The sequence below is a fragment of the Microcaecilia unicolor genome, chromosome 5 (assembly GCF_901765095.1).
Source record: "Microcaecilia unicolor chromosome 5, aMicUni1.1, whole genome shotgun sequence".
Taxonomy (NCBI): domain Eukaryota; kingdom Metazoa; phylum Chordata; class Amphibia; order Gymnophiona; family Siphonopidae; genus Microcaecilia; species Microcaecilia unicolor.
Genome location: NC_044035.1, coordinates 105,567,839 through 105,707,238, shown reverse-complemented (window position 1 = coordinate 105,707,238; position 139,400 = coordinate 105,567,839). Strand labels below are relative to the sequence as shown.

At 43.4% G+C, this 139,400-nt stretch overlaps 1 protein-coding gene across 1 annotated transcript; it reads left to right on the top strand.

The window, feature by feature from the left end:
- The first annotated feature begins 18,657 nt into the window (after positions 1-18,657).
- LOC115471271 (putative hexokinase HKDC1) lies at positions 18,658-129,594 on the top strand. Its single transcript, XM_030204973.1, has 20 exons — positions 18,658-18,802; positions 30,226-30,388; positions 40,919-41,067; positions 42,810-42,929; positions 43,632-43,727; positions 49,205-49,304; positions 52,628-52,811; positions 56,110-56,265; positions 58,302-58,535; positions 59,940-60,244; positions 62,938-63,086; positions 66,308-66,427; positions 76,615-76,710; positions 79,726-79,825; positions 83,016-83,199; positions 90,844-90,999; positions 102,356-102,589; positions 106,929-107,074; positions 110,533-110,667; positions 129,383-129,594. Exons 1-20 carry the CDS (start codon positions 18,740-18,742, stop codon positions 129,592-129,594), a joined length of 3,102 nt encoding a protein of 1,033 aa, XP_030060833.1. The 5' UTR covers positions 18,658-18,739.
- Positions 129,595-139,400: the final 9,806 nt, after the last annotated feature.

The following is a 139,400-nucleotide window of genomic DNA, read 5'->3' as shown; positions in this document are numbered from 1 at the left end:
GAGAGATTTGCATATAATGGAGGCAGTGCATGCAAATTTTATCTTGTGCATATTCATTGTGGATACCTTGAAAACCAGACTGCTTGGTGTGTTCTGAAGATTGGGTTGAGAATGTCTGATGGGATAATTATGATGTACGGAAATATTTCCTCCTATTTGTTCTAAAAGTATTTCCATGAACTTTCTTGAGTGTCCCCTAGTCTGTAGTTTTTGAAAAAGTAAAAAATTGATTCGCTTCTACTCATTTGCCACCCCAAATATTTCTGTCTAGAGAGGCCACTGTTACCCAACTTTACTTCGTCAGGAGGAGTGTCTTGGCTCATATAGGGAAGAAGACTTTTGGTCTCAGTATGCAATAAATAGATGGAGCAGATTGCAAGAGTTAATAGAAAAGTTGTAGATGGTAAGATAAATTTCATATCTCTAATGAACCTCTATTAACTCTGTAATCTAAATTGCCGCTGGTCTTCAATCATCTGACACTTTGACTGCCATTAATCTGCCATTTAGTTCAAGGTTAACACTGAATTAATACTGCAAAACCTTTCCAGCAGTACCCTAGGAACCTTTCAGATTGATTCTGGGGTTTTTTTGTTTGTTTGTTTGTTTATTTAATTGGCATTGAACAGTTTAAAATTAAAAGAGCGCATTATCTTGTTATTTTCTTATGTATACATGCACAAAACTGTACTTTTGACCATGAATGTTTGATATATTGTATTCTGAAGAACAGACGTTAAATACTTTATGATTTGTGAATATTCTGTTTGAGTAAAAAAATTTTCCTAGTCAGGTACCATACAGTTCCAGCTATTACAGTTGCAGAGCGATGGGGATGATGATAAAACTGTGACTAAGCAATAGGCAAGCACGAATGGGCAGACTGGGTGGACCAATGGGTTTTTGTGACACTTTGAGGGGCATAATCGAACAGGGTGCCCAAGTTTTCCTGGGGCTGTCCTCGCAGGACGGCTCTGTGAAGGGGCGGGGAAACCCATATTATCGAAACAAGATGGGCGTCCATCTTTCGTTTCGATAATACGGTCGGGGACGCCCAAATCTCAACATTTAGGTTGACCTTAGAGATGGTCGTCCCTGGTTTTCGACGATAATGGAAACCGAGGACGTCCATCTCAGAAACAAGCAAATCCAAGCCCTTTGGTCGTGGGAGGAGCCAGCATTCGTAGTGCACTGGTCCTCCTCACATGCCAGGACACCAACCGGGCACCCTAGGGGGCACTGCGGTGGACTTTACAAATTGTTCCCAGGTGCATAGCTCCCTTACCTTGCGTGTTGAGCCCCCCAAACCCCCCAAAAAACACACTCCCCACAACTGTACACCACTACCATAGCCCTAAGGGGTGAAGGGGGGGGGGGGGTAGAGTGGGTTTTGAAAGGCTCACATTTACCACCACAAGTGTAACAGGTGGGGGGGGGGGGGGGGGGTGGTAGGCCTGGGTCCGCCTGCCTGAAGTGCACTGCACCCACTAAAACTGCTCCAGGGACCTGCATACTGCTGTCATGGAGCTGGGTATGACATTTGAGGCTGGCATAGAGGTTGGAAAAAAATGGGTGGGAGGGGTTTGGTGACCACTGGGGGAGTAAGGGGAGGTCATCCCCGATTCCCTCCGGTGGTCATCTGGTCAGTTCGGGCCCCTTTTTGAGGCTTGGTCACAAGAAAAAATGGACCAAGTAAAGTCGCCCAAATACTCGTCAGGGACGCCCTTCTTTTTTCCATTATCGGCCGAGGACGCCCATCTCTTAAGCACACCCCAGTTCTGCCTTCGCTACGCTGCCGACACACCCCCATGAACTTTGGTTGTCCCCGCGACGGAAAGCAGTTGAGGGCACCCAAAATCGGCTTTCGATTATGCCGATTTGGGCGACCCTGAGAGAAGGACGCCCATCTCCCGATTTGTGTCGTAAGGTGGGCGCTCTTCTCTTTCGAAAATAAGCCTGTTTGTGTTTCCCTGTTTTTATAGTGGAGGCCAAGCTGAGGGAAAGAGGTGTTTGTGTTTGACTCAGCTCAGTTGGTGCTGACTTGCAGGAGTGATATGGCTGGCTTGAGGAGGGGATCATGCAGGTGTTAAGAGGGGGAGGGGGAGACTGTTGGGGACCCACGTTCTAGCAACAAGTGAAGCAATTATGCAATAATGGCCTGATTTAGTAAGCTTAAGAATATAAGTGTTGCTATACTGGGACAGACCAAAGGTCCATCAAGCCCAGCATCCTGTTTCCAACAGTGGCCAGTCCAGGTTACAAGCTTCTCCCCCCCCCCCCCCCCCCCCCCAACATAGAATGATGAAGCAACCTTTATAAATGAGGCCCTAAAGGACCTGTCATAGACCCAATTTTGGGAGGGAGAATATGTCTCCTCCCCCCCCCCCCATCACACTTTAAATTTGACAGCGATAATAGAGAAGCTGAGTGCTCTATGCTGCTGATTCCCCTAGATCCAAAGAAAAAGTGTCAAGGCCTGTATTAGGGGCACTTTTACTAAGCTGCGGTAGAAAGTGGCATTAGTGTGCCCTTACGTGGGTCTTTCCTTGTGCTAAATGGCTGATTTTCTATTTTTTATATTTAAATAGTCATTGTTATAAATGTGTGAGCTCTTACCACTACCCATTTTTTAGGTGGTAAGGGATAACGTGGTAATCCTGCACCAACCAGTTAGTGTGTGGTAATGTAGCTGCGCTAACTGGTTAGTGCGGGAATGCCCACTCTCTACACCCCCTCCAAAAAAATAAAAATATTTTTAGTGAGCAGTTAGTGCGCACTGATTGGCAGTTACCACAGGATGCCTGAATGTCCCACAGGATGCCATTTAAGCTATGTTAGGTGTGTGTTAACGCGGCTTAGTAAATGGGCCCCTTCTTTGTAACAGAAAAACATTTCAATGTACTTTCCGTGTGCCAAAGCCACTTGCCCTCTGCCCTCATGTCTTACTGTGCACCTATAATGAGTGGAGTTGAACGGGTAGATGTGAAGCGTCTGTTCACGCTTTCCAAAAATATTAGGACTAGGGGGCATGCGATGAAGCTACAATGTAGTAAATTTAAAACGGAGAAAATGTTTCTTCACTCAATGTGTAATTAAACTCTGGAATTCGTTGCCAGAGAATGTGGTAAAGGCGGTTAGCTTAGCGGAGTTTAAAAAAGGTTTGGACGGCTTCCTAAAGGAAAAGTCCATAGACCGTTATAAAATGCACTTGGGGAAAATCCACTATTTCTGGGATAAGCAGTGTAAAATGTTTTGTACAATTTGGGGATCTTACCGGGTATTTGTGACCTGGATTGGCCACTGTTGGAAACAGGATGCTGGGCTCAATGGACCTTTGGTCTTTCCCAGTATGGCAATACTTAATGTACTTATGTTGAAATCCTTAATACATAGGCAGTTGTATCACATTCCAGTCTGCCCTCTGATCATAAATGTTTATCACCTTACTTCAGAAAGGTGATCTTTGATTACGGACTTTGCTCTCACAATAAAATTGCATGAGATGTGTTATAGGTGCAAATTTTAGAGATGTACTATAATTTTATGGCCTGGAGGTTGAGTGACCATAACTTGTTTTTAAGGAGGCTTGCTTTTTTTTTTTTTTTTTAACTGAATGTAAATGATGCAACAGTTTTGTAGATGAGTGGCTGGATTTTCCATATGGGTCCTCTGTTCAGAAGGTCTTCAAAGCCTAGGTGTCGCATCATCTTTAGTTAGCAGGGTGGGGAGACCAGCAAAGAGTTACCAGCCACAAGCAGAAACTGGATGAATTGATAAACACCAGTAGATTTGATATAAATAATAAAACTATATGCTTTAATAATTTCCAAAACAAATTAAAACCCAACATGACCCTATCTCAGCTAACGCTTGCATCAGTGTTAAATGCAGTATGACATATCTATTTTTAAAAAATCCTTATATGAAGATTTATTTGTCCAAGTAAAATATATTTTTTAAACAATTTCAAGACTCGTACCTTTTTTAATTGATGTAAACAGGATTAGTCTTCCAACATAAAGAATAACATACTTCTAGACATTACTTATTGCTTCAATTTCCTTCTCCTTTGCAGGTGCAGGACTATATTTATGCTAAGGTATATGTACCAGGCTCCAAAATGGTGGAATCAACTTCCACCTTTTATATACTGTGAATCTAGCTATGGAAGATTTCTAAATTACTAAAAACCTGGCTGTTTCCCCTAGTTTTAAAATTTTTTTGTAAGCTTTATGTAAATTCCAGGGTTTGTTCTCCCTTATTCTTTTGATAGCCACACTGAACTATATTATGGTATGGTGGCCTATAACAATGTTCAGTAGGGGAACTACCGCTCAAAAAATCCAAAATATCAAACAAGAAAAGAGCAGGTTTGTATGAGTGGGAACCCTGTTCAAAAACAGTGATAAGGAAGAGTGGAAAGGACCTTAGATAAGTGACATACAGCAATGATGCTGGACAAATTGTGCTCTACATGAGCGTCACTACAAATCAATCACTGGTCACTTTCTCACCATCCTCCTGTGTGCTCGAATTTTGTAACAAACAAATCAAATGTTAAATATTAAATATCAAAAACTACATTGCCCATAATGTTAAACATAATTTAGCTGCAAAGCGGTCGCCATCGGGCTTCCCTGCCCAACGGACCCGTTTCACCACCACAGGGCTTCTTCAGGGGCAAACGGGGGGACCCTCAGCATGACCGTACTTTGTCAACTGGACAATCTTGCAGACGACCATCCAAAACACTGACTTTGTGTGAGGAGGCAAAAAGTAGCCTATAAACCTATAAGCCATAATTGTAATTATAAATTCCTCTTCAACCCAATAATTTACTAAAAACATTTTTTTGGGGGGAAAAATATTCTTTCACTTTTCTGCCAATGAAGCAGCCTTTTCAAAAATGAAAATAGCTTATATAAATCCTCGGCATTATTATTGACAGCAACCTAACGCTAAAGAACCAAGTCACCGCCATTACAAAGGAAATGTTCCACACAATGTGGAAACTCAAACGGGTAAAACAATTCTTCCTGAGGGAAACTTTTCGCAACATGATTCAAACAATGGTATTAACACATGTCGATTACTGCAATGGAGTATATGCGAGTTGCAGGGAACAAATCCTAAGGAAACTACAGACTGCTCAGAATACAGCAGCCAGGCTTATCTATGGAAAATCTAAATTTGAAAGCGGAAAACCCCTCTGGGAAAAACTATACTGGCTACCAATCAATGTATTGCTTTCAAGATTTGTACCTTTGTTCACAGAATAATACATGGTCTAGCCCCAAACTATATGTCTGAACTAATCGACTTACCAATTAGAAACAATTGAATCAGCCAGAACGTACTTAACTCTTCACTTCCCTAGTTGTAAAAGCCTGAAGTATAAATCAATATATGTGTTGTTTTTCTTACATATGCACACAGCTCTGGAATTCTCAACCAAAACGCCTGAAATCTACGAATAATCATCTAGAATTCTGAAAAAAAACCTAAAAACTCACCTGTTCAAGAAGGCATACCCCCACAGTATCTGACATAAACACCAAATAATTAAATATGGCATTTTAATCAGGAAACAGTTTTCAACCCTGACGCATGATCACGCCCTAACATTTTGTCTGAATCACCCCAACCTATTTACTGATACTTCTTTACTGTACTTGTCACTGTAATAGTACCCCTATACTGTATTTGTTCACACTGGAGTCTATAACTACCTCTCCCGAACTATGTAAGCCACTTTGAGCCTACTAATAAGTGGGAAAAGGTGGGATACAAATGTAACAAATAAATATAAGCACTCTGAATGCAACAGTCAAAAAACATTCACTCAATAAGCCTCTCACTGGTCTCCACACAGGTGTGTGCAAGAGGGTTGCCTGCCTCTTTATTTTATTTTTCTTGTTGTTGTTAATCTTTGTGCTGCAACAAGAAGGAACCACAGCCAGCAAAGAATCCGATTTATCTCAAAATTCAGAAGCTACTGAAATTATTCACTGCTGCAATAAATGTCATGAATTACCAATGGGAAAGATTCTAATCTGCTACAAAGAGGAACTACTACATTAGTATGTCTGTAGTTAATATTAGTATGGTTTTGATATACTGTCTTTAGAAGAATCACTACAGTGGTTTGCAGTACGCATCAAACTATGCCGAAGGGAGGGCCTGGGAAGAGAAAAGTGTTAAGGGGGAGCCCTATTATTACTCTTGAGGACTGAATTTTTACACAGCACCTTTAGTAAGCTGGTGAACTGGTTAATACAGGATGTGATGGAGACAATTTGTATTGGACAAATGTTTACAGAACATATGGTAGTTATAAGCTGTTTGACATAATAGAGTTGTTACCTTGTGTTCATTGCATCCCTAAGCCAGGATAGCTATGAAGTGGGATGATATGTCATGTTACTTATACACTTTCACTAAGCACCCACTTCTTCTCACTGTTGGGAAGGAGGATTCTGAACTTTTAATGGGAATTTCATTTGACTTAGATTGGCAAGAAGGGCCTGTTCTATCCATGGGCAAAGGCTAGAGAGACCAAGAAACCCACTAGACACATAGGTAGTAAATCCTGTTATCTCACCCTGCAGTTGCAGTCTGTGGCAGACTTCCAGTGGTAGAAACCGATTCCTCCTCTTAGACTCGAGCTGACGCCGCAGCGAGTCTCTCAGTCCAGGAATAAAGTCCGAGATCTGTATTCTGGACACAGATTACACAGTCATAAGTAAGGCCATAAACTGTAGCTGAGCGAACCTTGTGGATTTGTTACAAGGTATGCAATTCACTGGTGTTTAGGACCATCAGTCTCTGGCTATTCTCGAACCTTCTATCCACCTGCAAGTCTTCCGGTCATCTCCTTCTTCCTTCTCCTCTTCAGTCCAACTTTTGGTATCCAGGGGTCAGATGATACCTGTGGACCAATCACAGATGGTGTAATCATGTCCAGCTAGCTTCATGGTCAAGAAGCGAGCCTTTGTTCTAGTATCGACGACAAGCAAACCTCCCTGTCTGCTCACATACTCCTGGAGCCATGTGTGTCACTCCTCCAATCTTCCCAGGAAATAGCAGCCGGTTTGCAACACAGAATATGTCCTTGGATGAAGTCATCTTGCTATGCTCAGCAGTAATGTTCCTTTGACAAAGCTGGTTACTAATGCATACATACCACAAGCTGTAATCCATATTGTTATTAATAATGGCTGTATAGGCCAAGACCAGGAAAAGTGAGATCTCAGGTAAATATTCCTACAATGTACCAACGTACTGCAAATTGAAGCACTAGCAATTGTTGAGAATACACTAAGAGACCGCATGGCTTTGCTACCATCGCCGTTACCAAGCATTACTTCGCCTTCCAAGGTAAATTTTTCCAACAAATCACCATGGGCACATCAATAGCTCCAGATATTGCTAACCTCTGTGTTACCCATTTTGAAGAGACCTTTCCGTGAAATTAGATTCTATAAGTGTTACATCTATTGTTTTCTTATTATGGAAGGACAGTGTAGAGCACCTTGAAGCATTTTGCATATGGTTAAACACCTGTGAGAGGAATCTACACTTTAAAATTTAGTATAATATCGATTCTTATCTTGTTTCTAGACATTCTCATCAAAAGGCAAGATACTTTTCATGACCACTATCTATATAAAGCCTACAGATATGAATACCTACCTTTGTTATCACAGTTTTCACCAAAAAGCCACTCAAATGGAATTTACCTTCACAGTTTTTACAGTTGAGGAGACTTTGTACAGACATCACTGAATTTAAGACACAGACTGTGCGAATGAGAAGACCTTTTAAGAACGGATCCACCTGTCCGGTAACATGAAAAGGACTATTCACTCTTGTGGTTTATGCACTGAGCAACCATTGGTAAGTTCCCCTAATATATATATATAGTGATCTTGAGCCTCTATTTTTGTATGAAATCATAATTTTTTTATTAGCCACATTTTTATAACACCAGCATTCACTTTAACGGATGACCGTCACAGTGCACTTTTTTTGTATCCAATTTGTTTCAGTGCACACTGTTCAAATATCAGTATATGTGTTTTAGTGTTGCCATTTCCAATTATTATTTATTCAGCTTTATGTTTGTTTCTGGTTTATAATGTTTCTGTGCTGATTATCTGAGATAACAACTATTGTTATTATTCATAAGAATCACTCATATCCTCAGTTTGCTTTTAAGGTATGATGCCATCAAGCAACACGACCAGCTTCTGAAACAAAATTGTAGTCATTTATTGGAGATGAAATGTAAAATGTAGCTCTTTTAAGATGCCTTGACCTTTGGTACTATGCAGGTGAAATATGGTTCCTGATAAGTGTAATTACCAACCAGCTAGTACACAGGTCAGCAGATTTATTTGACGTCTGTTCATTGAGATGAAAGATATGAAAGTAATTAAAGTTAAGTTTCTACTGAAATGCAGGTAGATGTAATTTCTTATTTGCTAACAGCCCACCCTGTTTCTTTGGATGTTTATTCAAGGCTATTTCCTATTGTCCTAGATTCTTGGTTGAGTTAATTTTTGGAAAGAATAAAAGGTGTAGTTGCTGAAGAAGTGTTGTTAAAGGAAAAAGATCAATGTAAATAATTTAAAAAAAGTTTTTTTTTGTTTTTATAGAAGATTTGCAGGCAGGTTCATTTGTCATTAACTGGGGCTGAGTCCCCCATGCCTGGGCGTATGGAGAACATGAGCTGAGCACAAAGCTAGAAGGATCCTTCCCTGGGACTCAGAAGCAGAAAGACAGGGCTAGATTTACTAAAGTGGGCACTGATGTTCATTAATGCATATTGTTTACTACAGTCCCACTTCATGCAATGGAGCAGGGCCACTGAGAGACTGGGCTGGGCCTGGGACAAGGCCGCCCCGGGCCCCCGGCCCCACTGCCACCCCCAGGTTGTCGCCGCCCCCCCCCCCCCCCCCCCCCCCCGAGGGGGGCCCGGCGCCACAGTCCCATTCGCCTCCGCCACCGGGCCGGGCCTCTTCCACCCGAACCCCCACCAGCAGAAGTGCTGTCTTCTGGCTCCGGCGTGTGCGGCCCACACAGATGCATTCTTCTCAGCTGATCTTCGCTGTACTCTGCAGGGCTTCTGTGCATCTGATGTCCTGCACATGGGACTGTGGCGCCGGGCCCACCTTGGAGGCCTGGGCCCCGGGAATTTTGTCCCCCCTGCCCCCCCCTCTCGGCGGCCCTGCAATGGAGTGACTCCTGCACTCTGAAACACACTCCTAGAAAGGCTTTATCTAGATTATCACTACTTCAGGAAGCAGGTGAAAGCCTGGCTCTTCTCTCAAGCCTTTAATGGAAGATATTTTAATGTGTACTGTGCTGACATTGGAAGTAGCATGTTATTTTATAGTGTGTATGTTGTTTGAAATGTTTTCAGCTTTAATCATGTATTTACAGGTTATTTCTGTACACTGCTTTGGGTGTGTTTCTTTAGAAAGACAGTAAATAAATTATAAACAATCAATCAAGTAGTCAATAAAATAACATAGCACAGGAAATGGACTGATGCAGCCTGGAAGGCTATAAGACATAACACTGTTATTATGGACTTTCATTTGATGGCAAGTGGGAGCAGTATGATAAGGCTACCAGCTTGCGTTCTGAGATTGTATGATTATTGGGATAGGTGGTGACATGCTTTCATACTACAGGCATAATAAGAAGTAAGCTGCCATCCTGTTGGCTCAAGTTGAACTAAAAGGGACCATGTCACTGGGCTGTGACATCAAAGAAATGTGTTACTAGGCTCTAACATTGAAGAAGCATGATACAACTATTGCTTTGTGTGTGACGTGAAACTGGGGCAAATGACGTCATGGGCACAGGATGGAATTTTCCAGGCCAGAAACAGCCATCATTCTGTAAATTGATATCCCTGCCTTAAATGATATTAAATAACAATGTGGCAGACAGTGGCATAGCCAGACTTAACATTTTGGGTGGGCCCAGAGCTAATATGGGTGGGCACTGTGTATATAGGTATGAGTAGTGTTTCTTGCTACAAAATAATGCATTAGAATGCACTTGATGAGGGATTTCTGAGTAGTATGCCCAGCATCAACATATGGAAAAACCAATATTTTAAAATATAGTTTACACTATCCCACATCTTAAACTTGACCAGGCGTAAGTCTACTATAATGGCAAACATCTCAACACACATGACAGGATCCTACAGTATAATTTCAGAAATGATATCCTTCAAACTTTGCTTCCATACCCCTCCATCCAACCCTGTAGCCCGGCATCAGCCCTTCCCTTTCCCATCATCCATCCCACTTCAGGCACAGGCAGCTCCTTGTGACTCTGGGCAAGTCACTTAACCCTCCATTGCCCCATGTAAGCCACATTGAGCCTGCCATGAGTGGGAAAGTGCGGGGTACAAATGTAATAAATAAATAAATAAAATAGCTATGCATGAGCTCTACCCTAACCCCCACCCCTCCCCATAGTCTGGCTTCTCCTCCCCCCCCCCCCCCCCCCCCCCCCCCCGCTACCCTGAAGCACACCAGCAGTACATATAAAACCTTTTTTTTTAATGTCCTGGGCACATATTACTAACAATAGTTCCGCAAGTTTATTTTTCAATTCTATCAGTACTCTGGGATTAATACTACAGCAGTGGTTTAAAAGTAGCCAATGATAAGAAAGGACTCTCCTTTAAGGTCTTATATTATTGGAAGAGATCTGGAGTGTTAAGGTTTCTAATTACTTGCAGGGCCGCCACAAGACGAAGGCGGAACACAGGGAGGGAAGACCCGAAGGGATGAATTCTGCTGCTGCTGCACTTTCACACGGAGGTGAGGCGCTGTGATTTGAATGCAGGGGGCCCGGCCTGGTGGCGGATGGTCGTCAGAGCTGAGAGCAGCGCCGGGCCCCCCTTGGAGTCCCAGGCCTGGGGAATTTTGTCCCGCCTGCCCCCCCCCTCTCGGTGGCCCTGATTACTTGCATAGTTGTCTCAGTAACAGCTATTTATAGATTTGTTAATGGTGCAACTTCACAGCTATTGCCACCTAGCAAACATTTTTTGTGTGTAGTAGTGACTGTATGTTTGCTGCCTTCTTACATTTTATATTTCTTGTTAGATTTATTTACCACGTAATTCTATGAGGCACCAATTGCACGTGTAAGTTATAGACTACAAGCATTGACATGCTAGACCCCTGATGGCGAACCTATGACACGCATGTCAGTACTGACACGCGTATCCATTTTCGATGACACGCGGCCACATGTGGCCGCATACAGAGAAGCAGCGGCGTTCCTTGCTGACACCCGGGCGGATTGCCGATGCGCCCCCCCCCCCAAGGTGCAGCGCAACCTCCCCCCCCCCCCCCCGGTGCATGTTTACCCGTGTGCGCTCCTATTGGCTCCCTCCGAGTCCTCCGCTCGTTCCCTCCCTGCTGCTCCCTCTGCCCCGGCTCCTGCACGGCCGTTTGACCTCACTTCCGGCCGGCGGAGCAGAAAGCAGCGGAATGCCATGGGGGACGCATCTCTGAGGGCCCTGTGATCGCCATTACCAGCAACCACAAAACCACAGCAACCATCATCCAATCTACTGTTCTGGGGTGTCATGGATTTCTAATTGACCATCATTACTGAGATAGGTGAGGGGGAGGCTGGGAGAGGCGAGGGCATGTGCTATGGGTGCCGTTTCCCGCCATTAGAAATAGCGGCAGCCATCTTAATTTACATAAGGTGGGCAGTTAGGCTAGTTAACCCCTAATTGCCTGCAGGGCTAACAGGCTATCTATAATTCTATCTTCTGTCACTGCCCCCCTGATGGAGAACCCAAAAAATAAAAAACCAAGGTTAAGTAAAGGAAGTGGTAGTAGCAGTAGCCGACCCTTTCAAGAGACATGGACTGAGATGTATGGCATTATAGAAAAAAATGGCAGATCATTTTGCGTTCTATGTACTGAAATGGTAGTAAGCAGAACGTGGAATATAAATAGACATTTTGAAACTAATCATTCCCAGCTCTTGAAAAAAAGTGAGGATGAAAGGAAGGAATACATTTCCAGGCAGTTACACTTTTATAAGAGCCAATCTAATTCCATCCTTACATTTGTAAAAGGTTCTACAAATTTAACATCTGCAAGTTTGAGCATTGCTCACTCCATAGCTCAGAATGGAAAAGCTCTCAGTGAGGGAGGATTTATTAAAGAAACTCTCCTAAGATGTGCACCAGTTCTATTTCACGATATGCAGAATAAAGATGCAATTATTAAGAGAATATCTCAGTTACCAGGAAATTTGGAGTGCCTGGATCCGATTACCAGACACTTTTAGCACCCTGAAAAATATAGCAATGGCTTTACTCACAGTTTTTCCCTCTACGTACTTTTGTGAAACCTTATTCTCAGCGTTAAATAATATCAAAACCAACAAAAGAAACAGATTGAAAGATGAAGTTAGTAGCGCTTGCTTGGGCTTGAAGTGTACAAAATACCAACCTTCAATTGAAGATTTAGCCAATGAAATTCAGGAACAAAAAAGTCACTAATAGGCAGATTAGTTAAAGAATTCCCCCTCCCCCTCACTTATCTTAGTTCATGGCACCCCACACAAGTTAAATAATATCAAGACCAACAAAAGAAACCGACTGACAGATGAACAAAGAAGTCACTAAGCAGGTACGTTAAATAATTAGGTTTTGGTTTATTAAATACAGTTATATATTACAATTATACATTTTTGTTATTTAAACTATAAATATCGCGAAATTATGTTTTTTTTTCTCGAAGTGACACACCACCCGAGTTATGCTCGGTTTTTTGGCAAATTTTGACACACCAAGCTCAAAAGGTTGCCCATCACTGTGCTAGACTGTTACAGGTTTCAGCAGGCATAAGTCTGGCACTTAAAGTTAGGTAGGGGAATTGGCACTATGAGCGATTCTATGAAGGTCACATACCCTTTGTAGAATTGTGTTTAGTGTCAGTTTTTATCTGGTGCCCAATTTTGAGCAGCATTTGTAGAATTCCTTCCAATTTGCTTAGCACATAACTGCAAGAGCGATGGGGCTTGGACAGGGCATGGGCAGGTTCCACATTTACACGTAACTTACAACAGTCTGTAAGTTACTTTAGCAGGTAACTTACAGACTATTGTAAGTTACCTGCTAAAGTGTGCATTTATACCCGCTATCACGTGTCATAAGTGGTCAAACCTTAACGTTGGCGTGAAAATGCTGACGTACACTATTGTTCTAGAACAGAATCTGGGCACTCAGATACCAGTATAGAATTAGCGTTTAGCATGCTACACCTTGGCGCCTAACCTTTGGTGCCCATTAAAGAATTGCCCCGTCTTAGGGGTCCTTTTACCAAACGGCGGTAAAAGGTGACCTGTAGTGGCATTGGCGTGCGGGATTGCCATTTGTCAAAGCCATCTTTTACCACCATGGTTAATTGGTCCTTTTCTTTAAAGGGCCAGTAAATGACCATGAACTAACAAAACATATTGGCACTTGGCCATTTGCTGGGGAAACCCTTACTGCCTCCAGTGGTAACCAGGCAACACTGATTACTGCTAGGTACATCTCCAGCGCTAGAACATTTTTTAAAAATTTCCTAGCTCTGGAAACAGGAACCACAGCCAGGCTCCTGAGCGAGCCCGGCAGTAGGGCCGTTTTCTCACGTGCAAACCCAGCAGTAGCCCTACCGCCAGGTAGCAAAAGGGCCCCTTACTGAAAAAAGTCACCCAAATTTAGTTTCTAAAGATTGTACATTTACTTTGAGTGCTAAGTGATTAAAATTGAGAAATCAGTTCTCAGCAGTGATCAGATGCTCACATTATTAAGCAATGGGGGAATGTATCATTGTATCATTCCTGGATACAAATAATGACGAAAGAATACACATGAATCCTTTCTTTCTTCGAACTTCTCAAGAAAGAAAGGATTCATGTGTATTCTTTCGTCATTATTTGTATCCAGGAATGATTAGTGCAATAGTGTACTTTAAACCAACAAGTGCAGGCAAGCGTATATTCATACATGCCCCTTTCAATTACAGTGGTACAGTGGAGTTTCTGGCTATATTACTGCTCTGTTGGCCCTTCTGCCTTTCCTAGGTTATATATATGAGGAGAAGCCTCCTACTATATTCCCCCACAATCCCATCTCCATAATCCCCCAGATTCTATATAGCGTGCCTAGAGATCTGCGTCAAAATCCAAGCGGATTCTACAACAATGCGCATAACTTTACAAACTTAATAAGCTAATGAGCGCTGATAAAAGCACTTAAGTAATAATGAGCACTTATTGGCAATAATTAGAATTTACGCGCACAACTTGTTAATCGTATTCTGTAACAAAGTGCGCCAATCTTCTAATGCACACAGGCGAAAAGGAGCATCATTATAGATGGGGAAATGGGCATTCTGAAATTTACCAGTGTAGTTATAGAACGTGGTGCAGTGTACGTAACTCTATATGTTGGGATTTACGCCACATTTTCATTGGTATGGATTGGCGTAGTTTTAGGCGATGAGATATCAACTAAGTGTAGTCTATATATGGTACCTGAATCTAGGCACCGTATGTAGAATATGCTTAGTCGGCACTGATTTCTGCACCGACTGATTTAGGCACCATGTATTGAATCTCCCCCAATATGTCTATTAAAAATTCTTTGGTACTCCTTGAGGTTGAGAGAAGAGGCTGATGTTAGAAAACAAAAATAAGGTTATACTGCTCCAAATAGGTTGGAGGATACACCATGGAAACCATAATTTATCTTAATATACACACACTCCACATGACAAATTCATATTATACTTATTTGTTCATTTGTTTTATTTTATGTTTGAAAGACAACCACAAGCAGTAATATAACAGGATGTGGCAGGAGAGAAAGAGAGCAGGCAGTTTTAGTGTCCCCATTGAATTGTAAGACACTGAGGAGTCCTTTTACCAAGCTGCAGTAAGATGTTTCTGATGGGTGCTGAGGCCCCCTTTTACTGCAACAGGTAAAAAGGCTTGTCTTTTTTTTTTTAAGAAATGGTCATATGGATATGCTGCATAAAGACTTGTCTGGATGATTTGAAGACCTCCTTTTGATGGAAATTCCAGGTTGGGTTATCAATCCATTTTTAAGAACTGAGGAAGTTGGAGCAATAACATTGCAATTGAAAGAAGAAACTAATTGAAATTACAAAATGATCTGGAGCTAAAACCAACATTTAAGAACAGTTATCAACAGTTTTGGTTTCAGAAAGAAATTTCAGATCGCTATCCTGCACTATGGACCATAGATTAAAAAACTGCTCATCGCATTTCCAGCATCATACTTGGTAGAACATGGTTTTAATGTGGTGGCTCAACTTCAGGCCAAAGAAAGAAATTGACTCCACATAGTAGAACATGGGGATTTAAGGCTCCCACCCAGTAACTTTAAACCAGACATTGAGAAACTGGTATTGCTTCATCAAACCTATCATCCCATTAAACACACATAAGGAGTGACACGGGCTGCACATACTGCAGCAGGACATGTTTATCCACTCCTACCCTAGCTGAGATAATATTTAACCATCTCTCTCACCTCATGTGCACCTTTCTTTAAATTAGTCATCTTATTTTCTAACTCCTCTTACTCTCTTACCTATCTATATGTTCCATCTTTGCTTATACCCTACGTTATCTATTAAAATGTTCTAATACATGTTGTGTTGACATTGTAAGTAGTATACTATCCAGCTTATAATCGAAAGAGAAAAACGCCTATATTTCGACCCAAATCGGGAGATGGACGTTTTTCTCGCAAAAGCACCCAAATCGGTATAATCGAAAGCCGATTTTGGGCATTTCCAACTGCACTCCGTCGCGGAAACGAATAAAGTTGATGGGGGGGTGTCAGAGGCGTGGAGGCGGGACTGGGGCATGGTTATCAGCCGAGGAGAGATGGGCGTCTTTAGCTGATAATCGAAAAAAAAAAAGGCGTTTTTACCGCGATTTTGGGTCACTTTTTTTGGACCCTTTTTTTTTCACGAACAAGTCCCAAAAAAGTGCCCCAACTGCCCAGATGACCACTGGAGGGAATCAAGGGTGACCTCCCCAGACTCCCCCAGTGGTCACTAACCCCCTCCCACCAAAAAAAATCCACTTTAAAATCTTTTTTTCCAGCCTCTATGCCAGCCTCAAATGACAGCAGAATATGTTCGATCCTGTCACAGCCTTTCCCTGGGTCAGATGTGGCTCTCAGGTGCACTACAGGGTCACATCAGCATTGCATTGTGGTGGGTGTAGGGTATTGGGCTCCGTGATTTCATTAGCTTCTGTTACAGTCTCACGATGTTGGTAGTTGGTAGGCTCTTCTCCCATGGTGCTTTTCCCCCTGCCTACTGGGTCAGAGTGTGCCCTGTTGTGCTTCCGGTAGTCCATGAGGTAAGCCAGTTTTAGTTCCCTTTCCTGTGTTAGCCATGTTAGACAACTTAGTTCTTACCTTGAATGTGGCTGAAAGAGGGCATTGTACAATATTCTGCCAGCTCTGACCTGCTAATCTCACTACCAGGGAGACGCGTTGCCAGTGGTGGGGCACAACCTCTGATCTGCAGTTAACTGTGAGTAAGCGTGCTTATTCCAATAAAGGACGTTTTCGGAGAGATTAGTCTTCAGGTGTAAACTGGTGTGCCAATGATATACAGCAGTAACAAGTCCTAGAGGCCTGCGTGTATGCAGGTCCCTGGAGCACTTTTAGTGGGTACGGCAGTGCACTTCAGCCAGGTGGACCCAGGCCCATCCCCCCCCCCCCACCTGTAACACTTGTGCTGGTAAATGGGAGGCCTCCAAAACCCACTGTACCCACATGTAGGTGCCCCCTTCACCCCTAAGAGCTATGGTAGTGTTGTACATTTGTGGGTAGTGGGTTTTGGGGGAGGGGGGTTGGGAGCTCAGCACCCATGGTAAGCGTGGGAGCGTTGTCTGAAGTCCACCGCACTGACCTCTAGGGTGCCCAGTTGGTGTCCTGGCATATCAGGGGGGTGAGTGTACTACGAATCGTGGCCCCTCCCACGACCAAATGGCTCAGATTAGGACGTTTTTGAGCTGGGCCTTTTTAGTTTCCATTATCGCTAAAAAAAAGAAACGCCCAGCTCAAAAACGTCCATTTTTTCGAAAATACGGTTCGGCCCGCCCCTTCATGGACCCATTCTCGGAGATAAACGCCCATGAAGACAGGCGTTTCCGTTCAATTATGCCCCTCCACGCCATACTTTGTATTGTTATTTGATTTTTTTTTACTGCTGTAATTGTCTATTGCTCATGTTTGATTTATTCTTATTGTACACTCCCTTGAGTGAATTCCTTCAAACACGTGGTAAATAAATCCTAATCATAAATAAATAATAAATAAATTAAACATGTTCAATAGATCAAGTAGGTGCACTATTTTATTAAAATTGTTTTTGAAAAAAATATGAATTGCTTTTGTGTTGTAAATTAAATACAATTTTCAATGCCATCATTAATATTATAATGATGCTATTTATTTATTTAGTTATTTACCGCCTTTTTGAAGGAATTTGCTCAGGGGCCCTTTTACAGAGTGGAAGTAAGCTCAATGTGTGCTTACAACTCGCTTTTTCATGACTACTACCGGCCCAAAGCGGCCACTGGCGGTAGTCCCACCCTGAGCTCACCCCCCCCCCCCCCCCCCAGAAATGGCTTGTGTGACAGTAACCCAGTGGTAATTGGGCATCACTGCACACTGTCCAGTTACTGCCAGGTTAGCTTGGGAGCCCTTATCGCCACCTCAATGGGTAGCGGTAAGGACTTCCCGTCGCATAGCCATGCGGTAAGAGTTCTCTTACCGCATGGCCATGTGTGCCTGAGGGCTTTATACCCGCTGTGGTAAAAATGGCCCCCTCCACCAGCGCAGGGCCCTTTTTCCCGCAGCTTGGCAAAGGGCCCCTCAAGGTGGTGTACAGTAAGAATAAATCAAGCAGTAGACAATTACAACAGTAAAATACTCAAACTGTTATTAATTCAATCATTTTTATCAAACTTTTGAACAATTTGTTTTGGGAAATAGCCTCAATGGGTGAGGGTGGGGGGGGGGGGGGGGTACTGTAATAAATTTATGGAGCCAAGGGAGTGGCGGGCCGGTTTGGGAATCACTGCATTACGATTCAAAAATTAGGTGAGAAACACAGGTTAAGGTTAAAAGCTTGAAACATTAATGCCAAGCCCTTGCACAAAATCTATTGATTCCTCTAAGCTGACATCATTTCTAAGATAGTGTAAGTTAATTTTATGTGGTAAATCGTGCTTTTTTTTTTTTTTTTTCTAATGTGTGTTATACACCAAGTAAAGTTGTGATAAAGGACATTTCCTAGCAACTGCACTGTTAATCTGATAAAAGAAATGCTGGAAATAATTCATTTTTCTCCCTTGGACCTTGGCAGTTGTCCAGGCCTTTACTTCTAGATAATAAAAAAAATATGGGAGAGAGTGAGCAAGCAAGCCTGCTGGTGGTTTAATCATTGAACCAACATAGCACAAGACTGAATGGGGTTAGTCTTCAATCTCTCTTTTCTAAAGAAGACTTGCTTATGGCTATCGAAGGAGCACAGTTATAAACAGAATTCTCCAACTTATCCTGGGAGAGAGAAGCAATGCATTAGGACTGAACACATGTCCTGATAAGTGTATACCATTTTTGTGACTGGGAGAAACTTGCAAGAAAATGTTTGCTGTGCATCTAGTGTCCTTTTGGTTCACAAAACTGAAAGAGGACCAAATCAAGAAGGTAAGATCCATTGTGGTAGTCTGAGGGCACTTTTAGCTGTAGCTTCACAGTATCATAGAAGATGTGAAATTATAATATACAGTAAATACAGTGGTGTAGTGAAGCATATTTAAATTAAAGAAAAAAAGACCACCACCAGCTTGTTTCATAAAATGATTTCCCCACTGGCACAATTACTCAAGTATCGTACCTCTGGGGAAATCATTTAATGGCTTCATTTTTCTTAGCTGCTTATAAATTAGGCCCTAGAATTCTACACTGGTAAACTCATGTATTCAAGGACATTCATCGTCAAAAGTTATCAAACATTTTTCTAATGTCTTTTGAACTGACTTTTTAGTTCTTTGGTTTCTCAGCTTAATGATGGTATAGAGACCCACTTTTACGGCAGACTAATTTACAATGAGGAAGATTAGCTGCCTGAGTAAAATTCATTACTTCTGAGTGTGAAACAGAATGGCATCCCATAATTTACTGCAGTCCCCCAACCACATACACTGGCATGGGGATAGTGCTTCACTGGTTATAACGGCCTTCCAGACAATATATTTAGTGACATGTTGATGGGGTGGGGGGGCTTCTTTCCCCTATGAATATGATCCTTCAAGTTTAAGGCACATAGAAGATAAGGACAAATGGATGACCCAGTCCAAAAACACTATTGATACTTAAGGCAAGTGACTGGTTTATCTGGAAGGATTAAGCCTTTTCACTTCAAGAACATGTACAATATTTGCTTTTCCATAGTATTAAAATGGCATTTTAAGATTTATTTTAAATATTTTGATTTGCTTTTTCTCATTGGTCAGCATAAAAAAACATCCAAGTAATTAGCAATTAAGAAAATTGCTCTACATTAAATGTATTTGTTAGAAAGGAGTAATTTTGTAAAATAAGCACTAAGGGTTCCTTTTAATAAGCTGAAGTAAAAGGGTCCTATGCTAGTGTCAGAGCATGTTTTTGTTGCACGCTGAGGCCCACTTTTACCGCAGTGGATAAAAGGCTGTCTTTTTTTTTCCAAAAAGAAATGGCCATGCAGTAGATGAAGCACTTACCATGTGACCATTTCGGGGGGGAGATTACCACCACCCACTGAGGTGATGATAAGGGCTCCTGTGCTTTACTGCCGAGTAAACACCGGTGCTACAAAAATAGAAAATATTTTTGTAGCGCTGGAAATGGTACATGCTGGGGGTGGCAATGACCACCAGACTCCTATGGTAGCCCAGCAGTAGTTCTGAATTTTATTTATTTAGATTTTGCTCACACCTTTTTCAATAGTAGCTCAATGTGAGTTACATTCAAGTACACTGGATATTTCTCTGTCCCAGGAGGGCTCACAATCTAAGTTTGTATCTGAGGCAATGGAGGGTTAAGTGACTTGGCCAAGATCACAAGGAGCAGCAGCTGAGCCCCCAACCCTTTAGTAAAAGGGCCCCTAAAGTTATCCATAGCCTACAATACCAAAATATTGAAAACACGTAAATAACATATTAGGAATATCACACAGCTTCATGAAAGCTATAAGAAATACTTTAATATTTAAAGATCAGTCAAAGCACAATTTTGCATTAGAATTTGTTGCTGAGTGATGTGGTCAAGACAAAGAGTATACCTGGGTTTACAAAAGATTTGCACAATTTTCTGGTGGATAGATCCATTAGAAAATGTTAATTTGACCTTTGGTTGGCCACCTTTCCCTTCGGATAGTGAGCAACATGATATGGACTTCACCATGTGGATGCACAGGGTATATCTAACTGATCCAGACTGGTCACTCTTGGAGACACAATGCTGGGTTCAGTGGACTGTGGATCTGAATCAACATGGCATTTCTTGTGTGCTTAGGATCTAGGTTTAGTACTGAGAAACAACAGTGACATTTTTAAAGGACCAGTCAACATGTGGATATTGCTACCTGAATAGAGAACTCACAGTTGTTGAAACATGCTTGTCAAAGGAAAGAAACATGACTTTGTATTAGCATTAGAAGATTACAAAATAGATCATGTTCACTGGGGACTATATGACAAATCAAAGGCACATTGACGTAATAAATTGGTACATTTGATTATAAATGAATTGAAGATTTGATTACAGATGGACAGAATTTGATAAAGACAGAAGACATTTAGCATTAATCTCACTCTCATCTATCTCCTGCTTATATAAATAATGTACAAAATATGGGAGTCTAGGAAGATTGGGTAACCTCAAAATGAAAAGAAACCAAAGAGCACATAAAACTCAGCAAAGAGGCAGGTAAACATCACGGGGTCCTTAGTAAAATGGCCTGTGGTAGTGTAGGCGCAGGTTTTGGGTGCGCGCAGATCCATTTTTCAGCTCACCTGTAAAAAATGCCTGTTTAAAATTTTTTGCTGAAAATGGATGCGCGGCAAAGTAAAAATTGGCGTGCGTCCATTTTAGGTCTGAGACCTTACCGCCAGCCGTTGACTTAATGGTAAGGTCTCACGCATTAACCAGGCGATAATGACCTACGTGTGTAGAATGCCGCTTGACACGTGAATCAAAAAATAATTTATTTTTCAGACGCACGTCAAAAATGAAATTACCACAAAGGCCACGCGGTAGCCGGGCGGTAACTCCAAATTGGCACGCATTGGGCGCGCATAGGTGCCTACACAGCTTAGTAAAAGGGTCCCTAAGAAAGGTGCCTTTTAAACTCTGTTTTCTGTAGGTCCATGCAATCTCTTTCTTCTAGTATTAGATGTGGTGTGTTCACTATGTTGTACATTAACATAAAATATCTATAGATTGTACAATATAGATAGACTGTTTCTCATTCACTCATGTCAGTGGTTGCAAGGGCTAGGCATGAGATTGGAAGAAACAGGAGGAAAAATAGTTCATCCTCTTAAGAGATCTATGACCAGCAGCATCACTAGTGGTAAGAATGAAAGCCATAGGTCTTAGAACCCCCGTAGTCTATCAGCCAAAATAAAGAGAGATCTTTAAAGGGAGAGTACAAGCCAGGGGCGTAGCTACGGCAGGGGCGTCCCGCCCACTCGAAAGGAAATAACATCAGAGGAAGGCGGGACGCACGCAGAGAGGGCAGGAAGCGAAGGAAAGACGGAGTCGACGATCCTGGTTGCTTGCTGCTTTTAGGGCCGTCCGTTCGCCGCTGCGACTTGGGGAGTGGAGTGGAAGTGAGCCAGCAGCCTATCTATTCCACTCCCCCGCGCAGCCGTCGCCGTTCAGGCAAGTTAAAGCAGGCAAACCTGTGAGCTGCCTCAAGCTGCATCCACGTTGTCGTTGTTTGAGACAGATGGGAGATGCTGTGAAGGGGGAGAGAGGGGGAGGGAGATGCTGGATAGAATGGGGAAGGGGATGGATAGAAACAGGATGGGCAGGGGAGAGAGGAGAATTGCTGGACAACAGGGATTGCTAGAGGGGACAGGGGAGAGAGGAAATTTGCTGAAGATGGATGGAGGAGAAGGCAAGGGAATGGAGAGTTGCTGGACATGGAGTGGAGGGCAGGGGACGGAGGAGAATTGCTGGGCATGCATGGATGGAGGGGAAAGGGGAGAGAAAATTTGCTGGAGATGGATGGAGGAGAAGGCAGGGGAATGGAGAGTTGCTGGACATGGCGGAGGGCAGGGGAAGGAGGAGAATTGCTGGGCATGGATGGAGGGGAAAGGGGAGAGAGGAAATTTGCTGCAGTTGGATTGAGGAGAAGGCAGGGGAATGGAGAGTTGCTGGACATGGAGCGGAGGGCAGGGGAAGGAGGAGAATTGCTGGGCATGGATGGAGGGGAAAGGGGAGAGAGGAAATTTGCTGGAGTTGGATGGAGGACAATGCAGGGGAATGGAGAGTTGCTGGACATGGCGGAGGGCAGGGGAAGGAGGAGAATTGCTGGGCATGGATGGAGGGGAAAGGGGAGAGAGGAAATTTTCTGCAGTTGGATTGAGGAGAAGGCAGGGGAATGGAGAGTTGCTGGACATGGAGCGGAGGGCAGGGGAAGGAGGAGAATTGCTGGGCATGGATGGAGGGGAAAGGGGGGAGAGAGGAAATTTGCTGGATATGGGTGGGTGGATGGATGGAGGGGAGGGCAGGGGAAAGGAAAGGAGACTTGCTGAACATGGATGGATGAATGGAGGGGGCAGGGGACAGAGGACATTTGCTGGATATGGGTGGATGGAGGAGAGGGCAGGGGAGAATGGAGAGTTGCTGGATGGAGGGAGGGGAGAGAAGTCAGGGAGGAGATGCGCATGGATGGAGGGGAGGGAAGAGAGGAGAAATGCTGGACGTGGATGGAGTGGAGGGCAGGGAAGAGAGGAAAAATGTTGTACAAGGATGGAGGGAAGGAAAGACAAAGGAAGGAGATGCTCATGGATGGAGGGGAGGGAAGACAGGAAGTAGATGCACATGGATGGAGGGGAGTGAGGAGAAATGCTGGATATGGATGGAAGGAAAACTGCTGAGTTGAGGAAGGATAGGGACAGGGCTACAGATGGTAGACAGGACACATAAGGACACAAGAGGATGGTGGACATGGTGAGAGAAAAAATATCAGATGGAAAGAAGACATTGCATGAAACAGAAGACACTGGGACCAAAGCGAATAGATCAGACTACAAAGGTAGAAAAAAGTATTTTATTCAGAATTTATTAATTGGAATATGTCAGCTTTTGGAAATGTACATCTGTGATATATTGCATGTAAGTTTCAAATTTTCTGGTATTGCTGCATGCTGAGTCTGACTTCTTGAGTTAACTTTCCAGTTCAGTATTTTGCCTTCATATTTTTTGATTTCTAGTTCCTTGTGTCATGTCCGTTGTGTCATATGTTGTTCATGTGTGATCAAGGTGCAGTATTCTGATAGCGTGTAGTATTTGCTGCCCTTTTTGTTTTGCTTTTTTTTTTCACGAGGTGGTGTATTGGTGTTTTAGAGCCTAGTGTAATTACAGTTCTGCCTTTTCAAGCATAAGGTTGTAGCTCGTCCTGTCCTTGGAATTAGTGCTGTTATGGTTTAGTAAGGATATGAGTGTGTTTTTGCACAAGTTTGTGCATAGCATTTTGCAGTGGAGCGATTGTGGGATAATGTAATTATATTTAAAAATATCAATTTTTCCATTACGTATGTATGTGGTTATACTGATGCAGGGCAGCTTTTGGGCAGACTACTTAGAAATCCATCATCAAGTGAATTCTAAGGCATTATTTTGTAGGATCCCAAGAGACACTGCTCATACTTATATAGACAGTGCGTGCCCACCCATATTAGCTCTGGGCCCACCCAAAATCTCAGGTCTGGCTACGCCACTGAGCTACGGGTGGGCGTGGGTGGGCCCAGGCCCACCCAATTTCAGTCCAGGCCCGCCCTGCATGCCAGCGCCAGCCCCCATTGCCGGCCACTGCTGCTTTTCCTGTTGAGCAGCAGGGCCGGCGCTACAAAAAAGAAGAAGTGCTAACAGCGCTAAGGACGAGAAATGTTTAAAAAAAAAAAAGCGCGGCACCGGCAGGCACTGTCTCGGCAGCCTTGAGGCATTGGCTGCTGAGGCATTGGCTGCTGGCTCGCAGGCTCCTCCCAGAGCCTGCGAGCCAGCAGCCAATGCCTCAGCAGCCAATGCCTCAAGGCTGCCGAGACAGTGCCTGCCGGTGCCGCGCTTTTTTTTTTTTTTAAACATTTCTCGTCCTTAGCGCCGTTAGCGCTTCTTCTTTTTTGTAGCGCCGGCCCTGCTGCTCAACAGGAAAAGCAGCAGTAGCCGTCAATGGGGGCTGGCGCTGGCATGCAGGGCGGGCCTCGTCGAAGAAAAGAGGGAAAACATGGAAGGATGGGGAGAAAAAGAGGGAAAACAGATGGAAGGATGGGGAGAAAGAGGGAAAACATGGAAGGATGGGGAGAAAAGAGGGAAAACAGATGGAAGGATGGGGAGAAAGAGGGAAAACATGGAAGGATGGGGAGAAAGAGGGAAAACATGGAAGGATGGCAGAGAATGAGGGAAAACATGGAAGGATGGGGAGAAGGAGGGAAAACATGGAAGGATGGGGAGAAAAGAGGGAAAACAGATGGAAGGATGGCAGAGAATGAGGGAAAACATGGCAGGATGGGGAGAAAGAGGGAAAACATGGAAGGATGGCAGAGAATGAGGGAAAACATGGAAGGATGGGGAGAAAAGATAGAAAACAGATGGAAGGATGGGGAGAGAAAGAGGGAAAATGGATGGATGGGGAGAGAGACTCTGGATGGAAGGATGGGGAGAGAAAGGGGAGAGACTGGAAGGATGCAGAGAAAGGTGAGAGACTGGAAGGATGTGGAGAGAGAAGGGACACTGAACAGAAAAGGGTAGAGTGATACAGAGACACTGGTTAGAAAGAGGGAGAGAGACATTAGATGGAAGGATCAGGAGAGAGGATAGATGGATGGAAGGATGGGGAGAGAAAGAGGGAAGACGCTGGATGGAAGGGTAGGGAGAAAGGTGACACTGGACGGAAGGATGCAGAAAGAAAGAGGGGAGACTACTGGAAGGATGGGGAGAGAGAGGGGAGACTGGAAGGATGGGGAGAGAAAGAAGAGAGCTGCTGGATGGAAAAGGAGAGTAGTGAAAGACTGGAGAATAAGAGGAAGGGGCATGGGGAGAACAAGGGTGAGAAAAAGATGAAAAGCCATAAGTAGATGAAGGAAATTAAAGAATGGATAGTAAGAATGAATTAAATCAGGACAGAGAGAGAGAGGCAGAAAAATATTGAAGAAAGCAAAGAAAAAGGAGAGAAAAATGAGAAATGGCCAGGAAACCGTGGCAGAAGAGTTAAGCGAAAACGAAGGAAAGCAGAATCTAGAGACTGGGAGCGACACAATGAGAAAAAGTAAATGGCCATACAAGAAAGGTAAAGAAAATAATTTTATTTTTAATTTAGGATAAAGTAATATGGTACCTGTGTTAATGAAGTTTCAGAGACCAATACTTTCTTCCTTAGGTCAGGCGAGGATACCGTAACAGCATTATACTGACCTGAGGCAGGAGGTTTTGGCCTCTGAAAGCTCATTGAAAAGGGTGTTAGGCTATTAAATAAATTTTCTGAAATCTGATGCACTGAAAAGCAGCACTTTACCCTGTGTGACAAATGCATCTGATTAGCGTGACTAAATTTTGCTGGGGGAGGGGGGTAGAGAGAAAATTTTGTGCCCACCCACTTTGGGTTCAGGCCCATCCAAAATTGGCAGTCTGGCTACGCCACTGGTACAAGCTACAGAGGCAGGTTTCCGTGAAGAATTGAAACAGTGGTTTTTGCTCTGAATTCCACACAAAAGCAAAAGAAGGCAGAAGAAATGAGGTTATAAGGAAAGGAAGCCATCAGGTAAAGCCAACAGAGTACAGTAGTAGGTGCACCTTATTCTTTCCTGAGAAGCATATAGAGCAGGCTTTGGCAGATAGTGAATTGGATGAATCATGTGAGGGATTTCTTAATAAGAGGAGATCAAAAGTTTAGGATATTATGTATATATTCAGTACATTTTAGATTGTAAACTGCCTTGATGGACTTTGTTAGCTTGAATGACAGATGAGCACGTTTTTACAAACAAAACTTTAAAATGCTGAAATGGGATCTTGTAAAAGCTCAGAAGTGTGGAGGCAAACATAGAGGAAAGCTACTGCTTATCCCAGAAAATCCACTATTTCTGGGATAAGCAGTATAAAATGTTTTGTACTTTTTTGGTATCTTGCCAGGTATTTGTGACCTGGATTGGCCACTGTTGGAATCAGGATGCTGGGCTCGATGGACCTTTGGTCTTTCCCAGTATGGCAATACTTATGTACAATTTTTTTCAATAGTGGCACACTGCATCTATTAGAGTTGTTCTATTTTTTTCAGTGAGTACTAAGTGGAGACTTTTTTTGATTAACTTTTCTGGGAATATGTAAGATATGACAAATTCCTAGACCCCTGAGGCAGGCCAGTAGGGCCGAAACACGAGTCATGTCGGGTCTCCTTAATTGTTCTTGAAGTTTATTGAAATAAAGAAAGCTTTTTGGACACCATCTGTGAGAGGTTTCTTTTTTTTATTCCACTACTGTTTTTTTGCCTGGTGCATCCTATCTTTGGAGTTTTTCTTTTGTTTGTGACTGAGTCTTTCGGGATTACCAGGTACATGTGACCTGAATTAACCACTGTTGGAAACAGGATGCTGAGTGTGATGGACCTTTGGCCTGTCCTATTACAGCAATGATTATATACTTATGTCTTTATGCCATGCTTGGTGTGTTGAAGTACGGGTGCCTCCAGTTCTGATGCCTTCAAGCAAGTTTCATAAAATCTTGAGCTTCAAGAAAATTGTAGTGACAAGAAAAACAGTACCTGAGTCTATAAGGTTCCAGGAAATCCTATCAAAAACCTCAAAATAGGAAAGGCATTGTTATGTGAACTGTTATGAGTCCAACTGTTGGATCTAGAGGAGAAATCCAGATAATGGTTCTCCCATTAACTACTGGGGTCCAGAAAAAGCTGCTTTGTTGCACGTTTTGGTGGATAACCTGTTGAACCATCAGTGGGGAGCTAAAGAGCCCAAGAAAAATGTGGCTGTCCTGTCTGCAAGTTTACCTATCTCTACTTTAAAGTCTGTATCACTCATCCAAGAGATCCATGGTGCAAATGAACCTCAAATATTGTGTATAATTCTGATCACCGCATCTCAAAAAAGATATAGTAGAATTAGAAAAGGTATAGAGAAGGGCGACGAAAATGATAAAGGAGATGGGACGACTTCCCTATGAAGAAAGGCTAAAGTGGCTAGGGCTCTTCAGCTTGGAGAAAAGATGGCTGAGGGGAGATATGATAGAGTTCTATAAAATAATGAATGGATTGGAACAGGTAGATGTGAATTGCTTGTTTAATCTTTCCAAAAATACTAGGACTAGGGGGCATGCAATGAAGCTACAAAGAAGTAAATTAAAAATGAATCAGAGAAAATATTTCTTCATCCAAAGTGTAATTAAACTCTAGAATTCATTGCCAGAAAATGTAGTAAAAGCAGTTAGCTTAGCAGGTTTAAAAAAGGTTTGGATAGCTTCCTAAAAGAAAAGTCCATAGACCATCATTAAAATGGGCTTTGGGAATCCACTGCTTATTTCTAGGATAAGCATCATAAAATGTTTTGTACTGTTTTAGGACCTTGCAAGGTATTTGTAACCTAGATTGGCTACCGTTGGAAACAGGATGCTGGGCTTGAGTTAACTTCTATGCAAAACCATTTTTCCATCACATGACCAAAAAATTGTGTGCAGATCTTGCACTAACTATGCACTGCTGTCTACACTAGCTTTTTGCATTGGCTCCCAAGCAGGGAAGTCAGCCACCAGGAGACATGTTATGTTTCATCTCATCTGCTGAAGAGAGTGTAACTAGTGAGACCCATGACAAATCAAAGGATAGTGAGAAATCGGTAGACCTAACGAGAAAGAGTTTACAGGCAGCTATTACTGAGAAATCAACCTCTTATTAAAAGATGCTAGTGATAATGAGGGGCCTTGGAGGAAGACAACAGCCAGCTGGAGAAGTCTTCAGTGCTGACGTTTAGAAGATGTCTGTATGAGATGCTGTGAAAACAAACAGGATGCCTTTACTGCTATCAATTGGCTAAATCAAGTTGTACTCAGAGAGAGATCTGTGCCACAAAATGAAGAAGCAGCAGTCTTTCAAATGCCCCTGTGTTCCAGTGTGATACATATAGATTACTGCAGGGAAATGAGATGATTGGGTATAACAGACAGTAGTACAGAAGTTACAGTACAATGAGGTGTCAAGCCTTATTCAGACATGCCATAGCAAATTTTTCTTCATTCAATGTGTAATTAAACTCTGGAATTCATTGCCAGAGAATGTAGTAAAATCAGTTAGCTTAGCAGGGTTTAAAAAAGGGTTTGAATGGCTTCCTAAAGGAAAAGACCATAGACCATTATTAAAATGGGATTGGGGAAAATTCACTGCTTATTTCTATGATAAGCAGCATAAAATGTATTGTACTTTTTTGGGATCTTGCCAGGTACTTGTGACCTGGATTGGTCACTGTTAGAAACAGGATGCTGGGCTTGATGGACCTTCGGTCTGTCCCAGTATGGCAGTACTTATGTACTTAGGCACTTATGTAAATAGGAATGTGCCAGTTAATATGCACTCACAAGATGGACTCCACAAGTGTGCATATGTTACCCAAAAGCTTCCTGGTGGATTTGAGGTAGAAAAGCTGGATTTCGATCATTATGAATAGCTATTTTTCTTTATGTGACTGTTAAATGGTGACTGCCACCATTACCATTATTTTTCTGTTGTTTCTACATGCTGCATGAGACCTACTGGAGTTCAGGATGAAGCAGGAGTATCCCAAGCCAGAATCACACTCTGTGTGACACATGCCCTAAGCACCCTTACCCTGCCCATTGTGCCATGGTCACCACAAGGGAAACAATGGACAGGGAGTGATTTTTATGTCCCGCTCTTCCTTGTTCCTAGTATGACTGCACTACCTTCACAGCCCTTGGGGCAGTACTGGGATGAAGCCAGTCTACCCAGCCTGTAAAATCATTATTGAATTGATTGTATCCATTATGGTACACTTGTTATTTATGTAACCAATTGTTTATTTACTCTTGATTGGTGCTTGTTAGCCACATTGAGTCTGCAAATAGGTGGGAAAATGTGGGATACAAATGCAACAAATAAATAAATTATGGTGTGTAATTTTCTTTTCTTTTCTTTTTTTTTTTTTTTTACACGTTTTGCTGTGCTATGCTGGGTAGAGGAATGCAGACCCACAGATTTCCTGGATTCAGAGTCCTTATTTGAACTTTGAGCCTAGAGATTAAAGCAGGACTAGCCTGATGCTAGTGACAATGTAACTCATCTTTGGGTGTTACCCCTACAACATTGTTTTCTGGGTTTACAACTCATTAAAGAACTGCATAGCCATATAAGGAATGGACCCTAAAATACCAGCTACACTGGCATCATCTTGGCTATGTTTTGTACTCAGAAATATGGGGAGGTGCATGTTTTAGAATCCCAAGGCAAAAACTGGGTGGATCTTTTGCAGAAAATTAGGATATTATGTTTCACTCTTGCAAACATCATATAGCTAATACACAGCCCTTCATTAAGCTCTGAAGTTATGTGACCAAAGTTTGAAAAAAATAATTTGGCACTCAGTCTTTATAAACTATTTCAGGGTCGGTAAAAAAATCAGTGCTTCATATTGCCATCATATAGGTTGTAGGCTAAGCTATGATTGTATTAAATAATTTGAGCAGGGACTGTCTTTCTTCTATGTTTGTGCAGCGCTGCGTACGCCTTGTAGCGCTATAGAAATGCTAAATAGTAGTAGTAGTACAATTGAAGTACAGAGTAGCTTGATTCAGTGATAGCATGCTGGTAAATCATTAAAACTTGGCAACTTTCATGGCCTTAGGTCGACAGATTTCTCTACCACATGCGTCTCTCCGATGATGTGTTACTGGACATTAAGGCTCGTTTCCAGGCAGAGATGGAGAAGGGCCTGAAAAAGGGCACAAACCCCACAGCTATAGTGAAAATGTTGCCAACACATGTCAGGTCAACCCCTGATGGATCAGGTGAGCAACTCTCTCTCTCTCTCTCTCTCTCTCTCTCTCTCTCTCTCTCTCTTCCACCGAATTCAGGAAAATATACAGAATGTCACTGCAAACATTGTGTTGTTTTTCATATAATGTAAGTGCATGTTGCTTTAATGAAATGTTCCTCATAACCAGGAAATTGGCAGGCATAAATGTCCAGGCAAATTAGGCACGATTTGACACTTTTCCCCTAGTATTTTATACAGACACATAGAGGGGCACTTTCAAAAGGACATCCATATCAGAATTGGGATGTCCTGCTCACAATGTCCAAAAAAATCTGTCCATCTCACAGCCATTTTCAAACGGGATATACATTGTGGTTTCCTGTTCGAAAATATGCACGAACGTCCAAAATAAACAGCCATTTTACAAACTGAAATGTCTAAATTATGAATACAAAAAAAAAAAAAAGACAAGGACGTTTGTCTGGCAGCATTGTTTTTCAAAAATGGCCACACAGACGTCCTTGTAGAGCACAGGGGCAGCTTAGAGAAGAGATGTAGCTTGGTGGGTCGCCAGGTGAGCAGCCACTCCCCCAAACAGACTTCCGACAGCGCTGGCACCTATTTTTCATGTCATCTATCGTGTTTAAAATACCTGCTAGTGCCGTCAGCAGTCCGCTGTCCACTCCCCCCGCACCCTCAACCTGGCTACGCTACTGGCTTAGTGGTCAGTGCAGTGCACTGTAAACCAAGGTATCCAGGTTCATATCTCCCTACAACTCTTATTTTAAATGCTGAGCCCTTCAGTAACAGGGAAATATCTCCTGTACCTGACTGTATAGCACCTCAATAGTGCAGGTGTCATAAATATTTAGGTACAGTAGATATATGTCTGTTTCTAGAGGACTCACAATTTAAAGGTTTTAAAAAAACCCAGCTGAAATGGAAATTGAACCTGAGGGGCCTAATTACCGGTGGCTACTGGCTCTGCTCCAGAATGGGAAGTGATGAGAACTCAAAGGGGCGGAGTCAGCAGCCACAGGTAGAGCAGAGCAACCAATCTCCTTGGGGCAGAGAAATGTTAGAGACCCCGATCGGCACGATCCTCTGGTATACCTTTCAAAGCATACTGCAACCGCATTACTTTTGTTCTGGCACCAGTGGGTTACCATTCGTCCGGATTTCCCCGGACATGTCCTCTTTTTGAGGGCATGTCCGGGGTGTCCGGCGGGTTTTGCCTGCACGCACGTTTGTCCGGATTTCTGGACAAAAGTGCGTGCGGGAGGGCGTGCGTGCGGTTGCGCAATCCAGATTCGGCGCCGTGGGTCTCCCCTCCCCTTCCTTACCATCTTCCCTGGTGGTCTAGTGACGTCTTCGGGGCATCCTCCTTCTCAGTCTCAGCTGGGGATTCAAAATGGCCGCCGAGAGTTGAAGTCTCGCGAGGCCGCTTCAACTCTCGGCGGCCATTTTGAATCCCCAGCCGAGTCCGAGAAGGATGTAGGCAAGGGCAGGCAGCGCTCCGGGCAGGAAAGAGGGGGCTGTTTCCTGCCCCGAATTTGTCACTAGACCACCAGGGAAGGGGAGGATGTGACGGGTGGAGGGGAGTATGTGATGGGAGAGGGGACTATGTGACGGGGAGGGGAAAGGGGGCGTGGTGGGGTGTGGCGGGGGCGTGGCATGTGTCCTCTTTTTCAGAGAACACAAAATGGTAACCCTACCGCACTTCAGTGTAGCAGCAGCAATGGAGGCAGAGCGAACTTGTAGCAAGCAGGAAGGTGCAGGCTGCACAGGAACTGGAAGGTGGCGAGGGACTGGAGAAAGAGGAACCGCCTGAGAGGAGACAGATCGGCAGAGGTTGCACTGCAGGAAGGCGCTGAAGTTGGGAAGGCAAGGACCGATGGAGCAGTGAGAGCGGAACACCCCCCCCCCCCCTTGATCTGCACCCGGGGCAGTCCGCTCCCACCGCCAACCCTCGGTACGCCACTGAACCTGAGTACCCTGCTTTACAGTACATTGCACTGAACACTTGGCTACTCCTCAAACTGTTTTCTGTTTTCTTCTGTATTCTTTTAGGTTTCACTTTCAGGCGAGAGGGAGTAGAATAGCAACTACAGGGGTATTCATGAGGGGTCATGCCTTAATCCCTCCAGTGTTCAGATGGTCAATCAGAACACCTTTTTGTACCCTGGACATGATTGAAACAGGTCTAAATGAAAACATCCTTCTTTTTAGGCTTGGACGTTTCTTCTGGTTTGATTACTGTTGTTAGACGTCCTAATTTTGGGCCCTCCCGAGTCCCGCCTAAAAAACACATCCTTGCTATTTGGACAAACTGCAGTGTAGGATGTCCAAATTCTGCCATTCCAAAATTGTAATTTGGATGTTTTGGGCAGATGGATGAGTTTTGCCCATTTGTGAGACGTCTATGTGCTTTGAAAAAATGCCCCTTAGGCACCTATGTGGGGCATTTTTGATATGATATCTAAGTCCTAATTTAGATGTTTTGCTCAAAATGTCCAAAATTCAAGTGGGGAATATAGCCATTTTTGAAATAGCAAAATGTCTATTTTTTTTTTTTAATTGCTAGTTGCTAGATGTTTTTGAGCTATGCTTGTTTATATTTTTGGTCCATTTTCGAAAAAAAAAAAAAAAGCCCAAGTGAAAAATGCAGGATATCCAATTGACAGCGCTGATTAACTAGTTAAACAATTAAGTTTAAGTTATGCACATTGTTATAGAATACATTTCAATTTCCGCATAGAAATTAAGGCACAAAATATAGAATTTCAGGAACAGGTTATAGAATACTATCAATTATGCATCTGAATGCAGTTACGCACTATTATTTACACCAGCCATTGAGCTAACATAATTCATCATGCCTAAAGTTTGGTGCATAACTGCAAACGTATGCTAGTTTTCTATAAATGGTTCCAGAGGTGATCCGGGAAATTAAAAACTGGTGAGCTTGACGTCGGTGCTGGGCAAAATGGTAAAGACAACAGCAAAATTACAGAGCATATTCAAAAGCATGGACAGAGCCAACATGAATTTAGTGAAGGGAAATCTTGCTTCACCAATCTATTACTTTTCTTTGAAGGGGTGAACAAACATGTGGATAAAGGTGAGACAGGTGATACTATGTATCTGGATCTTCAAAAGGCATTTGACAAAGTACTTCATGAAAAACTCCAGAGGAAATTGGAAAGTCATGGGATAGGAGGTAGTGTTCTACTGTGGATTAAAATTGGGTTAAAAGACAGAGAGTAGGGTTAAAAGGTCAGTATTCTCAATGGAGAAGGGTCGATAGTGGAGTTCCCCGGGGTCTGTGCTGGGACTGCTGCATTTAAACATATTTATAAATGATCTAGAGATGGGAGTAACTATTGAGGTAATTAATTTTGCTGATGACACAAAGTTATTCAAATTTGTTAAATTGCAAGAGGATTGTGAAAAATTACAACAGGACCTTACGAGACTGGGAAACTGGGCAACCAAATGGGAGATGACATTTAATGTGAGCAAGTACAAAGTGATGCATGTGGGAAAAAGGAACCCGAACTATAGCTATGTAATGCAAGGTTCCACATTAGGAGTCACCGACCAGGAAAGGGATCTAGATGTCATCGTTGATGATATGTTGAAACCTTCTGCTCAGTGTGCAGTGGTGGCTAAGAAAACAAATAGAATGTTAAATATTTTTAGGAAAGGAATGGAAAACAAAAATTAGGACATTATAATGCCTTTGTATCGCTGCATGGTGTGACCGTACCTCAAATATTGTGTGCAATTCTGGTCACCGCATCTCAAAAATGGATGGAATGAGTTCCCTATGAGGAAAGGCTAAAGCAGCTAGGGCTCTTCAGCTTGGAGAAAAGATGCCTGAGGGGAGATATGATAGAAGTCTATAAAATAATGAGTAGATTGGAACGGGTAGACGTGAATCGCTTGCTTACTCTTTCCAAAAATACTAGGACTAGGGGGCATGCAATGAAGCTACAAAGTAGTAAATTTAAAACGCATCAGAGAAAATATTTCTTCACTCAACGTGTAATTAAACTTTGGAATTCGTTGCCAGAGAATGTAGTAAAAGTAGTTAGCTTAGCAGGTTTTTAAAAAGGTTTGGCTAGCTTCCTAAAAGGAAAGTCCATGAGCCATTATTGAAATGGACTTGGGGGAAATCCACTGCTTATTTCTAGGATAAGCAGCATAAAATGTATTGTACTGTTTTAGGATCTTGCCAAGTACTAGTAGCCTGGATTAACCTCTGTTGGAAACAGTATGCTGGGCTTCATGGACCTTTGGTCTGTCCCAGTATGGCAATACTTATGTACTTAACAGCAATTACATACACAATACCTGATACAGAATACACGCTTAGGACTAGATTCCGTAAATAGCACCCAAATTTGGGCGCCAAAAACATGTGCGTTGAGTGCTATTCTATAAACAGCACTCTAAGTTGGGCACCGTTTATGGAATAATTTGTAGTACTGGGATCTGTGCCTAAGTTTTGGTGCGAGGATTTACACTAACTGAAACCTGGTGAAATCCTCATGTATAAATTAGGCATAGATCCCCCAAATTCTATAATACCTCACACATCTTTGGTGAACATCCCTGATCCACTCATGCCTCTCCCATGACCATGCCCTCTTTCAATTGCGCACTAAAAGATTTATGTGCGCATCTTTGTAGAATAGCGCTTAGTAAGGTGCACGCGTAAATGCAAGTTGGAACCAATTAACACCAATAAATGTTAGCACCCAATTATTATCCCTAATTGGCTTGTTACTCAATTAAATTGCGTGTGCAAATTGTACTCATGCCCAAATTTGCACACGTAATTTTGAGCACCATATATAGAATTCAGGGGTTTGTGTGCATCATCCTGATGCCTAACTTTTGGTTACCTGTAGAGGATTATCCTCAATTGGGGGAAATTCTAGAATGGGGGCCCTATTTTTAGGTGCCTGCTGAGTGCCTAATTGGACCCTGCTGGGTACACACTTTTCTTTATAGAATACTAGTGTAGCATGTCACACATGTGCCCATAATCTCATTGTGAGCACTTAATCAGCCATAAAGTTGGTGTAAATGCTCACATCTAATTTGCTGAAGCACGTGTGTAAGTTATAGTATTCTTGAATGTACATGTGTAAATGTTAGAGGCTGACTAAAACCAGTGGTTTTGGTTTCAGCCAAAACTGAATCCGTAACTGAAATTTCCCTCAGTTTCAGCTGGAACCAAAGCCGAATTTGAAATCATGACCCTGGCCCCTGCCACCGCCACTACCACAAGTCCGTCCCCCAAGCCAGCCTCTCCCCCGGGCTGCTCACCCTCCCCCCCCCCCCCCCCCCACCTATAAACCCTCCACAGGCCTACCTTCTAAAAGCCCTGGGAATTGATCCTGCTCATGTTGGCTCCAATCCCAAAATGGCGGCCACGATCTCCTGAAGCAGTTTCAAAAGGCTGCCATGGGAAGTCACAGCCACCATTTTGACAATGCAGCCAGCAGATGCAGGAGCAACTTGGAAAGCTCCTGCCCCAAAGAGGCCATTAAACCACCAGTGTTTTTAGAAGGTAGGCCTGGAGAGGGCCTATGTGTGGGGAATGGTGGAAGGCCCAGGGAGGGAGAGGGTTTTCTGTTGGGGATGGATTTGGATAGTGGTGGCAGTGGCAGGAGGCAGAACCATGATTTCAGTTTCTGCTGAAAATGCACAGGTATTTTTAGTCAAAAGCCAAACCCAGATTTCGGGTCAATTTTGGTGCCGAATCTGAAACCAAAACCATAATTCAGTCAACCTCAAGTAAATGTGCACTCTGCCCATGCTCTGCGCAATCTTAGACCACATGTGTTACTTCTTCTAAAGTACACACCAATGCATATAAGTGAGACTTTACAGAATAGTGGTCAGTCAGAATACCATCATTTAAATATATGTGTGCATATATGGAGATAATCTATAAAAGTAGCTGCCTATTTACTGCCTAAATCTAGGCGGATCCCATTCCATAATTTGAGTTCTTCTAGTGAAATACAGAAGATCTTGGTTATTAGGAGTGGAGGAGAATGGGTACTTTTCTATGGGATACTAAACTGTTTTTCACTTGAATATCATTAACTTCAGACTCAGGAGGTATGTCAGTTTGATTGTGCTTTATTGGTGGTTAAACAAGTATTAAGTTTGATCAGTAAGGTGGTTTCATTTGTTATATACCTAGACTAGCCGTTAAGCCCGTTAAAACGGGCGCGTATTGGAATGTTTTTTTTCCCAAGGCCCCCCTCCCGTTGCAGCTGCAAGGCCCCCTGCCATCCTCCTTCCCTGCCAGCTGCAAGGCCCCCTCTGTCCCTCCATCCCAGCTCCAAGGCTCCAGTCCTCCCCCCTTCCCAGCTGCAAGGCCCCCTGCCCGCCCTCCCTCCCAGTTCCAAGGCTCCAGTCCTCCCCCCTTCCCAGCTGCAAGGCCCCCTGCCCGCCCTCCCTCCCAGTTCCAAGGCCCCAGGCCCTCCCCCCCCAGCTCCCAAGGCCCCCTTCCCTCCCTCCCAGTTCCAAGGCCCCCTGCTCTCCCTCACAACTGTAAGGGGCCCCATTCCCTCCCTCCCAGTTCCAAGGCCCTTTGCCCCCCCCCCCGTGCCTTCTTCCCAGCCAGCTGGAAGGCCCCCTTCAGTCCAGCCCTCCCAGCTCCAAGGCCCCCCCTCCTTCTGAGACCTCCCATGTCCCCTCCCCCCCAAGGTAGCCGCTACCGCCCCCCCCCACCCCGGAGTCGCCCCTCCCCCCTTCACTCAGCCCGGGCCCTCTCTTCGTTATTCAACTTACAGCAGCGCCAAAACAGCAGCAAGCTGCAGCTCCCGTTGGCCTTCCTTCACTGCCTGTGCCTCGCCCTCATGTGACGTCACGTCAGCGAGGGCGGGGCACAGGCAGGGAAGGAAGGCCGACGGGAGCTGAAGCTGAGCTGCTTGCTGCTGTTTCGGCGCTGCTGTAAGTTGAATAACGAAGAGAGGGCCCGGGCCGGGTGAAGGGGGGGTGGTGGCGACTCCGGGGGGTGGGGGGGGTGGTAGCGGCTACCTTGGGGGGGGAGCGGTAGCGACGTCAGCGGTTCCCTCCCTCCCCTTCCACGCAGTTTCCCTCTCTGTCCCGCCCCCCTCGCCCCGTCATCACGTCTTGACGCGGGGGCGGGACAGAGAGGGAAGTCTCTACTGCGCATTTGCAAGTGAGTACGGTCACTTGCCTTTTATATGTTTGATATGTTAAAAAAAGATTAAAGAAAATGTGATCTTGCTGGATGTTGTGCTTGTAAAGGCACACAAGCCATTGTCAGCTCTGTACTCTGTACATTAGAGCTGACCAAGATGAGAGCACCATCTACAGTTCAGGGAAGAAAATACAAATTTAACCGATTACCTAGAATACCTGCACTGAAGGATAGTTATAGAAAATCATGCAGAGAACATCTCAATACGTGAAGCAAGTTCGATTAGTTTGACATTTTTGATATTGTATATGAAATTACATTTACTGCAAACTCATAAAAATATTAGCTTTTCATTTTTTACATTTTTTATTTTGTGAACATAAAACTTTCCTGTGCATGTATTTGGTGAACGATTATGTTTAAAGGGGCTGCGCTATCAGTACCTGAGATTTGGGGTGCTGGGATAAGTGACATCCTCTACAAAAAGTTATAGTGGTAGCTTAAACTAAAGGAAAACAATCTGGGTGGAATGTTCAAAGGACTTTATCTGGATAACTGTACGAATAGAGTTATTGAATATCCATTCAGGCCACCTCAGCCCTATCCACATAAAGCTGGAGGGGGTACATGGGTGTAGTGACAATTTATCTGGAGAGCAGTGATATTTGGACCTCTATCCGGATGTTAGGTCAGAAAAAGTGCTGTCCTAACTTTATCCAGATAGATGGGATAACGGTTTGAATATCGCCTGTATCACCCTAATTCTGTATGTGGTGCTCAAAATTGTGCATTCAGTTTAAATCCTTAACAAGCCAATTAGCACTGATAATTGAGCATTAACAATAAATTATTGGTGTTAATTGGCAATTATTGAAATTTATATGTGCCTCTTTATAGTCTCTATTCTGTGAAGATACTCGTGTAAATTTTTCCCTGTGGATCTGAAAAGGGGGTGTGGCCATGGGAGGGGCACAGGCGGGTCAGAGGCATTCCTGGAATTTGCACGCAGTGTTATAGAATAAGACCAATCCACGTCTAATTTAGGCACAAGGATTTACACTAGGTTTCACTGAGTATAAATCTCTGCACCTAAAATTCGGCATGGATTCCGGCGCTGAACACTATTCCATAAAAGGTACACAAGTTGGAGAACCCTTTATAGAATATTTATTTATTAGGATTTATTTACCGCCTTTTTGAAGGAATTCACTCAAGGCGGTGTACAGTAAGAATAGATCAAATGAGCAAGAGGCAATTGCAGTAGTAAAAATATTCAAATAACAATACGTGAAGGGGCATAATCGAACGGAAACGTCTATCTCCATGGGCGTTTATCTCCGAGAACGGGTCCATGAAGGGGCGGACCGAACCTTATTTTCGAAAAACATGGACGTTTATCTTTTTTTGAGCTGGGTGTTTTTGTTTTTCAGCGATAATGGAAACCGAAAGCGCCCAGCTCAAAAACGAATAACTCCAAGACATTTATTTGTGGGAGGGGCCAGGATTCGTAGTGCACTGGTCCCCCTCACATGCCAGGACACCAACCGGGCACCCTAGGGGGCACTTTTACAAAAAAAAAAAAAAAGGTAAAACAGCTCCCAGGTGCATAGCACCCTTCCCTTGGGTGTTGAGCCCCCCAAATCCCCCTCAAAACCCACTGCCCACAAGTCTACACCATTACTATAGCCCTAAGGGGTGAAGGGGGGCACCTACATGTGGGTACAGTGGGTTTGGGGGCGGTTTGGAGGGCTCCCATTTACCAGCACAAGTGTAACAGGTGGGGGGGATGGGCCTGGGTCCACCTGCCTGACGTCCACTGCACCCCCTAATAACTGCTCCAGTGACCTGCATACTGCTGCCAGGGAGGTGGGTATGACATTTGAGGGTGAAAATAAAAAGTTGTGAAATGGCACATTTTGTGGTGGGAGGGGGTTTGTGACCACTGGGGAATCAGGGGAGGTCATCCCCGATTCCCTCCAGTGGTCATCTGGTCATTTAGGGCACTTTTTGGGGCCTTATTCGTGGAAAAACAGGGTCCAGGAAAAGTGCCCTAAATTCTCGCTAAAAATGCATATTTTTTTCCATTATCGGCGAAAGGCGCCCATCTCTGATCGCCCGATAACCACGCCCCAGTTCCGCCTTCACCACACCTTTGAAACGCCCCCATCAACTTTGTCCGCATCCGCGACGGAGTGCAGTTGAAAATGTCCAAATTCGGCTTTCGATTATACCGCTTTATTCGTTTTTGTGAGATAAACGTCTATCTCCCGATTTGGGTCACAATATAGGCGTTTTTCTATTTCGATTATAAGCAGGATAGTATGCTACTTACAACGTCAATACAATATGAAATTGAGCATTTTAAATGATAGTGAAGTGTATAAGCAAAGATAGAACATGTGCTAGCTAAGAGAGTAAGAAGAGTTAGAAAGTAAGTTGACTAATAGCGCTTAGCACTCATTTTTCTGGCATCGATTTTTCGGCGCTGTATGCAGAATCTAGCCCTATCTGCATTGTGATAGCATCAGCTGATTTATCCGGATATTCAGTGCCATTCACAGTCTGGATAGTGGCGCTATCCAGATTATCTTTATCCCATGGTCAGCGATTTAAAAAAAAACACCAAGCACAGTGCTTAAATATTGGCTTTCCTAATTATTAAAACCACAATAACAGTGTAATCTTCTACTGTGGTCTGCCAAATAAAATTGTATAGTATTTAATTTAATTAATTGTTGCATTTGTACCCCACATTTTCCCACCTCTTTGCAGGCTCAATGTGGCATACTTATCTTATCTACATTTTAAATGAAATAAAGATCTTACTAAGTCATATGTACTTGATTTGTTTGGTGGGCCAGCAGAAGCATAATGTCTTGCTTTGCAAATGATCCGGATTTATTTGTGCATTGCCACTCCTGCTCCTAGGAGCTATCGTGCATGTAGATTTGGGAAGAAATTCTCAGGTGTTGCTGCTGCTGCTCAGCTGTAGATCAATACTGTGCTAGATATGAACGTGTAGTTTGCTTCCTTCTTAATTATAAAAGGTCACACAGCTTCATAGCAGTAAAAAAAAAAAAAAGAAAGATTTAGTTAGAATCATAAGCTGGCTATGAAGACTTCAAAAGAAAACAACTACAGACACAGCCAGCTGTTAGCAGGCATTCTGGCTGTTCTCTATCAAAGAGAACAGTAGAAGTTAGGAGACTAGTGACAGGTGGTAGCTGGCTAGGAGTGAGGAACACTGCACAATTAGAAATGTCAGTGAGAAAGATTATAGCAAATAGACCTGTGTGATGACTGAAAAGGGGAAAAAAACTGTCTATATGCATAGTATATATATGGATAAATAAAATGTCTGTATTACAGAAAAGGGAGATTTCCTTGCCCTTGATCTGGGTGGTTCCAAATTCCGAGTCTTAAATGTGAAATTGTCTGAAAATGGGAAGCAGAGTGTGCAGATAGACAGCCAGTTATACCCTACCCCCAAAGATATCACACAAGGCAGTGGGACAAAAGTAAGTACATGTCACTCACTTCTCCCCTTCAGAATTCAATGCACAATATATTTATTCAATGACCTGTTTTTGCTAAAGATATAGCACTTTCTTTTTAGTATAACCATTTGATAACAGATCTTATCTATAACGAATTGTCCTGAATTTCTAACAATGAAAGTCACCTTCGCACCGTTGGGGTCACAACGTGGTCACTATAAAGAAAGACCTTTGTACTTCTGCTATACCCTACAAACTCTTCCAAGCCTCAGTCTACAGCGGAGTAACAAGGTGTCTCCTGTGTGATGTCATTGTTCACTTCAACTAACAATGGTCAACCGAGATCGTTTGCAATAGGGATGTATGCTCATTTGAAAAGAAAATGAAAAATGCAACGAAAAAAAATAATTTTACTTCATTTTGAAATAAAAAAAAGTTGTACACAAAGTATTGATTTTGTTTCAGCTTTTATTTTATTTTTGACATTTGCGAAGGAAGCTATTATTGCGGGCTACCGTTAAGACAGTGGTGGACAACCCTGGTACTCAAGGGCCACAACCCAGTTGGGTTTTCAAGATTTCCACAATGAATATGCATGAGATCTATTTGCAAACAGTGCAAGCAGTACTTGGAAAGCAATCTCATGCATATGGGTTGCGGCCCTCGAGGACTGTGGTTGCCCAGCCCTGCATTAAGACAATACCACTCCCCTGTTCTGCAAGGATTTATTGTGTGCTATTTTAGTACAGGGTTCCATTTTATACAGTAAAATCTTGTGCTAAAGTAGCACAACTTGTGGTAATGGTAGCCCACGTTGATAAATTCCCCCCTTGGTCATTAAAGCCTAGGGGTTAACAGAGGCACTGCATGTTTATTTTTCAGCTCAGACAACTTAGAGCCAAAACAGGGCCAATCCTTTGCAAGCAGCCAATCCCAGTTTGAAAAAATAAAATGAAGGGACCCTTTCACTAAAGTGCACTAAGCAGTTAGTGATTATCACTGTTAGTGCATGAGTGCAATAACCCTGGAGTAATGCACATACTGTGGAATTCCATAAATAGCGCCTAAAGGTAGGCACTAATTCCACACCTACATTTCGGTGCGGAAACATGTTCCGATGGACACAAGGTGCCGAAACGGGGCTGAAATGGCAGATCAGTGCACAAATACATTTACGTGCACAGTTATAGAATAGTGCCTAACAGTTCTGTATTATTGTTTGTTTTTCTTTAGGAGAATTTTATTAATTATTGTTTTTTTTTTATTGTGGATTGTTTTACGTTTAATGACTATGTATGTGAACCTTTAGTTACCCGCTTTGGACAAAGATGGGATATAAATGTAGTAAATAAATAAATAAAATAATGCATCTTACTGCCTATAGGGGTGTGAGCATTTACACTAGCCATTGAGTTAGCATAATTGTATTTATTTATTCAGATTTATTTACCACCTTTTTGAAGGAATTCACTCAAGGCAGTGTACAGTTGCTTGCCTAAAGTTAGGTGCTTAAATGCGGATTTATGCTAGTATTCTATAATAACAATAATGCGTACAATTGCCAATACAGAATATACGCTTAGCGCATTTTTTTTATGGCACCTAATTTCAGGTGTCCTTATAAGAATTACCGCCATTGTGTTGCAAAGCCCCAGTTCAGAGAGGTTTATCTAATTTGCAAGCTCCTTTCACGCTCACAGTCCAACAGCTAATCTGTCATTGGTGGTTAATGCAACATTGTTTTCTCTCTCTCACTTATGCAGTTATTTGAACATGTTGCTGACTGCCTCGTTGATTTCATGGAGACAAAAAAATTAAAACATAAGAAACTACCCCTTGGTGCTGCATTCTCGTTCCCTTGCAAACAGACTAAGTTAGAAGAGGTAAGATAATACCTACGCAGCTAGAGATCCAGCTGCTAGTGGGAGTTGTGTTTTCTTCGGAGGGAAAATGAGAAAGGAAATGGTCATATTTATGGGCAGGCACAGCTTCCATTTAATGTGTTTACTATGGGGTCAATTTTTAAAAGCCTGGTTAGTGTAAATGCTGCCTAATCCTTCTAAAATGACTTTCTAAATTGACCCGAATAGGAAAAGTATTATTTGTATGAGCAGAGTTATCTGTACAGATTTACGGGGGACGTTATCAAAGTGGGCTACCAGTATGATGTGTTATTTTACTGTTAACCCCAACACGAGTTAGTGGTAAAATAACACGTCTTAATGGTAGCCTACATTGATAACTACATCTCTTAGCTGATTTCAGTACCCAGCTAAATTTAGAAAGGCCACTCCGGGAACACCCTAATCTAGTACATTTCTTAACAGGCTTAGGGGGGAAGTTATCAACATATTAATTCAGGTTATTTTACCACAAGTTGGGTTATTTTAGCACAGGGTATCATTGCATAATTGAATAATAAGCACTAACTAGCTCATTATTCAATTAAATTGCACACACAAATTGGCCACCTGCCCAAATTTACACGTGCAATTTTTGGCAACTTTTGTAGAATTAGGGGATAAATGTTTATTTTACCTTTGCATTCCAAACTTCAGATTATGATATTATTATTATTTTTAAAGGGTGTCTTACTATCTTGGACAAAAAGCTTTAAAGCGAAAGGAGTTCAGGGTACAGATGTGGTCCACTCGCTTCAAAATGCCATCAAGAAACACAAGGTACAGTACACATTATAATGAAGCCCTCATGGACTTGCTTCTATAGGAATTAAGTTGTGCAATAGATGCCTTGTGTTCTGATCTCAAATGGATCCCTGGTATACTTTAATCTACTTGCTAACTTTCTGCCTGCTGGTACATTGAAGTTATTTACATTTTGTTTAGATTTTATTGTTAAAGTCCCATCTTTTCCTGATATAAATTAAACTGATGCACATCATTTGCATTCACTGATGTGTCAAAAGTATGCAAAAACTCTGTAGTAACACTAACAGAGTAACATAGTAAATAAAAACCAGATTGGTCCATCTAATCTGCCTGGTTGCATTTCTTCTCTAACGTGGTCTTTTACTAAGCCGCAGTAGAAATCAGCTGGCAGTAACTGCCGACACCCATAGAAATATAATGGGCGTCTTGGCATTTACCGTCAGCTGATTTCTACTGCGAGGTAAAAATGCTATCTGCGTCTTAGTAAAAGGCCCCCCTATGTGCCATGTTTTCCTAAACTTTCAATCCTTTTCCTACTGCAGCTCTCCATATCACTTCTAAGCATGCCCAGAACTCATGAAAGCATTGGCATCCGCCATCAGCTCCATTTCAAGTCTATTCTTCCTTTATGATTCTAAGAATGCCAATGTGAATACCGAATATTTTCCCCTGCAGTATTCCACTTGAGTTTGCTTGTTCAGCAGATATTATAGTATATGAGAAATAATGCAGAGACCTTTAAAGGTGCAAGCTTTTATTTTCCCATGGACATAAACCTGTAATACATCTGACCCCTCCCCGCCCCCGATGTTATAAAGATGCAATTTATTCCTTTCCTCTGCAGATTTTTTTAAACTGTTAATCACTAATGAACCCATTGGCTTGATGGGCTTTTTTTTTTTTCAATATATTCTATCTCATTTATGACAGTAGTAGTTCCCTCTGTCAAAACGCTACCCAAGTTTCATTGAGGCTGATATTCAGACTATGGGAGACAGCCTGGTTAGATCCTGTGGTCGGCAGTGAAGCTGAATATTCAATGCCAGGTCATTTCCAGTGACCGACATTGAATATCTGGTTTATTTTTGACTGGTTTAAACTTAACTGGCCAAGCCAATATTCAGCGCTGGCTGGTTAAGTTTATAGCAGCCAAAGATGGGCCTGGTATTTGAATGGCATGATTTGGCTGCCAAACTTAGCCAGTGATGTGCTGAATATTCATGACTACCAGGCTATAATGCATGATATAGCCGGTTAGCCGCTATCTCCCAGATTCTATATAGTGTGCCTTTCGGCGTGGATTATATAACAATAAGTACATAAGTACATACAGTGGGGGAAATAAGTATTTGATCCCTTGCTGATTTTGTAAGTTTGCCCACTGACAAAGACATGAGCAGCCCATAATTGAAGGGTAGGTTATTGGTAACAGTGAGAGATAGCACATCACAAATTAAATCCGGAAAATCACATTGTGGAAAGTATATGAATTTATTTGCATTCTGCAGAGGGAAATAAGTATTTGATCCCCCACCAACCAGTAAGAGATCTGGCCCCTACAGACCAGGTAGATGCTCCAAATCAACTCGTTACCTGCATGACAGACAGCTGTCGGCAATGGTCACCTGTATGAAAGACACCTGTCCACAGACTCAGTGAATCAGTCAGACTCTAACCTCTACAAAATGGCCAAGAGCAAGGAGCTGTCTAAGGATGTCAGGGACAAGATCATACACCTGCACAAGGCTGGAATGGGCTACAAAACCATCAGTAAGATGCTGGGCGAGAAGGAGACAACTGTTGGTGCCATAGTAAGAAAATGGAAGAAGTACAAAATGACTGTCAATCGACAAAGATCTGGGGCTCCATGCAAAATCTCACCTCGTGGGGTATCCTTGATCATGAGGAAGGTTAGAAATCAGCCTACAACTACAAGGGGGGAACTTGTCAATGATCTCAAGGCAGCTGGGACCACTGTCACCACGAAAACCATTGGTAACACATTACGACATAACGGATTGCAATCCTGCAGTGCCCGCAAGGTCCCCCTGCTCCGGAAGGCACATGTGACGGCCCGTCTGAAGTTTGCCAGTGAACACCTGGATGATGCCGAGAGTGATTGGGAGAAGGTGCTGTGGTCAGATGAGACAAAAATTGAGCTCTTTGGCATGAACTCAACTCGCCGTGTTTGGAGGAAGAGAAATGCTGCCTATGACCCAAAGAACACCGTCCCCACTGTCAAGCATGGAGGTGGAAATGTTATGTTTTGGGGGTGTTTCTCTGCTAAGGGCACAGGACTACTTCACCGCATCAATGGGAGAATGGATGGGGCCATGTACCGTACAATTCTGAGTGACAACCTCCTTCCCTCCGCCAGGGCCTTAAAAATGGGTCGTGGCTGGGTCTTCCAGCACGACAATGACCCAAAACATACAGCCAAGGCAACAAAGGAGTGGCTCAGGAAGAAGCACATTAGGGTCATGGAGTGGCCTAGCCAGTCACCAGACCTTAATCCCATTGAAAACTTATGGAGGGAGCTGAAGCTGCGAGTTGCCAAGCGACAGCCCAGAACTCTTAATGATTTAGAGATGATCTGCAAAGAGGAGTGGACCAAAATTCCTCCTGACATGTGTGCAAACCTCATCATCAACTACAGAAGACGTCTGACCGCTGTGCTTGCCAACAAGGGTTTTGCCACCAAGTATTAGGTCTTGTTTGCCAGAGGGATTAAATACTTATTTCCCTCTGCAGAATGCAAATAAATTCATATACTTTCCACAATGTGATTTTCCGGATTTAATTTGTGATGTGCTATCTCTCACTGTTACCAATAACCTACCCTTCAATTATGGGCTGCTCATGTCTTTGTCAGTGGGCAAACTTACAAAATCAGCAAGGGATCAAATACTTATTTCCCCCACTGTAAGCACCGCCATACTGGGAAAAGACCAAGGGTCCATCAAGCCCAGCATCTTGTCTCCAACAGTGGCCAATCCAGGCTTCAAGAACCCGGCAAAACCCCCCAAAAAAATTTAATTCTTAATAATGTTCAATGGACTTTTCCCTCAGGAATCTGTCTAAACCCCCTTTAAATTCCGTAAGGCTGTCACTACATTTTCTGGCAACGAGTTCCAGAGTCTAACTACACGCTGAGTAAAGAAAAACTTTCTCCTATTTGTTTTAAATCTGCCATATTCTAGCTTCATCTTGTATCCCCTGGTTTTGTTGTTGTTTGAAAGTGTAAACAAACGCTTCACATCTGTCCGCTCTATTCCGCTCATTATCTTGTAGACTTCTATCATATCACCCCTCAGCTGCCTTTTCTCCAAGCTGAAGAGCCCTAACCTTCTCAGCCTTTCCTCATAGGGAAGTCGTTCCATGCCCTTTATCATTTTCGTCACCCTTCTCTGCACCTTCTCTAATTCCTTTATATCTTTTTTGAGGTGCGGCAACCAGAATTGGACACAATATTCTAGGTGCGGTCGCACCATGGAGCGATACAACGGCATTATAACATCCTTGTGTTTGTTTTCCATCCCTTTCCTAATAATATTCAACATTCTGTGTGCTTTCTTAGCCGCCGCAGCACACTGAGCAGAAATTTTTAACTTCTTATCAACGATGACTCCCAGATCCCTTTCTAGGTCTGTAACTCCTAACGCGGAACCTTGCATGACATAACTGTAACTCGGCTTGCTTTTACCCACATTGCACTTGTCAATTTAACAAGTTTAACAAGCCAATGAGCACTGATAACTGCTCTTAACAAGCAATAATGAGCACTAATTGGCACTGATTAGAATTTAGGTGCACAACTCACTAAGCATATTCTGTAATGATGTGCGCCGAACTTCTAATGCGTGCAGGCAAAAAGAGGCATGATTATGGGTGGGGAAATGATCATTTCATGGGCGTTCCAAAATGGGATTTATGCCATGTTTTTGTTGGTTTAAATGGATGCACGTAAATTTAAGCGTTGAAATATCAACTAAGCATATTCTATAATCGGCACCCAAATCTAGGTACCGATTATAGAATATGCTTAGTCTCCTCCTATGCGCTGGCTGTAAATATTCAGCAGGAGCTAGCTGGCTATCCCCCACTGAATATTCATGAGTAGCCAGTTAAGTGCTATTTAACTGGTCAGGAGCCTTTCCTGGCTGGTTAAATAGCGCTGAATATGGGGGGGAGGGGATCATATATTGATAGACAGATATATGAAACATATAGATAGAAACATGACCCCTAGTAGTAATAGCGCAAAACTACTGCTAGGGGTATCATTTTGGAGATGGCTTAGCAGGTCAGGGGCGACTGGGGAATCATTCCTGCCCAACAACCATTGGACCACCAGGTGCAGGGCTGGTAGGCCTTATACATGTTGGACAGCCACTTAAGGGGGGCTTAACTGAGGTGGAGGGATACGCTCAGGGGGAGGTTGATAGGTTGATCGGGGGATATACTCAGGGAGCTTTGTTTGGGGGAATGTGCTTGTAGGGCCTTGATCTGGGGGTGAGCTCAGGGGGGCCTTGATCAGGGTGAGGGGATATGCTGGGGGCAGTTTTGATTGGGGGGATGTGCTCTGGGGGATCTTGATCAGGGGTGGTTTAATTGGATGGGAGGGGGGAATGGCACAGGCCCCTTTATGCTATGGCCTGAAAACATCAGGCTGCAGCTTTAAGGCCTGATGCTCCCACTTTACCATTATTTTACAAAGGCATGCTGAAAAATGGCCTGCGGTAGTGTAGGCATGGGTTTTGGGCGCACGCAGAATCATTTTTCAGCGCGCCTGTAAAAAAGGCCTCTTTTTTTTTACCGAAAATGGATGTGCAGCAAAATCAAAATTGCCATGCGTCAATTTTGGGTCTGAGATCTTACTGCCAGACATAGGCTTTGCAGTAAAGAATTTGGGCGATAATTACCTGCGTGCATCAGATGCCACTTGGCGTGTGTCTGCTACGCGCGCCAAAAAATAAAAAATATTTTTCAGACGCACATACCAGACGCGCACCAAAAATGAAATTACCACAAGAGCCACACGGTAGTCAGGCGGTAACTCCATTTTGGCACGCATTGGGCACGCGTAGATGCCTACGTGGCTTAGTAAAAGGGGCCCTATGGTTTTTATATAATAATGAGCTGCTTTACATTTACATTTTATGCATCTCATTCTTATTTAACCAGCAGTGATCTAAATGTCACGGTGGCAGAGTAAGAGAAGCTACATTAGAGCCCTTTAAATCATGTTGAGGTGCAAATAACCTGACTTAAGGCCCTGTTGCAGCTTAATAACTACATTGGTTAAAGTGTAACTTTTAGTTGGTATATTTTGTTGGTATCCTTGAAGAGAAATTACAGACACATACTGAAAACTAATATGTAACATTTTGCATTCCACAATTATGAATTAATATTGATCCATAAGAATAAATTGCAAAAGAATGTATACATAAGTTTGAGCTCAGCAACTAATGTGTTTGCTCTATTAGGACATTGATGTTGATATCTTAGCGCTGGTGAACGATACAGTGGGAACTATGATGGCATGTGGATATGATGATCAGTACTGTGAAGTTGGTGTCATTATTGGTAATTAAAATAATCATTTACTTTATTTTGCAATAATGCAGTAAAGGTTTTATAAGGTAAAAGAAACTAACGACAATGAACTGAACTCAAAAAATGTTCTGCAAGGTCTTATGTAGTTGAGCATTGTGGAAATTTAACTTTCCTAATGTGTATTGTTAAACTGACCTGTTCCAGCAGGGGGTAATTTTATCACTGTACACAAAGGAGTCCTTTTACCAAGCTGCAGTAAAAGGACCTCTGAAGTGGCGTTGGTGCATGGGTTTGCCGCCCATCGAGGATCATTTATACCACACTGGGTAAAAGGATTTTTTTTAATGGAAATGGTTGTGCAGTAAGTTAAGCACTTGTCAAGTGGCCATTTCGGAGGCAGTAAGGGCTCCCACGCTAACCTGATGGTAACCACACAGCAGTGCCTGATTACTGCCAGATAAGCCCCCGGTCTTCTGTGGGAGCCCGGCGGTAGAGCTAATTTGCCACACACCATTGTCGTGGTAGCCCTACCACGGCTTTGTAAAAGGGCCTGAAAGTTAGCAAATACACTCAGAATTTTCCCTATGTGGACCTTACTAGATTTTCAAAATGTTAAGTACTGTACATGCATACTTCCTTTGTAAAATTGCCCCAGAAAAAACTATGCACTTGCATTTCAACCTGTTTTTTGAGAAGCACATTTTTTCTGGGTTAAATGAAAAAAAGGAGGTATCCTACGTAAAACAGCAGCAAAGCCCAAGAGTATGAATAGACCATGGTCTTCCAACACAGAAGGAAGAAGGCACACGTGGTAAAAAAATAATCATCATTTAATAAAATCAAATGCATATAACAATGTCCATCAAAAAACATAAAATAGTAATAGGGAACAACGATGGTTTTCCAACTGTAGTATGAAGTCCGCCAGAGAGAGATGCAATCATGCGTGTGGACCTGACACGGACCCATGTTTTGGTATGAATGCCTGTTTCAGGAGTCAATGACTCTGATATATACGATATGAGGTGTAAATGTATGCAAAACACCTCTGTGGTAACAGCAGAACAACAACAACAACAAAAAGTAAACCCTTTGCAAAACCAAATGAGGAGAAACAAAATATAAAGGGGAACGACCAAAGAGGTACCAACTGAGGGATATCAAGACTTGATGCAGTCTTGCGTTTTGGCATGTAGTGCTCCTGCCTCAGGAGTCTCAGCTTCAGCTGGACTTGCAAATCCCTTGTACTGTTTAAAGACAGTTATAAACACAACACCATCAAGCAGCCCCCCACTCTGTTCAGCTGTGATGGCAAAATGAAAGCAGCTGCTAACAGTAGTACAGCTGATAAACAACCTGAACAATTTGTTTTGGCAAGAGCAGAAAACACCAAAAAGCAATCACAGTGCTAAATGTGTAGGCATCAATCGCATAGTGTAGCATATTTTTTCTGGGTTATAAAAAAAACACATACACTTCAATTATTTATTTATTTATTTATTGCATTTGTATCCGCATTATCCCACCTTCTAGTAGGTTCAATGTGGCTTACAGGGAATAAAGGGGGCGGTTACAAGTTATTGAGCAGGTTAGCAATTCGATAGATTAGTGCGAGTCTGTGGAGTTGTCTCGCGGAGATTATTATATAGAGCTAGGTTGTGTTCATAGGGGATTCTGTGGTGATTATTTGACTATTGGTAGAAAGTTACAAAAAATGAATTGAATAGGATCACAATATAGTCTAATAGGGTTGAATCGTTGATCTGACAGGGTTCAGTAAAGGTGAGAGGAGGGCACCTAGTACGTAGGGTAGTGCTTAAATTATGTGCTTAAATGGAAACCTCCCAAGCCTCTGCTCACTGCAGATAATAGTAAATGCATACATATTTTGCACATTCTTTGGTAGCAGAGTATTTATTAAGGTGCAGTAAAAGTCAGGGACTTACTGCACCTTAATTTCCCATGGAGGTGACGAACCTGTGATAGCTCAGTACCACCTGTTAGTCACTCCTGTGTTATATGAATAACACAGTTTGCATTAAGCCACAGCTGATGCTCCTGGGTACTTCTTAAAGAGACTAGCACAAATTCAGCAGCTGCCTCCATTCCTCCTCCCCCCACCAATGTTCCCCCTACACATCCGATGTGCCCCCCAATACATGCCCCTCACAGACTGGGAGAAGGACCTTTCTTTTCTCTGAGTAAATTCTATTTACCATCCTCCTCTGTTGTCTATTACTCAACCAGTTTCAAATCTAGTTCATCACCTTTGGTCCTAACTGATATCATTATGTTATGTTTTATCTAATTATCCCCGTCTAATCCTACATAATATTCTTATGCACCTTATTTGAAACAATTCTAAAACTCTTATTCCGTTAATATGATTGCCATGATAGTCTTATGCACCTTATCTGTATCTATATTCTGTAATTCTTATTCCATTAACGTGATAGTTGTTGTAATATATTGTAAGCCACATTGAGCCTGCAAATAGGTGGGAAAATGTGGGATACAAATGCAGCAAAATAAATAAATAAAATAAATAAACTTCAGTCCACTGAGTTTATTCATTGAGCCTCTTTGAGGCACCATGTCAATGGTTTTGCTGAAATCCAAGCAGACTACATTTAACACACATACTTGATCCGATCCTCTGGTCACCCAGTCAGAGAAATCAAGAAAAAAACTGAAAGAATATATTCAGTTCATATTTTGGCATTTCCAACTTATCCTAATTATGTTGTTGTACAGTTGGTTTATTCAAAAAGAATGAAAGATTAATGAGGTACAACACCTGACTATTGCATTCTTCAGAAAGAACTCTTCTTTATCGCAAGGTGGTGGTGCATAATCTAGCCTGGAACCAGTGTTCTTTTGTTATTGTAACTCTTTGTACGGGATTTGTACTTCATTGTCTTTATTTTTGTATCACAACAAAAACCCCACTGTGAATCTGAGATACGCACACTAGTACACAATTGAATTGAAATGTAGAAGGAAAAATCTCATACTACTGTGGCTAAACACGGTTCTGCAAACCGGACTGCAATATCAGCAAACTGAAAGCCCACAGTTCAAAAAGTAATCACAGGTTAGAAAACCTCCCATCAAACACCCGATTTGTAAAAGGAAAACAATATTCTATGAATTAGTGGAAAGCAATTATCTTCAAACGTGCTTCAAATCTGTTCTTCAATGCTCAATTCTGGCAGAGTCGGTCTCCAAGCAGTGAGGTCCCTAGTGTACTAGTGTAGTGTGCTTATCTCAGATTCACAGTGGGGTTTTTGTTGCGTAACATAATTGGATAGTGAATCTGATCTGCTTTTATTTTTGTATCACCTGCAATACAGGTACTGGTTCAAATGCCTGTTACATGGAAGAAATGAGTAACATTGATCTGGTAGAAGGCGATGAGGGGAGAATGTGCATTAACACCGAATGGGGAGCTTTCGGAGATGATGGCTTATTGGAGGATATTAGGACTGAATTTGATAAAGAAATAGACTCAGGATCCATCAACCCTGGAGTGCAGTTGTAAGTCTTTGCTTTGACAGTTGAATAAATCTCTGGTATGTACACCAGTTAAGTAAAATTCCATTTTACAGGTTTAAAAAAAAATGTGTTAATTTTGCTGAAGATGTACCTCTATCAAGTGCCATCGTTGATATGAAGTTTGGCAATTATGCTGTGTGCCAATTCTGTTTGGGTTTCTTCTTTGCTTTTTAGCTCACTCATGACCTGTATTATAATTTGTAAAACACAGACTTTTGTTACTGGTACTGAATGGTTCCACATTGTGATCAGCTACTGGTGTTACAGCGTGTTACAGTCATTCTTAGTCACTTCTCATTGCTTTCTCTGTATAACTAGGTTTACTATAGATCTATGAGCATGTATGCAGTCTTGGCCAATTGTCTAATTTTATTGTAATGAAGATTCAAGTTCATTTTAAAAAGATACAAAACTGAAGGAGATCAAGGCTTTAGGGTTTGTGTATTTCAATGTGTCACGTTTTCAAAACAGGCAACTAGGTTGTGAGCCCTTGGGCCACTGCCAAGGAGTGGCAGCGGCAGGCAAAACCACCCCACACCAGTGACAAGGCAGAGCTTTAATGAACAGTTAGGCTTCACCTGCACTTGGCCACTTTTCACCAAAGGTTGAGCCCTTGGCTTCAGGTGGCCGGCAGGACTTGTAGGACATGGCAGGAACAGGATCCCAACTAGATTGAACAGAGACTGAGGGTCAGAGGGGAAAGGGACAGCAGGGCAAGGAAAGGGTAAAATAAAGGACAGGACTGAAAGCTGAATACAGCCACTAAACAGGGCGCAAAATACTGACTAACAAGACACAAAACTAAAAGCTGCAGAGTAGCCACTAAGATACAAACAGACAAGGACTACACACAAAACTATAACTCAGAGACAAGACTAACAAACAAACAAACAAACAAACAACAAGCTAATCTAACTATCCACAGACTAACTAGAACAGACAAGAATCAAGGCAGGAAACCAAACTAGAAACTGGACTCAGCAGAAGTGCACCAGCACCCCAACATACCAGGGCCTTAGACGCGATGCAAAGGCAAAGCCAGAGAGTTTCAAAATGGCTAATAAGCCCAGACAGGAAAGACTCAGCTGCAGCAATCACCAGGAAGCTATGCTGGCTGTGCAGGCTCAATCCAAGCAAGCAAACCTGGCAGCCTGGAAGATCCGGACCGGACTCAGCTAAAATCTGGAACGAGTGATGGTCCATAGCAGCCACCCGTACTGGCCACCAGAGGGCGAGGAAAGCACAGACGTAACAGTACTTCCTCCTCAAGACCCCCCCCCCCCTACCTCCACAGGGAATTCAGGTCTCCACGGGTAGCAATGGTGGAATCTACGGAGGAGCCTCAAAGCATGACCGGGGGTAACTTGGCTGAAGCTGGAACCAGAGTCAAGACTGACATCTGGACAGGCATCAAAGCTGACCCTCGGACTGCTCTCAGGACTGGACCTCGAAGCAGACTCAGGCACTGCTTGGCTGGAACTCAACCTCGGAGTGGACTCAGGAACCGCTGGGCTGGAACTCCACCTCGGAGCAGACTCAGGAACAGCAGGGCTGAAGCTCAAACTTGGAACAGACTCAGCATCCTCTGGGTTGGGATTCAAAACAGACTCAGGCAGTTGACTGGAACTCAGAGCAGGCTCAGGCACTTGGCTGGGATTCAGCGCAGACTCTGGAACCTCTTGGCTGGAACTCAGGGCAGGCTCAGAAGCCTGGCTGGAACTCAGGGCAGACTCCGAAGCTTGACTGGAACTCAGAGCAGATTCCAGTTCTTGGCAAGATCTCAGAGCAGGCTCAGGCACTTGGCTGGAACTCAGTGCAAACTCCGGCACTTGGCAGGATCTCAGAGCAGACTCAGACTCAGCTGGGCTGGAACTCAAAACAGGCTCAGAAACTTGGCTGGAACTGGAACTCAGCATGGACTCAGCAGCTTGGCTGGAACTCCAATTCCAGTGCTTGGCTGGAACTCAGAGCAGGCTCAGGCACTGGGCTGGAACTCAGCATGAACTCAGGAACTGCAGGCGAGCCTGACGCTGTCTTTCAACGTCAGCTTCAGAAGTATACCACAGGGTGTAATCAGAGAGAAGTCTGAGGTGGTACTCATGGAGCGTGATGGAAGGATCAATAGCAGAAACTGGGTAATTAAGGGCCTCTAGCAGGTCGACATGCCTTCTCTCAGCTGCAGCTTCATGAGTATTCTTCAAGGCAGGCTCAGACAAAAGTTTGTCACGGTATTCCTGGAGCCCTATCCAAAAATAAAGGTCAGAAACTGGGTCAAGACCGGACTCCGAACTGGCACTAGGCACCGCATTCGGGCAGAGACCCAGATTGCCAACAGAAGAAAAAGTCATAGGCTGGAACCCCAGCTGGTAGGGTGATCTTACCAAGCTCATGGCCTTTGCATTCTGTCACGTTTTCTAAACAGACAACTAGGTTGTGAGCCCTTGGGCCACTGCCGAGGAGCGGCAGCGGCAGGCAAAACCACCCCACACCAGTGACAAGGCAGAGCTTTAATGAACAGTTAGGCTTCACCTGCACTTGGCCACTTTTCACCAAAGGTTGAGCCCTTGGCTTCAGGTGGCCGGCAGGACTTGTAGGACAGGGCAGGAACAGGATCCCAACTAGATTGAACAGGGACTGAGGGTCAGAGGGGAAAGGAACATACAGGGACAGCAGGGCAAGGAAAGGGTAAAATAAAGGACAGGACTGAAAGCTGAACACAGCCACTAAACAGGGAGCAAAATACTGACTAACAAGACACAAAACTAAAAGCTGCAGAGCAGCCACTAAGATACAAACAGACAAGGACTACACACAAAACTATAACTCAGAGACAAGACTAACAAACAAACAACAATCTAATCTAACTATCCACAGACTAACTAGAACAGACAAGAATCAAGGCAGGAAACCAAACTAGAAACTGGACTCAGCAGAAGTGCACCAGCACCCCAACATACCAGGGCCTTAGACGCGATGCAAAGGCAAAGCCAGAGAGTTTCAAAATGGCTAATAAGCCCAGACAGGAAAGACTCAGCTGCAGCAATCACCAGGAAGCTATGCTGGCTGTGCAGGCTCAATCCAAGCAAGCAAACCTGGCAGCCTGGAAGATCCGGACCGGACTCAGCTAAAATCTGGAACGGGTGATGGTCCATAGCAGCCACCTGTACTGGCCACCAGAGGGCGAGGAAAGCACAGACGTAACACAATGCAGATTTTTTATAGAGAAATGTCCTGTTGCATTATGGGATTTGTTAATTTACCAGATGTTCTTTAATTGCAGGTTTGAGAAGATGATTGGTGGACTGTATTTAGGAGAACTCGTGAGGCTCATTCTATTAAAAATGGCAAAGAGGGGTCTTTTATTTAATGGGAAGGTATCCACGGCACTACTTACCAAAGACAAGATTGAGACAGAACATGTGGCTGCCATGGAAAAGTAAGATGCTAACTACACATCAAGCACCAAGGGCTAGATGCTATATAGAGTACTTAAAAAATCAGTGCCGGAAAATCGATATTCTATAAGATGCACTTAAAGGGGCCCTTTACAAAGCCACGGTAGGGCTAATGTGCGGGTAGCATGGGTGTCCTTCGGTAGTTTTGAGGTAGTGCCTGCGGTTTCCCATGGTAGAAAATAATTTTCTATTTTCTAACTGGGGGGGGGGGGGGGGGTCCCGGTGGTAATCGGAAGCACAGCCACATTATTGTGCGCTATCTGATTAATGAATGAGCCCTTATCACCAAGTAAAGAGGTGGTGTTAAAGGCTCAGGCAGTAAATAGCCATGCGCTACTTTTAATATTAGCTCACCTCTATTTACTGCCCCCTTAAAAAAAAGCCTTTTTATCCGCCACAGTAAAAAATGGCCCAGCATGTGTTAATTTCACGCATCCAAACTAGCGTAGGCCACTTTTTACTGCAGCTTAGTAAAAGGGCCCAAACATTAGGCACAATTTATAGAACAGCACTTACACCTAGGAGTTGCACCTACTGTACTAACATATAGGTGACACTTGCAGGTATAAGGGCTATTGTAGTGGTGTACAGTTGGGTACATAAAGTTTTTGATGTGTTTTGGAGGGCTCACCATATAATATAAGGGGGTAATAATGAGATGTGTACCTGGGACCTTTTGGGTGAAGTCCACTGCAGAGCTCCTACTGTGCCCCACAGCTCTGCTGGGATGTCTGTTTGGCCAGTCTACTAAGAATGCTGGCTCCTCCTACATCTCAATGGCTTGGTCTTGTGCATTTTTCACTTGGATGGGGTTTTTTTTCCCGAAAATGGTCCAAAAAGATAGACGCACTGAGCAGAACAATGTCTAGCAAATAGCCTTAAAAAAAAAAAAACATTTTAGGTTCGAAAATGGCTATGTTTGCTGCTGGATTTTTCAGCTAGATGTCCAAAGTCAGATTTAGATGTCACATCAAAATGCCCCTCTATCCCTGGGGTTCTAAATATTGTGCTGAGATTTCCATGTGAAAATCTAAATGTATTCCATAACAATGCGCAGAAGCTAATCGGTTAACAAGCTAATCAGAGCTGATAAATGGATGTTAACAACCAATTGGCATTAATTAGAATTTACACTCACTACTTGCTAAGTGTGTTCTGTATCGTGGTGTGCGTAAATTCAAAGTTGCATAGTTGAAAAGGGGGCGTGGCCATGGGCATGGAATGGGCAGGTTGTGGGCATATCCAAAATCTATGCACGTTGTTACAGAATACACCTGTTCCGCACCTAATTTAGGCATTGGGATTTACACCAGGTTTTACTTGGCATAACTGTCCACAACTAAATTTAGGTGCATGGACCAGCATTCGGACTATTCTATAAACCACACTGTATAGAATACGCTTAAGCGAATTTTATTTCAGCGCCAAAGTTCTAAGCGTGAGATATAGAATTTAGTCCTATATGTCTCAACTGCACTTACTCCCTCGGCTGCCTATTGCTAGCATCATATCCATGTTATTTGAATGTTCTAATGCGTTGCATATTAATGTGCACATAAAGTATCATATCTGTTCTTTTTTGCTGCCTATCGTGGTGTATCATTTGTATTCTGCCAACATTTAATTACTATATGAATATTTTACTCTGCTGTTTTAATTTACATATTTCTGATACTGTATCATGTCATTATTTCTAGGATTTAGTTTGCCTATTGCCGTTTACCTGATTGATTGTATTTTAGGCTTACATTTGGTCATTTTAGTATCATTAAGTTGGTAACACAATGTAAGTTGTTTATATTAAGCTATACCTGTTGTACACCACTTTGGATGAATCTCTTCATAAAGACAGTTAATAAATCCCAATAATTAAAAAAACAACAGTTCTCAGCACATGATAATAACCACTGGATCCTTGATCTATGTAGCTGCTCGTTGTGGTTCTACACATATTTCATGCACACTGCTTAGCAAAAACTTCCTGTCCTGCTTTTATTGATTTCTGTATTTTGTTTAGGTATAAAGAAGGTCTGAGTAATACACAAAGAATCCTTAAACAACTGGATCTGGACCCTTCAGAAGATGACTGCATTGCTGTCCAGCATGTGTGCACCATCGTTTCTTTCCGATCCGCAAACCTATGCGCAGCAGCGCTGGCAGCAATTCTGACACGTATCAGAGAAAACAGAAAGCTAAAGAGACTTAGAACCACAGTAGGAGTAGATGGGACTGTCTACAGGATACATCCTCAGTGAGTACATTCTGCATGCCTTTCTGTGATGTCAATTAGTTCACACGTAATTCCTACAGCAATGAAGATTAAAGTTCCAGTACCAACAAAAAATGCTTTTAGGCTCTGATGCTCAGCAGACAGCGCCATAAAAATAGCACCGGAACAGCGCTGAAGACCAACTCCCTAATGTTCAATGCTAAGGAGATGCAAATAGAGGCACGCTCGTAACATTGAGCATTAAGGAGTTCGACAGGAGGATTGTGCTTGGTGCATGTGCAGAGTAGAGAGCTGAACGGGGACACAAGAATTCTAATAACTTTTGATAGAGCAAAGAATAATGCTGCACTCTGCTAATTTCCTAGGGGAGAGGAAAGCCCCCCCCCCCCCCCACCACCACAATATTTAGGGAGAGCATGTAAGGGAAGTGGGGTGAGTGGGAATCAAAATTTAGGGCCCTGTTTACTAAGCCGTGCTAGAGGCACGTTAGCGTTTTTAGTGCATGCTACGCATTAGTGTGCGCTAACCGTGTAGATGTCCATAATATTCCTATGGGCGTCTACATGGTTAGCACGTGCTAATTTTTAGACTGCACTAAACACATAAGCACACCTTAGTAAACAGGGCCCTTACTGCTGAAATTGCAGTAGCGGATATGATCTAGCCACAAAAGCATAAATGGTACAAAAGGTATCCAATCAATATTCATTCGGCAGCAGTGAGCGTTTTTTTAAACGCTGACCGCTGCTGGCTATGTTAGACCCAGATATCAAATGCCAGGCCATGTCTGGGCACCGCACTGAATACCTGCGTCAATGACAATACTCGGAAGTTATGTGGGAACAGCCGACATTCAATGCCACACCTGCATAGCTAACCAGTCAAAAATAGGACTTTACCGGACCACCCAGATTCTGCCCTCAGACCATAGACCCAGCACTAATATCAAGAAAACAAGTTTATCAAACATTCCGAAAATCTGAGGAGTTATGTTTTTCTGAACTTTTTTTTTCTTTTCTTTTCTTCTTGGTTGCAAGAAAATTTCATATTAAAACTTCCCACATTTAACGGTGTTCGATTGACATGTCATTTTGTGGAGATATTTTCCTTCTGAGCTATTACAATTTGGAATGTGCTTCCTTTTTCAATTTGATTTGAGGCTGGCTATATGGGAACTGTGTAAAAAATTAAGAAAAAATTTTTTTCTTACATTTTGATTGTTTTTTTTAATAGCTCCTTGTATTGTTAAGAGTTTTCTTTCATGTTAATGGCATTGAAACTTCCGCTGGGACTAGTGCGGTGTACAAATCTCGGATTAGATTAGATTAGGACTATTCTCTAAATGATTCTCTAATTCAAATATTACAAAATAAATGAGCCAAATAAGAATGATCTCATGAGTCTGTTTTCCCCACCCCCCTCTAGGTATGCTAAACGATTACATAAAGTTGTAAGAAGACTGGAACCAAACTGTGATGTTCGGTTTCTTCTCTCTGAAAGTGGAAGTGGGAAGGGTGCAGCCATGGTCACTGCTGTGGCATTCAGACTACAATCACAGCGTAAACAGATGGATGAGATTCTAGCCTTATTTAAACTTACCAAGCAACACCTTGTAGACGTGAAAATGAAAATGATGGATGAATTGAAAAATGGCCTGAAGAAAGAAAGTCATGACTCTGCAACAGTAAGAATGCTACCAACATATGTTTGTGGAACCCCAGATGGAACAGGTACAGTACTGTAATGACTTTTAAGTTTTGGAGTAAAAAATTATGGCAAATTTATCCTAGGTTCCCCTTCCTTTCCGCCTCTTCAGTCATTGTAGCAATAGTCCCTGGCTTGGACCACAGACAGTGGCTCACTTTGAAATTTTATGTCAACAATATGTCCCATATCGTTCCATGTTAGTAATTGAAAACGAGCGGAAAAAAAAACAGGACATATTGTGGAATTTCATTTCTCTATAATAATGTGCACTATTTGCAAAGAAGGCACACTCATAACGACATTGATCCTGTAACAACAAAATGGTCAAGAAAATCCAAATAAAATGAAAATTCCCAGAAAAGGCACAGGAAATGACATGAAACGAAAATTTTACAACTACCTATCTGTAAGGATTCTGCTGTTAGAAGTCAAAACAACAATAAGATCCTTAGGGGCCCTTTTACTAAGCTGCAGAAAAAGTGGTCTACGGTAGTCTGGATGCATGATTTTGGCGTGCACTGGGCCGTTTTTTTTTACCGTGGTTGGGAAAAAGGGCTTTTTTTACTAAGGCAGTAAATGGACATGCGCTAAAATTAAAAGTAGCGTGCTATTCACTGCCTGAGCACTTACCGCCAGCCACTGACCTAGCAATAAGGGCTCCCACGCTACTTGTGCGGTAATCAGTTAGCGTGCTAATGTGACCGCGTTACCGATTACCACTGGGAACGCCCCCGCGATAGAAAATAGAAAAATATATTCTACTGCAGGAAATAACATGCACCAACTTCGAAATTACTGCCAGGCGCCCATGCTAGCCCGATGGTAGTGTCAATTTGGCACACCCTAACCACACGTTAGCCCTACCACAGCTTAGTAAAAGGGCCCTTTAATGCCTTTCCCCACCCCGATTCAGGAAGTCAAATATTTCTACTCTTTTATGCTCAGACATTTTTATATACTGTATTTGTGGAAGTACAATGCTTTTATATGAAGGTTTACCACAGAATCGCTATGCTCACATTAACCCTCTCCTCAAGTCACTTCACTGGCTCCCTATCCGTTTCCACATTCAATTCAAACTTTTCTTACTGACCTATAAGTGCATTCACTCTACCGCTCCCCAGTACCTCTCCACTCTTGTCTCTCCCTACGCCCCCCCCTCGGGTACTCTGTTCTGTGGATAAATCTCTCTTGTCTGTCCTCTTCTCCTCTACTGCTAATTCCAGACTCCGTTCCTTTTATCTTGCTGCACCTTACGCCTGGAATAGACTTCCCGAGCTTGTACGTCTAGCCCCGTCTTTGGCCGTTTTCAAATCCAGGCTAAAAGCCCACCTCTTTAACGCTGCTTTTGACTCCTAACCACTACTCACTTGCCCTGTACCCTTTTATCCCCTTTAATTCCCTTACCTCTTAGTTGTTCTGTCTGTTTGTCTGTCCTATTTAGATTGTGAGCTCTTTGAGCAGGGACTGTCTTTTCATGTGTGGTGTACAGCGCTGCGTATACCTTGTAGCGCTATAGAAGTGATAAGCAGTAGTAGTAGATTTGTTAATAGCAAGGAACCCGGATATATGCAGTAGTGCACAGCAGGCCCTCTTCATTGATAACACTCTTTATTGGCCTTTGCATCTCATCAAACGATAAAATCATGAGTCTAGAGATCCTTATTCACAAAGAACTTTTGAAACCACCAGAAAGAGCATGGTGGGCAGAGGAGGTCAGCCTGGCACAATTTACTACTCTGCTCCTGCCAATTGGCTGGAGAGGACAAAGGAGATCAAGGAGGGTAGGGGACCAAGGACCACTAGAAAGGGAGAAAAATCTGACAGAATCTGGGGAAGGATCATGGAAGAATAGGGAAGACAGCTGCTATAAGGGGTCCTTTTATGAAGATGTGGCAAAAGGGGGTCTGTGCTGGTGTCGGCGCATCGGTGCATGTTTTTGAAGCGTGCCGAGGCCCCCTTTTACCACAGCAGGTAAAAGGCAAGTTTTTTTAAAAAAAAGAAATGGATGTGTGCCAAGTGAAGCACTTGATGCACGCCCATTTTGGGTGGAACACTTACTGCCATGCCACCCATTGAGGTGGCGGTAAGGGCTCCTGCGCTACCCCGGCAGTAACTGGGCAGCATGCTGCACTGCCCGATTACCGCCGGGTACACACCAGCCCTGCAAAAATAAAAATATTTTTGTAGCACCAGAAATGGCTGGAGATTGGAACAACCACTGGGCTGCTGTGATAGCCTGGCGGTACTTCCCTTTTAGCGAGCGGTAAGCCAGCTTTGGGCTAACCGCCGCTTTGTAAAAGGGCCCTCACTTCCCATCCCAAGCCTTCATGATGCAGTTAATCTGGATTTTCTTGGATTTTAGTATTCCAGTCTGCAGTCACATTCTATGACTAAATCCTGCCTGCTAGTAAATTATAGCCAGAATTTCAGATGAGGACAATAGAAGGAATAGCACCAAATTTGTATTTGATCTTGTTGGTATAATAATATCACATACATTTATTGCTTACACTAGAGTAAGAAGGATCAAATAATAGTTACTTCAAAACCCCCTTCTATTAGTTAATAAATAAAGAAACCATATTGTGTTAATAATTTTAATATAGATGTTGAAGTCAAAAGTATTTTTATTGCAGATCATAAAATACACAAATAGTTTTGTCTGCATTTTACATTTGAAGAGCCCTGAACTATAAAATGTCTCCTTTGGCAGAGGAAGGAAAGTTCCTGGCCCTTGATCTTGGAGGAACAAATTTCAGGGTCCTCCTTGTGAAAATCAGGAGTGGACGAAGAAAATACGTCAACATGTACAATAAGATTTTTGGCATCCCTCTGGAAATCATGCAAGGGACAGGAGAAGAGGTAACTTTTCAGAAACATGTTAGCTGTCTTTTCACCAGCTTTTAAATGTCAGTGTTTGCACACACAGTGGCGTAGCAAGGGCGGCTGCCACCCGAGGCGGTTTGCCGCTGCGCACCCCCCCCAGGTGCAGCATGACCCTCCCCTAGGCGCATCAACCCCCCCAGCGCATCACCCAAGCCCCCCCCCCCCGAGTGCATTCTTGCCTGCCGTGTGCACGCTGCTGGGGGGGGGGGGGTCGGATCCGCTGGTTCCCTGCTCCCTCTGCTCCGGAACAGGAAGTAACCTGTTCCGGGACAGAGGGAGCAAGGAACCAGCAGAGCCAACACCCCCCCCTCCCCCCAGCGGCATGCACCCGGGGCAGACCGCCCCCACTGCCCCGCCCTTGCTACGCCACTGTGTTTGCATGATGTCACACAGCTAGGTGGTGTGATCTAGTGAGAACACTTTTTTAAGGGGTCCTTTTACCAAGCTGTGGTAAAAAGGGCCCTGCGCTAGCAGTAAGGGCTGTTTTTGCCACACGCTGATGTCCTTTTTACCGCAGCAGGTACAAAAGGCTAAAAGTAGCCATGGCACACAAGCACCGCCATACTGGGATAAGACCAAGGGTCCATCAAGCCCAGCATCCTGCTCTTATTGTGTGGCCATGCGAGGGGGAGCACTTACTGACACCCATTGAGGTGGTGGTAAGGGCTCCTGCGCTAACCTGGTAGTAAACCAGATAGCTCATGGCGCTGCCCAATTACTGCCAGGTTAGCACCGTGCTAGAAAATACGGGACAATTTTCCCTAGCGTGGGAAATGGCGCGTGCCGGCTGGCAGTAGCTCCAGATTAGCCCCCAAGTGCATTATTTTTAAGTCATAGACTTATTCTCTCCCCACCTCAGTTTTCCCACTTAAAATTGGGCAACAATATTTAGGGTCATTAACTGACTTCATTTTTTCCAGACTACACTGATCTAGTCCTGCTTTCAGCTCATTCTATTACGGGACTTACATTTCTGCTTCTGAGAAAAGCAACGCTACAGCAGGCACGTAGCCAGACCTCAGATTTTGGGGGGCCTGAGCCCAAAGTGGGGGAGCACAAAATTTTGCCCCATCACCGCACTGCTCTCCTCCCTAACCCGCCACAACCCCATGTACCTGGGCTGGCGGAGGTCCCCAAACCCTGCTAGTGGAAGCCTTCCTCCAGCCATGGTTGGTCTTCCTGAGTTGCCACATTTCCTGCCCTGCTCCCCCCCCCCCTCCACTCTGTGCATGCTTGGTTTTAGTGAAATTGAGCATGCGCTAGAGAGGCCCACCCTCTGCACATCCTCAGTTTGCACTCATATGAGGGGGGGGGGGCGAGCCTCCCTCATGCATGATCAGTTTCACTAAAACCAGCATGTGCATGAGTGAGAGCAGGGCAGGCAGCACGGCAGCTTCATGGCTACATCACTGCACAGATTATTGCATGCAGCGACATAAAATCCAGACCGCATAAACTTAACTGGATTTTCCTCCATGATGGGCAGTAACTCTTCTGAGGGAGCTCTGTGGCATTCACCTCTTCTGGATGCAGGGAAGTCACTGACCCAAAGGTCCAGTCTTGTTCCCAAGAGGAATGGGAGAGCTTTACAAAATTCCCCAGGCCCGTGCCTCCAAGGGGGGCCCAGCACCACAGTTCCACCTGCCTTCCGTCGTCAACCATCTGCCCCCTGCATTGAAATCACAGTCTCACCTCCGTGAAAGCAGCGCTGCAGGCAGCAGAACGCCTCCTTCGGCCCTCCTTCCCTCCCTATGTCCCGCCCTCATCTGACGTAACTTCCGTGAGGGCGGGACACAAGGAGGGAAGGAGGGCCAAAGGGAGGCATTCTGCTGCCTGCAGCAGTGCTTTCACGAAGGTGAGACTGCGATTTCAATGTAGGGGGCCTGGCCCGGTGGTGGACGGATGGGGGGGAGCGGCGGCGACCTCAGGGGGGGTGGAGGGGGAGCGGCGGCGGTGACCTCGGGGGGCGGGGCGGCAAGGGCAGCAGGGGCGGGGCCCCGGGGGCGGCCTTGCCCCAGGCCCGGCCCAGTCTCTCAGCGGCCCTAGTTATGGTACCATGTAAGCCACATTGAGCCTGCAAATAGGTGGGAAAATGTGGCATACAAATGAAACAAATACATAAAATAAATAAATATCAACGCTGATTAGCTTGTTAAGCCAATTAAGTTACATGCGTTGTTACAGAATATGCTTGGATTTCTAGGTGTGCTACATAGAATCCGGGGGCTAAGTGCTGAATATCAGTACTTAAATGGCCAATTGCTGACTCCATCACTGGAATGCCCCCAGCATAGCCAGCTTTGAGTTAGGTGCTAACAGAAAACTTTGGCAGTGCTTAGCTGGTTAAATACCGCTGAAAATTAGCAGCTAGCCCCAACCAAGCAATTTAACTGGTCAGTGGCCAGCTAAATCGCTTTGAATATCAGCTGGAAAATGCCTTTGTGCATGTTCCTGAAATACTTAGGGATCCTTTTACTAAGGTGAGCTGAAAATGGCCTGCTGTAGTGTAGGCATGTGTTTTGAGCGCATGCAGATCCATTTTTCAGCTCACCTGTAAAAAATGCCTCTTTTTATTTTTGCAGAAAATGGACGCGTGGCAAAATCAAAATTAGCACACATCCATTTTGGGTCTGAGACCTTACCGCCAGCCATTGACCTAGTGGTAAAGTCTCACGTAGTAATCGGGTGGTAATGACCTATGTGCATCAAATGTCACTTGTTGCACATCTGAAAATAAAAATTATTTTTTGGACATGCGTATCGGATGCGTGCCAAAAATGAAATTACCACAAGAGCCACATGGTAGCCGGGCAGTAACTCCATTTTGGCACACATTGGGCGCATGTAGATGCTTACGCGGCTTAGTAAAAGGGCCCCTAAGTTAAAACATGTCAGACTCCACATGAGATGAGAGGGGTGACACAAATTACTGCTGTTACAATATTTATTTATTTATTTATTTGTTACATTTGTATCCCACATTATCCCACCTATGTGCAGGCTCAATATGGCTTACATTATTCCGTGATGGCAATCGCCATTCCGGAGTGAGAAATACAAAGTAATGTTCTAATAAAGTTCATAAATGTTAGAAGTAAATTATAGAGTAGACTGGATGTGCAGTTCATTACAGGCATAAGAGATAAGGGGGTAATGCGTTAATGTTTATAGGTGACAAATTTATCCTTTCTTTTCAGCTCTTTGATCACATCGTGCAGTGCATTGCTGATTTCTTGGAATACGTGGGAATAAAAGGGGCTCCTCTTCCCCTGGGTTTCACATTTTCCTTCCCCTGCAAGCAAACAGGCATTGATAAGGTAAGTAGAAGAACAGAACATAAACAAACAGAAAAGCAGAATAAGGTCACACTCAAACATACACACTCTGAGGAAAACCTTGCTAGCACCCGTTTCATTTTTGTCAGAAATGGGCCTTTTTTACTAGTATATACATATATGTCCATATCTATATCCATCTAGCTATCTATCTATAATTAATATAAATTAGTAACTTATAGAATACCGCTTAAGTGGGTCAGCGCCATATATAGAATCTAGCCCCATATAAGCAGTAGTGTGCTTCATTTGAGTAATAGCGCATGCTATTGATGACACTGGCCAAGAAAGCAAAAAATATGGAAAAATCCAAAATAAAATGAATAATCCAGTAAAAGACATAGGAAACTAAACAAAATTACAATTTTTGGCCTTCACACACCTAACTCAAACATGCTCCCACTCTCTTATTCTGCTTTTCTGTTTGTTTATGCTTTTGTGCAAGCAGTTTTGTGCTCCTCCAGGGTCTTACTCCAGGGGCAGTGACGTGGAGGCGAAAGGAGGAGCGGCTGCAGAGCCGACAGCCAATGCCTGAGGGCTGTCTGCGGTGCCACACTTCATGTTTAAAAACATTTATGGCTTTTTTTTCTTTTTGTAGCAGCCGCTGCTGCTCAACAGGAGAAGTAGCAGTGACCGGACAGCGTTACCAGTGGCAGCTGCGGATGGCGAGGGGGTTGATGTGCCCGGGGGGGCGGGGTGATGTGCTTCGGGGGGGAGGGGGGTGTTTGATGTGCCGGGGGGGTTGGGTGATGCGCCGAGGGGGGTTTTGAGCGGCGCACTCACAGCTGATTCCCAGGCAGGGGGAGGAGTAGGGAAACACGCGGAGCAAGTGTTTCCCTACTCCTCCCCCTGCCTGGGAATCAGCTGTGAGTGACATCAGCCTGGCTACGGAGCCTAGCTCAGCAACTCCAGGAGCCACGGACACAGGCAGTCACTCATTAGAACGTTGGTGGTGAGAATTATTATACAGGATAGATATATAAAAATATTAGGGCTCCATTTCGATTAAAATTTTTAATCCCATGGTCCAGGCAAGGAGTGAGAGATGCTAGACTGACCGTGTAGGTGGGCAGTCAGGAGGGAGGGCAGTTAAAAATTTTAATCACGATTAATAATTAACACATTAATTACGATTAATGTGCAGTCCTATATTATATATATTTTTATTATATATTAAGTTATATTATATTCTATAAGTTATATTCTAAAGTTTGCACAGTTTATAGAATAAACGCTTAAGCAGAGAGGTTGTGGGTAAATTTAGGCACCAACTTTTACACCAACGGAACATGGTACAAATTCCCTTTCCTAAATTTACATGTGAAACATCCATATTTTGTAATTATGCACATTACTCAAAACTATGCCCCTGTTCAGTCCTCCTATTTCCATTCCCCCTCTTTTGGGCCACATGTAAATTTTAGACACAGATCCTGTGCCTAACTTTACGCGCATTAGTCCCAATTAAATCTAATTAGTGCCAATTGCTTGTTAATAAGTAATTATTGGCACTAATTGGCTTGTTATTCTATTAAATTGCATGTGCAAATCAGGGCTACACCTAAATTTGCACATGCAATTTTTGGTGACTTTTATAGAATCAGGAGAATAATGCACACTAGTAGTCAAACTGTGCATGAGTCACAAAAGTGTGCACTGTTGATGAAATACAGGAAAAAAAATTTCAGGGGATTTTTCCTGTCATTTTGTACTAAAACAGCAGAGCTGTCAAGAGACTGAGCCAGGCCTAGGGCAGGGCCACCACTGCCAGCCCCCCCCCCCCCCCCCCAGGACCAGCACTGCCTAGCCCCCCTAGGACTATGGTAAGGGCTCCCGCACAGCCATTATTAGAAAAACTCAAAAATGCAGCCATTTTACCGCAACACTAAAAGTGGCCTCAGTGTGTAGGAAATCCATGTGCTAAAAATAGCACAGGCCACTTTTTAGCACAGCTTATTAAAAGGGCCTCATAGTTTTCTGATCAACCAAGGCATGTTTATTTATTTTAACAAATTTATAAACCACTTGTGAGGAAGTTATCAACTTGGGCTACCATTAAGACGGGTTATTTTACCACAAGTCTGGTAAAATAACTTGTCTTAACAGAACCCCATATTGATAACTTCTCCCCTGATTGCTAATTTCTAACTGGTATAGAAATAAAAATATGAAATATTAAAAATGTGCATAAAGAAACAATATAGCACAAACATAAATATGTAAAATCATCATCTCAAAATACAATAACATAAATAAAACACATCCTCAAGATCATAGGAATTCTCACAATTAGTCTAGTGGTTTAGTAGAAAGATTATTTCTCCAGTGGTGCATGTAAGCAGCACTGCACTTTTAAAGATAAAAGAAGGAGAATCTAAAGTTAAATAAAATGATTTTTTTTGGGACACTCCAGGAATTGGATCCAAAAATGAATTTACTGTGCACCAATCCGGAACTACCGCTGGGCTACCGCAGGAGATCAGCAGTAGTTCCCATCCCCAGTACGCAACATTTCCAGCGCCACAAAAATACTTCTATTTTTGTAGCACTGGTGCTTACCCAGCTGTAATCGCAGCCTCCTTACTGCCTCAATGGGTGGCAGTAAGTGCTCCCCCTGAAATGGCCCTGTGGCAAGTCACTTACCACATGATTTTCTAATCAACCAAAAAGATCTCTATTCAAATAACATAACAGTGGTATAGTGTTTTTTTAGGGAGGAAAAGCCTCAAATAGTGATAGGATACTCCTTTGTTGATCACTTATTCAACCTAAGGGAGCTCCATCCATTCATCACAGGCTGAAAAACCTCCTTAATTTTAAATATATGGTCCCCAAAGAACACTCGATTCTGCTTTTTACTAGTTTTATGAGGTTCACTTATCTCTCCAGCTGTTCAGTCTCTTATCACCGTCCACGGCCCAACTTCGGCCTGAGTTTCAATTCCTGCATCAGGGTCCGTGATGCCCATCGACTGTCGTCCGCAAGAGAGTAATCCTATTACACCACACAATTCTCAAAAATCTGACCTCTCTTTTAATTCCAAGTCTCTCCTCACATTCAATGCTGGATCCTCTCTCATCTGTTTAAGTTATCAATATGGCGGTGGCTTATAAACCCTGACGTCAGACACTTCTAGCCAAGCCACACCCATTGATAGAGCGAGTGACCAGAGAGGGATACTCTACTTCCCAGAGTCAGAGGAGGTTCCCTTGTTATTTCCGTCATATGATTGGATGGACTTATAATCAATGGGTGTGACTTGGCTAGAAGCGTCTGATGTCAGGGTTTATAAGCCACCGCCATATTGACAGCTTAAACAGATGAGAGAGGAGCCAGCACTGAATGTGAGGAGAGACTTGGAATTAAGAGAGAGGTCAGATTTTTGAGAATTGTGTGGTGTAATAAGATTACTCTCTTGCAGACGACAGTCGATGGGCATCACGGACCCTGATGCAGGAATCGAAACTCGGGCCGAAGTTGGGCCGTGGACGGTGATAAGATACTGAACAGCTGGAGAGATAAGCGAACCTCATAACACTAGTAAAAAGCAGAATCGAGTGTTCTCCGAGGACAAGCAGGCTGCTTGTTCTCACGACTGGGTGACGTCCGCGGCAGCCCCCACCAACCGGAAAAAAGCTTCGCGGGACGGTCGGCACGCAGGGCACGCCCACCGCGCATGCGCGGCCGTCTTCCCGCCCGTGCGCGACCGCTCCCGCCAGTTCCTTTTTTTCCGCGTCTGGAGAGAGTCGTGCCTAACACCGCTCTCTCTGATTCAGCCGCCGGATTTCGATCGCGTTTACGCGGATCGTGCTTTTTCTTTGTTTAACTTTGTTTAGTTACCGTCCGGTTTCTTTTTAAAAAAAAAAAAAAAAAAAGAAACCCTGCGCGTGTGGAGCACGCGCTCCCTTTTTCCCTCGCTTCCAGCGGGGACGCCGCGTTGCGGCCTAGTGGCCGCACGGTCGTTTTCCTTTTCATGGTGTGATTTCAGCCACCATTGACGACTTTGACTTCGCCGACGCGATTTTTCCGTCGATGTCCTCAAGGGTCCCGAGTGGATTTAAAAAGTGTGGTCGCTGCGGCCGGCCGATCTCGCAGACCGACACCCACGCTTGGTGCCTCCAGTGCCTCGGGCCGGAGCACAATATCGAGTCGTGTTCCCTGTGTCTCGGTTTCCGGAAACGGACTCAGGTTGCGAGGCAAGTTCTGCGGGACCGTCTTTTTGGAACTTGCGCCGGCCCCTCGACGTTGACCTCGACGGCATCGGTATCGACGCCCGGTCCTTCGGTACCGGTATCGATGCCCGAGACATCGGCACCGATGGCATCGACCCCAGGAGAACAGGTCCCATCGGCCCGCCGGCGAGCGTAGAGGTGAGCGGCCGCGTGGGCAGTCGGCCCCGGTCACTCCCTCAGCCCGTGGCCCTCGGGACCGAACCCTGTCTGACCCGGCTCCCCGGGACCGAGGGGGATCGTCCTCCTCCTCCTCCATACCTCCCGGCACCGGTGACGCGCATCGGAAGAAAGACAAGAAGCGTCGTCACCGGTCGCCCTCGGTGCATCCGGACATCGGAGAGGAGGCGGCGCCGAAGCGTCATCGTCGAGAGGAGAGGTCCCCGTCGGTCGTGGAGGTACTGACGCGTCAGGGTTCCGGCACCTCGGTGCCGTCTCCTGGCCCCCATCAGCTTCTGGCACCGACACCCCTACCGGCCCCACCGCCTTTCCCGGCAGCGGGCCTGGACGAGTGCCTCAGAGCCATCCTTCCGGGGATCCTGGAAGGGCTGATGCGCCAGGCTGTGCCGGCGCCGGGGGTGCTTGCGCCCTCGGCGCCGATGTCTGTGGCGCCGGTGAGCTCTAGCCCGGCGCCGGGGCCGTCGACACCGCCGCCGCTTGCGGCGCCGGTCTCGACCGCCACGCAGGTGGAGTCCCCGTCGACGTCGATGGAGGGAGCTCCGTCCCCGCCGGCGCGGGAGTCCACCGCTCGACGACACCGAGACCTCGGTGCCTCGACGTCGAGCCGGGCCCGGTTCAGGACTCAGCTACATGAGCTTATGTCCGATACCGAGGATGAGGACTCGTGGGGGGAAGAGGAGGACCCTAGATATTTCTCCTCAGAGGAGTCTACGGGCCTTCCCTCGGACCCCACGCCTTCACCGGAGAGGAAGCTCTCACCCCCCGAGAGCCTCTCCTTTGCCTCCTTTGTGCGGGATATGTCTATCAGCATTCCCTTCCCCGTGGTCTCTGTGGAAGAGCCGAGGGCCGAGATGCTCGAGGTCCTCGACTATCCATCGCCACCTAGAGAGTCCTCCACGGTGCCGCTGCACAATGTCCTCAAGGAGACACTGCTTCGGAACTGGGTGCGACCGTTAACTAACCCCACCATTCCCAAGAAAGCAGAGTCCCAATACAGGATCCACTCCGACCCAGAGTTAATGCGGCCCCAATTGCCCCATGACTCGGCGGTCGTGGATTCTGCTCTCAAGAGGGCACGGAGTTCGAGGGATACCGCCTCGGCGCCCCCGGGGCGGGAGTCTCGCACTCTGGACTCGTTTGGGAGGAAGGCCTACCAATCCTCCATGCTCGTGACCCGCATCCAGTCATACCTGCTCTATATGAGCATTCACATGCGGACCTATGTGCAACAACTGGCGGACCTGGTCGAGAAGCTCCCGCCGGAGCAGTCCAGGCCTTATCAGGAGGTGGTCAGGCAGCTGAAGGCGTGCAGAAAGTTCCTGTCCAGGGGTATCTATGACACCTGTGACGTGGCATCTCGTGCTGCGGCCCAAGGTATAGTGATGCGCAGGCTCTCATGGCTGCGTGCCTCTGACCTGGACAACCGCACCCAGCAGAGACTGGCCGACGTCCCTTGCCGGGGGGATAACATTTTTGGTGAGAAGGTCGAGCAGATGGTGGACCAACTGCATCAGCGGGAAACCGCTCTCGACAAGCTCTCCCACCGGGCGCCTTCAGCATCCACCTCAGCAGGTGGACGTTTTTCCCGGGCCCGGCAGGCTGCACCCTATTCTTTTGCAAAGCGTAGGTACAACCAGCCGGCCCGAAGGCCTCGTCAGGCACAGGGACAGCCCCAGCGCGCTCGTTCCCGTCAACAGCGTGCGCCTAAGCAGCCCCCTGCGCCTCCACAGCAAAAGCCAGGGACGGGCTTTTGACTGGATCCACGGGAACATAGCCGCCCTCAAAGTGTCCGTACCGGACAATCTGCCGGTCGGGGGGAGGTTAAAATATTTTCACCAAAGGTGGCCTCTCATAACCTCCGACCAGTGGGTTCTCCAAATAGTGCGGTGCGGATACGCCCTGAATTTGACCTCCCTGCCTCCAAATTGTCCTCCGGGAGCTCAATCCTTCAGCTCCCATCACAAGCAGGTACTTGCAGAGGAACTCTCCGCCCTTCTCAGCGCCAATGCGGTCGAGCCCGTACCACCCGGGCAGGAAGGGCAGGGATTCTATTCCAGGTACTTCCTTGTGGAAAAGAAAACAGGGGGGATGCGTCCCATCCTAGACCTGAGAGGCCTGAACAAATTCCTGGTCAAAGAAAAGTTCAGGATGCTTTCCTTGGGCACCCTTCTACCAATGATTCAGAAAAACGATTGGCTATGTTCCCTGGATTTAAAGGATGCATATACTCACATCCCGATACTGCCAGCTCACAGACAGTATCTCAGATTCCGCCTGGGCGCACGACACTTTCAGTACTGTGTGCTGCCCTTTGGGCTCGCCTCCGCCCCACGAGCGTTTACAAAGTGCCTCGTGGTGGTGGCGGCGTACCTACGCAGGCTGGGAGTGCACGTGTTCCCATATCTCGACCATTGGCTGGTCAAGAACACCTCGGAGGCAGGAGCCCTCCGGTCCATGCAGTGCACTATTCAACTCCTGGAGCTGCTGGGGTTTGTGATAAATTACCCAAAGTCCCATCTCCAGCCAACCCAGTCTCTGGAATTCATAGGAGCTCTGCTGAATACCCAGACGGCTCAGGCCTTCCTTCCCGAAGCGAGGGCCAACAACCTCCTGTCCCTCGCTTCGCAGACCAGAGCGTCTCAGCAGGTCACAGCTCGGCAGATGTTGAGACTTCTGGGTCATATGGCCTCCACAGTTCATGTGACTCCCATGGCTCGTCTTCACATGAGATCTGCTCAATGGACCCTAGCTTCCCAGTGGTTCTAAGCCACCGGGAATCTAGAAGATGTCATCCGCCTCTCCACCAGTTGCCGTACTTCACTGCTCTGGTGGACCATCCGGACCAATTTGACCCTGGGACATCCATTCCAAATTCCGCAGCCCACAAAGGTGCTGACGACGGATGCATCTCGCCTGGGTTGGGGAGCTCATGTCGATGGGCTTCACACCCAGGGTCTGTGGTCCCTCCAGGAAAAGGATCTGCAGATCAACCTCCTGGAGCTCCGAGCGATCTGGAACGCGCTGAAGGCTTTCAGAGATCGGCTGTCCTGCCAAATTATCCAAATTCGGACAGACAATCAGGTTGCAATGTATTACGTCAACAAGCAGGGGGGCACCGGATCTCGCCCCCTGTGTCAGGAAGCCGTCGGGCTGTGGCGTTGGGCGTGCCAGTTTGGCATGCTCCTCCAAGCCACGTACCTGGCAGGCGTAAACAACAGTCTGGCCGACAGACTGAGCAGAGTCATGCAACCGCACGAGTGGTCGCTCCATTCCAGAGTGGTACGCAAGATCTTCCGAGAGTGGGGCACCCCCTCGGTGGACCTTTTCGCCTCTCGGACCAACCACAAGCTGCCTCTGTTCTGTTCCAGACTTCAGACACACGGAAGGCTAGCGTCAGATGCCTTTCTCCTTCATTGGGGGACCGGCCTCCTGTATGCTTATCCTCCCATACCTTTGGTGGGGAAGACCTTACTGAAGCTCAAGCAAGACCGCGGCACCATGATTCTGATCGCGCCCTTTTGGCCTCGTCAGATCTGGTTTCCTCTTCTTCTGGAGTTGTCCTCCGAAGAACCGTGGAGATTGGAGTGTTTTCCGACTCTCATCTCGCAGAACGACGGAGCGTTGCTGCACCCCAACCTTCAATCCCTGGCTCTCACGGCCTGGATGTTGAGGGCGTAGACTTCGCTGCGTTGGGTCTGTCTGAGGGTGTCTCCCGTGTCTTGCTTGCCTCTAGGAAGGATTCCACTAAAAAGAGTTACTTTTTTAAGTGGAGGAGGTTTGTCGTTTGGTGTGAGAGCAAGGCCCTAGAACCTCGTTCTTGTCCTGCACAGAACCTGCTTGAATACCTTCTGCACTTATCAGAGTCTGGTCTCAAGACCAACTCAGTAAGGAATCACCTTAGTGCGATTAGTGCTTACCATTATCGTGTGGAAGGTAAAGCCATCTCTGGAGAGCCCTTAGTAGTTCAATTCATGAGAGGCTTGCTCTTGTCAAAGCCCCCTATCAAGCCTCCCACAGTGTCATGGGATCTCAACGTCGTCCTCACCCAGCTGATGAAACCTCCTTTTGAGCCACTGAATACCTGCCATCTGAAGTACTTGACCTGGAAGGTCATTTTCTTGGTGGCAGTTACTTCAGCTCGTAGGGTCAGTGAGCTTCAAGCCCTAGTAGCTCACGCTCCATATACCAAATTTCATCATAACAGAGTAGTGCTCCGCACCCACCCAAAGTTCCTGCCGAAGGTGGTGTCGGAGTTCCATCTTAACCAGTCAATTGTCTTGCCAACATTCTTCCCCAGGCCGCATACCCGCCCTGCTGAACGTCAGTTGCACACATTGGACTGCAAGAGAGCATTGGCCTTCTACTTGGAGCGGACACAGCCCCACAGACAGTCCGCCCAATTGTTTATTTCTTTTGACCCTAACAGGCTAGGGGTCGCTGTCGGGAAACGCACCATCTCCAATTGGCTAGCAGATTGCATTTCCTTCACTTACGCCCAGGCTGGGCTGGCTCTTGAGGGTCATGTCACGGCTCATAGTGTTAGAGCCATGGCAGCGTCGGTGGCCCACTTGAAGTCAGCCACTATTGAAGAGATTTGCAAGGCTGCGACGTGGTCATCTGTCCACACATTCACATCACATTACTGCCTCCAGCAGGATACCCGACGCGACAGTCGGTTCGGGCAGTCGGTGCTGCAGAATCTGTTTGGGGTGTAAATCCAACTCCACCCTCCAGGACCTGAATTTATTCTGGTCAGGCTGCACTCTCAGTTAGTTGTTCTTCGTAGGTCAATTTTCTGTTATACCCTCGCCGTTGCGAGGTTCAATTGACCTGGGTTCTTGTTTTGAGTGAGCCTGAGAGCTAGGGATACCCCAGTCGTGAGAACAAGCAGCCTGCTTGTCCTCGGAGAAAGTGAATGATACATACCTGTAGCAGGTGTTCTCTGAGGACAGCAGGCTGATTGTTCTCACCTCCCCTCTCTCCTCCCCTTTGGAGTTGTGTGTTTCATCTTTTGCTAGTCATTCAACTGGCGGGAGCGGTCGCGCACGGGCGGGAAGACGGCCGCGCATGCGCGGTGGGCGTGCCCTGCGTGCCGACCGTCCCGCGAAGCTTTTTTCCGGTTGGTGGGGGCTGCCGCGGACGTCACCCAGTCGTGAGAACAATCAGCCTGCTGTCCTCGGAGAACACCTGCTACAGGTATGTATCATTCACTTTCTTTGGGGACCATATATTTAAAATTAAGGAGGTTTTTCAGCCTGTGATGAATGGATGGAGCTCCCTTAGGATACTCCTTTGTTGATCACTTATTCAACCTATCACTATTTTGAGGCTTTTCCTCCCTAAAAAACACTACACCACTGTTATGTTGTTTGAATAGAGATCTTTTTGGTTGATTAGAAAATAGTGTGATACTCTATAAGCTCTGGGTTGGTGTTTAGATTTACTTACCACATGACCATTTCTTTTCTATTCAAAAAGATAGCCTTTTACCCACTGCGGTTAAAAGGGGGCCTCAGCACATGTCAAAACCACGTACTGGCACTAGTGCAGGCCCCCTTTTACCGCAGCTTGGTAAAAGGACACCTCTGTTTCTTGTAAAATTCAGCAGAATTTCTCTTGCACATAAACAAAGATTAATATTCAACATCATTTTATAAAAAACAAACATCTTTATACTATTCAAATTGTGTTAATTTCTGATCAACTTTCTCATGAAGAACTTGGTATTTCTATACTGTTTTGTTTTTGGCCTTGTTACAGGGAACTCTTATTGGATGGTCTAAAGGTTTCAAAGCAACAGACTGTGAAGGGGAAGATATCGTTGACATGCTGAGAGAAGCTATAAAAAGGAGAAATGTAAGCACATTGGGGTAATTTTATAAAATCATGTTTGCACAAATGGGGCTTCTTATAAAATTCTGGCCACAAAACAGTTCTTGCTTTGACACGATGGAGGGTACTTTGCTGGTAGACAAGTACAGGGGTAGAGTTTTGCTGGAGCATGGATGGAGCACTCATGTATGCTCATATTTGAGTTAGCTGTAAAAGGGGCGTAGCTACGGGTGGGCCTGGGTGGGCCAAGGCCCACCCAATCTCGGCCCAGGCCTGCCCAGTCTTTTGCAACCCTCACCTTCCACGATGACGACGACGACTTAGTTTTTTCCCTGCAGCGGCGAGCGGGCGTAAAAGCAGCAAGCAGCGAGCCAGTCTTGACTCCGTCCTTCGCTTCCTGCCCTCTCAGCGTCCTGCCCGCCCGAAAGGAAATGACATCAGAGGAAGGCGGGACTGCGCAGAGAGAGGGCAGGAAGCGAAGGACGGAGTCGAGACTGGCTCGCTGTTTGCTGCTTTTACGCTGCAACTTCGGGAGTGGAGTGGAAGTGAGCCAGCCAGCCAGCCAGCCCATCTAGTCCATTGTAAGGAAGGAAGCGATTTGGTTTCCACTCCCCCGCGCAGCCGTCGTCGTTCACTCAAAACACAGGGCAAGCAAACCTGTGAGCTGCTGCATCCACATTGTCGTTCTTTTGAGGTGGGGACGGGGGAGACGCCGGATAGAATGGGGAAGGGGATTGAAAGAAACAGAATGGGCAGGGGAGAGAGGAGAATTGCCGGTCAACAGGGATTGATGGAGGGGGCAGGGGAGAGAGAATCCAAGAAGACAGGAGGAGCCTCCACGGAAAGTCAAAGCAAAACAGCAAAAGTAGAGGCTGACAAATGCGCAAACCAATAGGGAAATAATCTCAAAAAACAGTTTATTCAGAATATTCATATCAATATCAAGGACCCGACACGGTCTGTGTTTCGGCGCCAAAGCGCCTGCCTCAGGGGTCACAATCAACTTTCTCTGAGAAGAAGCTGATAGGTTTGAATTCCTTTATGTATGCAAGTTAATCCACAGAGAGAACAAAGGAACAGCCAACCGATCAGCAAACACCATGTGACAAGCAGCAGGGGAGAGAGGACATTTGCTGGAGATGGTTGAAGGAGAAGGCAGGGGAGAATGGAGAGTTGCTGGACATGGATGGATGGAGAGGAGGGCAGGGGAGAGAGGAGAATTGCTGAACATGGATGGATGAATGCAGGGGACAGAGGACATTTGCTGGATATGGGTGGATGGAGGAGAGGGCAGGGGAGAATGGAGAGTTGCTGGATGGGTGGATGGAGGGAGGGGAGAGAAGTCAGGGAGGAGATGCGCATTGATGGAGGGGAGGGAAGAGAGGAGAAATGTTGGACAAGGATGGAGGGGAGGGAAGACAAAGGAAGTAGAAGCACATGGATGGAGGGGAGTGAGGAGAAATGCTGGATATGGATGGAGGGAAAACTGCTGAGTTTAAGGGCTGGTTTGGAACACGTTGAGGGCAGATACTGAAACTCGAGGAAGGATAGGGACAGGGCTACAGATGGTAGATAGGACACATAAGGACACAGGAGGATGGTGGACATGGTGAGCGAAAAAATATCAGATGGAAAGAAGACACTGCATAAAACAGAAGACACTGAGACCAAAGCGAATAGATCAGACAACAAAGCTAGAAAAAAGTATTTTATTTAGAATTTATTAATTGGAATATGTCAGCTTTTGGAAATGTGAATCTGTGATATTTTGCATGTAAGTTTCAATTTTTCTGGTATTGCTGTATGCTGAGTCTGACTTCTTGAGTTAACTTTCCAGTTCAGTATTTTGCCTTTATATTTTTTGATTTCTAGTTCCTTGTGTCATGTCTGTTGTGTCATGTGTTTTTCATGTGTGATCAAGGTGCAGTATTCTGCTAGCGTGTAGTATTTGCAGCCCTTTTTGTTTTGCTTTTTTTTTTTCACGAGGTAGTGTATTGGTGTTTTAGAGCCTAGTGTAATTACAGTTCTGCCTTTTCAAGCATAAGGTTGTAGCTCGTCCAGTCCTTGGAATTAGTGCTGTTATGGTTTAGTAAGGATATGAGTGTGTTTTTGCACAAGTTTGTGTATAGCATTTTGCAGTGGAGTGATTGTGGGATAATGTAATTATATTTAAAAATATCAATTTTTCCATTAATATGTATGTGGTTATACTGATGCAGGGCAGCTGTTGGGCATCAAGTGAATTCTAAGGCATTATTTTGTAGGATCCCAAGAGACACTACTCATACTTATATAGACAGTGCATGCCCACCCATATTAGCTCTGGGCCCACCCAAAATCTCAGGTCTGGCTATGCCACTGAGCTGTAAATTTGAGAGACTGAGATCATCTTCAACATACCCTGTCTTAGGAGTGAGGTTCACTCCTGTCATGAACAGACATGTTATGCTGCTGCTGATGATTTTTGTGCCATCTGCTGGTATTGCAGTTATTCACCATACTATTTTTTACATCCATGTCAAGTTGTGACCTCGGAGGAAGGCACGCTGCCAAAACACAGTCCGTGTTGGGTCAGCACAGTGTTTGTAACTTTTATTGGAGAATAAATTTTCATTTTGAAGGTATTGGACTTCTGGCAGTTCTTGGAACTATTCCTTCCACTCTTTGGCTTGCCTGTTTGATTGTTATGGAAGCACTCACCTGCCGTTTTTGGTCTGATGCGTAAAACTAACCCATTTGGATAAAATGCCCCCAAAATGAAAAAATACACTAATCTACGCATATTTAAAAATTATAGGTGTGGACACAGGTGCTCCAGAGCAGGTGTAAATGTCCGCCCTTGCAATGCAGGTGTGTTTTCTACAATTACACTAGTATTTTACAAAAACAAGTAGGTGTCTACTGCATTTGTATTTATAAGTGACTTTAAAATGGGATTATGCTGGGCACTCCCTTATATATTACCCTCCACAAGTCTGGTGAGGCTCATTCTACCAACTGAACTCAGAATTCACTACTGATGTGTTTGTCTTACTTTAGGAGTTTGACCTGGATATTGTAGCAGTTGTCAATGATACCGTTGGGACAATGATGACATGTGCATATGAAGATCCAAACTGTGAAATCGGTCTTATTGTTGGTAAGATCCTGTTTTGAGTACACATTTAGCTATGAAAGGGTAGATATAATAAAGACTGCAATTTTACTTCCAGGGATCCCTCTGCGGGGCTTCCTACAGACCTGAAAACAATCAACGAAATAACTATCTTTCGCAAATCTCTAAAGACATATTTCTTCAACAAAGCCTACAATGAGAACCGATAATCTCACTAACCCACCTCACCAACCCACTCAGTTATGAAAGCCCACCTTCTACACCTACCCTAATCACTCCCTACTTTCTTCTCTCTTCCCTTACTTAATCTCTACACCATACTGACTGTATCTGATATCCTGGTTTGACAATGCTAACAAAAATATGTAAGCCACATTGAGCCTGCAAATAGGTGGGAAAATGTGGGATACAAATGCAATAAATAAATAAATAAATAAATAAAATGTCTCTAGTAAAAAAACTTTCTACTGCTGTCAATCAGTTTCAGATGATTATAGCCCAAATAGTGGAATTACCTAATTTCCATATTTACCGTGAATTATCTCAGATTTGCTTATTTACCCTTCCATATCCAAGCACAACACAAGTTGCTTATAAGCACAGAAGTTATTTCTCTGGCTAAGAGGCTTTACAGGCTGTAGGGCCCAGTGAAATAAACCGCTAATCTCAGTACAGCAGATTACTTCCAGTTTAGCGCCAATTGTTATACATTATGATCACTTTTGATATAGAAGGGGATCATAGTGTAGTGTATAAAAATCAGCACTACACCAGATGTAAAGCGCTGAACTAGACTTAATGCTCTTTACATGGAAATACATGCTAATAAGCTGTACAGAGAATTACTTCCAGTGCAGTTCTTTCCTTCCCAGTTACTGCTGAAGCATAATTTCTTCTCCAGAGATAAAATGAAGTTGTAAGTTTTTACTGTCAATGGGAAGTTAAAAATTTAGCATAGAGTCTCAAAGTTGGGGAGTCCTAGGGATGGGATCATCAAGTTGGGAACCTACAGCTCCCAGGTCTCGGGGCACCCCTAGCCTGGGCATCACAAACCAAACCATGTATGGCCCATGCATAAGACACTTATCCAGGTCCCAGTTTAATATCAGCCAGGACCCGGATAAAGGGATCTGGTACTCCAGCACCACCACCACCACCACCACCACCCCCATCTATTCCTTCCTTTTAATTTGATCCCTCTCCCTCAATCTCCTTTCTAACCCCCCCTGTATTTCTGACTCTCCCCATACCCCAAATTAAATCCTGCTATTTGATCCCATTTCAGATCCTCTCATACTCCTTGGTCCAATACCCCGATCCCCCTGGACTCTTTATATGGCAGGTTGACTCTAGAGATAGAAGTACCAGAACCAAGGAGGTGGGCTGGGGAATGGGAGGAAGAAGGGATTGGGGAGGTCAGAACTAGGAGGATAATGGAGGAGAGATCAGAACTGGGAGGATAATGGAGGGGAGATGAGAACTGGAGAAGATTGTGGGGAGATATGGGGGATCGGATCTTTTTTCATTTTCATTTATTTAAAACTTACTATACCGCCCAAACTGACTCGCATACTGGGGCGGTTTATAGTCTAAAACAACAATACAAAATTGAAAGGTTGAAAGGAACTCCAATTTATCAATAGGACAGAGTCAGGCACACAACAGAAGACAGCATAATAGACCAAGAGGGTAAGGGAGACCAACGGGCTCATTTTCAAAGCACTTAGCCTCCCAAAGTTCCATAGAAACCTAAGGAACTTAGCCTCCCAAAGTGCTTTGAAAATATGCCTCTCAAGAAATACAGGGAAAGGAATATGATGCAACACACCCTCACCCCGCAGACTAAATCAAATGCTTGTTTGAATAGCCAGGTTTTTAAAACTATCTTAAATTTTTAAAAAGATGATTCAGAGCGGATATACAGTGGGAGAGAGTTCCAGTGGAATGGTGCCTGGAAATAAAATTTGCGATGACTTGTGGATTCTAATTGTGCTTGTTTTGGGTTTGGAAGAACTAAACGATGGTCATTGATAGAACAAAGCAATCGCACAGGGGAGTATGGGATGGGAAAAATAGATACGTAGTCGGGTAAATTGTTCCTGTGTGTTTTAAATATAAGTTAAGTAATTTGAAAATAAATTGCTTTTCCACTGGAAGCCAGTGGAGTTCCTGAAATAGAGGGGAGACATGGTCAAATTTATATGCATGGCAAATGAGTTTAACGGCAGTGTTTTGAATCAATTGAAGTCACTTTATATTTGTACGGGAGCAGCCTAAGTAAATAATATTACAATAGTCGAGCCGAGAAACCAAGAGGGACGATACAAGAGAATGGAAAGTTTTCTTATCAAAAAATCTTCGAACAGCCCTTAGTTGATGAAGGTAGAAGAAACTAGTTTTGGAAAGGGCAGAAATATGTGGGAAGAACATCAGATGGGAATCTAAAATAATGCCGAGATATCTAAAAGACTCTACTGGATATATATTAGCTACAAGGAAATGCAATGGAATAGTAGGAATGGATGGACCTCCAGATAACCAGCATGCCACTGTTTTCTCTTTATTTAATATTAGTTTCTGATTGGTTAACCAATCAGAGATTTGAGTAAGGCAAGCCTTCAGATCTTTACCGGCAGTGTGCAGCATCTGATACACACTGCTCGTGCCGGCCCCACAGCTTTCCCTCTGATGCAACTTCCTGTTCCTGCATAGGTGGGAATACATCAGAGGGAGTCTGTAGGGCCGGCGTGGGCAGTGTGTATTAGTTGCTACTTGCGAAGGTCTGCTATTTAAAAGGTACGCGGGAGGGAGAGCTGGTGGGGCTAGGTGTGCTACAACTGGGTGGGCCTGAGCTCAAAGTAAGTGGGCCTGGGCCCACCCACAGCTATGCCACTGCCATGTCCAGTTCATTTATAAATATGTTAAAAAGCTCTGGTTCTCTGTGGTACTCCACTATTTACCCTCCTACCTTCTGTTTTCCACCTTTTAACCAATTCCAAACCTATAACAGGACGTTGCCTCCTATCTCATGGCTTTTTAATTTCTTCAGAAGTTTCTCAAATCATGAGGGACTTTCTCAAAAGATTTCTGAAAATCTAGGTACACTACATCAACTGGATTACCATTTTCCAAATGTTTATTCATACCTTCAAAAAATGTAACAGCCCACAGGAGTGTTGATGTCAGTTAATGGCTGAATTCTTTTTCCTTCTAGGTACTGGTACAAATGTGTGTTACATAGAAGAGATGAAAAACATAGAATATATAGAAGAAAAGGAAGAACGAATGTGCATCAACACAGAATGGGGAGGATTTGGTGACAACGGCTGCCTCGATGATATCAGGACAAATTATGACCAACAAGTGGATGAAGGGTCACTGAATTCTGGAAAGCAGAGGTAGGGATCATCATACTGCTTGATAGTATGAGGAGTACAAAATCTCTTTATTTAATTTGACCATTAATGTGTATGAAATAGAACTGAACTGTAAGTTATGTGCTCTGACTGAAAGAGAGAATCTGTTGAGCTGTGCTGATCACCCTGAAAAATCCTGTATTATGCAGACTAAGTTATCAAGTTAATCAATTGCTTTTCAAGTTACTGTTAGTAAAGCAACTTGAAGTTTATTGCAACTGACACTGCTGACTGGTTATTGAATGAATGCCCAGAGAAAGATCGGGATCAAGTCTGGCCCCTGGCCTGTGCCCAGCTCGTTTGAACCTGCCAGTAAGACTCCGAGCTCTGTGAGTGGCAGAGAAGAGAAATATCTGTTTGTGTGACTCCGACTCCTGGGTAAGGAGTGAAGTAACCCCCAGGGTGAGGAGCTAAGCTGGAGGAGTGTGCCTAGGGTTATATGTACTTCTATATTTGATGATTTTAAGGTATGTTTGACTGAAGTGATAATGCCTATTGAGGAGTTCAGTCTGTCTATTCCTTTGTATGCATAGGTTTGTGTTCACATGTGCATACAAACCTATGAGTACAGTACAGCAGGAGCTGGCAAGATTCTGCATTGAGGCAGGGAGCTCAGACTTTGTCATCAGGAAGAAGACAAAATGGCCTGAGGGGTAACGAACGGAGACCTATGCCACAGGTGGCCCAAGCTCCCTGGTACCAGAAGAGGTAGCTTTCTGGTGCTAGAGTTGTGGCCAAGAGTGAGGATGTCTGCTGCAGAGGGCCAAGACCTCTGCCAAAAGAAATGGGCTACTATGACTGCAGCTGCAATGAAAACTGGAGCTGAGTCCTGAAAAATATAAGAAAAAAGAAGTTTGAGGGAAGAGGAAGAAGAGGAACATGTAGGAAAAAGTGTATGGAGAAAGGGGGAGGAGGACAGTAGAGAAGTGATAGGACAGGAAAGTGGAAAAGATAAGTGGGGGGAGGTAGAAGAAGGGTGAGAAGAACCCTAAACATATATCCATATCTCTCTATACCACATCAAATACCCATGCAACTCCCATTCAACATCCCAATCCACCTACCATATACCATTCTTCCATTAGACACTCACACAGTCTCCCACCATTTCATTTCAGTTTTTAATTTATTAGTATTTATATCCCACATTCTCCGGTCAAAGTTTGGGTCAATGTGGCTTACATTATAACTGGGTGAAAATTATATAGAACTATGGATAACAATGTAACTAGGGTAGATAACAATAGATAATAATATAGACAGGGTAGATAACAATGTAACTGGTAGTATAACTAAGGTGGAATGTATGAAGTAGTGTTTGTAGTGTGGTAGGACATCAATGATGCCTAAATTAAACATATCAACATTGCAACAGTATAGTGGATAGTAGTTATTCAACAATGTAACTGTAGAGCGCAACATAGGACTTCCAAGATGAGAACTATTTACACATTTCTAGGTGTGTATTTCTAATCGATTCAGTAGAGGCATTGTGTAAGTAGTGGTCCTGTATTTGATGAGCTAGCTGTTATCTATATAGTGCTTATTAAAGAGTGATGTATTCAGGGTCTTGCAGAATTGTAGATAGTCATTACTCTTACAGCTAATGGTAGTGTGTTCATGTAGGGGAAGCCCAAGATGTGGATGGACTTGAGTTTTAATCCTTTGCAATTGGATTGACATAGCAATAGGTAGTTTCTAGCAGTTGACAGGGCATTTCATTATGGTAATATCAATAGGGGCTATGATATTTGGGGGTCATGTCATTAAGGATTTGGTAGACAATGGTCAAGATTTTGAATTGTATTCTCGCTCTCACTGGAAGCCAGTGTAATGTATGCAATAAGGGGGTTGCTCTGTGATATCATGTTGCTTTGAAAATCAGATGCGCAGCAGTATTCTGTGCCGTTTGCAGTCTCTTTAAGCTGGATTCTTTACAGCCAGCATAAAGATACTGATGCAGTAGTCAATTTGAGATAGTGTCAGGGATTTCATCAAGAGACAAAATGTTGTGGTAGAAAAATGGGACCTTATTCTTCTTAGTTTCTAGGATGTGTGGAACATTTTTTGATTACTGTGGATATTTGTGGTTCGAAGGTCAGGTGTTGGTCTATAATTATTCCGAGTATCTTTAGGCTTTTTTCCAATTGGTATTTGTGATTGTTGATTTCGAGGTCAGTTTGGAGGTAGGGGTTAGTAGGATTAGATATTACCAGGAATTTGGTCTTGTCTTTGTTCAAGTTCAGTTTGAATGTGGATGCCCACGTTGCCATGATATTGAGTCCTAATTGGATTTGATCTTTTATATCAGGGGTATTTCCTTTAAACGGGATGTGAATCATTATCCAGCTTATTTTCGAAAGAGAAAGACGCCCATATTTCGACCCAAATCGGGAGATGGGCGCCTTTCTCCCGTGGGCGCCCAAATTGGTATAATCAAAAGCCGATTTTGGGCGTCTCCAACTGCAATCTGTCGCGGGAATGGACAAAGTTGATGGGGCATGTCAGAGGCATGGTGAAGGCGGGACTGGGGCATGTTTATCGGCCACAGAGAGATGGGCGCGCTCGGCGATAATGGGAAAAAAGAAGGGTGCTAGAAGCGAGAATTTGGGTCACTTTTTCTGGACCCTTTTTTTTCACGAACAAGTCCACAAAAAGTGCCCCAACTGGCCAGATGACCACCGGAGGGAGTCGGGGATGACCTCCCCTGACTCCCCCAGTGGTCACTAACCCCCTCCCACCCAAAAAAAAGAACTTTAAAAACTTTTTTTCCCAGCCTGTATGCCAGCCTCAAATGTCATACACAGCTCCATCACAGCAGTATGCAGGTCCCTGGAGCAGTTGTTAGTGGGTGCAGTGGACTTCAGGCAGGTGGACCCATGCCCATTCCCCCCTACCTGTTACACTTGTGGTGGTAAGTGGGAGAGCTCCAAACCACCCCCAAAACCCACTGTACCCACATGTAGGTGCCCCCCTTCAGCCATAAGTGCTATGGTAATGGCGTAGAGTTGTGGGCAGTGGGTTTTGGGGGGGATTTGGGGGGCTCAGCACCCAAGGGAAGGGAGCTATGGACTTGGGAGGTATTTTAATTTTTTTTTAAATTGTTACAAGTGCCCTCTAGGGTGCCCGGTTGGTATCCTGGCATGTGAGGGGGACCAGTGCACTACGAATCCTGGCCCCTCCCACGACCAAATGCCTTGGATTTGTTCGTTTTTGAGCTGGGCGCCTTCGGTTTCCATTATCGCTGAAAAACGATACCACCCAGCTCAAATGTGCCCAAATGCAATGCATTTGCCCGGCACAAACCGTATTATCGAAAAAAAGATGGATGCCCATCTTTTTCAAAAATACGGCCTGGCCCGCCCCTTCACGTACCCGCCCTCGGAGATAGACGCCCATGGAGATGGGCGTTCACGTTCGATTATGCCCCTCTATGTCATCTATATAAATTTGCATCCTGAATCCATTTTCTTCTAGTTTCCTTCCCAAAGGTGACATTAGAATGTTAAATAAGATGGGTGATAAAGGTGAACCTTGTGGTACTCTGCAGTTAGGGGACCAGGAGGAGAAGAAGCCTGTTGGCATTTTAACTCTGTATGATCTTTTGGTGAGGAAGCCACGAAACCAGCAGAGTACTGGCCCTCCTATGCTGCCCTCCTATGCCTATGGTGTCTAGTAGGTAAATCAGTATGTCGTGGTCCACCACATCAAATGCGCTGGACACGTCGAACTGTAGGACCAGGACTGAGCTACAATTGCTGAGCTCTGTTTTCACATCACTCACCAGTGATATTAATACAGATTCTGTGCTGTGCTGTGGTCTAAATCCTGATTGCGATTTGTGGAGCACCAAGAAGCAGGATAAATATTACTTCCGTTGCTGTGAAACTACTTCTTCGATGATTTTTACCAGAAGAAGAATGGAAGCCACCAGTCTGTAGTTGGATACATCATTTTTCTTGTTTGCAATGTTCTTGAGGAGTGGGGTGAGAATGATACTTCCTTTGTTACTTGGGATGTATCCAATATTAAGCATGTGGGTTAGATGTTCCATCAGTGAGGCGATAAATCATGTGGGAGCATCTCTCATGAAGGTGTTTGGACATTCATCAAGGATGCAGCGTGATTTTGTATATTTATGTAATAGAGTATTTATCTCTTTAGTTGTGGGTGTTTTGAAGGTAGACCATGATCTGTCTGCACAAATGGTTCCCATTCCCTGTTTAGTGTGTCCATCTATTGATTAACATTATTCTTTGGTGTTGGTAAATCTGATCTGATTGTGCTTACCTTTTGTTCTAAGTATGTGGCTAGGGCGGTCGCTGTGTGTGTGTGTGGGGGGGGGAGTTCTTCATTTATTGATATAGTATGTTGTGTATCTAGTATGTTGCACACTAAGTTGAATAGTTTTTTGGTATTTAGCTGGCCTGAGCCTATACAGTGGTGGAAATAAGTATTTGATCCCTTGCTGATTTTGTAAGTTTGCCCACTGACAAAGACATGAGCAGCCCATAATTGAAGGGTAGGTTATTGGTAACAGTGAGAGATAGCACATCACAAATTAAATCCGGAAAATCACATTGTGGAAAGTATATGAATTTATTTGCATTCTGCAGAGGGAAATAAGTATTTAATCCCTCTGGCAAACAAGACCTAATACTTGGTGGCAAAACCCTTGTTGGCAAGCACAGCGGTCAGACGTCTTCTGTAGTTGATGATGAGGTTTGCACACATGTCAGGAGGAATTTTGGTCCACTCCTCTTTGCAGATCATCTCTAAATCATTAAGAGTTCTGGGCTGTCGCTTGGCAACTCGCAGCTTCAGCTCCCTCCATAAGTTTTCAATGGGATTAAGGTCTGGTGACTGGCTAGGCCACTCCATGACCCTAATGTGCTTCTTCCTGAGCCACTCCTTTGTTGCCTTGGCTGTATGTTTTGGGTCATTGTCGTGCTGGAAGACCCAGCCACGACCCATTTTTAAGGCCCTGGCGGAGGGAAGGAGGTTGTCACTCAGAATTGTACGGTACATGGCCCCATCCATTCTCCCATTGATGCGGTGAAGTAGTCCTGTGCCCTTAGCAGAGAAACACCCCCAAAACATAACATTTCCACCTCCATGCTTGACAGTGGGGACGGTGTTCTTTGGGTCATAGGCAGCATTTCTCTTCCTCCAAACACGGCGAGTTGAGTTCATGCCAAAGAGCTCAATTTTTGTCTCATCTGACCACAGCACCTTCTCCCAATCACTCTCGGCATCATCCAGGTGTTCACTGGCAAACTTCAGACGGGCCGTCACATGTGCCTTCCGGAGCAGGGGGACCTTGCGGGCACTGCAGGATTGCAATCCGTTATGTCGTAATGTGTTACCAATGGTTTTCGTGGTGACAGTGGTCCCAGCTGCCTTGAGATCATTGACAAGTTCCCCCCTTGTAGTTGTAGGCTGATTTCTAACCTTCCTCATGATCAAGGATACCCCACGAGGTGAGATTTTGCGTGGAGCCCCAGATCTTTGTCGATTGACAGTCATTTTGTACTTCTTCCATTTTCTTACTATGGCACCAACAGTTGTCTCCTTCTCGCCCAGCGTCTTACTGATGGTTTTGTAGCCCATTCCAGCCTTGTGCAGGTGTATGATCTTGTCCCTGACATCCTTAGACAGCTCCTTGCTCTTGGCCATTTTGTAGAGGTTAGAGTCTGACTGATTCACTGAGTCTGTGGACAGGTGTCTTTCATACAGGTGACCATTGCCGACAGCTGTCTGTCATGCAGGTAACGAGTTGATTTGGAGCATCTACCTGGTCTGTAGGGGCCAGATCTCTTACTGGTTGGTGGGGGATCAAATACTTATTTCCCTCTGCAGAATGCAAATAAATTCATATACTTTCCACAATGTGATTTTCCGGATTTAATTTGTGATGTGCTATCTCTCACTGTTACCAATAACCTACCCTTCAATTATGGGCTGCTCATGTCTTTGTCAGTGGGCAAACTTACAAAATCAGCAAGGGATTAAATACTTATTTCCACCACTGTATATCGCTCATAATGATTTTTTTCTCTCCTGTTGGATTTGATTTTTGTAGGTTCTCAATGCCTTGTTCCAGGTTACCTCGTTATCTTCTGTGTGATCCTTACTCCATTTCCTCTCTAGTTTCCTGTAAAGCCTTTTGGCTGTTACAATATCTTGATTAATCCAGGGAGAGGATTTGCTGGCTGTCTTCTTTTTTGCATTTTTTTGGGGTGCTATCGTGTCCAGGATTAGCCTGCTACTGGTATGCCAGGATGCCAATAAGTCTTCTGATTGGGGACCTAGTGCCTCATTTGTTGTTTTATTCCAGAAGTCTTCTGCTATTATCTTTCCATTTGAATGGATTTCCGAGGTTCTGTTGTGTTCCTCTGTTATCTCCTGCCTCTCTCCAGTGTAGGGTGAAGGTCAGTTTGTAGTGGTCTGACCAAGGAACAGGTGTCCAATTGCTACCTGCTATGTCAAAATTTCTTTGATCCTAGATCCTGTATATGAAAAGGTCCAGTAGGTGACACCAACATCCCATCCCATCCCATGCCATGCCACTCCACGTAACTTCTCAACATCTCACACACACCATACACACTTGTCAGATATCCCTCAAGATACTTACCTCCACTCTTTATAAATACACCACTCAGATATGTTCACAATTCATATATATCTCCACAGGACCATACTGAGCCAGAATCACGCCCTGCGCGATACAGCTCCTGGTGCCCCCATTCTGCCCACTGCACTGCAGCCAAGGATAGGGAACAATGGACAGGGAGCAATTTTGGCACCCTCACCTCCCTTGTATCCCTGTGTACCCATACAGTCCTTAGTACAGCCCTGCATTGCCAGTCACAACATGCAGATATCGTATATGTCTTCTTCCACTAACCTACCTAATCCCTAATACTCTGAGATATACTTTACCACATCTGTTATCATCAAGCCCTCCATACAGACATGTTTGAGTCTGCGAATAGAGCAAGGGGAAATGTGCCATTGTGTCATAACGTGTGTAATTTATATCTTGTTAAACTATGAACCAAACTTCTTGCTTTTCAAGTATATATTATAGACTATATGTAGCTCTCTAATGCTAATCCTTGGCATATATTTATTTATTATTTATTTACTGGGATTTTGCTCACACCTTTTCAGTAGTAGCTCAAGGTGAGTTATATTCAGGTGCATTAGGTATGTCCCTGTCCCTGGAGAGCTCACAATCTAAATTTGTACCTGCGGCAATGGAGGGTTAAGTGACTTGCTCAAGATCATAAGGAACAGCAGTGGGATTTGAACGGCCATCTCTGGATGTCAATACGGGTACTCTAAGCACTAGGCCACACCAGACATGAACAGAATTCTAAAATCTTGGCATCATAACTTTGTAACAGCTCTGCATAGTATATTAAACAACAAATATAATGATATATTGTCTATTAATAAAGCCTACTCTAAAAATGTACATTTCCTTTGGATCTTTAAAGTGCTACCTGTTATTACTGGTGTTGTTCTCTGGGTCTGCGGATTCAATGAGTAGTGCACGGATGGTGTTGACTATATGCTGAAGATGGATTCCTCATTTTGAGCATTTTCTTTGCACACTAGGTTTGAAAAAATGATCAGTGGAATGTATCTGGGTGAAATAGTAAGGCAAATTCTGATCGAATTAACCAAACATGGCCTGTTGTTCAGAGGTCAGATTTCGGAAAGACTAAGAACTAAAGGCATATTTGAATCTAAATTTATATCCATGATTGAAAGGTAAGAAAAATGTTAGATGCTACGATATAATGCTCAAATATAAATATATTATATATATAATGTTCAATATAAAGTTATATTTCTTTGATATGGTTCTAATGGAATGTTTCAATAAATAGGCACTGCATGAATATGTTTATCAGAAACTGAAGAAAAAAAATTAAATGCAAACTTGGTAATATGATCCTGGTCTCTTTCAGTGATTTTCTAATGACTGGGCTGCATAAGTTTCCATTGCTAGTAGAGTTATCATATCTGCATTCTTTCTCCTTATTTCCCTCACACTACTGCTTTGTGGTAACTATTACATTTAATGCAGAATTTTTCCTTAACGACATAAATCTTTAATTCCACATCTTGTATGGTCCTTCATTGTTCAAGATTTGCCATGTAATCCATCTTCTCATTAGTCTCTGAAGGCTGTCTATACACTATAAATCCCAATGCCACATGCTGCTTTATGTATTTCTAATTCTCACCTTTTTTTTTTTTTTAATTCTTTTTTATGGCTCAGACAGACACTGGCTGGCACTGAGTATCCAGGCCTAATTCAACCCACCATGAACTAAATATCGACCAATTAATGTATACATGTGGAGAGTAATGGTGGAGACTAGCTGGAGGGCAAGTAGATGCCTATTTTGGACCTATTTAATAATGACTTGTGGGCACCTATGTATTTTAATAAAATTTCCTCATAAAAGCCACAGAAATTTCAAATAAAATAAAGCTTCATATATTTGCACCTGTTCAGTAGCAGGTATAAATATTCGCATGAACAGTCCCTCAGAATGCATGTATTTTATACACGCATAAAATGCAATTCTATCCATATTCCACCTAAAACCCACCCCCAAATATGCCTATACCTGAGTTACATAAACATATGCACATTCTTGTCACAGTGGGTAATTTTACCTGAGAGTAATTTCTATAAGCAGCATAGTCCCCCAAATTCTAAAAATAGTGCTCAAAATTGTGTGCACGCCCAATTAGTGTATGCAATTTAATTGTCTAACAAGCCAATTGGCACCAATAATTGGGTGCAATCAATTGACACTAATTAAATTTATGCACGCATCTAGCTAAGCACTATTCTATAAAGATGCACGCACAAATTTTTTAGCATACAAGTGAAAAGGGGGTGTGGCCATGGGAGGGGCATTCACTAAAGATGTGTGCAGTATTATAAAATACGGTATATCTACACTCAAATTTGGTGCAAAGATTTATACCAAGAATAAGTCAAACATAAGCAATAGACAATTACAGCAGTAAAAATATTCAAACAACAATACAAAGTATGGCATAGTATGCTACATTACAATGTCAACAGAATATGCAATAAAACATTTTAATAGACAGTATAGGATGTAAGCAAAGATGGAACATATAGACAGATAAGGTAGAGTAACAGGAGTAAGAAAATAAGGTACTAATTTAAGGAAAGTTGCAAGTGAGGAGGTCAGAAGTGTGCTGGAATGTTATTTTGGCTAGGGTAGGAGTGTGTAAACTTGTTGTGCTATAGAATGTGCAGCCAGGGTCATTCCTTGTGTGTGTGTGACTAACAAGTTAGTTACTTCTTCCATTAAAGGCCTAGTTGAAAAATACAAGCTTTCACCTGCTTCCTGAAGTAGAGATAGTCTTCTGTTAAGCAAAGCCTTTCAGTATCTACCGCATCTCCAGCAAAGGGGACTAACATGTCAGCTGAATTTATAGAAGGTTGGGTATACAGGATGAGGCAAAAAAAAGTAACCCTGTAGTTTTTTTTGTTATTTTCTCAGCAACCGCTTTGAATTTCAACAAGAAATTTTACGTACTTATTTAGTCATCATACTTACATATTACTATTAAATGCTATTTAATTATCTTATGGTATGGTAATGTTACTGACATTTTAATACTACTACCTAGTGATTTTTGCACATTAAAAATGTTTGAGTTAAAACACAGTAAAATAACATCATTCAAACAATTAACAATGTTTCAGAATTTCACAGTCACTGTGAATGCTCAAAGTGTCCACCCCAGCTTTAACACAGGCCTTCAGTCACTGATGTTCTTAACAGCCTTCTCAATCTGTCCCTAGATCATCTGCAACACTTCCTTGACTTCAGCGATTGTTTGCGACTTTGGGTGGAGCTTGTGCTAGGCCTCCAACATTGCTCCCCAGAAAATGTCTACATCACTGTGATGTCATTAACAGTAAGCTGGTACCCCCCTCCCCTTTTTTTCCCCAAGTATTGGCAATATTACAGTACAAACATTTTTGAACACATGAAAATCGCTGGGTGGTCACACTAAAAAATGTGTAACTTCACCGTGTTTAAAGATAATCTCCTTTCACTAGGCACATAAATGTAGATAATAACAACAAATAAAGCTGTAAAATTTCACATTGCAATTCCAAGTGGTTGCTGATAAAACAGGAAAAAAAAATAACTCTAGGTTACTTTTTGCCTCACCCTGTATATAGGTTCTGTGGAGACTGCAAAATATTAGGTCAGAGTGGTTTTGGCCCAACAGAATGTCGTGGCATGAAGTCAGAATATTCTAATCCTCCTTCTCTAGATGAACTGAGATCTTGTCATTCCATTTAAACACTACAAATACCATCCTAGTTGTGTTACCAGTAAGGCTCCAAGGGGCCCTTTTACAAAGCCGCAGTAAAAAGTGGCCTGCGGTAGTGTTGGCTGGTAAAAAGGCTATTTTTTAATGGGCTGGGAAATGGGCATGAGCTAATATTAAAACTAGCATGTGACTATTTACAGCCTGAGCCCTTACTTAGCAGCAAGGGCTCACACTCTACCCATGCAGTAGAAAATAGAAAATTATTTGCAAACACAGGATTTGGTGTGCACCAAAAATCAAAATTTCCGCCGGGGACAAATGCTACCCCGGCGGTAGTGCCAATTGGGCGCATGCTACCCACACGTTAGCCCTCCCGCACCTTTGTAAAAGGGCCCCCAAGTTAATTGCAGTTAACTCTGCCATTACTGCATCAATTATTAATCATGAATTTAAAAATGTATCATGCTACAATGTCTCCTATCTCCTCCAAACATCTCTTCAGTTCTTTTACACTCCCAACCACTGTCCTCAGTGTTAACTGGCATCCTTCCCTCACCCACGATTCAACATCACCCCTTCACACCAGACAGCCTTAAAGATGGTCTTCTGTTGGTCCCTAGCAGTGGCAGAGTTGCACATATGCTGCTTGAGGCCTGGTCCAAAGCTTTCCCTCTAACCGTTCCATCCATGCAGAAACAGGAAATGATGTCAGAGGAGATGGGACAGACCAGAGGGAAAGTTTTGGAAGGAGGGAGTCTTATAGGGAAGGGAAGGATGATGGGATTTAATATACCACCTAAAGAACAGCCATATTGGATCAGACCAATGGTTTATCTAGCTCAGTATTCTCCTCCCAACAGAAGCCACTACACGTCACAAGTGCCTGGCAGAAACCCAAATTTAGCAACATTCCATGCTACAAATCCTAGGGCAAGCAGTGGCTTCCCCCATGTCTATCTCAATAGCAGACTATGGATTTTTCCTCCAGGAACTTGTCCAAATCTTTTTTAAACCCAGATATGCTAACCGCTGTTACCACATCTTCTGACAATGAATTCCAGTGCTCAACTATTCTTTGATTTAAACAAATATTTCTTCCTATTTTTTTTTAAAGTATTTCCGAGTAACTTCTGTCACAGTTGTCGTCATCGACGTCCATGCCTTGCTCGTCAGTGTCCTGTTCCTCCTTCTAACTCTACTAAAATTACCTGTAGTTCCAGTCAGTGACCTGAGGGGTTACTGTTGAGTGGTGGAGACCAAGCTGGTGATGTCATAAGCACTGAGCATTTCTTAAGCTGGCTTCTGAGTGTGCTCAGTGTTCTGGCAATTATTAGTTCCAATTACTGTTTCTTTGCTAGGCCGTGGCCTGAAGCTTTGCCTACAGCTTTCTCCTTATGCTGTGTTTCAGTGGAAGTCTGCTTCCAAGCCTGGTAGTCCTGAGAGGTGAAGCTTTGCCTACAGCTTTCTCCTAATGCTGTGTTCCAGTGGAAGTCTGCCTTTAAGCCTGGTAGTCCTGAGGAGTAAAGCTCTGCCTACAGCTTTCTCCTTATGCTGTGTTTCAGTGGAAGTCTGCTTCCAAGCCTGGTAGTCCTGAGAGGTGAAGCTTTGCCTACAGCTTTCTCCTAATGCTGTGTTCCAGTGGAAGTCTGCCTTTAAGCCTGGTAGTCCTGAGGAGTAAAGCTCTGCCTACAGCTTTCACCTTATGCTGTGTTCCTGTGAAGTCTGCTTCCAAGCCTGGTTGTCCTGAGGAGTAAAGCTTTGCCTTCAGCTTTTTCTTGCCTGCCTTGGGAGCGTCGGCTCGGGCTTTGCTACTTTACTTCACCATCCCTGGGAGAGTCGGCTCTGGCCTTGCTACTTTATGTACACTTTGCTGCAGCCAGTGTTGAGAGGTGCAACTAGGCTGCTTCTGTTTGATTCCCCTATACAGCTAGGCTGTTCTACTTTACCTTATTTCATGCTTTATATTTTGCCTTGCTCCAGCTAGGTTAAACTGTGTAGCTAGGCAGCTTGTTCTCTTTCTGTGCCTTTTGGCTACCCTTTTTGCCTTGTGTTTTGCTACTATTAAAGCTGCTTCGGTTCATCTCCACTTGTGGTCCAGTCCAGTCATTTGGAGCACTCTTAGTTCTAGGGGGACTTGGTCTACCCAGAGGTGGTTGGGTGACTCTTACGCAGCCACCTCTGGGCCAAGGGCTCACAAACTTCACAACTTCATTGTGTGTCCCCTAGTCTTTGTACTTTTTGAAAGAATAAAAGTCAATTCACTTTTCCCGTTCTACATCATTCTGGATTTTGTAGACCTCAAATCATATCCCTCCTCAGCCGTCTGTTTTCCAAGCTGAAGAGCCCTAACCTCTTTAGCCTTTCCTCAAATGAGAGGAGTTCCATCTCTTATCATTTTGGTCGCTCTTCTTTGAATCTTTCCTAATTCTACTATATCTTTTTTGAGATACAGCGACAAGAACTGAACACAGTATTCATCGATAAAAAGGCATTATAATGTTCTTGGTCTTATTTATCATCCCTTTCCTAATAATTCCTAGCATTCTTTTTGTTTTTTTGGCTGCCACTGCATACTGGGCAGAAGATTTCAGCATATTGTCTACAATGTCTTTTCTTGAGTGCCGAATCCTAAGGTGGACCCTTGCATCAGGTAACAATGATTTGGATTATTCTTCCCAATGTGCATCATTTTGCATTTGTAACATAGTAACATAGTAGATGACGGCAGAAACAGACCTGCACGGTCCATCCAGTCTGCCCAACAAGATAACTCATATGTGCTACTTTTTGTGTATACCTTACCTTGATTTGTATCTGTCTTTTTCAGGGCACAGACCATATAAGTCTGCCCAGCACTAGCCCCGCCTCCCAACCACCAGCCCCTTGATTTGTATCTGTCTTTTTCAGGGCACAGACCATATAAGTCTGCCCAGCACTAGCCCCGCCTCCCAACCACCAGCCCCTTGATTTGTATCTGTCTTTTTCAGGGCACAGACCGTATAAGTCTGCGCAGCACTGGCCCCACCTCCCAACCACCAGCCTCTTGATTTGTATCTGTCTTTTTCAGGGCACAGACCATATAAGTCTGCCCAGCACTAGCCCCCACCTCCCAACCACCAGCCCCGCCTCTGCCATCCAATCTCTGCTAAGCTCCTGAGGATCCCTTCCTTCCGAACAGGATTCCTTTATGTTTATCCCAACATGTTTGAATTCCGTTACCGTTTTCATCTCCACCACCTCCCACGGGAGGGCATTCCAAGCATCCACCACTCTCTCCATGAAAAAATACTTCCTGACATTTTTCTTGAGGCTGCCCCCCTTCAATCTCATTTCATGTCCTCTAGTTCTACTGCCTTCCCATCTCCGGAAAAGGTTCGTTTGCGGATTAATACCTTTCAAATATTTGAACGTCTGTATCATATCACCCATTTCTCCTTTCCTCCAGGGTATACATGTTCAGGTCAGCAAGTCTCTCCTCATACGTCCCTGTCCACATTAATTTTCATCTGCCATTTGGATGACCAGTCTTCCAATTTCCTAAGGACTTCCTGCAATTTTTTCACAGTCTGCATGTGTTTTAACAACTTTGCATAGTTTTATGTCATCTGCAAATTTAAACGCCATCATTGTGATTTCCATATCATTTATAAATATGTTAAAACAGCAACAGTCCTAGTACAGATCCCTGCGGCGCTCCACTATTCACCTTCCTCCATTGAGAAAAATGGCTATTAACCTTACCCTCTGTTTTCTGCCCAATAACCAATTCCTAATTTACAACAGAACATTGTCTCCTATCCCATGACTTTTTAATTTTCTCAGGAGTCTCACATGAGGAACTTTGTCAAAAGCTTTCTGAAAATCTAGATACACTACATCAACTGGCTTATCTTTATCAACATGTTTATTCATGCCTTCAAAGAAATGAAGCAAATTGGTGAGCCAAGACTTCCCTTGGCTGGATTTATTCTGACCTTCACCCATTAAACCCTGTTTTTCTATCAGCCTTATTTTCAAAAGTGATGGGTGCACATATTTCGACCCAAATCGGGAGATGGGTGCCCATCTCGCCAAGGCGTTCAAATCGATATAATCGAAAGACAATTTTGGACGTCTTCAATTGCAATCTGTTGCGGAAACGGTCAAAGTTGACGGGGTGTGTCGGAGGCGTGGTGAAGGCGGGACTGGGGCGTGTTTATCGGCCGAGGAGAGATGGTCGCCTTCGGCCGATAATCAAAAATAGAAAGGCGTTTTTAGCGCAAATTTGGGTCATTTTTTGGACCCTTTTGTTTTCACGAACAAGTCCCAAAAAAGTGCCCTAAATGACCAGATGACCACCGGAAGGAATCGGGGATGACCACCCCTGACTCCCCCAGTGGTCCCACAAAAAAAAAAAGAACTTTAAGAACTTTTTTTCCAGCCTGCATGCCAGCCTCAAATGCCATACACAGCTCCATCACAGCAGTATGCAGGTCCCTGGAGCAGTTGTTAGTGGGTGCAATGGACTTCACCCAGGTGGACCCAGGCCCATCCCCCCTACCTGTTACACTTGTGGTGGTAAATGGGAGTCCTCCAAACCGCCCCCAAAACCCACTGTACCCATATGTAGGTGCCCCCCTTCAGCCATAAGGGCTATGGTAATGGTGTAGAGTTGTGGGCAGTGGGTTTTGGGGGGATTTGAGGGGCTCAGCACCCAAGGGATGGGAGCTATGGACTTGGGAGGTATTTAACTTTTTTTTTTAATTGTTACAAATGCCCCCTAGGGTGCCCGGTTGGTGTCCTGGCATGTGAGGGGGACCAGTGCACTACGAATCCTGGCCCCTCCCATGACCAAATGCCTTGGATTTGTTCGTTTTTGAGCTGGGTGCCTTCAGTTTCCATTATCGCTGAAAAACAAAACCGCCCAGCTCAAATCCGCACAAATCCGATGCATTTGCCGGGCACAAACCATATTATTGAAAAAAAAGATGGGCGCCCATTTTTTTCGAACATACAGTCTGTCCCGCCCCTTCACATACTCGTTCTCGGATATAGACACCCATGGAGATGGGCGTTTGCGTTCAATTATGCCCCTCCTCTATGTGTTCCATAATTTTATTCTTTATAATATTTTCCACTATTTTGCCCAGCACTGATGTCAGACTTACTGGTCTGTAATTTCCCAGATCACCCCTGAAACTCTTTAAAAATTGGCATTATATTGGCCACCCTTCAATTTTCAGGTAGTACAGACGATCTTAACGACATTTTACAGATCGCTAACAGCGGATCATCAATTTCACGTTTGAGTTCTTTCAATACCCTGGGATGTATACCATCCAATCCAGCTGATTTACCACTCTTTGTTGATTTGGCTCAATATTTCTTCAGGTTCACCAAGATTTTTTCAGTTCCTCTGCATTATCACCCTTGAAAACCATTTCTGGTTCAGGTAGATCTCTTACATCTTCTTCCGTAAAGACCGAAGCAAAGAATTCATTCAGTCTCTCTGCTATGGCCTTGTGTCCGTTTTGCTCCTTGATGACCTAATGGGATCCTACAGACTCCTTCACAGGCTTTCTGCTTCTGATGTTCCTGAAGAAGTTGTTACTGTGAATTTTTGCATCTGTGGCAAGTTTCTCTTTATATTCTCTTTTAGCCTTTTTGATCAATGTTTTGCATTTAATTTGCTGGTGATTATGTTGCTTCTTATTCTCTTCATTTAGATTCTTTTTCCAAAGATATTCTTTTGACTCTAATAATCTTTCACTTCACCTTTTAACTACGCCGGCTGTTGCTTTCTCTTCTTTCTACCTTTTTTAATATGTAGAACACATCTGGTCTGGGCTTCTATGATGGGGGGAGGTGATTCAGAGGAAGTTTCTTCAAAGAGAACTCAATAGAAATCAAACAAAATAAAACATGGAAAAGAAAATAAGATGATACCTTTTTTATTGGACATAACTTAATACATTTCTTGATTAGCTTTGGAAGGTTGCCCTTCTTTGTCAATCGGAAATAAGGAAATGTGCTAGCTGACAGTGTATATAAGTGAAAACATTCAAGCATTACTATGACAGTCTGACAGGGTGGGAGGATGGGGGTGGGTAGGAGGTATGCACGGGGAAATCAAGCATATCATTGATATTCTAACAGGATGGGTGTGGATAGGTGAGGGGTGGGGTGATCAACAGAGACATACAGCTTTATGGTTTATAATGGGCTAGGAACCCCAGATCCTTGTTAAGTCCTTTCTGTTGGGTGTTAAAATATTCAATCATTCTGACTTCAAAGGTCTTTCGTTCTTGTATGGTTTTAAAGTTACCTTTCAGGATTCTCACTGTGAAGTCACTGGTACAGTGTACTGGTCCTGTAAAATGCTGACCAACAGGTGTGGGAACCCTACTGGCACCAGTATTGTTCATGTGATGTCTATGTAAATTGAATCTTGTCTTAAGCATCTGGCCTGTTTCTCCAATATAGCATCCTTCGTTACATTTTTTACACTGAATGATATATACCACATTGGAAAATGAGCAAGTGAAAGATCCCTTTATGTTGAATATCTTTCCTTTGTGGATGACTGTGGGGTCCTGTGAAATATTTTGGCATAGTTTGCAACTGGATAAATTACAGGGAAGTGTGCCCTTCTGTTCCTTTTCAGTCTGTGATGGAAGTTTACTTCTGATTAGCTTGTGTTTTAAGTTGGGTGGCTGTCGGAAGGCCAGTACTGGTGGGGATGGGAATATCTCTTTCAGTAATTCATCCTCCTGGAGTATAGGTTGTAGATCTCTTATGATTTTCCTCAGTTTTTCCAGCTCTGGATTGTATGTCACTACAAGGGGGATTCTGTCTGTGGATTTTTTCTCCTTGTACTGTAGCAGATTCTCCCTGGGTGTTTTGAGGGAGGAGGCAATATTCTTGGAGATTATTTTGGGGTTGTAGCCTTTCTGTTTGAAGGATGCAGTCAGGCTTTTAAGGTGTCTGTCTCTGTCCCCTGGGTCAGAGCAGATACGGTGGTATCTTGTGGCTTGGCTTTAAATGATGGATCTTTTTGTATGTGAAGGATGGAAGCTGGAGTTGTGGAGGTAGCTGCATCTGTCTGTGGGTTTCTTGTATATAGATGTTTGTATACAGCCATCACTGATTGAGACCGTGGTGTCCAAAAAATTGACTTTTTCTGGGGAGTAGTCAATTTTGAATCTGATTGTAGGATGGTATGTATTGAAGTCAGAATAAAATTGGTTCAGAGTTTCTTCACCCTCCGTCCAAATCATAAAAATGTCATCGATGTACCAGTACTACATTTTTGGACAGAGGGTGAAGAAACTCTGAAACAATTTTATTCTGCCTTCAAAACTGAGGAAAATCATAAGAGATCTACAACCTATACTCCAGGAGGATGAATTACTGAAATAGATATTCCCATCCCCACCAGTACTGGCCTTCCGACAGCCACCCAACTTAAAACACAAGCTAATCAGAAGTAAACTTCCATCACAGACTGAAAAGGAACAGAAGGGCACACTTCCCTGTAATTTATCCAGTTGCAAACTATGCCAAAATATTTCACAGGACCCCATAGTCATCCACAAAGGAAAGATATTCAACATAAAGGGATCTTTCACTTGCTCATCTTCCAGTGTGGTATATATCATTCAGTGTAAAAAATGTAACAAAGGATGCTATATTGGAGAAACAGGCCAGATGCTTAAGACAAGATTCAATTTACATAGACATCACATGAACAATACTGGTGCCAGTAGGGCTCCCACACCTGTTGGTCAGCATTTTACAGGACCAGGACACTGTACCAGTGACTTCACAGTGAGAATCCTGAAAGGTAACTTTAAAACCATACAAGAACGAAAGACCTTTGAAGTCAGAATGATTGAATATTTTAACACCCAACAGAAAGGACTTAACAAGGATCTGGGGTTCCTAGCCCATTATAAACTATAAAGCTGTATGTCTCTGTTGATCACCCCACCCCTCACCTATCCACATCCATCCTGTTAGAATATCAATGATATGCTTTGATGTCCCCGTGCATACCTCCTACCCACCCCCATCCTCCCACCCTGTCAGCCTGTCATAGTAATGCTTGAATGTTTTCACTTATATACACTGTCAGCTAGCACATTTGCTTATTTCCGATTGATGAAGAAGGGCAACCTTCGAAAGCTAATCAAAAAATGTATTAAGTTATGTCTAATAAAAAAGGTATCATCTTATTTTCTTTTCCATGTTTTATTTTGTTTGATTTCTATTGATAACCTTAAGAGTGGACTAACACGGCTACCACACTCCTCTATTTCAAAGAGAAATAAACCCCTTCCAAAAATGGCTCAGTACGTGTCTATGGGAGAAGCAGTTACAACAGTTGCAGTATACATACATTGATTCACATGTAGTGATAAAGGAATTTCATCTTTCAAATGGGCTTCCTCTCCCATCATCTCTCCTGATCACAGACACACAGAAGCATTTACATGCAGACGGGCTGAAATGAATTCCATGAGCCATGCGCTGCATGCTTTTTCCCCTTATCATTTTGAATTCCTTTTTGGATTGTGTCTCTGCCATTTCTTTTGGAAGTCCATTTTATTTTTACAGATTAAAGTGTATACAAACTAGTTAACTTGGCATGTACGTCTCATAATCCAGGCTGTTGTGATGAGAGCAACCATCTTTAGCTTTTAGTAATTTGACTGATTTAAGTAATACTGTATGCTCTTGCTACTGTGTTTCACAGTGTATTGTATAACCTGTAAGATCTGCTGTGCATATGTTTATATTGATGCAGTGACCGGCTAGCCCTGCTTCAAGTAAGAAATATTCTACAGCAGTTGGGCCTGGAAAGCACCTGTGATGACAGTATTATTGTAAAAGAAGTGTGTGGCACAGTTTCTAAAAGAGCTGCCCAGCTCTGCAGTGCCGGAATGGCTGCTATCGTGGATAAGATCAGGGAGAACAGAGGATTACATCATCTGGATATCACTGTTGGTGTGGACGGAACTCTGTACAAGCTGCACCCACAGTGAGTGAATCTTACTAGCTTTTCATAAAGGTTTGCATGGTGGAAAATTTTCAAAGCCATTTCAGTGGGCAAAACAGTGCTTTCATGATAGGAATGGGTTTTTACAAGAACTGCCTTCCCCATATGCAGGTATGTGCACACTTTTACACGCACATATTGGAGGCATTTCCAAAGGGTAGGATTGCAGTTACTTGCATACTTTCAAAAATTTGAATATTCTATATAATAATTCTCACCTCCAACATTCTATGCGTCTGCCTGCCTGTGTCCGTAACTTTCTTCACAGATGGGGTCCGAAGCCCTGAGGGTTGGCAGCGGGAAGGGGGGCTCGAGAGGGTCGCGGCAGGGGGGTCCAGGGGTCAGGAACTCCGAGGGGGGGTCAGGAACTCAGAGGGGGGTTCGTGAAATCGGAGGAAGGGGGTCTGCAAATCGGAGGGAGGGAAGCAGGGAGGTAGGGAGGTGGGGTCTGCAACTTGGAGAGCGGGTGGGTCTGGAACTCGGAGGGGGGGGTCTGGAATTCGAAGGGAGGAGGGGGAGGGAGGGGGTCTGGAATTCGGAGGGAGGGGGGTCTGGAACTCGGGGGGGGAGGAGGGTCTGGAACTTGGAGGAGGCGACGAGAGGGGAGCAGGGGAGGAATGCACCACCTGTACAAAAACTTTAAAAAAAGGGGGTTGACCCTGGAACCCAGAGGGAGGGGGGACACTGCAACTGGGTGGGAGGGAGGGGCCCCAGGCACACACACTCTCTTTCACAGACACACTCACACCCAGTCTCACTCTCTCTGTCACACACACACACTCGCAGATTCTCTCTCTCTCACACAGTGACTCTCACACACACTCTCTCAAACATACACACTCCGAGAAAAACCTTGCTAGTGCCTGTTTCAATTGTGTCAGAAACGGGCCTTTTTTAATAGTAAATGTATACTTTAATCTAGAAAATGTATGCACCGGTATAGATAGTTTTCCAGGAAAACTAAGTTGGGGAGGGGGGGGGGGGGGAGAGAGGAAAAGAAGCCAGAAGGAAGAAAATAAAGACAAAAGAGGAACATAGCAACCCCCTCTTTTCCACACCCTCAACCCATAAATATATATCTAATATAATAATTCACACCTCCAACGTTCTGAAGCTGACTCCGTGGCAGTGAAGCCGTGTAGTGTTCGTAGGGTTCATAATCGCACTCCCGATCACTGCCCCGCCCTCGAGGGAACTCTGTATAGTTGCCAGGGAAAGAAACGCAACGACAGAAGGAGAAGGGACCAACCTCAGGCAATCGCACTCGCTCTCACTGCCCCGTCCTTGGAGGGAAGGGAAGGCTGCATAGTAACGCTACAACCAGAGAACAGAGGACCACGATGGTGGGAAGCACACAAAACCGCCTGACAGGACTCTCACTTTCAAGAAAGTTGAACTCCGAGGTACGGGCAGTGCACTACAAATGTTGGCCCCTACCACAACCAAATGCCTTGGATTTGGCCGGGTTTGAGATGGCCGGCATCGGTTTCCATTATCGGCAAAAAACAATGCTGGCCATCTCAAACCCGGCCATCTCTGACATTTGGCCGGCCCCAACCGTATTCCCACGACCAAATGCCTTGGATTTGGCCGGGTTTGAGATGGCTGGCATCGGTTTCCATTATCGGTGAACACCGATGCCGGCCATCTCAAACCCGGCCATCTCTGACATTTGGCCGGCCCCAACCGTATTCCCATGACCAAATGCCTTGGATTTGGCCGGGTTTGAGATGGCCGGCATCGGTTTCCATTATTGGTGAACACCGATGCCAGCCATCTCAAACCCGGCCATCTCTGACATTTGGCCGGCCCCAACCGTATTATAGAAACGAAAGATGGCCGGCCATCTTTTTCGATAATACGGTTTAGGACCGCTCTTTGTTGCGCCGGCTATATAGATGGCCAGTGCCGTTCGATTATGCCCCTCCTCGTGTATCTCTCTCTTCCACTCTCTGAAAATCAACTCCAAGGTACAGACATCAAAGGAGGAGACAAGTGGAGAGAACGGAAGGGGAGAAGAATCTTTAATCACTCTCTCTGTCTTTCTCTCTGTGACACCCCCCCTCCCCCCACTGGGTCTTTCTCTCACTCATACACACACATTCTCTGTGTATCTCTGTCTTCCACGCTCTGACACACACTCAGTCTGAGAGAGATTGACTGGGATTACAGACTCTACTCCAAGGTATCTGTCTGTCTGTCTGTCTCTCTCTCTATCACAAATACTCATTATCTCTGTGAGATATACTCTCTCTCACACACATTCACACTCTCTGTCTTACACATAGTCACTACCTGTCTCACACATACTCACTTTCACCACTGAAAATTATTGATTACCATCAGAGTACATTTCTCCTAACAGTTCCCTTAAAAACATTAATGGCAGAAGGTCATTACCTTGCTAGCGCCCGTTTCATTTCAATGAGAAGTGGGCTTTTTTTACTAGTATATATATAAATCCAAGCAAAATAAGTGTAAGTGGATTTAAGGGTTCCTTATTGATAAGGTGTGTGTCTGTACAGCAGGGATTCTCAACCCAGTCCTCGGGACACACATAGCCAGTCAGCTTTTCAGGATACCCACAATGAATATGCATTAGATAAATTTGCATACAATGGAGGTAGGACATGCAAATCCATCTACATATAACATAGTAGATGACAGCAGGTAAAGACCTGTATGGTCCATCCAGTCTGCCCAACAAGATAAACTCATTGCATATGGTATGTGATACGTCATATGTATACCTGGCCTTGATTTGTCCTTGCCATTTTCAGGGCATGGAGAAGTCTGCCCAGTACTGTCCTTGTTCTAAAATTTCTGAAGTTAACATCGAAGCCTCTGAAAAGCTCCACTCCAGCCCATCCAAATCTATTCAGCCATGATCAGGGCACAGACCACAGAAGTCTGCCCAGCACTAGCCTTGTTCTCCAACTTCTGAAGCTGAAGCGAAATCTGTCCAGCCACGATCAGAACACAGACCACAGAGGTTTGCCCAGTACTCACTTTGCTTCCCAATTGCAGGTGTTGCTTCCTAATCTCCGCTAAGCTTCTTTGGATCCATTCCTTCTAAACAGGATTCATTTGTGTTATTCCATGCATTTTTGAATTCCATTACTGTTTTCATCTCCACCACCTCCTGCAGGAGGGCATTCCAGATATCTACCACCCTGTCCATGAAAAAATACTTCCTGACATTATTCCTGAGTCTGCCCACTTTCAACCTCAATTCATGTTCTCTAGATCTAGCATCCTCCCTTCTCTGGAAAAGGTTTGTTTGCAGATTAATACCTTTCAAATATTTGAACGTCTGTATCATATCACCCTTGTTTCTCCTTTCCTCCAGGGTATCCATGTTCAGGACAGTAAGTCTCTCCTCATATGTCTTGCAATGCAGAATCCCATACCATTTTTGTCGCTTTTCTTTGATCCGCTTCAAGTGTTTTTACATCCTTAGTAAGATACGGCCTCCAAAACTCCAAGTGGGGCCTCACCAACAGCTTGTAGAGAGGCATCAACACCTTCTTTGTTCTACTGGTTATATCCCTCTCCATGCAGCCTAGCATCCTTCTGGCCATGGCCATGGCCACAGCCACCGCCTTGTTGCATTGTTTTGTCACCTCATGCATATTCATTGTGATTGTGGATATCCTGAAAACCTGGCTGGATAGGTGTGTCCCAAAGACTGGGTTGAGAACCCCTGCTCCTATAGAAACATACTACAGCTATGAGGTCAAAGAAGTTGACAGAACAACCACTATGAAGAACTTGAGGATTTGGAGTGAGTAAAACTCAGGGAGGAATTCTATAAATGATGCCCAAAATTAGGTGCCGGGAAGATCTGCACCAAACTGGTATTCTGCAAAGGGCGCTCTGTGTAGAATGCTCTTTATAAAATACTACTTTGCTGCGCATCTCATGCTTAACTTTGGATGTCACTCTGCTGAAACCTAGTGTAAATGCTGGTGTCAACTAATGGCAGTTGGGCATGTAAACAACCCTATTCTATAACATTGTGCCCAAATACTGGGAATGCTCCTGACCCATCTATTCCCCTCCCATGGCCACTCCCTCTTTTTGTGTTGCGTGCTATAAAAGTTAGGCACACATTTTATAGAATACAGCACAGGGAAGATCCACGTGTAAACCCAAATGAGTGCAAATTAACACCAATTATTGGCCTATGAACTAATTAGTCTGTTCACCATGCCCAAAGTTTGATGACCTATATAGAATCTGAGGGTCAGAGTGTAGAGATTTCTCATTGCTCTTTTCTGAAGTAGAAAACACGATTACACTAATTTTGTCTTAAATTTAGTTTCTCTAGGATTTTACAAGAAACTGTGGCAGACCTGGCTCCCAAGTGCAACGTGACTTTCATGCTGTCTGAAGATGGTAGCGGCAAGGGGGCTGCACTCATTACTGCAGTGGCAAAGAGACTGCACAATAAAATTCAAATAGACAGTAAAGGTGTATTGTAGCCAAAATGTACTTGAAGGATTTGATAAGCCATCCAAAAGGTTTAAATTATGAGAAGTAGGAGAGTGCACCTATATGTTGTACTACATAACCTTTATTTTATGTTAAAAAGTCATTGTCTTAGCTTGTCATGGGTCAGTTCTGGTGGCAGTACTATGTGGCAGATTTTTCCAAAGTTTACAAACATTGTCCAAGCTTTCAGCTTCCTTTCAGTCCTTCTGCTGGTGGGGGGTGCTTAAACATATCTTATTTATTGCATTTGATATACTGCTTGAGCCTACATATAGACTGTAGCGAAACAGGAGATTTTCAAGTCTTTGAATTGTAATAATATTTTCATGCAGTGTATTTCTCTTGTTTGGCCAGCCGGTGGTGTTTGTTCTGTGTTTTAAAGCTGTTGCAAAGAAGGCTGTTTCTTTTCAGCTTAAGCCCTGAGGAAAAAGTATCCTGCCCTACTATTGGCCAGATTCTTTCATGCTGTGGGCTCTGATTGGGTCTGGAGTTCAGATCCAGCCAGGAGATATTGGATGTTCCCCAGTCTCAGATAGGGAGTGCAGAGGGTAAATATCTCTGCCCTAAGGCCCTGTTCCAGAACTGTGAGCAGTTATTTTTCTGAAACTCCTCAGGTGCTACCCTGGTAGTGACAAAGTGTTTAGTTTTAATATTGATCCTTATTGTTAACTGTTATTGCTTGTTGTTTTTCCACCTGTTTTATATCAGCCACTGTTCTATTTCTGTGATAATAAACCCATTAGTTTATTAGCTCTGATGTCTTGGACTGACTAAGAATCCTGGTGGTTTATGTTTCGGGTCTGTGAGTGCTTTCTAGGAACTGTGGGACCCCTGGGAGTGTTGCCCCAGAGTCGTAGAAGTCACCAGGGAATAACTTGAGAGTGGGAGACTCGCCCAGCAGGCAAGTGGAAGGGTATGCCAGTGTAGAGCATGTGTGCAGATGGTAGCAGGCCTGAGCAGTGCTGGAGACAGATCCTCCAGGTAGCCACAGGGTTAACCCCAGGTGGGTGCTAGGTGTTCATGAAATATAGGCATAGAGCAGTTCACACACAAATATCTGTGCAGGTACTTTCTGTCCCAAATCTAAGTATTATTTCTATCTGGGGCAATGGAGGGTTAAGTGACTTGCCCAGGGTCACAAGGAGCTGTAGTGGGCATCAAATCCAGTTCCCCAGGTTTGCAACCTGCTGCATCTAACCACTAAGCCACTTCACTCCTCTAAGTTTGCCAGAAGGAAGAAAAAGGTAGGGAAATAGCAAATAATTCGTAGGAAGGGCATTTAAAAGTCACATAAGGAGTGGCCTAGTGGTTAGAGTGGTGGACTTTGGTCCTGGGAAACTGGGTTCGATTCCCACTGCAGGCACAGGCAGCTCCTTGTGACTCTGGGCAAGTCACTTAACCCTCCATTGCTCCTATGTCAATCATGTGCTTCAGTGTGGGTTATTTCCAGAGGATTATGGAAGCATTGTTTTAACACCCATACCGAAAGACCGCAAGAAAAACGTTGCCGATGTGACTAACTATAGGCCGGTAGCATCCATTCCACTTTTAGTCAAGCTAATGGAAAGTGTAGTCACCAGTCAACTCACGGATTACATCCTAAATGTCAGGTTCTCAGGTTCAAAACACACAGGCATGGACTCTGGAGTAATCGTGAGCCCTTGGGCTGCTGACGAGGAGAGGCAGCAGCAGGCAAAACCCATGAACCAACACTGGGCTAGAACGCACCGGACTGGTATGCACTGAACTGGAACACACTGGACTGGAACGCACCGGACAGGTACGCACTGTACTGGAACACACTGGACAGGAACACATGGGACTGGACCTAGGTTTCACCTACACTTAGCCGCCGGCAGGGCTTGGAGGAAAACTGGTACTTGAACTAGCAGGCAGGAACATCAGAGAACTCACACTAGGAGGGACACTAAACAAGCCAGACCACAACAGGGTTCAGGATAGGAATCAGGATACAGGATTTCCAAACAGACCGGACTGGAAGGAAACTGAAAGCAAGCAGGGCAGACAGGGTTCAGAAGTGCCCACAGGCACCTAGACAAAAGCAAGGCAGACAGGGGTTCAGGGTACTCAGACAAGAGGGAAAGGAAGCCAAAAGCAGGCAGGATTCAGAAGTGCCACCAGGCACCCAGACAAGAGCAAGGCAGAAGTGCTAACTGCACCAGGAATACAGGGTTCTCAGACAGGAGGGAAAGGGAGCCAAAAGCAGACAGGATTCAGAAGTGCCACCAGGCACCCAGAAAAGAGCAAGGCAGAAGTGCTAACTGCACCAGGAATACAGGGTTCTCAGACAGGAGGGAAAGGGAGCCAACAGGACTGGAATCAGGATAGGATTCAAGGCAAGCAAGACAAGGCAGAAGTGCTAACAGCACCAAACACTAACCGGGACCTTTGGCGTTTGCAAAGCCCCTGAATGGAAGAACACCACTTCCTTATCAAGGGCCTGACTGATGATGTCACAACTACAGGACTCAGGCAGAAAGCATATTGAAGCACAGAGAGGCTCAACACACACAGGTGCAGTATAGTGGAGTAATTAGAGCCACGCTGGAAGCAGCCAGCACACAGAGACAGAGGCAGAGCCAACTCAGGCAACACACACAGGTGCAGTATAGTGAAGCAATTAGAACCATGCTGGGAGCAGCCAGCATACAGAGACAGAGCTAACTCAAGAAGGACAGAAAGAAGCCAGCTAAGAAGCTGACCACCAGAAATAAGATAAGTTTGAGAGGGGTCACGACCACAATCATAACACTAAATTTCAATCTACTTGCAACTTCTCAGTCAGGCTTCCGTGTGGGACACAGCACCGAAACAGCACTGCTCACCCTACTTACACAGCTCAGGCAGGAACTTGCTACCAGCAAGGACATATTGCTCCTCCAATTTGATATGTCAAGTGCCTTTGATATGGTCAATCACCATATTCTTTTAAGACTGCTAGACGAATTGGGAGTAGGAGGCAATGTACTCAAGTGGCTAAAGGGTTGTCTCATGCTTCGAACATACCAGGTTAAAGTGAATTCGCACTTATCTGCGGTATGGAGCGCAGAATGTGGCATGCCTCAAGGTTCTCCCCTGTCGCCTATCATTTTCAACCCCATTGGCACACACATTAGCTCATTTGGGACTTCATCCGTTTAACTATGCTGACGATGTAGTAGTATATATTCCTTTCTGTTCTACAGTATCAGAGATTATTAAGTCCATCAGCAGCGTCCTGCAAGTAATGGACTCTTGGGCAAATGCTTTCAAGCTCAAACTTAATGTGGACAAAACACACTGCCTTGTTTTGACTTCCCAGCGCAAGTTCATCCCTCCCACTTCTATTTTGGTCAATAGACTCACCCTTCCTATCTCTGAAAGTTTGAAAATTTTGGGAGTAATATTTGACCATTTTTTAACTTTTGAAGGTCAAGCAAAGGCACAAGCCAAGAACATGTTCATCATGTTGTGGAAGCTCAAGCGAGTTTGCCACCTCTTCCCAAGACCACTCTTTAGAAATATGGTACAATCATTGGTGCTTTGTCATACAGACTACTGCAATGGTACATTGGCAGGGTGTAAGGGCTTTGTCTTGCGAAAACTACAGACTGTCCAAAACATGGCAGCGAGGCTTGTCTTCAATAAAGCCTCTTCTTGTAAAACTTCACTGGCTTCCGATCAAAGAGCATATAGAATTCAAGGTTTGCACCATGGTTCACAAAATCCTCCATGGGGTTGTCCCAAGTTACATGCTCAACCTGGTTGACTTGCCAGTCAGAAATGCTGACCCGTTCTCAAGATTATACCTCACCTTGCACTACCCCAGTTGGAAAGGCTGTAAGCATGGATCTATTCAGGCGTCAAGCTTCCCCCTGTTGGGAAAATGTGGGGTATAAGTACATTAATAAATAAATAAATAAATATTTGTCCCAGAGTTGTATTCTCTTTTCCGGAACCTTATCAGCTTCCTTGCACCTACTGTTACTCTGTTTTCCACTCTGTATATTTTCCTGGAGTTGGTACTTTCCTCTCCAGAATCTGTAAGCCACATTGAACCTACTGCTATGCGAGAAAATGTGGGATACAAATGTAATAAATAAATATGATTTTGATATTATATAAAAAATAACTTTAAGACTATGTATGGGTCTGGACTGATGATTGTATGGTGGAGATGAATGACCAACTGAACAACTTGTTGGCTGACTCCAGGTTCTATGGTCCTTAATAGGAATTGAATGGACTTCCTCTTATTTGCCACGCAGGAATCACTAACGCAGCTTTGCAAAAGAAGCCCTAAATTTTTTGTTGAGTTTGGATTGCTTTGATGTACTATATGAAACGTGAAGATATGAACCACTAATTTTATCCTGGGGCCCCCCCTGGTGAAATTCATCAGTGCTTTCCATATAGGCGCAGAATGGGCAGGACTCAATGACAAAAATATGGCCTGCACCTCAAGGCAGTCACAATATCACAATAAAACTGTTTCTTCTTATTCTATTACTGATAAAATAGCATCCCATATGCCTTGTTCCTATCCAATTAAATGCATCTAGCATTCTATGTTATGCAATAAAAAGAACCCAGAGATGACCTTACATAGATCAAGAAGGTCTTTGTTGGTATATATCATGCTTTAGCTTTCTACAGTTCTTTGTATTTGTAGAAGTCTTTTCTACAAAAGATTTTTCCTTTGGCACAACATGGGAGAAGGTTTTTGTTTTTTTTAATAATGTCCAGCTTTGGAAACTGAAGAGCAGTGGTGTTCTTTAGTCGGCTGCCACCCAGGGCAGATCACCGCTGCGCACACCCATCCACCTGGATGCAGCATTGTCCTCTCCCCGGGTGCAGCGTCCGCCCCCCGGTGCATCACCTCAAAACACCCCCCACTACATTGCTCTTACCTCCTGGGGTGCTGGGAGCAGCTACGTTGCTGTCAGCTCTGCCAGTTCCCTGCTCCCTCTGCCCTGGAACAGGAAGTAACATCAGAGGGAGCAGGGAACCGGCAGAGCAGATGGCTGCGCAGCTGTTCCCTGCACCCCTCCTTCAGTATGCACACTAATTAAACCATCTAACTAAAAGAAAGCTATAAAACAGATTATATACATACAACACTGGTCTCCATCATCTAGGCTCTTATCAACAGCTGGGCGGGCCCGGTTCACAGCCAGAGTTAGGAACTTCAGACCAGGTACAGATCTTCTGCACGACACGTCTGCCCACAGATGAACCCCCACCCTGGTGTGACAAGCCCTCCCTTTTTATTAGGCTCTGGACACATGTTGAGAGCTAAGGAAAGTTACAGAAAGCTTCTATGGAAAATTACAGAATGCTTCTTTGCTTACGTTTGTGGGAACGTGGTCACATACTTTCCCAAGTCCAGGTGGCCTAGCTGGGCCTGGGAAATAAGAACCATCCTCCCCTTTGCATACCAAATTAGTTAGAGCTGTGTCTTATCTTCTGCATTCCAACTTGTTTTTTATATTTATAAGAAAAGTTACTTTCGGTCAAAGACAGGGTTGAAAAACAGGCTTTAAAATTCACTTCCATTACAATCGGTCCTTGATTTTCAACTCTGTCTGAACGACAATCCATACATAAAAACAACCAAAAAAAAAAAAAAAAGTAACAGGACAGATTATACAAATGGATAATATACTGAGCACTAATTTCAACAAACATACTAAAATTAACAGGAAGTATAATTAATCCAAGGGCAAATAGTAATAATGCTGCCCACTAATAACTAACCAAAATTCAGTATTACAAATAATACACACTGCTTTGTTACATTAAACTACACAATTTGCCCAGAACAAAAGAGGTCACTGCGCAATGCAGTATTTGAAATTATTAATCAGGTTGTGGAAGGAACCCACTGGTGAAATTCACCTCCACAAGTATTCAGAACTAGTCATCTTGAGCCTTATTCCGTTGTATAAGGGCAAATAAATCTTACAACATGCAAGTAGTAAATTATGCTATATTAATTTCTACTTGTAAACTATCTGAGTATAATAAAAAAAACCTTTATCATATTGAAAAATAATAAGCTGATTAATGTCAGTTCTAATACATTTTGTTTTGTCTAAAATTTCAGCATCAATAGCATTTATTATCTCTGCACTTGTACCAAAAGCTCCTAACAATGTATCATACTAAACTCATTTTACTCTACAATTAAGGCAATTAAGAGTACTACAGTTTTTACACAAGTCTCCATAGGTATAGTGTTCACACAAGAAAAATATAAACATTTGCTAATAACACATTGGTGGTGTAAATGTCAACAATGTCCGCATTTTGGGGTCAACAATGCTGTATTGACTGTCTCTGACTTGTGCAAGTCATACTAAACTCATTCATGTGACAGGACTTCTTTCCATATTTGAGTGTTGTTGACAGTTGCCACAGGGCACATCTAATTAGCTGAACATGTCAGATTTCACTCTGATTCTTCCACTGCCAAATCAGCTTGCCTTGTCTTTCAGTGGTAAGATGTAGTCGCCCACCGGGGTAATGGCAATACCCAAGACACCATAAGAAGGAGGATTATACTGGACTCTTACAAGGATCTATAAGTGAAACATAGTAACAGATTAATTACTCTCTAAGATAACATTTATTTGCTGGACATAAGTCCATTTTTTCCCGCCCAGGTTGGAGGATCAGGACAGTATTGTCTGCCCCTTGGGTAATAATTTCAGCAGGCTGTGGGGGCCCATTTCCTTGGGTAACCCACACCTTTGCTCCTGCAGACAGATTAGTGGATCCAAAGCCTTTATCCTCTCGTGTGGTAAAGGTGGTGGGTGGATCCACCTTCACAATTCCAGATTGTAACATGGGTAAAATTAATAATTAAGCAATTCCATCATTAGCCTGAATTAAAACATCACGTGGACTTTGGTTATTAAGTATTACCCTTACTTTTCACTGATAGTCTATATCAATCATCCCTTCCAAAACCTGTATTTATTATTAACAATTTAACTATTTGTAGAGCATATAAATCCAGCCTTGCCACTCCTGGAATGGCCCTGTAGGGCATCATAGCTCTGCTGTAATTTCCCAATATCCTAATTAGTCATGTTTGGTAGTCAAGACTTGTAGGTTAGGAGTAACCATTCACATTAGGGGTGTTTCTGCCTCCCCAATAGGCCGATTATTAAGTATCCCTAAGGCCTCTACCACATTTATTTACAAATCTTTAATGATCCTCCTATTTTACGTATTTGTTGTTTCACAGACCATTCATTGTTCACTTAAACCTGCTCCAATATATATTATGGTCTGAAGCATATTGTTGTACCAATTAGCCTTCAAAAATGAGAACCATTATCAATTCTAAAGTTTTAATAGTGTTGCCTGCAAGGATGTGCAATTACATATCTAAAATAATTAGCTACTGCCGTGCACACATATTTACATCCTTGCAAATTGGGTAAAGGTTCTATATAATCTATCTACCAAATTTGTTCAGGTAATTTTCGCCTTTTTAATTACCCCTTAGACATGTGGGGAACAGATTGCCTAGTCTGGTATTAACAGACCAGACATTCAACCATAACAGTTTTAATAACATCCATAATTAAACTAATACCATGATCTGTTGCCCACCTGTAAGTGGCCTTTCTTCCCAGATGTTCACTTTTTTGGTGCACCCATTTCACCAAACCTGAGCAATTATCTGGCTCTTCCACAGTCATCAGCCACTGCGCTGTAGAGACATTGTAGAGTATCACCCTTAATGAGCATCTACATAAAAAACAATAACATTAATATTTACACAATTCCAAATGTCTTGCCACAATTCTCTGCCCCACAAATCCTTAGTATCAATTTTCCAATTGTTTTTGTACCAAGTAGGTAGCCATGTGGCTAATTCATTTGCCACGGACCAGGAATTGATATATATGTATGACATTGCCCTAAATTCTCAGTTTTCAAAGCCATATAGGCCTCATTAGTTAATTGATTATAAACGTTTCCCCACCTGACTGGGCTTTCCACCCGTTCCAGAGGCTCTAGCCCAATTTATCATGTTTCTGGAAGGGCTGACACTTTTTCATGCAGTAAGGGAATTCCCCCAATCCCTGATTTTGTTCTTTATATTTTCTTTTATAATTCTAAAAATCCTACGGCTCTAAAACTCCAGTGTTACCAAATTCCTTTATTTTTGGCAAAAGCTCTTATTAGCATAATTTTCATTCCCTGAGACACTTAGCTCTACCTCTCCTGGCTGTACTGGCCACAGATCTAAGGTAGTTTGTATTGCCTGTTGCTCTGCTTCAAAAGCTTGTTGTTCCTTTTCTCCCCACTCAAAATTATATTTTTTCCTAGTCACTTTATATAATGGTGCTAAAATTTGCCCCAGGTAGGGTACATGTTGTCTCCAAAGCCAAATAATCCAATAAAATGTTGTGCCTCCTTTTTATTACAAGGAAGAACAAATTCCAACATTTTCTGTTTAGCTTTTGGCAAAATTTCTCTTAAACCATTATGCCATTGAATGCCTAGGAATTTCACTGTTTGGGATGGTCCTTGTATATTATCAGGATTTATCTCCCATCCTTTGTTCTTTAAATGTATAATTAACAATTTCAACTGGGTCTGAATATCTTCCAGTGTTTTCCCTTGAATTATAATATCATCAATATAATGCACAATTTGCATATGATCAGCTAGAGGAAATTCATCTAAATGATCTGCCACTGTCCGGTGACAGATACTGGGACTGTGAATCCAGCCCTATGGTAATCGGGTGAATGTATACTGCCTGCCCTGCCAACTGAAAGCAAATTGATCCCAATATTTCTCATCAACTGGTATTGTTAAAAAGGCATTAGCCAAATCTATTACAGCATACCATCTGCCAAAATGTATCTGTATTTTCTCTATCAAAGTAATAGTATCTGGGACTGCAGCAGTTAAAGCGGGTGTAACTTTGTTTAGTTCCCAATAGTCACGGTCATATGCCAGGAACCATCACTTTTTCAGACTGGCTAGACCGGATTATTCCAATCTGTGGTGGTAGTTTTAATAACCCCCTTCTCCATTAACTCTTTTTTAGTTTTACTGATCTCAAGGTGCCCCCCCCCCCCCCCCCCCCCCCCGGTATTCTATACTGTTTCAAATGAATGATCTGTGTTGTCTGTTCAAGCCTGTTAAAAAAAAAATCCATTTCTCTTCTTCCCTGCAATCAAGGTCATTTTTTCCCTGATAAGCACTGCTTGCAAAAGCTATGTAATTAACACATTCCTATGTCTGACAGTTTCAGTTTCCCTGCCTGAAACGGTCCTTGAATCTTATAAGATTTATCTATGTGCAATTAATGACTGCAAATGAGTGTAAACATACTTTTAAATACTTTATTTTTGTTAATTCTTTTTTTTAATTACATTTGTACCCTGAATTTTCCCACTCATAGCAGGTTCAATGCGGCTTACATATTATATACAGGTACTTATTTGTACCTGGGGCAATGGAGGGTTAAGTGACTTGCCCAGAGTCACAAGGAGCTGCCTGTGCCTGCAGTGGGAATTGAACCCAGTTCCCTAGGACCAAAGTCCACCACTCTAACTACTAGGCCACTCCTCCACTCCTTTCTCCATTTCTTATTTTTATACTGCCTCACATTTACAACGGCACGGCACACTCAGTTATCATTTTAACTAAAGTATTCTGGCAAGAATTTTAGCTGTAAATCACACACTTAAACATTCCAGTTATGTACCTTTCCCATGCTGTTTATCCCAGCTCTAACGGGTTTTAAGATAAACAATACTGTTACATAGTAACATAGTAAATGACAGCAGATAAAGACCCGTACGATCCATCCAGTCTGCCCAACAAGATAAACTCATTAACATACTTCTCCCTTTCTGTTTAACATTTTGCCTGCAATGATTCTTTTACACTGAATCCTGTTTTTCCCATTAGGACCACTCAGTGGCTATAATATCATATGTACTGCATCCCATCCTGGGATCTCATTAACACTCTCCGCTTTATTCTTTTTTTAATTTGTTTTATTTAAATTTTACTCTCCGCTTTATTCTTCTCAATTTTTTGCTTAAAAAAATTCCATTCCCCTCTACAAATCTTGCTCACAGTACCACTAATGTCTTGCCTTGATATTGCAGCCTGCTCACTTAGAGGGCATAATCGAACATCGCCGGCGATCTATTTTGGCGGTGGCGCTACAGCTGGTCGGAACCATATTATCGAAAAAAAATGGATGGCCATCTTTTTTTTTCGATAATACGGTTTAGCCCGGCCAATGCCGGAGTTCGCCGGGTTTGAGATGGCCGGTTTTGTTTTTCAGCGAAAATGGAAAAAATGCCGGCCATCTTCAACCTGGCGATATCCAAGGTATTTGGTCATGGGAGGAGCCAGCATTTGTAGTGCACTGGTCCTCCTGACATGACAGCACACCAAGTGGGCACCCTAGGGGTCAGTGTGGTGGACTTCAGAAAAAGCTCCCACATGCATAGCTCCCTTACTTTGGGTGCTGAGCCCCCCAACCCCCCTCCACAACCCACTACCCACAAATGTACACCACTACCGTAGCTCTTAGGGGTGAAGTGGCAACTATATGTGGGTGCAGTGGGTTGTGGAGGGCTCCCATTTACCAGCATAAGTGTTACAGGTAGGGGGGGATGGGCCTGGGTCCACCTGCCTTAAGTGCACTGTGGTACCCACTAAAGTGCTCCAGGGACCTGCATACATGCAGGCCTCTAGTACTTGCTGCTGTATAACCTTGGCACACTAGTTGACACCTGAAGACTAATCTCTTTGAAAAAGTCCTTTATTTGAATAAGCACGTTTACTCACAGTTAACTGCAGATCAGAGGTTGTGCCCCACTGGCAAAGAGTCTCCCTGGTACTGAGATTAGCAGTAGGTCAGAGCTGGCAGAATGGGTACAATGCCCTCTTTCAGCAACATTCAAGGTAATAACTAAGTTCTCTAACGTGGGTAACACATGAAAGGGATCTAAAACTAGCTTACAAAAATGGCCACTACCTCATGGACTACCGGAAACAAAACTGGACACACTCTGACCCAGTTAGCAGGGGGGGAAAAAGCACCATGGGAGTAGAGCCCACTACTCTATACCCACCACAATGCATTGCTGATGTGACTGCAGTGCACCTAACAGAAAAGGTGTCACACTCACCCGAGAGCCACATCACAACCAGGGAAAGGCTGTCAGAGGATAGAACACATTCTGCTGTCATGGAGGTGGGTACGCCATTTGAGGCTGGCATACAGGCTGGCAAAAAAGGTCTTTAGTTTATTGTTTTAGTGTGGGAGGGGGTTGGTGACCACTGGGGGAGTACGGGGAGGTCATCCCTGATTCCTTCCGGTGGTCATCTGGTCAGTTGGGGTCACCTTTTTGAGGCTTGGTCGTGAAAATTAAAGGACTAAGTAAACCTTTGGCGAAATACTGCTGAACGCCGCTTTTTTTGTTTCCATTATCCGCAAAAGCCTGCCATCTGGTAGCCACGCCCATGTCTGCCCATGTCCTGCCTTCGCTTCGCCGCCAACACACCCCCTTGAACTTTCGCTGGTGAGGCGACGGGAAAGCGGCGATACTGTCAAAAATGTCGCTTTCGATTATACCGATTTGGCCGCTTTTGCAAGATCGCCGGCCATCTCCTAATTTATGTCGGAAGATGGCCGGCGATCACTTTAGAAAATAAGCTGGTTAATCACCACAGACTGTTCACCGAATAAAATACTACAGATTCTTTTTGGATTCGTATTGGGTAAATGAACTATTCCAAATGGAGAGTGTATAAATCATTATTGCTTCAGTCTATGCAATGATTAAGAAATATACATGCTGACTGAGTCAAATTAGGAGTTATGCACACTAATTAAACTATCTAACTAAAAGAAAGCTATAAAAACAGATACATATATACATACAACACTGGTCTCCATCATCCAGGCTCTTATCAACAGCTGGGGGGCCCAGTTCACAGCGAGAGCTAGGAGCTTCAGACCAGGTACAGACCTTCTACACGACATCATTTATATCCCACATTTTCCAAACATGTTTGGTTCAATGTGGTTTCACAATTTTAGTTAGTCCAGGTAGAGAATTAGATTTTAAGGGGATTGAGGGGGAGTGTAGAGACAAGAGAATTACATTTTAACAGAGTTACATGTAAAGAATTAGATTTTGAGGTGATAGAGGAGGAGTGTAAAAACAAGAATTATATGTTTTTTTATTTTGTAGAAGTCTTTATTAGGTTTTGAGAAACATTACAGAGGCAAGAAGTCACAGCCATCAACATAGGCAAATACAACGCAGCTATAAAACTGTGCAATTTCAATTGAACAGCAGAAACAAATAAACAGTGTATTAATCTCTCAAAGCTAGAGTTCACTAACAAAGTACTCCTAAAATTTGTAACAAGATTTTACATGATACTTCCCCCCCCCCCCCCCCCAAAGAAAACAAAACCCCCAACCCTCCCCTACACCTTCCAACAACAGACTCTCAACACAAACAATGTGACACAAAGGGTTCCCAAATAGCTTCCCACTTGGACAGAGTTTTGCGACGTATGGCCCAAAGTCTTTCCATTTCACAAATGTACCACAGCTTATTTATCCATTTTACCAAAGAAGGAACCTGAGGAGACTTCCAATGAGCGGCCAGAGTGACCCTAGCAGCTGACATAGCGTGGTGAACCCAATAAGGACTGGGATGTAGTAAGGCCAGGTTTTTTAGGAAAAAGAAAAATTCAGGTGACCACTTTATAGGCTTAGAGAGCCAACTCCAGAGTCTATGTTGAATTGCTTTCCAGAAAACCCGAGCCTTAATGCATGACCACCAGAGATGACCGATAGTACCCTTCTGCCCACTCTCCCTCCAACACAATGGGGGAAACCTTTGGAAACATGTGATTAAGGTGCGCTGGAGTCAAATACCACCTATATAAAACTTTTACAGCATTTTCTTTAAAAGGAACAGAAAGAAAAATCCTTGAAAAGCGTATTCCATAAAGTTCCAATCATCATCACCCAATGTCAAGCCAATTCCTGATGTCAGCACAATCGATGCTCAACGGGAGGCTGCACCTGCCTGCGCTGATAAGTATATAAGCAAGTGATAAGACTCCTCGTTCCTTTAGAGTCCTCACACAAATCCTCCAAAAAGGAGTCCTCTCGAATTACCTTTGGCCTTATTTCAACAGCAGAAAGAAAATGTTTCACTTGAGTATAAGCAAAAATATCCTTAGGAGAAATTGCATATGTTGCAACCAAAGTATTGAGTGGAATAAAGGCCTTTTCATCAAAAAATTGACCCCAGGTCTCTAGACCCACAGAAAACCAATTCGAGAAAAAGCCCTGGTTCAAGACCAGGGGAAAAGGGGGTTACTTGTTACTGGTGTAAGTTTGGAAAGGACCAAATCAGGTTTGGCAAATAAACTATCCCAATAGTAAAAGTTGTCGAAATCGAGGGACAAACATCCCTACTCAGTGAACGATATCTCCAAGGAAGCCACATTGATGAAGCAAAGGGCATGAGCCTACCGAGTCCTGCTCCAATCTAATCCACCGCTTCTGGGGGCTTGCGTGAAACCATTCGATAGCAGCCCGAGCCTGAGCAGCTTTGTAATACCAATACACATTCGGAACATCCAAACCACCCTTTTTCTGATCCTGATACAGCAATGTTCTAGAGAGACATGGCCGTTTATTAGACCAAATGAAGCAAAGAAGGCGATCTTGGAGACCTGAGAGAAAGTTACGAGACAAACCAAGAGGGAGAACCTGGAAGAGATACATCAAACGTGGCAACACGTTCATTTTCAGAGTAGCAATCCGTCCAAACCATGATAACTCAATGGAACCCCAAGCCTCCATATCTTTGTATAGTTTCCACAAGAGGGGAGGATAATTAGCCGAAAATAAATCAGAAAAGTTCTTGGTAAGATGAATCCCCAAATACTTGATACCTCGGGTTACCCACCGAAAAGGGAAGGCTTGTTGTATAGATTGTAAAATCGGACTAGAAATACCAATAGCCATAGCTTCCGATTTAGTCATATTGAGCTTGAATCCTGAAAAGGAGGAATAGTCCGCTAAAAGCTTAATTAAGTTAGGCATGGAGAGTAACGGTTTAGTTAAGGAAAGCAAGATATCATCAGCAAACATAGCCAACTTATATTCTGACCACCTACCATAATGCCCGAGATATCGGAATTAGAGCGAATAGCAAGGGGTTCCACAACCAAGGCAAATAGCATTGGCAAGAGAGGACATCCTTGGCATGTCCCCCTAGACAAAGGGAATGTAGGAGAATTGCCACCATAATTCGCACACACGCTCTAGGAGAGTTGTAAAGGCTTGAGTCCAATCCCTAAATCCTGACCCAAATCCCAATCGCCTCCAAAATACTGATCATGAAGGCCACTGCACATGGTCAAATGCCTTCTCGGCATCTAATCCCAGAAGACACAAGGGGGTTTTTGACTTTGTAGCTACATGCAGCAAGTTAACCGTTCGGCGAACATTATCTTTAGCTTGTCTTTGGGGAAAGAAACTAACTTGAACAGGATGGATTAATTCAGGAAGAACTTTCACTAGTCGATTCGCTAGGACCTGAGCTATAATTCAGCTGCTTGATCCTTTACATCTCCGCCTTCCTTTCCTCTTCAGTTTTTCCCTCCCTCCACTTATCTACTTTTTTTTCCCTCTGCTTTGCACTATTGCTATTATGTTGTACTTTCTCCTGACATTGTACGCCACATAAAGCCTGCCTTGGTGGGAATATGTGGGATATAAATGTTCACAATAAATAAATAAATAAAAACATCAGAATTAAGAATGGAGATAGGATGATAGGAGGCACAGTCCATCTTGTCTTTGCCTGGCTTCGGAATCACTGCTATCCAGGCTTCCATCATAGAGGGAGGGCAGATCCTCCCCTTCCCGGACTGCATTAAGAATCTCGACCAAGAAGCTCTCCTCTAAAAGTCCTATAAAAGTTATTTTTTAGCCATCCAAGCCAGGTGCCTTCCCGGTGGGCAGATCCATAATAACTTTAACAACTTCATCCACTAGGATGGAGCCATCTAACAGACAACATTGCTCCTCTGTCAAAGAAGGAAGGTCCTGGGATGATAAAAAGGCCCCAAGAGCATCCAGGTACCCAACAGTACACCACTACAAGAGCCCTTATGCCTGCAGGGAGTCACCTATATTTTTATTATTTTATTTATAGCAGCATTTATATCCCACATTTTCCAAACATGTTTGGTTCAATGTGGTTTCACAATTTTAGTTAGTCCAGGTAGATTTTAAGGGGATGGAGAGGGAGTGTAGAGACAAGAGAATTACATTTTAACAGAGTTACAGGTAGAGAATTAGATTTTGAGGGGGTGGAGGAGAAGTGTAGGAACAAGAATTATATTTTAACAGTTTTAGCGAATTGCATTTTTAGAGATTAGATGGTGTGTAGAGGATTGAAAGGGAGGTCTTAGGGAGTGAGGGGCAGATGGTTGCCTTAGCAAGAGTTGGGGGGGGGGGGTGGCTAACGTGTTCGTTTTGTTGTCAGTGAGTATAAACTTTTTGAACAGGTAAGTCTTGAGGTGTTTCCGAAAGTTGGTGTGAGCAGTTCAGGACCTTAGTGATTTGGGAAGGACATTCCACAGCTTGGAGCATTGATAGGGGAAGTTCATTGAGTGAACGGACTTGTAGATTAGCTTGTGACATATGGATAGTGAAGGGTCAGGTATTTCCTTGCCTCCTTCAGGATGTTCTTAAGAGGTAGGATGATCATGTCTGAGAGGTATGGAGGCACTTCGCTGTGGACTATGCACCTGACAATGGTACAGAGTTTGACTGTTATGCAGGCTTTGATTGGGAGCCAGTGGAGAACTTGTAATAGAGGGGTGGCCCTTTCGTATCATGTCTTCCTGAAAATGAGTCTGGCTGCTTATTTTGGGCAGCTTGGAGTCTCTTTATGAGTTGCTCTTTGCAACCTGAGTAGATAGCATTGCAGTAATCTAAATGTATAAGAACTAAGGATTGTACAATGAGTCATAATACTTTTGTGGGGAAATTGTTTCTATTTCTCCTTAGTTTCCACATTGTGGGAATGTGCTCATTATTGCCTTTGTGACCTGGTGTTCAAACGTTAGTTTTTGATCGAGGATCACTCCCAGGAGTTTTAGGCTGTTTGAGAGGGGTATGTGATCCTGTCTATGGTTATACCAGGTATGATGGTTTATTTATAGGGTGATCAGGAATTGGGTCTTTTCTCTGTTGAGTGAGCTTTTCTGCGGTGGCCCAGTTTTCTATTGTGTTTAGGCCTCTTTTGGATTTCCTCTGTGATGTCTTTGATGTTTTGAATGGATAAAGATGATCACATTTTCTGCATAGATGAATGGTTTTAGACCTGTCATAGAGACTGGTAGGTACCATTTTATTCACACCTTTGCGGGATAGGTAGAGGTCAGTGACCACTGAAGGAGTAAGAGTGTGTTATTCCTTTATTCCTACAATGGTCATCTGGTCATTTAGGGGCACCTTTTTGTGACTTAGTCATCATTAAAACAGGTTACACCAAAACGTCTAACTTTTAGCCCTGGACGTTTTGCTTTGTTTGATTATGGCAGAAAAATGTCCAAGTTGTGGGAACACCCAGATCCCATCCTCATCCCGTCCCTGACATGTCTCCTTGTGATCTGAATGTACTTCAGATGAACTACATATAAAAACATCTTTAAAATGTGTTTCAAAAATACTGATTGGATGGTTTGTGCCACCTTTTGGACATTTTTCTCTTTCGAAAATGAGCCCCATAATCTATTAGCAAGTACCGTCTAATTTCCTAGAAAATATTCATTGAACTTAAGTCAAGTTGGTACACTTTTTATAAAATGAATATGCATTCCAGTGTCCATGAAAGATCCAACCATGTTTACAGCACTATTGTTAATCAGGACAACCAACACATTATGAACACAGAGCACCTACTGTACTGACATTTGCCAACTTGAAATAAAAAATATATGATTGCATAATATCCTAATGTTATGGTAGATTGTGCTTTGATATAGTTAGAAAATATGTTTGTAATCTTGTTGGTCATCTGGACAGTTTCCTGTATCTATAGCTATTGTAAAGGCATATTGTATATAATGAAGAAATAAAACATTTCAAATGTAAAACTGAATAAAATGTAGAACAGTTTCATTTCTTATGTTTTTCCCTTTTCTGTGAAGCACAAAATTCACAGACTTTTCCCTACTTACAATTGCTTTGTTATTGAGTGAGGAAGAGATACTGGACCCCAGGGAGGATGGGCAGAAGAGATAAGACGCAGGACCCGTGGTAATCAAGAGTGAAGAGAGAGAGATGCCAGACCTGTTTGTGCAGAGGGCAATGCAAAGTTATTACTTTTTTTGTCAGGGGTTCTGAGAAGTTCCAAGAGACGAGGACATTTCTCTGGTAAGTGAACGCTATTTTGCTTTGTGCTTTGGGAACTTAAAGATTGGGGTTTAAAGGAGGAATTGTAGGTTAGTGTTAGACAAAATAAAAATATAAAAAGCAGTTTTATCAACTAATCTCCATGAATAAAAATTGAATAATAAATAGAAAATTGCATATTGAAAAAGAGAAATCCAAAGGATTTAAAGGAATACGGATAGATCTGTTTCCATATTCAAACCTTCTGGGATGTAGCCGTCTGTAATTCAAAAATGAATTGTTGTTCTTTCTTCAAAATAAATTATCAGCAGATCCTCCTCGCCAACTGTTTTTATAAACAAATAACACACAAAAACGCAGATCTTCAAAACGTGGTCCTAGATTCTTAGAGTGGTTACTAATGGTTTTTCAAGTGCATTCCTTTTTAAAGCACTCCTATGTTAAATAATTCTTATATTAAAACTGTCTGTTTTGCCGATAAGCTAACCCACATGGGCAAATTGCCACATAGATGACATTTTTTGTTTTACAATTGGAGAACTCTTGAGATAGATGTTTTTGTAAGATGATGGAATGTGTACAACACTTGTTTTCATGTTAACATTACAACTGAGCATGATCCGCAAGGATGATGTCCCACCGGTAGATTTCTTATCATTGCGGTTAAATTACGTAAGTTGATGGAACCAACATATCTTTCAGATTTTTTTTCACGCTTGAAGGCTATAAAGTAGTTCTTTGTTGTTAAGAGATGCAACATCCTTGTAATAAATGCCAATGTTTTCTAATGATCTTTATAATTGGATTTAGACATGTGGTTAAAGGGCAGTGTGCATACAATCTTGTCATTTTTCTTCTTCTTAACTGGTTGTAGTAATGTTGATCTCGATAGACTCGATGCTCTATGAAACCGTCATTAATATGTTTGAATGGATATCCTTTTTCACAAAAGCGTTTAGTCATATCGACTGACCTAAGGTAATAAGTCGTTGGTCAGAAACACAATCTCCGTAACCGTAAAAATTGGCTACAGTGTGGAAATAAGTATTGATCCCTTGCTGATTTTGTAAGTTTGCCCACTGACAAAGACATGAGCAGCCCATAATTGAAGGGTAGGTTATTGGTAACAGTGAGAGATAGCACATCACAAATTAAATCCGGAAAATCACATTGTGGAAAGTATATGAATTTATTTGCATTCTGCAGAGGGAAATAAGTATTAATCCTCTGGCAAACAAGACCTAATACTTGGTGGCAAAACCCTTGTTGGCAAGCACAGCGGTCAGACGTCTCTGTAGTTTGATGATGAGGTTTGCACACATGTCAGGAGGAATTTTGGTCCATCCTCTTTGCAGATCATCTCTAAATCATTAAGAGTTCTGGGCTGTCGCTTGGCAACTCGCAGCTTCAGCTCCCCTCCATAAGTTTTCAATGGGATTAAGGTCTGGTGACTGGCTTAGGCCACTCCCATGACCCTAATGTGCTTCTTCCTGAGCCACTCCTTTGTGGCATTGGCTGTATGTTTTGGGTCATTGTCGTGCTGGAAGACCCAGCCACGGCCCATTTTTAAGGCCCCTGGAGAGGGAAGGAGGTGTCACTCAGAATTGTACGGTACATGGCCCCATCCATTCTCCCATTGATGCGGTGAAGTAGTCCTGTGCCCTTAGCAGAGAAACACCCCCCAAAACATAACATTTCCACCTCCATGCTTGACAGTGGGGACGGTGTTCTTTGGGTCATAGGCAGCATTTCTCTTTCCTCCAAACACGGCGAGTTGAGTCATGCCAAAGAGCTCAATTTTTGTCTCATCTGACCACAGCACCTTCTCCCAATCACTCTCGGCATCATCCAGGGTGTTCACTGGCAAACTTAGACGGGCCGTCACATGTGCCTTCCGGAGCAGGGGGACCTTGCGGGCACTGCAGGATTGCAATCCGTTATGTCGTAATGTGTTACCAATGGTTCTTCGTGGTGACAGTGGTCCCAGCTGCCTTGAGATCATTGACAAGTTCCCCCCTTGTAGTTGTAGGCTGATTTCTAACCTTCCTCATGATCAAGGATACCCCACGAGGTGAGATTTTGCGTGGAGCCCCAGATCTTTGTCGATTGACAGTCATTTTGTACTTCTTCCATTTTCTTACTATGGCACCAACCAGTTGTCTCCTTCTCGCAAACTTCAGACGGGCCGTCACATGTGCCTTCCGGAGCAGGGGGACCTTGCGGGCACTGCAGGATTGCAATCCGTTATGTCGTAATGTGTTACCAATGGTTTTCGTGGTGACAGTGGTCCCAGCTGCCTTGAGATCATTGACAAGTTCCCCCCTTGTAGTTGTAGGCTGATTTCTAACCTTCCTCATGATCAAGGATACCCCACGAGGTGAGATTTTGCGTGGAGCCCCAGATCTTTGTCGATTGACAGTCATTTTGTACTCTTCCATTTTCCTACTATGGCACCAACAGTTGTCTCCTGTCTCGCACAGCGCTTTACTTGATGGTTTTGTAGCCCATTCCAGCCTTGTGCAGGTGTATGATCTTTGTCCCTGACATCCTTAGACAGCTCCTTGCTCTTGGCCATTTTGGTAGAGGTTAGAGTCTGACTGATTCACTGAGTCTGTGGACAGGTGTCTTTCATACAGGTGACCATTGCCGACAGCTGTCTGTCATGCAGGTAACGAGTTGATTTGGAGCATCTACCTGGCTCTGTAGGGGCCAGATCGCTTACTGGTTGGTGGGGGATCAATACTTATTTCCCTCTGCAGAATGCAAATAAATTCATATACTTTCCACAATGTGATTTTCCGGATTTAATTTGTGATGTGCTATCTCTCACTGTTACCAATAACTTACCCTTCAATTATGGGCTGCTCATGTCTTTGTCAGTGGGCAAACTTACAAAATCAGCAAGGGATCAAATACTTATTTCCACCACTGTATATGGTAAGTTCTTTTTTAAGGATTGGACTGTGACAACTTCCATAATTCAAAAATTTATTGACATCTGTCGGTTTTTCTATAGATGTCTGTAATGAATTTGTTATCTTTGATGCTAATCTTGATATCCAAAAAAGGTATACATTGATCATCATAATTCATCTGAAATTTCAAGTTTGGATCTAAAATATGGAGCGAGTCGTAAAAATTGTTCAAATCTTGAAGTGTCCCCCTCCATATTATAAAATGTCATCTATGTAGCGTTTCCATAGTGAAATATTAGATACAAATTTGTTATTAGTCAAAAAAGTTTCTTCAAAATTGCTCACATATAAATTTGCAATAGATGGTGCGAAGGTCGCGCCCATTGCAGTGCCCTTAATTTGCTGATAAAACTTACCATTAAAAACAAAATAATTTTTAGTTAATGCAATGACTGCTAACCAATAATAAAATCTGTTGGTATATGTTGATAAAAATCTCTATTTGAAATAATACGTCTAATAATCTCAATCGATTCTAGTTGAGGTATATTAGTATACAGACTCTCTATGTCTAATGTAACTAAAATCATGTTTTTGTCAGGAATTATATCGTTCAATATATTAATCATGTCTGATGAGTCACGTACATAGGAAGGTGTCTGGCTTACAAAGGGATGTAAAAATTTGTCTACAAAGACAGAAAGTGTTCTAGAATTGAGCCACATGATGAAACTATAGGTCTACCAGGTGGAGAGGATAGTGACTTGTGTATCTTAGGGAGGATATATAATGTCGGAATGACTGGTTCTTTAACTGTTAGAAAATCAGCCTCTTTCGATGTAATATACAGTGTCTCCCTCCCTAATGAGATTAGTGAACTGATCTCTTTTTGAATACTAGGAGTAGGGTCATTCCTCAGTACTTTATAAAACATATTGTCCTCCAATTGTCTGTTAATGTCTTTAATATAATCCTCTCTATTCATAATGACTATTGCTCCACCCTTGTCTGCGGGTTTAATAATGATACTCTGATCATTCTGTAAATCTTTCACTGCTTTCTTTTCATCTTTTGACAAATTATAAAAAATCTTTCTGGGGGGTCACGTGATGCTTTAGGGCAAGGCAGACGTGGTGCCGAGTTCTCCCGGGCCCCGACTCGAATAAACCCCGTAAAAAACCCTGCAAATAGTAGAGAAAATTGCTTTCTGGTAAGAATAGTGGACAGCGCATCGCATGGGAAAAGTATCTGAGCGCTGCAACAGCAACAATGGCGCCGAAAAACACAAAAAAAGAAAAAGAGAAACCGAAGACGACTGGCGGAGTGGAGGACGGCCCGCCACAATCTGACGTCGCGGTATTCTCAGAAGAACAACTGCGCCAAATTGCAAGTACTGTGGGAACGGTGATCGAGCCGATCCAAAAAAAAATTGATAAGGTTTTTGTGCTCAGCTACGACGCTGGAAGAGCTCTTAACGGATACAGTGAGGAGGACTGGAGAGACTGAGCAGCGGATGGTGGCAATGGAGGAGGCAATTCCCCCGGTTTTGCAGCAGGTGAAAACGCTCGAGACTAAACCGGGTCCACTGGCAGAGAAACTTGATGAACTTGAAAACAGATCCCGTCGGGCGAATTTAAGAATAATAGGCTTACCAGAATCTGTGGGAGCCTCAGTATTATCGTCAGTGCTGGAAAAAATGGCTGTCGCAAGAGTTTGCACTATCTGACCACGCGGGGCCCTTATGTCTAGAAAGGGCCCCACCGCATTGGCCGACAGCAAGATGGCCGACGCAACCCGCGAACTGTGATCCTGAAAGTACATAACTACATCCACAAAGAGGAGATTTTAAGAGGATACAGACAAAAAGAAACGAGACTAAATTTGAGGACATCAAATTCTCATTTCCAGACTACTCAGCAGCCTTACAAGAAAAGAGGAAACTGTATTCCCCACACTGCAGGCGCCTGCACGAGCTGAATATTCAGTTCATGTTGCATATCCAGCGATTTTTAAAAATCAAAGAGCAAGGACAATGGAAAGTCATGGGATCACCGGAGGAAGCAAAGAAATATGTGCAACAGCTGGAGCAGAGGGAAAGAGCACCTGTGGGTAATGAATGAATGCACTGATGTGTATAGGAGCATACGTGGACAAAGCTGTGTAACTCAAATTTGTTAATGGTTAAACAGGGTTGTTAAGCTGGTTAAAATGAGGACATAAGAGTCGGGGGCCGGGAGACTAGGAAACCCCTAAGACCCACTGTAAATGGGTAGTTGTTATGAGGGTTGGAGGGGTGATGGTTTGGGGTATCAAGCGGGCGGGGGGAGGGGGGAGGGAGGGGGAAGGAAGGGGGGTGGAGGAGGGGAGGGATAAGGAGAAAACACAAGATGATAATGAACCTAAACACAATTTTTATTGCTTGTCTAGCTGGTATCAACTAATGTCATTGCTACTACGGAGTGCGGTGGGGGGGACACTCTCTCGGGGCAAGGCTGGGTGCCCCGGGAGACAAGACCATAGAGAGTATTTAAAGACTATACAATCGGGGAGCTGGCACGTCCCCTAGGAAAATACGAATAATTTCATGGAATGTTGGGGGCATCACTTCCCCCGTCAAGAGAACTAAAATACTGGCGGCATTAAAACGACACGATGTGGGGATAGCATGCCTACAGGAGACTAGGCTCTCCCGGGAAGAGCACGAGAAATTAAAAAGACACTGGGTGGGCGAGGTGTTCTACTCCCAGCAACAGGGCGAAGAGGGGGGGTGGCCATACTAATTCATAAAGCCTTACAGTGTCAGGCACAAATGATGTTTAAAGATGGAGAAGGGCGAGTAGTAGGGATTAAATTGAACCTACAGGGAAAGGAACTGCACTTAGCCTCCATATATGGCCCGAATGTTTCCGCACATGCTTTCTACGCCCAACTGTTAGCGCGATTTCAAAATCAGGCCAAACTCCCCTTGATCTTGGCAGGTGATATGAACCAAGTGATGGATGAGGAGCTAGACAGATCAGGCACAGGCCAGAAGAGACGGGAGCCCGCCACCGCAAGGTTGGCGGCCTTCTGCCAGGAACTGGGTCTAGTAGATACATGGAGATTATTGCATGGGGAGGAGAGGGATTATACGCACACCTCTAGGGCGCACCGCACGCAGTCTAGAATAGATTACATATTTACATCTCAAGACCTCTTCCCCAGAGTAATTAGCGCCCAAATTGGCCCAGAAGAAAATATCAGATCATTCGCTCACTTGGGTGATCTGGAGCCCATGCCACTCTTCCAAACAGAGGCCGGGATGGCGATTCCCAGCTTACCTGTACAAGGTCAAAGACTTCGTGGGGTTTCCTACAGAAGAAATGGGAAGAGTACACAACACACAACCAAGCCCATAGGGAAGATCCTATACTATTTTGGTCAGCTGCCAAGGCGGTATTAAGAGGCGAGATGATTGCCTATGTCAGTAAACGCAACCGACAGATAGCACAGGGCATAATAGGCCTAGAGAAGAAATTAAGAGAAGCAAAAAGGAACTACACTAGGAATCCCACACAGTCACAATATGAGTTGCTGGTGTCCACCAGAGCAGCATTGAATAGCTTCATACACGAAAGGACAATGAGATCCTTATTGTACAGGAAATATAAACTACACAAATTCGGAGACAGGGCGGGAGGAATGATGGCTAGGCTGGTGAAAGGGGCCCGCAAATCGTGCTTCATCCCAGCCATACAAAAGTCCACAGGTGGGGTAACTACCAGCCTAGAAGAGATTGCGCACATATTTAGGAAACATTTTGCCACGTTGTATGAAAAGGGCCCAGAGGAGGAAGGCCCTCGGGAAGAGATACAGAGATATTTGCAAACGCAGCGACTGGGAAAGATCCCTCTGGACCAGTTGGCCGCCCTTAATAGTCCAGTAGAGGCAAAAGAGCTGCAAAGGGCTATAGGTGCTCTAAAGTTACACTCGGCTCCAGGGCCTGATGGCCTGTCTGGAGAGTTTTATAAAATGTTGAGTCCACAGATCATAGGGCCACTAACTGAGCACCTTAATGCCATGGTAGAGGCAGGTCAATTCCCAAAGCATACCAACTCGGCGATAATTAGCTTGATCTTAAAAAAAGGCAAAGACCCTTTGCAGCCTAATTCATATAGGCCAATCTCTCTAATAAATGTAGAGGCCAAATTATTATCCCGGATTCTGGCTGACCGCCTGGCACCTTTGATGCCTCGGCTCATTGGGGAGGATCAAACGGGGTTTGTCCGGGGCCGGCATTCAGTTTTAAACGTAAGGAAACTCATTATGGCAATGCTATCCGGGGCAGAGCTCGAGGTACCCCGCATGATTGTGAGTCTAGATGCAGAGCGGGGCATTTGATCAAGTAAATTGGTCTTTCATGTTCGGATCTTTTAAAGGACATAGGATTGGAGGGATGGGCGCTGCAGCGATAACACTCCTGTAGACGCAACCAAAAGCTGCAGTTAGAGTAAATGGGGTCCTAACACCAGAATTTGACATAGGCAGGGGCACACGACAGGGCTGCCCCCTCTCTCCACTACTCTTCTTACTGACACTAGAACCCCTATTGGTTGAGATCCGCACGCGGCGAGGCATCAGAGGCATAAAGGTTTTTGGGAAAGAGCACAAGGTGCTGGCATACGCTGACGATGTCCTGCTGCTACTAGGGGACCCTCAGGCCTCCTTGGAGAATCTTTTAGAAGTAATAAGGGCATATGGCAAGTTGTCTGGGTACACAATCAATAAAGCCAAATCACTGGCGATACCCTTAGATCCTATAATCAGAACCACTTGGAGGGTCCCCTTACACTGCAATGGGAAGAGCACCAGTTTAACTATTTGGGAGTCACTATTCCAACTGACCTGGGGACCCTATATGATAGGAATATACAACCCCTCATAGACAACACGAGATGCTTACTGCAACTCTGGAGCTCATGCCCACTCTCACTTATGGGTCGGATAGGCCTTATAAATATGATAATAGTCCCGAAATGGCTTTACAAATTTCAGATGTTGCCGCTATATCTGAGGCGAAAGGAAGAGAAGATTCTAAACAGGCTAGTACAGAATTTCCTCTGGAATAACAAAAAGCCCAGACTCCCTTTACACGTGATTCAGAAGCCAAGACCACAGGGGGGGATGGGTCTGCTTAATATAAGACAGTTAACAATAGCCTGTGCCATGAGGCACATAAGAGACTGGCTAGTGGGGAGCCAAGATTTTTCAGCAACTCCAACAGAGTTAGCCATGTCCCCCACTGCACACCTGGGCTGGGTGTTACATGCGCCTGGAGGAAGATTAGGTAGAGATTTGGTCAGGAACCCCCTGGTTGTCTCGGCAAGAGCAACGTGGCGATGGCTTTGTAGGTGGCACCATTTTGATTGGAGGGCGACACCTTTTTTGCCATTGTACCACAACCCTGATTTTCCAGAGGGCACATCGTCTGCGGCATTTAGCCGCTGGCGGACATTAGGTATAAAATAGTATATCATCTAGTGTCTGAAGAGGGCAAAACGCGTACGTTTGAAGAATTGTGTTAGGAATTTAAATTACGGGAGATAGACCGCTTTTTCTTATTTACAGGTGCAACACTACATAGTGGCGCTGGGCTGGTCTAACTTAAGTGAAGACGTACAAGACATGTTGAGCACAGACATGACATTGGGGGCACAGGAGTCGGTGCACTCAAATATCACCACAGAGCTCTGCAAGATTCCACAGAGGATATAGACTTTAGAAGTAGAGCTCAGCACTGGGCAGAAGAGTTATTGATTGAAGTTTCTGGAGAGGCATTGAGTAATTTATAGCCTCCATGTGGAAAGCCTCCATCTTCACCAAATACATAGAGATGCAGTATAAGTTTGCACTACGATTATACATATCACCAACACGAGCTTACAAGGCTGGGTACAGTGACTCGGATGTGTGTCCTTGGTGTAAACAGACCCGGGCCACGCTTGGCCATATGTTTTGGTTTTGCCCACACACACTGCAACTGTGGACCCAAATTCTGGGTGAAATTAAGAGATACTGGGGGCGCACAATACAGAGACATCCAATGCTGTTGTTTGGTGAATATAACTATATCAAGCCAGCACTGCCTGGATTTTTTGTCATTCCTGCAGAGAGCAATACTGATGGGAAAGAGAGTCATCCTACTACAGTGGCGAGACACTAGAGCCCTGCTCTGGAACCTGGAGAATACAAATGATAGAACTCCTAAAGCTGGAGAGATGTGGACAATTGGATTTGTCCTCCAGAGAAGGACTGAGATTTCAGAGGACATGGGCGAATTTCTGGATACACTGCAACCGTTAGCGAGAAGTCGAATTTTAAACTGATTATTAGAGGTTCATATCACAGCTGTAATTGTTAATAGGAACATGTGTGTTGTGGGAGGGGTGGGCAAGGGGAGGGATGGGAGGGGGGATTGGGGATAGGGAAGAGAGAGGGGGGGAAGATTAGAGAGAGGGGACAAATAAAAAGCAGAATATAATACGCTTTATGGAAATGCTGAAAGCACTGGGATTACAGATGGTTATACCGCAATGTTGTTAATATGCTATCTTTTCTGCTAATAAACAGAGTTAAATATAAAAAATCTTTCTATTATCTTGTTTTTCTAATGTTGTGATGTCATCAAGTACCACACTCTCGAATGCTTTAATTAAAAAGTGTGGGTTCTCAGGTGGAATCTATCTACTATCTTTTTTAACTATTGATGCATCCACTGTATTATTATCCATACCTGCAAAAGAAATCTATTATCTTTAGTTTCCTAATAAATTTAAACAACTCTATTCTTGTTTTAAATGCGTTGTACCGAAGTGTGGGTATAAATGAAAGACCCTTATTTAAAACCCGCTTTTCTATATCAGTTAATGATCTATTGGCGATATTATAAATGGTAGTTAATACTGATTGTTGTTTTCCTGTCTTTGTTTATAATAGTTGAAGCTACCTCTACCTCTATCTCTCCCTCTACCTCTATATGGTAGAAACATTTTTGATATTCGGATACAGAATTGTCAGTGACAGATCTCTTTTCCATAACTGGCCTATTTTCATGACCTGTTTGTCCATATTGATCCGTGGTGGGGTCGTGTATAGTGATGCTAATGGGTCGAAGACCTCATCAGGATCACCTCCTTGGTCTTTTCCTCTCTCTATATGTATGAGGGCTGTAATCTGTCCTTCTATTGTCAACTTTAGCTATACCTTTATTTTGACCAAAATCATTACGTGTATTCTGTGTGACAGTGGGATATTGTGCTTTACTTGTCTTATTTATTCTCTTGTAATTACTTTGTTTCCTTTGATTCCTATTTCTGTGCCATGGATATACATTTTTATTTTTGTAGTCCTCATCATCCCTTCTAAATTTTTCAAATTTAATTAATCTTAGATCTCTTTCAAAGTGGTCACTACTCTTTTTAAAATCCTCATATAGTATATCAAAGCAGGATTCATTATCTTTCAAAAAAGTTAGTTCCTTATCTAGTTCTTCTTTCATTTTCTGTTCCCTTTCCTTACATGTTTTGATCAGTAAAATCATTAAGTCTAAGGAACATTTATTTAAAATTGCTTCCCACTGTAACATAAAAGCTCGATCTTCAGAAAACATAGTAGATGATTTATTCATTCTTAGACTCCTCGGGATCCTTTTATATCTACAACATTCAAGTAGAGATGATCCATGTAGTTCAACTCTTTTGCAGCACTTACTAAGTTTTACTGCTTCTTCCCAATGTTTTAGATAGTCATCCAAAATCTCTGGCTCCTTAAAGAACGGATCAGCCGGCAGCATGTTTTGTAAACATTCATCATTAAATTAAAACATCTTCCATGGAGAGAAAGACATGATTCCCGCTAGAGCGGGTTCAAGAATGCCCAACAATGAGGCATTGTATTTACAACAATTGAATCCAGTGCGAAGATATTATCACACTAAACATCAGGCTGTTTTCAGACGTTTACATATGTCATATAGATAGTTTTTGATTTGCCTGTGTCAATGGCAATATACATTCCATGTGAAATAGGTTCTGGTTAGGGCACCACAGTATCACATCTTGATACATATTACCACTTATAGATTCTTGATATTTAATACAGGTTCCCTATGAGCTCACATTCCATTTTTTAAAATATTTAAAATTTCATTTTTATCGGAAAAATTTCATTTTTAAAAAAAATTCATTATGCTTCATATATTCTTCACGTCACTATTATATTTTCACTATTTTATTATCCAAATGATGTATAAAATTATTTCACAGTTCATTATCTTTTGGTATTTGATACAGCATTCTATAGGTGTGTTTATCATTTTATTATTCTTTCCAACCGTTTCACCATTTATTTTTTAATGTCTCAATATGAGATGTCCTTATTGTTTACTGTAAATTGCTTTCATTAGGGAGATGCTGTCGTGTATAGCCTATGCTGGTTTTTTAAAAAAAGAAATGTTTTTTATCCTTGCTCTGATATGCAATTTGTGAGTAGTATCATACATTTATTTATTATTTTATTTTAATTGTTGTTATTAATTTTCATTTTTTTCAATTTTTATTTTAATTTTATTATTGGATTTTTTGTTCTATTTTTTATCATTTTTATTTTATTTTTTCAAAATAACCACATACTTTATATATTCGTTCTCTCTTTTTTAGCTATTCGTATTTAGGAAAGACACTAACTAGGAGGTGCCTTTAAACTTTAGTGTTTCAATGGTTTTGCATTCATTTCAAGATTATTTTTATGTTCGCAGCCTGTGCCCTTTCTTTGTTGGTAATTATAATTGATGTTTTAAATTCAGAATGCAGTGGTTTGTGACATATATTTACATATATTTTAAGCACTTCTATGTTATATTTTTAAATATCAGTTAATGTTTAATGCAATTTAATTTTATTTATTTTAACATACTTTTAAATGTTGATACTATGTTTGAATTAAAAGTGACTCTCTATGTTTATAATTCATGTCCATGGTTCACATGTATATTACCATTCATTTTGATGTTGTGTATATATATTTTTTATATATTTTACAAAGATATGTTTTTTAATTTATTTCATTTAATGTATTATGTTTGTTGTTCATTGTAGCCTCTGACGCAGCCCCTTTGGTGGCGAAACACGGCCTGTGTCGGGCATTTGTCTAACATACGGTATCTTCAATAAAGTATTTTGCATATTATACTGATCTGCTGGTTTTTGTTCTCCTGGTCCCATGGTATGCCATTTTTAGTTGCAGGAAACATGCATTACCGCTTATTACAGCTTAGTAACAGTGCCCCTTAGTTAAATAAGTCCTAAGGAGGCAATTTCTGTAAAATAGGCATTAACACTTAAGCCCTGAGGATGTGCCTAAATAACCAGAATACTAGCATACACGCACATACATGTGCACATACATACATCAGTGATAATATCTCAGCTGTGTGCAATTCTATAACATGCATAGGTGTATATATAGGCACAGTGTGGATGGGTTGCACAGTTACATGCCTAAATGATAGAATGCTATAGTTGATATGTGTTCTTCAGCAATCTAGGTCTGATCATTTGTACCAGCTATGTGGCAGATGTGAGTGTTCATGCACGGTTACGCTAATATTCTAGAAAGAAAAATAGGTGCTTACTTTCCTTTACAGAATAGGCTCCAAACAGATGCCCCCTTAGAAAAATTGCCCTCTAAGCGCACAGTAGGTCTGTAGCTAATTTAAAAATGTAACTGTTGCCATCTAGTGCCTCATGGTACAATCCTGAGAATGGAAGGAAGGAGTGTCAAGCCATGAAAATGATGTGGGCTTACCACCATCTCCTCAATACTCAGAATGGTAGACGTTAAGGAGCAGGAAAGAGAGAACAAGACCTTCGGTGAAACACCATCAGCTCCCCCTTCCCCCATGATACAGGCAATGGCACAGCATCCTGTTACTGCTGGCTGCAAGGAGGAAGAGCCTGAGGTGGTGGTATCTGTCTCCACGTGTTGTCCTGATCCATGATGTGGAAGAGTAGAAGGCAGGAGCCTGAGCAGCTGCTTTTACCTCTAAAAAAAAAAATAGCAAGAGCTCAGAGCATCCTTCAGGAGGTATTGGGGGAAGTGCTGTCATCCTTAAGACCAGCCCTGCAGTTGTGGAGCCAGAACATGAAGTGACAACTCTATGATGACATAAGATGCAAGAGGACGTATAATCCTTAGGGGTTCTGGAATCTAATTCCTGCTGTTCCAGGGGAGCCGATATACAATGCCTTGTAAAAGTCTTCACACTCTGTGCATATGTTTCACATTCTGGTGTCTTAAAAGAAAAGTTTAAAATGCATTTGAATGGGAGCTTTTCATTGATCTTTCACTTTAATAGGTTAGATTGTGTTGTGTAGAACTGTTGCAGGAATTACCACTATTGTTAGCAGAATCTGTGGTACTTCAGGAGTCAAACACCACACACCAGAATGAGAGAGAAATCTTCTTTATTTGCCAGCAAACAAAGTAGGACATCAGCGCTAGCTCTCTCCTTCTCTTCAGCTCTCTGTGTCTTGTGTCTCCTGTCTTGGTTCCTTCTCGTCTAACGTAAGCTGCTTCTGTTCTCATTTATATATTGTCCTAAACCTCTCTAGCCCCCCTTTCTGACCAGATGGTAAAGAATAGATTGATTACCCTGTCTTGAACTAATTATCTCTACACATTTACTCAAAAATATCAGTTACATAGGTTTGATATTTCCTAAACTGACCTATGACCTGGGGCCTCTCAAACTAGACAATGTGGCACCTATCTCCTGCATTTTATTATTATTAAATTCTCAGATTCCCAGCTAACTTCATACTAATTGCTAACTGGACTCTGGCATTCATTAAGGGGCCAAGGGGCCAGTCTTGCTTAATGGCACACAGACATGGTTTGTTATTACTTTCAGGAGACCAGTCCTACACTTAGCTATAATCAATCAAGGAGAAGAGTTGACTTTCCCTGACCTCTTTCACCTTCTAGCTTCTTACACAGAACTAGCTAGGACTGTGGATAATTCAAACCAGATGATGACCTCTTAAACTGCAGACAAATCTCACTTGAAAGTCAGACACTGAATTGAAAAGATATTTTACAGGGAGAAATAGAACTTATTAATTAAACAGAATAAAACATATTTTAAAATAAGCAGAAATCAGAATTCCTTATAAGACAAAATCTAAATTATCTAGAATTATTTAAATCTACTCTATCTCCTTCTAAACAGCATTCAGTCTAATCTTTTAAAACAGCTTGCTTGCTGATCCCCTCGAGATTGTCCACTATGCCTTACTTAGAATGGCATCCAGATGTGGTAAATAATACCTATGAACCAGCCTTAACAATCCATCACTCAAAAAGGGACAAAGAAAGTTTCATTTCTCTCTGACCTTTCTAACCTCTAGTCTAGCAAAAGCTAGACATTTGAGTAATTAAAACCCAGATGGCATTCTATCACTTACAGGACTGAACCAAACTTAAACAGAATTAACAAATTAATATGATTTCTCTGTCCAAGCTGCCTCAGAACAATTATAGAAATATTTGATAAGTAATTTAGAATAAGAAACCAAAAAATCTTGATTGCACGTCTTCACACCCCTTTTATAACAATAATGGCTATGTTTACGTTAAGTGTCTACCAGCTTTGCACAATGAGGTAGTGCAGTTTTTGCCCATTCTACTTTGCAGAATAACTCATCCTTTCAGGGGGATGGTTTGTAGATTGTAGTGTACAAATCGTGCCACATGTTTTCTGTTGGGTGGCCCAGTCAAAGCCCAGATGCAAATCCAAGACATTCACTTTCTTCTTCCCAAGCCACTCTGTTCTACTGAATGAATATTCTTCCCAGTCACAGATCTGTGACAAACTGCAGCCAGTTTTCCT

What these genes read in the sequence shown, in the direction of transcription:
- LOC115471271 (XM_030204973.1), top strand. Translation starts at nt 18,740, where the DNA reads ATGTTTGCTGTGCATCTAGTGTCCTTTTGGTTCACAAAACTGAAAGAG. An exon ending in AAGCTATAAAAAGGAGAAAT is followed by an intron (nt 76,711 to 79,725) that starts GTAAGCACATTG and finishes GTCTTACTTTAG; the next exon opens with GAGTTTGACCTGGATATTGT. An exon ending in CTGAATTCTGGAAAGCAGAG is followed by an intron (nt 83,200 to 90,843) that starts GTAGGGATCATC and finishes TTTGCACACTAG; the next exon opens with GTTTGAAAAAATGATCAGTG.